Source organism: Vipera ursinii (genome assembly GCF_947247035.1).
Source record: "Vipera ursinii genome assembly, chromosome: 4".
Taxonomy (NCBI): Eukaryota; Metazoa; Chordata; class Lepidosauria; order Squamata; family Viperidae; genus Vipera; species Vipera ursinii.
In genome coordinates this window covers 54,376,668-54,490,378 of record NC_139514.1, presented here as the reverse complement: position 1 = coordinate 54,490,378, position 113,711 = coordinate 54,376,668, and the positions used below count along the sequence as shown (strand labels likewise).

The 113,711-nt window shown below is 40.0% G+C and overlaps 1 protein-coding gene across 1 annotated transcript; it reads right to left on the bottom strand.

Moving 5' to 3' along the window:
• Positions 1–23,561: 23,561 nt before the first annotated feature.
• On the bottom strand, positions 23,562–89,416 carry PCP4 (Purkinje cell protein 4). Its single transcript, XM_083361468.1, has 3 exons — positions 89,340–89,416; positions 71,836–71,887; positions 23,562–23,870 (listed from the first exon to the last, which is right to left on the bottom strand). The coding sequence occupies exons 1-3, from the start codon at positions 89,346–89,348 to the stop codon at positions 23,743–23,745; spliced, it is 189 nt and encodes a 62-aa protein (XP_083217594.1). The 5' UTR covers positions 89,349–89,416; the 3' UTR covers positions 23,562–23,742.
• Positions 89,417–113,711: the final 24,295 nt, after the last annotated feature.

The window sequence follows — 113,711 nt, the reverse complement described above, 5'->3', positions numbered from 1 at the left end:
CAATTTAATGGCAAAAAAGCTGCTTTGGAGAACAACAAAATAGGTTTTATGGCATTATCATTTATGTAGAGATATTTGGCTTGTGTGAGTAATGATGCTAGGAGTAATAATGATAGGTGAGTAAATAATGGTAAATGAGCAATAATAGTGACCATCATCCCCATCCTTTGGAACATTCTAAGAACAGATTAGATGACACCCCCACACTTTTTTTCTGGCCTTTTGGAACGGTCTGAAGACCTGGCTCTGCCAACTTGCTTGGGGCTTGCAGAGATGCACGCAAACTTGGAGTTGGTTAGTGCCTTGAAGGCCTCCCCCATCTTTTAAACTAATTATTTTATTCTTGTTTAAACTGCCTCCTGGTGGGAGACAATTTTTATATGGTTTTTAAGTTTTTATGTTTTTAATTGTACATTGCCTAGAATCATTCTTTGAGTCAGATGGGCGGTTTCTATATTTGATATGTAAATAAATAATGCTAGACGTTTATTTCTCTGTAACATTTTTAGATAATGGTGGGATCTCCAGAATGCTTTCCAAAAGGCAATTATCTCATAGGCCAAAGTCTTTTGAGTGATCATGAAGTTTGATCTGCAAGGCCTGAGGTTGGGGCAGGCTGTGTTGGATCAGCTGTGATCTCTAACAGTTGATGTTAAAAGAGGAATGGCTGATATAGAGCATTATTCTTAGTGAGTCATGGACATGTACATCCTTCCTTCTTTTAGGAGGATAGGCAAAATGATATTCAATTGTCTTATCACTAACAAATGGAATGAAGTGATGGACAAAAATAATATTAGGAGCTCTTTCAGGCCAAACATAATACACAATGAATTTGATAAGCACGGCAATGATATTTACAAAGGCCAATGACATACTTGGATTCCTTCACATTGTATACTTTTCACACTCAGTATCAGGATACTAACGTTTAAATTATGTGTTGCAATGCTCTAGTCTATAATATGCTTCTACAATGCTCTAAAACAAGCAAATACCAGGTTTGCAGAATCTACTTTTTATTAGTATGGTTGGTTGCACAGTCATCCAGATGCTTAAACTGGATTTGGCATTTTTGCCACCTATCAAATCTTTCTCAAGAGTCTGGGATAGGCACGTGTGGTTGTCTGATGGTGTTAAAAGTATCATCTCAGGGTTTAAACTATTCCAAGTAAAGCTGCCTTTTGCAATTGACTAAAGGCAAGTTTACCAATGCTAATGGTATTCAAGTAGTGCTTCGGATGTTATATAATCTGGAGCACTTATTACTATTGGTACTATCTTTGCTTCTTTTGCCACAATTGTCCTATTTCTGTTTGCAGGTCTTTATATTTTGTTGTTCTGTACCAGCCTGCTACCGGCCCTGCAGAAAAGGCAGGGACAACCCCTTTACAAACGGCAAGAGGCTGGAATTAAGCCTGCCAAATTTATTAAGATAAAACAGAGCAAAACAAGACACCAACCATGAAACAGGAGCTATGAAACAAGAACTATTAAAGCGGTTGCCTTCAGCAAACCAGCCCTCCCACGCATTCCCCCTTAAATACAGTTCAGGGTGAGGCTTCTCTCTGCCTCCTTCCGAGGAGCCCCATTGCCTTCCTCTGTTTACTCCTGATTGACTGCCTCCTGCGTCGGGCGTCCTTGAACAGGGCCAGCTGTGGGTCATCTTCATCCACGCTGTCAGGCTCACACAGCTGGGTCTGCGTCGTGACCAGATGAGAGGGGCCTGGCTGAGGGCTCTCATCAAGCTGTCCAACCCCCTCAGCAAGCTCTTCCACATACCCCTCCTCCTCCTCCTCTGAGTCGTCCGACCCAACTGCCGAACCCACAGGCTGACCCTGAATCACAACATTTGTGATTATTCTCTAATTCTTTCTGTTATACTTTGCAGTCTCTAGGTACTGCCACATCCACTGTCTAGAGTTTTTTGTCTTTCTTATCAATAATTATTAATTCTGGGATGTTATGTGTCAGGTGCCTGTCTGTTTGAATTCTAAAGTCCCAGAACATTTTAGTGACTTCATTTTCTATCATACTGTCTATTTTGTTATTCCATCAGTTTTTTGTTTGGAGGCCAATGGTATTTCTTGCAGATTTTCCATTACATCAATGTTGCTACTTTGTCATGCTGTTGCTTGTAATCAGTCCATATGGTCTTCTTGCAGCAGCTAATTGGGTGGTCCACTGTTTCTTCAGCTTCTTTGCAGAGACGGCATTTGCTCTCCATTACTTTCTTCTTAGCATTTGTTCTCAAGACTTGGTCTTGTGCAGTCAAAATTAGCCTCAGTCTCTTTCTTCAGCTCTCCAGCTCTTGCAAGGTCTTCTTGTTATTTCACCTCCTAATTTATTTATATATACTGGCTATGTAATATTTTTTTTAATTCCATTTATATCCCGCCCTTCTCCGAAGACTCAGGGCGGCTTACAAGCTTAGCAGTAGCCTTCATTCTATGTATATGCCTGCTTATTAGGGCTTTCACACACACCCCCAAGCGGCATTATTACAAAGTCAAGCTTAATTGCCCCCAACAATCTGGGTCCTCATTTTACCTACCTCGGAAGGATGGAAGGCTGAGTCAACCTTGAGTCTGGTGGGATGCGAACCTGCACTAATTGCAGGCAGCTGGTGTTACTTAAGGAGGCATTAGCCCACTGCTCCACCAAGGCTCTTTTCTTTGCTATGTCTCTTTTCTAGTCTTCATTTGGTGTTTCTTATAGGCCAGTTTTGTCTCTTTGATATTCATGGTATACCAGCTTCAGTGCATCTTCTTCACTGTCCTTCAGATATACTTTCAATGCTTCCCCCCCACTTTTTTTGGCTCTCTGGTGTACTCACAACATTCCATGGCCACCTGGTTAGTAAAGAAAGTCTGTCAATGTTTCTGTATGGATGAAGGGCATGCTTCATTGTCATTATTTTTCTGGTCTTCCTATCCAGGGCTTCTACTTCAACTTGAGATCAGTCCACTATTCCAGCTGTATATCTAATGACTGGAATTGCCCAGGTATTAATAACCTTGATAGTATTTCTTCCACTTAGTTTGGACTTTAAGATCTTCTTCACTCTTCTGATGTATTCACCATCAATCGTCTTCTTGACTTCACTATGCTTGATGTTTTCAGCCTGAAAGATGCCCAGGTATTTGTAGTCATTTTCTTCATCCAGACCTTTGATGTTATTTCCATGGGGCATATTGATTCCTTTAATTTTCACTACTTTCCCCTTTTGATGGTGAGAATGGCACATTTGTCCAGTCCAAACTGCATTGCAATATCTTGACTGTATATTCTGACAGTTTTAAGTAGTATTTCTCAGATTGTGTTTTTCCATACAGCTTCAGATTACTCATATAAAGAAGGTAAGAAAGCCTGACAGGTGGAGTTTTTTATGTTTGAAAGCCAGTATTCATTACTGTATATGTTCAGCCAGTACTCAATACGTGTTCAGTATTGTTGAGAGAGGAATCAGTGCAATGGCAAATAGTAGTACAGATAGTGAGTGTCCTTGAAAGATTCCTTTCTTGATATTAACCTCTCCCAATCATTCACCAGCAACCTTGTCTTCCATTATGCCTTTGCACAAAGCTTCAAAATGTTTTTACTGACCTTTGTTATTTCTAGGCACTTGATTATTCAATCATGTGGCAAAGAGTTGAATGCCTTCTTGTAGTCAATCAAAGCTACAATCAAATTGGTTTCCCTTTTCTTGCATTTTTCCAGAATCATGTAGTCAATTACAAGTTGACCTTTTGTTTTGACAGTTTCCTTTCTGCTCAGGTGGAAAGAGTTTGTTTTCAACTAGATGCTGTTGGTCTGCATCAGCTATCACACCAGTTAGCAATCTAAAAGTTGTTGATAGCAGGTAATTGATTTTTAATTTTCTGGTGCTGCCCCTTTTGTTGGATCTTTCATGATCAGGTAGGTTTTGCAAATGTTAGCCACTCTTCAATTTAACCTTGTAATACGTTGTTAAATTTCTTGGCAATGAATGGAGGCAGACCAAGTCAGGTGCTTCAACCAAAGCCCATGTAATTCGTCTTTACCTGGTGCTGATCAATTCTTTCTTTACCATTTTCCCACCAATTTTGCTATTATTACAAGTTCTTTCATTTGTCCCATAACTGTATCCAAAACTGCACTGTATTTTCTTTGTCAGGTGTTGGCTGTTTCATTGCAGTTTGTCCACTGATGGATTGGTAAAAGATGTTCCTGATTCCAATGAAAATGTAAATTCTGCCTGTAGTGTGCAATTTGAGTTTTGTAACTGATGATTTTCTTGGCCTTGGCTGTTATTTGCTGCTTTATTATTTTCAGTACTTCTTTGATTTTCCTTGTATTTAGCTGATATTTTTTTGATCAAATAGTCTTTGGTCTTCTTGTTTCTCAGCTTCTTTTCTTTCATCTGTTCTACTGTAGTTTGCTTGCTTCTGATCTTATTTTCCAAACCAGTTTTCCATTCGGGTGATGCATTATTTAGCTTTTTTTTTCTTGCTTGTTGATTTTGCATCCAAGGTCTCCAGTTATAACTGCAGCCATGGCGTACATCAACTGGTTTGTTTCTTGCAATGAGCTGCTTCTTATATTCACTATTACACTATTGGCATCTTTTAATTCCTGTGCTAGTATTCTTTTTACAAGCTTCAATGCAGGCAGCCTTATCCGTAGCATCACAGGGCTTCCAATGTTCTGAAAAGCAAAGCCATATTACTGTGCATCTTAATGTGGGGTTTCCTTGCAAGATTCAAGGGGGAAGATTTCATTCACTCTATCTCTGAGATTTTTTTTCCTTCTTTCAGAGGCTAAAGCAGAGGAACAGTTTTATTATTCCACAAAAATGGCCAGATTCCCTTTTTCTCTGGTTGTAAAAAGTTAGTATGGCAGGATAAAAAGTGAGAATTTGTTGCCTCTGTGTTTTGGGGTTCTTTCATGGAAGAACATTGCATGAGAATACAACAATGCTTCTACTATATGTCTTTGTATCACAAAGCTGGTGGTATAGAAGTTGGTGTGGTCTTTTAGAGCAACAGCTTCCTTTGCCAGCTTACCTGTAAATGATAAAGAACTACTCCATACCACATTTAGGCCATTTTTAAAACAACAACAACATGTGATCAATGTCAAACTCTCTTATATTCTCTTTACCTCCAACCCTTCAGTCTGATGCAGGTCCATTGATGAACACTTATGAGTACAGCTGCTTATCCAGCTGGTAATCCTCTGAACAGTGGTAACATTCAGCCCATTGTAATATCCTCGGTTACAAGGATAAAATGTGAGACTTCAACAAAATTAATCTACAAAATACAATATATTGGGTTTTTTAAAAAATCTTCTTATATCTGGATGGCCCAAATGTGTTTTTATTCCTCTCCTAAGAGAATCTTCTGAGACAGAAAGTATATGGCACACGTAGGAGTGGGGAGCTTGTTTTTAAATACTTCAGTCAGAGATACCTGGACTATCATTACATAATATCGCAAGGCCATTTATTTGGCACAGAGGTGTTATCTCTTTCTGTTTTACCTTGCAGTTGGAAGCACATCTTATTTTAATTACTTTTCTTTGTGAATTTTTAATGTATAATGTAGTTTGATGTATGTTTTTTATGGTAAAAAAAACCTTAACAGCATATCTGACTTATCTCCCCAAAAAAGCACTGTGACAAGAAGGTATATATTTTTATTGCTTTCATCAGTCTTTCCAAATAAAGCTGTCACCTTAAATTTTCTTCTTTTTCAGAAGAAATAACACACAAAAAAGCACTTGTATCAGTTTGGCAGAATTATGGAAACCCTTATTTAGAATATCACAGATTGATCTTTTGTTCAGACTCCACCATCAAATACTACTTGTTGCTGTATCTGGTCAAATCGAGGTTTTATTACAAATAACACCATTTATATCAATGACATGGTTATACAAATGAGGCAAGTTGGAGGAAATAAATCTGAATTTAAGAAATGTTTAGATTTAATGGAGATTCCGTCCCGTTGAATGGTGCATTGAGTTAAGGTTTTATTTTATAGCCACCTATGTAGCATGGTAAGATTTTAAATATGTAAAAGTCTTCAGGGTAATTTAGAATTCCCTAATATCTCCTGGCTAAAAGTCAGATTGAATTCTGGACAAATTGAACCTGGACAAATTCTAGTTCTATGAATTTTGGACCAGGGATGTCAAACTGCCAGCCTGCGGGCCAGATGTGTCACAAGGAAACCGTGCCCACCCCATTGCCAGCAATGGGGAAAAAGCTCCAATACTTTGCACGGCATCATGTGATGTTGCAAGTTTGACATGTCTGCGGGACTCATTGTTTGAAGGCCCTGAAAAGCTGTCATGTATTTTGTTCTTCATTGCTCCAGAAAGTTTGGCTAGAACATTAGAAGAAAGGTGCTAATAGTATATTCTAGAAAACTGGTGGGCTTTTTTCTTCATGAACTGAGGTCTCAAGCATAGTTTGGACAGCAATTTATTGGGGCTATTCCAGTCCTTAATTTCCTGAATGATCAATTGGTTGGACTATTGCACATACGATTTCCTTTCCCAATTGTTCTTATTCCTGATCTTTGATATAAGTGCTTTTTCCAAAAGACAACAGAACTTTCTTATTATTTTTTTCTTTTAAAAACATTTCACTTCTCATCCAAGAAGCTTCTTCAGTTCTTCAGTTCTTCAAAGATAAAAGGTAAAGGTAAAGGTTCCCCCGCATATGTGTGCTAGTCGTTTCTGACTCTAGGGGCCGATGCTCATCTCTGTTTCACAGCCGAAGAGCCAGCACTTGTCCGAGGATGTCTCCGTGGTCATGTGGCTGGCATGACTAGACCCCAAAGGCGCACGGAACGCTGTTACCTTCCCACCATAGTGGTCCCTATTTTTCTACTTGCTTTTTTACGTGCTTTCGAACTGCTAGGTTGGCAGAAGCTGGGACAAGTAACAGGCGCTCACTCTGTTACGCGGCACTCAGGATTCGACCCACCAAACTGCCGACCTTCTGATTGACATGGTATAGGATGGTCCAAAAGATTTTCCACTAAAACAAAATCCTAGTTTTATTTAAGAAATGTAGTGGGGTTTTTTATATAAATCATTACAATGAAGGAAATAATGTCTGCCTCTATGCCATGCATATAAGGTGAGAGACAGAGAGATAGAGAGAGATGAAATAGCATACAGTCCTGACATAATAATCTGTGTATATGCAGACGTGATCCTGTCTCTTGCAATTAAGCATCTCAGTAGAAGATTTTTGAGGCAAGAAATTCTAATTACACTCTAGAGAAAGAAACACTACTAGGTGTGCTATTTAACTACATGCAAAGTGGGTAAGGTTATGCAGGAATCATTTGGGTTGGACAATAGTAGTTATGTGATTTAAAATTTTGCTCTAGGAAAACTCTACTTGGTTTGCAAGTTTGAAATATGTCTCGGAATCCTACACAGAAATTTACCTAAGAAAGAACTAAATATCTTTAGTGCAGCAATATAGTCCATTTCTAGGAGCAAAGGAAAGCATTGTTGTAGACCTTTTAAACAAAACCTTTTGCTTAGTTGTTGGCTAAAAACATAAACCACAGATCGAGTGGGATCAATAAGTAGAAATAAAAGCCATTTGCTTTTCAGAGCAATCTTAGTTGCTGACAAACTTTTTCTCCTCCTGAAAGTCAGCAGAAGTTGGCAAAAAAAAGCAAGATGATTCACTTGCTGAGTGACAGATTTCTCCCCTTGTTTTCCTGACAGGAAGCTAAAGGTTTCACTGCCAGTGTAGGAGTTCTTTACGCTGCCTATGGTACTAGTCCTCTTGGTCATCCTTTATCTCTCACCTTGATGTGATATTATATGATGATGTTCAGCCAGATATATCCAGTCTTCTAGGAAAGAAATGGCAACTTGGAAGTTGCGAGTCCTGCCTTACCCTACAGATACCTGCAGAGAAGTGCCCAGGTGTTGGATGTGGCATTGCTAACTACTGCTGTGGAAAGGTTCACACAAAACCCCACTACTTACATCAGGAACTTTAGAACTGAAAGCTGGCATCAAAAAGTCCTTGCCATAAATAATGATATTCTGGCATCTTGCAGTATGACTCCAGAGAGCAGAATGGGAAGACAAATTTGGCAATTCTAGTAAATTTTCCACATTTGAATGAACTATGTCATTTGTTTTTCAACCTTAAGATTCTGATCAAAAGGTATCCATGGAGGATTTGAGTGCCTCAATGACAATTCTGATTCTGAAACATTTTAAAGTTCAAAGAGGTTTTACAATTCTTGGGCTGCATTTTCATACTGAAATCTATGGCATCACCAGGTCAACTGCAGCCGCTATTTACTTGCAAGGAGAACCATCAATGCTGGATCATGTGGGATGGTGGGAGAGGGGCACCAGGAATGCAGATGGAACAAAAAAGGAAAATATTAGGAATTTTTTTTTCTTTCATTCATTATATCAAGTAACATCTGAATCTTTTGAATGACATGTCATGAAATAAAATATGCATTATACAACTGCAATATACTCAACCAAAGAATGCTGTCGGCAGCTTTGAAGAATTCTCATTAATATAATATCTATGTTGTTTTTCTTCATAATTTTAGTTTTAAATCAGTATTTACTGGTAATGAAAACCTTTCTTTCAAAATCCTATTTTTTCCTAAGCATTTTATATCCAAACTCTGAGTTAATTTATTTTTTTATTAACTCGCTTTTGGAGAGGACAACTATCTTACCAAGGAGGGTAATTGGATTTGTGATCCAATTACCTTAAGTCTTGATTGAACTATTTTCCTCTTTATTTAAATGACATATTATTTTCTCCTCATTTTAACAACTAAGAAAGCATCACATTGCTTTTTACCTTTAAAAAAAGAAAAAAAGGATGACCACAATGATGTCCAAAGAATTCTGTGTGACAGAAAAAGCTCATAAATTTGGCAAGCTGTTTTGTCATTTATTCTGATAAGATGCATCCTCTCTTCTGCAGTATGCCTTGCTTTTGTTTTGCAAAATCAATATGGCAGTAAGTCTGTTTGAAATCATTAGAATTTAACACTGTGTTAAAGTCCTATTGATTTCTACAAGCCTGGCACTTTGATCTCAAACATATTATATGAAACACTCCATTGATTTGAACACCACCAATTATGGCCATAGTGATTTTATACATACCAGATAATGATCTCTTAAAGGTAGACATTTACAGAAGTTTGAAGAGAAAAAAAAGCTTTACAAAAGTGAAAGAAGCATTTCATGTGAACAAAAAGCCTTTCTTCATAAATGAATGAGTGCTGAAAGTATTGAAATCAGTGCAATATGATAAGTGATTTAAGCATGTCTATTTTGTGTATCCAAAATAGGCCCAGCTAACTCCAGTATCTTTATCTTGCTTTTCTGGTTGAGCAGAATCAAACTTAGTCCTTAAGAATATATCATCATCATCATCATCATCATCATCATCAATTTAGCCATTGTCTATCCACTGCACGATAAAGACCTCTTGGCCAATGGATCTTAATGGAAGGTGATACAATAAAGACAATTGAATGGCGTATTAAATGTGGTTGGCAGGCATTTGGCAAGCTATGCATAATTTTCAAGAACAACCTCCCCTATGCCGGAAGAGAAAAGTTTTTGATCAGTGTGTGTTACCTGCTCTAACATATGTCGGTGAAACATGAACACTAACCTCACAATTGATACAAAAGCTATGAATGGCACAAAGAGCCATGGAAAGATATATGCTCAGCATTACAAGACAAGATAGAAAAACCTGTACATGGATTATAGAACAAACAAAAGTATACGTACGATATCACCAAGAGAGTAAAAGAAACGAAAATGAGCTGGTCACATAGCAAGAAGAACTGATGGCAGGTGGACCAAGGCAATTATAGAATGGATCCCACTTGATAAAAAGCATCCATGAAAGAGACCTAAAATAAGATCAATGGCATCAGCAAGTATTGTGGGCCCAATTGGCAAAACAAAGCTTAGGACCATATTGGTTGGAAGAATATATAACACAACCATTTTAAAGGTAACCTAATTAAGCACCATTGGGAGGCATGCTGGCTCAGCAGTTAAAGATGCTGAGATTGTTAGCTGGAAAGCTGACAGCCTGGGTTCAAAAGCCGAGCACTGTGTGACAGGGTGAACTCCTATTACTTGCCCCAGTTCCTGCCCACTTAGTATTTTGAAAGTATGCAAATGTGAGTAAATAAATAGGTACCATTTCGGCGGGAAGATAACAGCATTCCATGACCCTCAGTGTATATTCATGCTGGCCACATGACCATGGAAATGTCTTCAGACAATGTTGGCTCCCTTGGCTAAGAAACAAATATGAGCACTGCCCCCTAGAGTCAATCATGACTGGAAAAGTTATACCTTTACCTTAATTAAGCACCAAAGTTATCACATTGAAAAAAAATCCAGGTGTTTATTAGATCTCAGCAAGGATAGTAATTATAGATCTTAAAATTGCCAAATCTGAGAAACACTTATCTAGAGTGTTGCAATCCTGATATAACAGTCTTATGTTAACCAAGCTCAACCCTGCTTACCTTCCAAACTCAGTCAAAGTAGACCAACTGCTGTTAGAAGTTGAGATTGGGATAATTTAATAAACCTTATGGCATCTTTTACTGTTAGGATGGAGACAATGTGCTGAGTTTGGATGCAAATGGTTATAGACCAACAAGATAGGATAAGATAATGTGAGACTGACTTCCGGTGGCGACGCGACGCCGAAGACAGCCGTTTTCGGGCTGCCCGCTCCGCAGCTGTGTTTTTCCATCGTAAACAGCGCCGATCAGCTGTTTAGATGGATTTGAAGCCCCCTCCTCGGGAGAAGAGGAGGGGGTGAGGCCCCAGGTAGGGGTTGAGCTCTCTGGGGCCGCCTGAGCTGAGAGCTTGGGCGGCTGAAGGATGAGCCCCCCCGAAGCCTGGGTTGCTCCGAGCTGCGCAGCGCCTCTGCTCTGGGATTATTGGAGCAGAGCCAGGCGTTAGCAACCACCCCTGCCAAATGGAAATACTTTTGATTATCAAGAAGCAGGCAGAGCGGTACAGGAGGTCAAGGTGAAATGGACTCTTTATTTTTACTCTCTAGCTCAATGGATTTTATAGCTTCAAAGTGAAAGTGAGTAATAAGTGAAAGTGGGGGAAGATGGCGGCTAAAACTTCTAAAGCTCTTCGGAATGTGGGGTCTTCCCTGGTGCAAGAGACCTCATTGCAAGCTTTGTTTCCTCCTGCATCTCCCCCGGCATTGACGCTTAAGGATTTACAAGACGCTCTTGGAAAACATGTACAATTGATGTCTGATATGATGGATGAAAAGTTGAAAAAGCTGGAGGAGAAAATGGAGGAGAAAATGGAGAAATTGGAGAAGAAGATAGAAGAGAAGCTGAGAGCAATGAGGCGGGACATTTTGTCTAAGGTTGAATCCGTAGCTGAATGTGTGCTACAGCTGGATATAAAAGTGGAGGATCTCAGTCAAAAGAACTCTATATTAGAAGCAAAGGTATTAGAAAATGCAAATATAAGAGATAAAAAGGACGAAGAATTGAGCCTTGTTCAGTATAATCAGATGCAGTATGCTATTAGAATTAGGGGTTTAAAGGAGAATGGTAAAGAAGATTTAAAGCAGCTGATTTCTGAGGCTCTGGAAGGGGTACTGGGCCAGTCAGCATCTGAAATTAAGGGAAATATGGACAAAGTTTTTCGTGTAAATTCATGGATTGCAAGACAGAAGAAGTTACCCAGAGATGTGGTGGTCTATTTTACAAAGAGAGTAATGAGAGATGAAGTTATTCAAGCTGCTTATGATACTAATTTGGTAGTGGATGAGCAAGAAGTTTTGGTTTTAAAAGAGATCCCTCCGAAGATCCTAAGGAGAAGGAAAGATTTTGCATTTTTGGTACAGGAACTTAAGAAACGTGATATTAAGTTTAGATGGGAGATTCCAGTTGGATTGGTGGCGACGTATGAAGGTAAAAGACATCATTTGGTTACTGTGGCTCAGGCACGTGATTTTTATAGTAATGTGTTAAAAGCAACCCCCCTATCATTTTTGGAAGCTGCAAAAGGATACGGTGGGGGAAAGCCTCAAGATGTTACAGATAGACAGACAGAGGACAATGGTGTTGGAGGGGATCAAGTCACAGTTTCATCGGTTGCTGCAGGAGGCCAAAAGAGGACGCGTGCCGCCCTAAGAAGAGCGAGACGAGAGCAAGAGCAAGAGCAAGATCAGCAGAAAGTTATGGAATCTCCAAAGCGTGCTTACAGTGAAGATGTGAGAGAGGAGCGGTCTAAAGAAGTTTTGGGGGTCATGACAGAGGTGCTCCAAAAGTTTTGGGGCGTTAAGATTGCTGATTAATTTTTAGATTAGAATGTCAATGGAGTAAAATTATTATAGAGGAGAAAGAAGGTTTTTTTTTCTTTTTTTTTCTTTTTGTTAATATTTTACACAATTTAAGATTGCTTGCTAGAAAAGTATATTAGGGTAATGGATTTAAAGTATGTGTTGAACTAAGAATGGGTATGTAAGCTCCTAATTAATAACAAGTTGTCTTAGAGATTGCCTAAATCTTTTTTATATATATTCTTTGTATTTGAACTTTTATTTGAATTTAAGGATGATTTGGAACTGTGAGACATTTGGTGTGATACATGCAAGAATTATTTTTGATCGTAGTTTAGTTTGGTTGGAGATTATTAAGACTAACAGAGATAGGCGCTTTTGGCGTGTAACTGAGAAATTGTTTGGAAATTAGAGAAAGGTGGGAGAATGTAAATAGCAGGTGAAAGTTTTTTGTTTTTTTTCTTTTCTTTTTTCTTTTTCTTTTTCTTTTTTGAAATTAATATGAATAAGGACTGGGATTAAGAAAATTTATTTTGAGCAAAGCTTTTTTTCTGTTTTCCTCTCTTTTTTTCTCTACTTTATTTGTAATGTTAATATTGTTTGTATTCATTTTATATGAGCTAGAGAGAGATAGAATTTATAGTTTATTGTTGATAACATAAGGGTGTCTATGTTTGTTTTTTGATTTTATGCCCTGTATTTAGCTCTGGGAAGTCGGGGGGGGGAGGGAGTGGGGGGGAGGGATAGGGAGGGTTGGATAGGGGTGGGGGAGGGGGGGATTAAAGTTAAAATGTATTGTAAAACTTTTTAAATAAAAAAAAAGATAATGTGAGACTAATTGGGGAAATCAAAATGTAGGAATAAAGACTAGAAATCTCTTTGTCCTCCATTTCCCTCTCTAAGCATTATATAGTTTTGGGAGAACCTAAGTTTATGTCTATCATGTGTTGCAGTCTCCCTAAGTCTAAAAGTGCTGGCCTTCCCCTCTATCTCCTATATTGTATGGTCTTTCCCATCCCAAACGGAGTTTATTTATTTAGTGTATGAAATATCATACATAGGCTAGCAATATATATTAATATTTTACCTAGATTAGTCAAGCAGAAAAAAATTAATGTTAAAAATATGCTCAAATACCAATATCTTGGCCATTGAAGAGCAGAATTGTTTATATGAAAACAAAAATAATCAGATACTGGACTGGTATCTGCCCTCATCTTACAGCCCGCCATGATGTGATCCACAGCTTAACATGGGACAACTGCAGTCCCACTGAAAGGAAGATACGATGTCCCATTTATACAGGGAGTCCTGGCAGATGCCATGTGAGGTGCGAATCCTATCCAGGATTGTCCATTGCTGATATGGTAGCTCAAAGTCTGGCACCTTTTTTGTGGGGTCACTTATGTGTCTTATGTCTGGGTGTTCAGCAACCCATTTGACTTTCTATTGGGAATCGGTGTTAAAGTTCTTGGGCAGATGTTGTGCAAATGCCAGTGGGGGCTTCCTGGATTTGAGTCTTCTAGCTGATAAATGAGGAAGGTAGGCATGCACAAGTAGGAGTGAGTTGTTCATAATTTTTCTGTATTCTCTCACTAGTTACATCTTGCCTTTGTAAAGCTGGCGGTGCTATATGGCTCGGAGCAGGAAGCCAGTAAGTCAGAATCGCTTTAATACAACTGCTTATAATGCTGATGGTATTGTTGAGTCTGGCAGCTAACTTATTAATATGGCAGTTATTAAGCCAGATTCTGGGACAAAGCATTCTGCTGCAGAGGGATATGCAAGAGGAATTTGCATATCTTATAGAACTCTGCGTGGCCATAAACACAGTACATGCCACAGTCCAGCGCATATCAAAAATTGTGTGTTTGGCTATTGATTATGGATTATTATGGATCAACCAAGATCCAACTCAGATTTGACACTTAAAGGATACAAGTTTTGATACAAACTTATGACTTTAAATCTAAAGTAACAAGAGTCATTTCAACCAGATTTAAGCTTCAATTAATTAATTAATTATGTAATTGTGGGAACCGTTAAAATGCTTGCAACTGCTTTTTGTGTGCTTTACAGCTGTCTCAAAATGACTAGTGAGGAGCTTGCAGATGGGTTGGGCTGAATCAACACAGAAAGTATTCTTCCCCAAACACTGCTTTAAAAATAAGCTTTTACTAAACATAGAGCCCATCATTCTTTAACCACTTCTTTTTCTGGACTACAATGCCAGGCCACGCATGGAGATTTCAACATTCCTGCTCTAAATGGTGAGAGGGACTGAAGTACTAAAATAGTATTAGTGCCAAATGAGTTTGCTTTGTGTATAAAATAATCCAGTTGCAATTTCTGTCTTAGTACATATACTGATATAGTGACTGAAAACATAAAGCAGAAAATGAAAAAAAATTCTTCAAGAATATGCCCATAAAATTGCAAAGGTAATTTGATGAAGCAATGAAAGCCTGGAGTTAACAAGAGAAGCTGTTTGTGGAAAAAATGTGCTGCGGAGTTATACAAAATAGCAGATGAAATCAGAAGTAGATTATTAAAGTAATTCAACTTTTAATTGTCAATTAGTTGCCTTTTAGGGATGATTTGGGATTTGAAAAATTAGGAGTAGATACAGATAGACTCTTTTCACAGTTATATGGAACTTCTGCAAAGAGATATAAAATTACAGGAAACAATGACAATTCTGCTTGCAAATGCTAAATACACAAGCTGTAAATTCCCAAATGAAATAATTCACAGCTAAAGCACTTTTATAAAAGATTATGGAACAGATCAATAAAAGTACTTTTTTGTTGTTTTGTTAGCTGATGAAACTAGAGATGAGCAAAGTGTTGAAGATTATAATTTGTTCTCCTGGAAAATTGCAAACATGAAAATTTGTGGCTATTTTTGAGCTTCTTTCACAAATTGCTCTTATTCTTTCAGTAGGGACATTACTAGAATACTGAAACCAGATGAATTTATCCTACACTCTGTAGAATTAAAGACAAAAATATTTTTACAAAAAAAATTGTGCTGTAATTGCTTAATGAGAAAGGTTACTTGTTAATACTACATTAAACGTTATTTAATTAAATATATTGGTTTAAAATTGTATGAAGTTGGGAGTGATGCAGCCATGTACTGACAGACTTGATCCCATTATTACTTTATAAAATAGATTTAACAATACTGTGTTTCCCCAGAAGCTTGTCTGTTCTCTCATCACTGCAACCCTGCACTAAACTTCAGCTAGCAAAATATTTGGCCTCAAGAACTGCACACACTGGCAGATTTGGGATAAGAAGCTGCGCAAAAATGCAACCCCTCAGACACAAAGGTAAATGCGCATATATACCCAGCTCAGGTTTCCCCTTTTCTTCCTCCTCTCAACAACCCAACTAGAGATACCTTGATTCTTCTTTCGATGAAGGGCAGGAAAACAAACCAGATTGAACTGACAGTTAGGGATCAGTTCCTTTCATCTTCTGCTACTAATAAGAGTAGCCTACTTCATGTTAGCCTACAGACCACATTATGGGAAATGTTGTCTGTTGCCTTAGCACCCCTCTCGCTACAAAATTAAAGTACAACCAGCACTTCCCCTTATACTATCAAAGTACTAATACCACTTTACAATGCCTTGGTAAGGCCACACCTAGAATACTGCATCCAGTTTTGGTCACCACGATGTAAAAAAGATGTCGAGACTCTAGAAAGGGTACAGAGAAGAGCAGCAAAGATGATTGGGGGACTGGAGGCTAGAACATATAGGGAACGGTTGCTGGAATTGGGTATGTGTAGTTTAACGAAGAGAAGGGTGAGGAGTGACATGATAGCAGTGTTCCAATATCTCAGGGGCTGCCACAAAGAAGAAGAAGTCAAGCTATTCTCCAAAGCACCTGAAAGCAGGACAAGAAGCAATGGATGGAAACTACTCAAGGAGAGAAGCAACCTAGAACTAAGGAGAAACTTCCTGACAGTTACAAAAATTAATCAGTGGAACAACCTGCCTCCAACACTGGAAGTTTTTAAGAAGAGACTGGACAGCCATTTGCCTGAAATGGTATAGGTTTTCCTGCCTGAGCAGGGGGTTGGACTAGATGACCTCCAAGGTCCCTTCCAACTTATTATTATTATTTTGGTGCTGTGTGGAAAGTGCATCTAGGCAGCTGCAGATGCTTTCTTTCCCTTCCTTTCCCCTAGATTTTGACAGTCTCGTTCCTGGCAGCTACAGTACATTTGCCTGCTGGAGTCAAGCCAGCTGGTGTATAGGAGTAATCTGAACAATTTGAGTAACTGGATAGATTGGAATTAGAAAAGATATATAGGTTGCTTGCACATCAGGTTTTTCATCAGGCCTGTTTACTGAAAGATTTCCAAGTAGCTACTGTATAATCTGCTTCAGGAGGAAGTACATCAGTTTGGTTACAGCTTTGAATTTGATCCAAAATATCTTGACTGTCTAAACACAGCAGTGTAAACTTGTCAGTGGATATATTCCTAGGAATTATGAACTGGGGAGAGGATGGTGAGGGAAAATAGTTTGAGTAAAAATAAAAGAGATTCAGCATTTGCTCATCAGTTCCACTGAACATAGAGATAATTATGATATTCTCCCAAAAGGACCCCAGAAGGATCTTTTATTGTTGTAGAACTCAGTAGTTGTGAAGAGCCAAGTTAATGGTCCACACATCATAAAAGACCCATGGGATGAGAGTTAAAACATAGGAGGAAAAAAACAACCCTTTGGCTTAAAATAAAATGAGAAGTTCAGCTGTAGCAGCTGTTTGGTTTGGAATTATTAGTGGTAAAAGATGGGGACCATTGAATTCATTTAAAGTTCAATTAGATAAACATTTTAGGATTATATTAGTCATGTCTCAGTTCAGGTTTAGCCAAACATGTACAATTTTAATTCCAAATGATTTTGCAGTTAGGGTTAATATGCAAAGCCCAGATGTCTTCTGATGTAATTCTGCTCAAAAATGATACAGAATGAGATTATTTCTGCTTTGTGAATGTAATTTACCAAAATCTAAGATGTGAATTGGGATCTTATCAGTTTTCAGAGATGCACTTCTCATATAAGGGAAGATCAAAGTGTGGTAAAGGTAAAGGTAAAGGTTCCCCCGCACATGCGTGCTAGTCATTTCCAACTCTAGGGGCCGGTGTTCATCTCCATTTCAAAGCCGAAGAGCCAGCGCTTGTCTGAGGACATCTCCATGGTCATGTGGCTGGTATGACTAGACGCCAAAGGCGCACGGAACGCTGTTACCTTCCCACCATAGTGGTCCCTATTTTTCTACTTGCATTTTTACGTGCTTTCAAACTGCTAGGTTGGCAGAAGCTGGGACGAGTAACAGGCGCTCACTCTGTTATGTGGCACTCAGGATTTGACCCGCCAAACTGCCGATCTTCTGATCGACAAGCTCAGCATCCTAACCCACTGAGCCACTGTGTCCCTTCAAAGTGTGCTAGTACAATGCTAAAATGTGTCTCTTGAGTTTAAGGCCACCCCAACCTGCCTATTCCTGCACACAATGGGAGTCTCTTCTGAATAATGTGAACTATATTTTGCAAATTTTAGACAGCACTTAGTGTAGATATCACTCAGCAAATAAATCAAGCAACCATATAGTCCTCCAGTATCCAGTCATCTTCCATTCATTTTGATGAGCAGGGCAGGGCAGGGCAGTCCAGCATAGCAAAGATCAAGTTTGTCCTATATTAGTTCATTGATCCACTCAGATTCAGACTTCAGGATCATACCAGAACGATTCCTCAGGTCTTAAATTTGTTAACATCAGAAGTCAGGAAACTGAAAATGGAATTATATGTATGTTGCACCTATCCTCTGTCATTGCAGAGCCCCATTGATAAAAATCCCTTCCCATGCAGAACTCTGAGTATAAACTAGTGCTGTGAATTGGGAATAGCATATTTAAGAGTGGATGTAAAACATTTTTGCTTAGTGGATGGAAGCCAAAATTTGTCAGTTAGAAAAGATGTCACCAGATGCCCTCTGATGTTTAGTAAAGTAATTGTTAATTGTAATTTACACCAACAGAGGATACTCATTGGAAGGGGAAATGAAGTTAGGGAATCAATAAATTGTTTTTCTTAACCTATGCCGGAATACAGCTGCAGCACTCAGCCTTTTGGACAGTACACTTTAGGCTGGCAAACTTTTCTACCAATCCAGAAAGAGAAATGACTGTTCATATGGCTTTCTGTGCCCTAAGTCTCTGGTGGAGAAGCAGCCTGGGCCTGAGTCTATGGGACAACATTATAAATGCAGGAGGCAAATTTAAACATATGCACAACCATTTCAAACACAGCGGAATGATTTTTTTCTTTTTTCTTTTCTTCAAAACTAGATTACTACATTCATTTACTTAAAATATGCTGATTAACACGTCATTTGACCCAAGTAGCTGAATAATTTTGAAATTAAGAAAATTAAGAATAACTTTCATACAAAGATGGGCATAATAAAAGACAAATGGAGAAAGAAAATGTAAAGAATACATGAAAAGACTCCACAAAAAAGACCTCCAAATCACTGGTACGACCACTAAACTAAAACCAAACGTTAGAAAAAAAACACAAAAACGTCAACGGTTTATGACCATTGATTTCCAATAGATCTGCTTGTAAGATCATAGCATTAAAGTGCTTCTTGCAGTTTTGATGTGGGTATGGAAAACACAGAACTGGCCAGAGGACTGGAAAAGATAAGTCTTTATTCCAATACCAAAAAAGGGCAGAGCTAAGAGTATTCAGAGTAGAAAACAATTACACATCTCACATGCTAGGAAGATAATGCTCAAGATTTTGCTGCCTGGACTTTAGCAATATATGGAACAAGAAGTACTGGAGATACAATCTGATTTCACCAGCAGCACTGAGGATCTCATTGAAAATATCTGACAAATAATGGAAATGTCAAGTGACTTCTTAAGACATTTGTTTCAATACTGGTTCTACAGAGCCTATGAAGCAGGGGTTGCCACAAAGTGTGGACAACCCTTAAAAAAAATAGGGCTAAGTGTTTTAGAGGCTATCCATACCTATGTTGGAAGTCAGCACCCATCCACCCTCCTAAAGAAGAAAATAATTTGGGGGATATTAAAAAAAAAGGCAGAAAAAGGAATAATGGAGAAAAATCTTAGGTAGAAACCAGCCCTTAGTCTCCTTTCCTCAAACAGGCTAGCTTTTAGAAACACAGTTTTGGGGCCAACTATTCATAAGCAAAATGCCTTCAGCCCCAGCCCCAGAAAAAGTTTGAGCTGATGGAATTAGAAAAACAAAGACTCCAAGGATAGGAGCATGACCTTTAGGACATAATAGAATTAATTCTACACCCTCTTCAGACTAGCAAAAGACACGACACAAAAGCCCACCTCATTGTACAACCCCCTGGAACATTCCAAACACAAAATCCCAAATAAGGTATGAAATCCCACCTATCACAACTCCATTTTGGTCAGCTGTCCCAGAAACACTTGTTGTTGATTCTGTTCTTCAATAAACAGAACTTTCTTTCCAAACTGCCTCCATTTTATTTATTTCCGACTTGGAACTGGACTTGAAGATTTCTCTTTCAGCACCTAACCTGCAGATATTTTACCCTGACTAGAAAATAATAGTCAAAATGGATATTGAGCAACCAATTGCTTCAAAAGAGTGCGCCAAAATGTATACTATCATCCTATCTACTTAACACATGCAGATTATATTATGAAAAATTGTGGGCTAGAAGAAACAGAAACTGGAATTAAAATTGCTGGAAGAAATATGAACAATCTCAGAAGTTGTGATGAAACTACTTTGGCCGCCTAATTTTTACTGAAGATGAAAAATGGGAGTACCGGAGCCAGGATGGATGCAGTAACATATTTTACTTCCTGGGGTCAAAAGTCTACAGAAATAATTATTGTTTTAATGAAAAATTAGATATCTGCTTCTTGGGGGAAAGATCATAAATAAGACGTTAAAATGTAAAGACATTACATTACTAAAAAAAATAAATAAATCTGTGCTGTCAAAGCCACAAACTGTAATATATGGCTGTGAAAGCTGTACCATCAGAGAGACCGAATAAAGAAAAAAAATCAATGCATTTGAACAGCAGTGCTGGAAAAATTGCTGAGAGAAACCTTGGACAGGAAGAGAAGCAAATAATTCAGTATTAGATTAAGTAAAAACTGTCAGCTCACTGGAAGTGCTAATGATGAAATTAAGGCTTAAATATAGTGGTCACATGATGTGAAACCAAGACACTGATGTTTAGAAAAATAGAATAGAAAAAGAAGCCAGCCAAAGATATCACAAACATGATGAGCTCATAAGAACTCAAAGAAGTGATATTGACAGGCAGTCCTGGCGAGTTGTATCTGTCACAGCACAAATAGTTGGATGAACAACAAAAATGATACCTGGATTTGATCAGCACTTTTTTTCTTTATTCTTCTACCTCTGTCAATGGTAAGTCCAGGGTATTTATGGTATTTACAAATTGCTCCTTCTAATCCAGAGACCAGCAGCTGAGCTATCATGCTCTTCCAGAACAACTGGTTCTTCACAGATGTCACTGTCTGTTGAGTTGCTACACTGCAGTGGATTACCTCTCACTGCTTTAACTTTGGTTTTGTTGCAGCTCAGCAGGTAAACTAAACAAAAGGAAACATGTGGACAGTTTTGCTGGGATTGCTCAGGACAGGAAATCCTGTGCCTCCAAACAGCAGAGAGGGACATGAGGAAACCTGTTTACATTTGTTAACTGACACACATAAAATGAAATCTATTTGGCTATAAGCAGTTGGGAAGCATCTGTATATTTCTAATACTGTATGGAGTCTTTGTAATCACTCTAAACAACCATAAAGATGCATTTTTGGAGGAGAGCCTCTAGCCTTACTAAAAATTTTCTATTTGGTGTAATAACCTCTAAAGCTGTTAAATTGCAATTCTCACACTTTTAAGTCAATATGACTGATGGGTATCATGCGAGTTATATTCTAATATTTCAAGAAATGCCAGATTGAAAAAGGCTCATACATGCAATTCATTTTTGCTTGATTGAAACAAATTATGTCCACATGTTATGCCCAGAAATGCTATATGTTGGACAATAAAAATAATCAAAATTTCCCATGAACTGTAAGTGTCCTTTTCTCTATGCTGAGAATAAAGTAGGTGAGGGACCAAAATATTTAACCCATTGCTTAATAGAAGGTAAGAGATCTAAATCTCATCGAAAGAATTCAAAATGTTTTTCAGTAGTTCTCATGCTGTTGTTCTTCCCTCATGTGCAAATTGTATAAAAATTAGAGCAGTAGTAAATATTGCAATTTCCAATCTGGCAGAACTACATAAAACAGGTGGCAGGGAGGGAATACATTGTGCTAAAACAGTCACAGGAGGCAACTCTTGAAGTTGGCAGATGCTGGAAAGAACCCCACCTTCCCTGCCTTCTTTTATCCTGTGATCTCATCAGAAAAGATTACTATTAAATATCTGGCTTACATGATTGTATTGATGTCATGAATTGGCTGGATAACCTTTGATGTCTGCCAATTAATCTGAAAGTCAGCTTGCAAATGCAGAAAGCATTTAGTAAATGGAACTCCTGTACGGAAGCTTTTGATTAATTTGATATGCCCCACATTTAACACCAAATGGCATTTGACTGCTTTGCAGCATTGTTACTATCAGCATCAATGATATATAAATGATACTTTTTCCTCATATTTATTGCCTTTTTATAATTGAAATAAATTCAGAATCTCAGTGTTAGTGTTATACCTTTGCATTCAGAGAGAGAATAAGGCATTTGAATGGATTCAGATTTTGCCGTAATATTAATAGGATATCCTAGCTATGAGTGCTGGAAGCCTTACTGGTTGAAATGTTTCTACAATTATTGTGAGGAGAACCCGATCTTAACTACTGCTGAAACGAATTAATTTTTAATGTCTGTGATTGAATGTGTCTGCATGAGAGTTAATCTATATCACATTTTTACTTCGATGAGTTGTTTATATTTTATTTATATTTATATTTCATTGTTTTAAAAAAGGAATAACATTTGATTGCAGGCATCTTTCCTTTGAGTATGTGAGCTGCTGGATATACTGATTGGAAAGAACAGCAAGACAGATCTTCTCATTTACTGGTCTATTCCCGGTAATGGAAGATTCCTATTTGAAACATGGAGAAACAGCTGTTTAATATTAAAAGCTAAATAATCTCGTTCAACATGAATCAACTTGAGTTATTTCTATGGATATTTCCATCTTGCTTCCAAGGCCTGCTGTCTTGAAAAGGTTGATGTAGTCGAGGTAATAAAAATTCTATGACTTCCACTTTATATACCATAGTTAACATCTGAACAGATGTGTTTTGGAGGAGGCTCAAGTGAGTCTGTTTCTGGAGCATTATCCAAGCCTCCTCTTAAAATGAATACTTTGCTAATTTGCTAGGAGCTCCACATAGTCCATAAATTGCAGGCATTTTGAGTGAAGCCATGTTTAAGTAGTTGGGGGTGCCAAGGGCAGAACTGACGCTCCAAACTCTGTAGGGGTTAAAGCACCCATGTCACCACTCAGAACTCCCATATTTATTATTATTATGATATCGGTCAGCCAAATATTTAGACTGGAATATGGCTGAAATGTTTGGCTCCTTCCAGTCAGAGAAAACACTGGTTATTGGCATGTATGGATAACATCTTAGTTCACCAAATGAGGTAAGAAAAATCTATGCTCTCATTCCTTAGAAAATAAATAAGTTCTAAACATATGAGCCATGGTGGTGCAGTGGTTAGAATGCAGTATTGCAGGCTAATTCTGCCAACTGCCAGCCGACTGTCAGCAGTTCGAATCTCATTGGTTCAAGATTAACTCAGCCTCCCATCCTTCAGAGGTAGGTAAAATGAGGACCCAGATTGTTGAGGGCAACATGCTGACTCTGTAAACCACTTAGAGAGGGCTGTAAAACATTATGAAGAGGTAGATAAGTCTAATTGCTATTGCTATAAGGTAATGTGATGACTATCTCCAAGCTCCCAGTGAAGATAAAAGGGGGCATTTACATTGTTTTAATTTAAACCACTGAATTTATTGAAATAATATAAGAATGCAGATCAAGACTGACCAAGTAAATTCATCCTAATATTTTATTTTAATATCAGATAAAATGTGGATTACAGAAGAACTGATACTGGATGTCAATATAGAGACTAAGCCACAACATATCCATAATTTTTTTGATACCTGACAGTTGGGATTTTAAATAGTGGTTATTCCTGTACATGCATCTAAATGTTTTAATTCTTCATTTCTGGATAGACTAGGAAGCGTTTGATGGCAAAAAACATGAGGTAGAGACTAAGACTGAGAGCCGCCCTTTTTCTTCTGGAATTTTCTGAACTGAGATTGTATTGCCATGGCAGCTTTCTCTGTCTCTGGTGCATCCATGTCTATGTCAAAATCCTCTGGAACCTTCTTTTGTGTATCTGTATCAAGAAAATGAATAAACACAAAAGCAAATAATTAATACACATTTAAGAAGAAAATTACCAACATGGATTCTCTGAAGGGAAGCCAGACAAAGAAACCTTGTGATCTCTTTCTCTCATATTTCCGTATATCCGAGAGATCTCGCCTTCCCACTCGATTGACAATGTTCTGAGACATGATGAGTGGCTGAGAATTAGCTGGCATTTCTCAACCTTGCCAAGATTGAGAGACACCAATGTAGACTCTATTTTTAAAATCCCACATCTTTAACTAAAGCTGTTACCAATGTAATAGATTAAAACCATTGTTTAGTATCAGCCTCCAGGTTTTGCTTTAGGTTTGAGGCCAGGAAAAAGAGGGGGGGCGGAGGAGGGTTAAGGAAGGCTGAGAGCCGACACCAGCTGTCCAGGAACAACCAACATAGCTGTCTGCTTGGAACGAGCTACCTACTAGGATTTTTTTTTCAACTTCCTAAAATTTTATTTTGATAAATAACTTGAGCAATAGGGCTCGCAACTTGGGTGTCCTCCTGGATTCGCGGCTTAGTTTTGAAGATCATATAGGAACTGTGACCAGGGGGGCCTTTGCCCAGGTTCGCCTGGTGCGCCAGTTGTGGCCCTATCTGGACTGAGATGCCTTGCGCACAGTCACTCATGCACTTGTGACCTCCCGGTTAGACTATTGCAACGCTCTCTACATGGGGTTGCCCTTGAGGACCACTCAGAGGCTTCAGCTGGTGCAGAGTGCAGCTGCACGAGTTGTGATGGGGGCTTCCCGACACTTCCATGTAACACCTCTGCTCCGCGAGCTGCATTGGCTTCCGGTTGCCCTCCGGGTGAGATTCAAGGTGCTGGTGATGACCTATAAAGCCCTAAATGGTGTGGGTCCGGGATATCTGAGGGAACACCTGCTGCCGGCATCAAGTTCCCTTTGTCCTGTGCGCTCCCACAGGGAGGGCCTTCTCAGGGTGCCGCTGGCAAAAGACTTCCGGCGGGTAACACCCAGGGGGAAGGCCTTCTCTGTGGGTGCGCCTGCCCTTTGGAACCAGTTACCCGTAAAGCTCAGGACTGCCCCTGATCTTTGTTCGTTCCACCGGGACCTGAAGACCTGGCTCTTTGAGCTTTCCAGCCAGAACTGAGAATTTTAATTTTAACTTATTGTAATTGGGTTTTAATTGGAGCTATAGGCATTTTATATTTTACTCAAGGATAATTTAATTATTTTAATTGTTATTAACTTTTTTTGCAGACAAGATTCCTGGAAAAAAAAACTGGCAGACTTACAGGGCTGCCATGATGAGCGTGGTCAGTCACTGGACACCATTTACCAAAAGGCAAACTAGCTTTCTTGGGATGCCAGAGGCATTCTTGCAAATCAATTGCATTGCATTGCTCTGCAGCAGGTCAATAGCCTACCTAAATTAATTAAAATTAATTAATGTAAATAATTAATTAAAATATTTTAACAAGCTGTAAGGGAAGCTGAACTTGTTGGTCACCAGGGGAATTGAATGGAAGCACACTGGTGCCTGAAGGAAGTATGTTATGGATTCCTGGCTTGCATTGTCTGGTCCAATAATAAATTAATTGACAAGATTTTTCAAGTAGAATTTGCTCCTAATGTATTCTTAACTTCTTTAATTCTCAATTATTTTTAAACAAACACTTATCTGACCATATCAATAGTGGTATTGAATATCTTATATCTATGATAACAGTACTTATTTAGAACAAATGGACTGGAAACCCAATTCATTCACTCTATTATACAACCTCTTACTCTAAACAGAGAAATGCGGGCACAACTTTTCACAGTAGAGTCACCGAGCTCTACTGTTTTATTTATAACCCAGGAGGACCTGTGTTAGAAAATTATAATTGCTTTGTTTTTTGTATAGTTGTATACAATAAACCCAGGAGGGCCTATGTTAGAAAAGTATAATTGCTTTGTTTATTGTATACATTTAGCTATCTGGTGTTTGCTTTTTAACAGCAGGGGTTTTTTATATGAACATTTTTCAAAAATATGTTTACTATGGTTAAAATAGGTATTTAAAATAGATGATATGGATATAGTTTTAATATGAAATAAGTCCTGTGAATGAATGTCTATGGAGATTCTCAGTCATCCAGGTCATGGTTGTCCCAAAGGTGCTTTTTCAAGAGGCAACTGAACTTCATTTTTCCTCTTTGAAGACATTTCGCTTTTCATCCAAGAAGCTTCTTCAGCTCTGAAGGAGCTTCTTGGATGAGAAGTGAAATGTCTTCAAAGAGAAAAAAGGAAGTCCAGTTGCCTCATGAAAAAGCACCTTTGGGACTGTGAGTGAATGAATGGATTGTGCCAGTCATTTCATATTCCATTTTTCATTTGTTTGGCCCTAGTGGAAGGCTGATATTGCTAAGAATGCTTCAGGTGGTTGCTCCATCTTCCTCTTTCTCCAACACCTTTTCTAGAAGTCCTCTTTTCTTTGGAGCTTTCCAAAGTCAGTAATGACTAACTTCAATCATCCGTGGGAATTGGAGACAAAACTGAGTTTCATGTGAGAATCTTATATTAGGATTGGAGCACTGGAGAAATTTGTTCAAATTATTTTCTTTGTTTATAACTTCATCTAATGAAAACCATCTATATGGAATGTGTGGACATAGGCTTTCTCAGATAATGGATCTGGAAAGGGGCATGTTTATCTATTAGGAAAATGTGCAGAAAATGTTAAATATAACACCCCCAGAACTGCAGTTTCACTCTAGGTTTTCTCATGCACGCTCATATAGATATGCCACCATTTCTGAGACATCACTAGAAATACAAGGGCTCTAAATTAAATTGAGTAATTGAAAAAATACTTCCCCAAAAGTTAATAGGAAACCACCTCCACATTGTTGTACTAAAAACTCATGGAAGTATGTACATAATTAGCAGAAATCACTTAACATAAAAGATGCATATTTGTTTTGATTTGTTTTCTGTTTTTTAAAATAATAATAATAATAATAATAATAATAATAATAATAATAATAATAATAATAATAATAATAATAATAATAATAATAATAATGTTGGAAGGTACCTTGGAGGTCATCTAGTCCAGCCCCCTGCTCAGGCAGGAAACCCTATACCATTTCAGGCAAATGGCTGTCCAGTCACTTCTTAAAAACTTCCAGTGTTGGAGCATTCACCACTTCTGGAGGCAGGTTGTTCCACTGGTTAATTGTTCTAACTGTCAGGAAGTTTCTCCTTAGTTTTAGGTTGCTTCTCTCCTTGACTAGTTTCCATCCATTGCTTCTTGTCCTGCTTTCAGGTGCTTTGGAGAATAGCTTGGCTCCCTCTTCTTTGTGGCAGCCCCTGAGATATTGGAACACTGCTATCATGTCACCCCCTCACTCTTCTCTTTGTTAAACTACACATACCCAATTCCAGCAACCGTTCCCTATATGTTTTAGCCTCCAGTCCCCCAATCATCTTTGTTGCTCTTCTCTGTACCCTTTCTAGAGTCTCGACATCTTTTTTACATCGTGGTGACCAAAACTGGATGCAGTATTCCAGGTGTGGCCTTACCAAAGCATTGTAATGTGGTATTAGTACTTCACTTGATCTTGATTCTATCCCTCTGTTAATGCAGCCTAGCACTGTGTTGGCTTTTTTGGCAGCTGCAGCACACTGCTGGCTCATATTAAAGTGATTGTGTACTAGGACTCCGAGATCCCTCTCACAGTTACTACTATTGAGCAAGGTACCACCTATAATATACCTGTGCATTTGATTTTTCCTGCCTAAATGTAGAAAAAATCAAATGCTGTTGTAATGCTGTTGTAATTGCTGTGAGCTGCCCAGCATTGCTTAGGGAAGGTGAGTGGCTATACAAATCAAATAAATAAATCAGTAACACTGGCTGGATAGCACTTTAAAAGCAAGAATAATAAAGGTAAGAAAGAATCCAACATCCAGAAGAAAAGAATCCAAATAAACCAACCAAAATCTAACTATCCTGATTCCTTCCCCAACTTCTGCTTCCTTCTGAGCTCCATCCTAATAGTATATCTCCTTTTTAGAATATATTAACTCTTTTAATATTTTGTTGCTACAAGAAACATGGGTCATAGGTGATGAGATCTCTTTTTCTAGATACACTCCATACAGACTGAAGGCATTACCCAGTGTTAAAAATAAAAGATTCCTCAGGAGTGTTGAACAAAATGGTCCCTACAAAATTCAACATCTCTGTGTGTATATTGGGGCCATGTGCCAGTATGATCCTTGTCCATTTCTTTCATCTTAAGCCTCACAATATGTTATTCATCAATATATATCTTCCCCTATTACACAGACATGATGAAGTTAATAGTGTTTGGGATATTCTTGGCAACTATATCTCTAGACTGCTTTGCCAGTACCCAGATGCATTAGTAATTATTGCTGGTAATTTCAGTGCTCATATTGGAGAGTCAGATGCTTTTTTACAAACTCATTTTAATTGGTCTCTCCCTTCAAATGAAGTAATCTTTTCTTTATAGGCTCAATTGTCTAAAAATAGAACTATAAAATGGCACACTTTGGAATGGACCAGCTTATAGGTAGTCTGGATGTGGAACTAACCTCCTGGAGCTCCAAAGGAGCAAATGTGGTTGATTATTTTATTGTTCCACATACAGTACTTCTGTTGTGATTCAGGGTCAGCCTGTGGGTTCGGCAGTTGGGTTGGACGATTCAGAGGAGGAGGGGGGTGTTGGAGAGCTTGCTGAGGGTGTTGGAGAGCTTGCTGATGATGGCCTTGAGGCTCCGCAGAGCCCTCAGCCAGGCCCCTCCCATCTGGTTACGACGCAGACCCAGCTGTGTGAGCCTGACAGCGTGGATGAAGATGACCCACAGCTGGCCCTGTTCAAGGATGCCCGACGCAGGAGGCAGTCAATCAGGAGTAAACAGAGGAAGGCAATGGGGCACCTCGGAAGGAGGCAGAGAGAAGCCACGCCCTGAACTGTTTAAAAGGGGAATGTGTGGGAGGGCTGGTTTGCTGAAGGCAACCGTTTGAATAGCTCCTGTTTCATGGTTCGTGTCTTGTTTTGCTCTGTTTTATGTTAATAAATTTGGCAGGCTTAGTTCCAGCCTCTTGCCGTTTGTAAAGGGGTTGTCCCTGCCTTTTCTGCAGGGCCGGTAGTAGGCTGGTACAGAACAACTTCATCTAATAAACCCACATAGTGACCCTTTCCCATTAATCTGCCATCTGAGTCCTAAAGTAATTATTAAGTTCCTAGTTGTAGTTCACTGTCTTCTGAGGCCACCACAAAAAGTCTCATTCAAAATAAATGGTCTTCGAGAATTGCAGAAAACTTGTCCACTCTGTTAAATTCAGAACCCTTCCTTCAACTCCACTTCCAAATCTGTTTAGCAGATTCCTCTGAAAAGATACTACCAATCTATTATCCACACTCTCAGGCTCCATTATTTAGAGATTTTTTAACAAATTGGTAAACAGTTAAAAAAAAGGCCCTTCTTACTGCAAAATACACTTTTCAACCTAAGAATTCATTAGGTTCCCTCAATCACTCAGAGAGCACAAGATGTTTTATAAAGCACTTATAAAAGCATTGAGAGAGTATTGGGAGAGAAGCTAGGCTTAGAAACTCAGCCTGGCTATGGTGCCTAGTTAACTGCTCTCCTATAAGTAGTGTTTTAGATTTCATCTGCCAAATACCTGCGGATATTTGAACAAGTTACTTTCAGAACGTTTTAAATTCGGAAATATTAGGCCCCAATGCTGGCTTCTCTTTTAACTTATATTAATAGTACAACACATTTTCCATCTGAATGGAATGAGGCCATAGTTATCCCTCTTTAGAGGAACAGAGGAAATGGATTTAACCCTGCCAACCATAGATCAATTACTTTGCTTAATATAATAAGCAAAATATATCCAAAGTATCTTTATTTAAAACTGTTGGATTGTGTCCAAAGTGAAAATATTAGAGTTGAGCAACAGGAAGGGTTTAGAGGGGACCATTTAACCTTACTTAGACCATTACTCTGGTCTCACACCATTTAAGCTGAAAAATATTCTTCACTGCCCAATGGCATCCCTTTTGCAGTCTTTATGGATTTGAGATCAGCTTTTGGTGTGATTCCAAGGGAGAGGCTATGACAAAAACTTCAGGAATCTTGTATGGATAAAAGATTTTTCCTTCTTATCCACTCTCTATTCTGACAACTCACTGAGAGTCAAATGTTTCCTCTAGGAGCACCTTTTTGCAGTTGTTTCTATGAAAAGAAGGGTAAGGAAAAGGCGTATCCAAGTCCCCTTACTTTTAAATTTGTACATCAATTCATTAATTCAGCTTTACCCAGGGCTGTGGTCATGGGTGCGAGGGGTGTTGGCGGTGGGCAGCCACTTAGGCACGCAGGTTGAGGCAACGGTGGTGCAGGTCCAGCACCGGGCAGGCCACCAACCTGGCTGACACGGGTAAGCACAAGGAAGGAATGCACATGGACTCCGCAGAACCCACTTCCCACTCCTTGTCCTCTCTTACTTACCTAGTTGAGATGGTGTAGTTGGGCAGCAGGGAGGGGTGCAAAGTTCCTGCCTTCGCTGCAGACAACTTACCTGTGCAATGTTTGCTGGCCGGGTCTTTTGGCACGCTCAGCAGCAATTCCTATTGGCTTTCAAAAGCCAATAGGCCAGGCGTAGGCAACCTTGGCTCTTTTGTGACTCGTGGACTTCAACTCCCAGAAGATGTTACATGACATAACATCAACTGGAAGATGTTAAACTGTCCTTCTGTTTCTTTCCTTCCCAAAAATTGTGTTAATGAGTCCTCTCTAAGCTCTGCTGATCAGCTTGTCCTGTATTGTTTTGCCACAAAACGGAACAGTTTGCAAGTTGCAGTTGAGACATCTCATTTTAGATATATCATATATAATTGAAGATTGTAATTAGTTGCGTGTGCACGTTCAACAAGTGTGATGTATTTGTGCTGGCCTCTTTCTAGGCCTCTTTCCAACCACATCCAGAAAAATTTGTAACAAACATTGGAATTCTTAAGGCCATGTTTGGTTTCCCAGCAATCTGTTACTGGAAGGAAAAAGCAATCCCTGCTGCGTTACTGATCCCAGAGAAGCATTTGCATGGATGCAGGTATCCTTAGGGTGCCATAGTTATGGATGAGAAATATTGGTTGCAAAGTTGGCATTTCTGGATATAATACAGATATTTTGGACTTATTTTTGTTTCTTTGCATGTCTGATATTTTTAAAAAGTCATATGCTACTGACTACGCTTATGCACATATGTAACATCTTTTGCTAGGTTGCTTGTCCAGAATGTGAAAAGTGAAAGATTGTGACTAAACAAAATTTTAATGTACAGATAATACCACCAGAAATTATTTTAGCCTTTTTAATAAATGTTGTTATTGATGTTAAGCTCACCATGGAAAACATCATATATTATTATGTATATACTAGGTTAAATATTTAAAGACTGAAGTGCAACATAACTAGATTCTAAATAATCTATTTTTCAAAACACACAACAGTCCAAACAGTAAAAGTAAAGTCCAAATTAAGAATATTTAATTTAAAGTGGTTTAGTTGTAACAGAGTATGTACAAAAGATACTATTTTTTCTAGCATCAGCTAAATTAGACATATTACATTGAGAAAAATGTTTCTCATTTCTTTCCTGTTACCTTTAATTGATTTCATTGCAGAGATGTTAACATAGGAAACAGATTATTTTGTTATCTAATTTTACCTTCCAAAAGACAGAAGCAGATGAAAAATGTGAGGTTCTTTCCTGTTGACTTTTTGAATTAGCTGTTTTAGATTCTAAAAGTTTAGTTCCTAAAGAAGTAACCTTGTAAATAATTTTAATGTCCTCCTCTAGTGCAGGGTAGGCAACCTTGGCTCTTTTATGACTCAAGGACTTCAACTCCCAGAATTCCTGAGCCAGCATGGCTCAGCTTGAAAACCTCTCTCTTTCCCCTCTGTGTGGCTGACTCATGATTTCTGGGAGTTGAAGTCCACAAGTCATAAAAAAGAGCCAAGATTGCCTACTCCTAAAGCCAAAAGAGGGAGCTTTTTTATTTTATTTTTGCAAAAAAAAAATGGTGCCGGAATGCCATTCTGAGCGTTCTATAAGAAAAAAAGCCCTGGCTTTACCATCTTCTAGTCATCACTCTCCAATGTTAGCAGATCATCCAATTTCAGCCTTGCTATATGGAGACAATGTAGTAATATTGTCTGTCTCCCAGGTGGGAATGAAAAGGGCATTGAGGACATTGTCTTCCCTTTGCCTAAAAGAACAGCTTGTAGTAAATTATAAAATAATTAGAATGCCAGTGATTGCATGATATAATACCAGGTTACACAAAATTAATGGACCTCCAATAGAGCAGATAGTACTTATAAATATCTCAGAGTGGCAGTTTCAGGGTTCCTTATCTTGGAGTATCTTCTCTTATAGGGGAAGTATAGCCCAGTGTAGGCCCAAAACTGCCTTAAGAGTTTTCCATTCAAAGAAGGCACATTTTATTCCTGCAGCTTGCAAAGTTTTCCTTGCTAAGGTCATCCCTCAGCTACTTTATTTTATTTTTTTACAAAGTTTAGAATCCTGGAAGCTGTCTAGTCCACATTTGTAAGAGCAATATGCGCAGTTCCAAGACGCATTAAGAATGCTGCCTTACACTTATTCATCCATCCATCCATCCATCCATCCATCCATCCATCCAAATTTAATATTGCCGCCCATCTCCTCCAAAGGGGACGCTGCGCAGTGCACAGCAATAAAACAGCCAGTATAAAACAGATAAAAATCATAAAGCCACAGTAATAAATAATATAAAAATACTACACCTGAGCAAAGACAGGATAAAAACAGCTGCCTCAGCAATGGAGCCATCAAAACAGATCTGCAGTTCCTTCATTTCTCTTTGAAATTGACGTTTTTTTCCCTGCAGGTCTGGCTCCACTGGTTCTCAGGGGCTGTTTTAAATCAACATGGCTTAGAAGAGCAAATAGCAAATCCAATCTACAGGACTTTCTTTGGAGAGTTTCTGTCCATTAGGGCTTGAAAATGCCAACAGTCATCGTAAACAACAAATCTGGGATATTGATTTTCAAACCAGTTTAAGCCTAATATCCAACCCTACAGTTTTTGGATTCTCCTCAAATGGACATGTGCCATCATCTTATCTCTCTTCAGTTCTAATTCTGACATTTTGTCAGTCTTTCATATTGCAGTTCTGTATGGGAGGTATAAAAACATCCCATTTCAGAAGTGGATGTGCTCATGTGGAGATGGCTCTGTGGAATCTCTAAGCCATATACTCTAGTTACTCTATAGAGAATCAAGGAAGATGTATATTTATTCCATTTTGGAGAACTACCTTGGTAAACAGCACAATGTCTATCTATCACTGTTTCTACCTGATCAGGACCCTGGCATATTGTTCTAGGTTATACAACCATTTGTTGTATCTGTCCCATCTATGGTTGAACTTTAGCATAAATGTTGGTGATCGTACTTTAGCTACTATAATAAAATATATAATCTTACTGTATTTTTAAAAAATGTTGTTAATTACCAATCTATGTATTTTATTGTGGCACTTTCTATAATAAAGGTTTGATCTGCTAAGCCACATTGAACCCAACAGGACTTACATCTGAATAGCCATGTATAGACTTGTGCTGTTAGTATCTTTGCTGCTGTTTAAAGCACCACTCTAGTCTGTTTTTTGAGTCTGTTGTTCAAACTATAATGTAACTTCTTTTCCTGAGCCCAGTTCCACCATGCAGGAAAAGTATAGATGTTGGAGGACACAAACACACTGTTGGAGGAGAGAATTACCATCAGACTTCAACCCCCAGGCTGAAAAAGAACTTCTGTTGCTGTCTGCTTTGCAATGGAATAGGGGAGAATCCAGTCTCCTTCATTTCCTCAGTAAAATATCCGGAGTTTGGCCTTATTGACTTTGCAAATCTAGAATCATCAACACATTTCACTGTCATAATTGTTTCTCAAACATATAGAATGCATTATTGCTGCCCCTTTAGACCGTGAAAAACTGATAAGTGTTAAGCTTCAGGGCTTAAGATGTCTGTTATACTTCTATTGCTTTAAATAGACTTTTAAATTCAAGGACTTTTTTTTAATATGAGCTGCCCAGAGATTGTGGAATCAGGCAAAACAAATTTTTGCAACTTAATAAATAACTACAATTTTTGCTTGTCCAGATTCAGTACAGAAAAGCCATCCTCTAAGGGCAAAAATATATTAAATACTAAATGTACATAGGTTTGCAGGCATTCCTAATTGTTTTCATGTTCAAAAAGTAAATGTATAAGATATGCAATAAGCACAACTTACATAGAGATCATGAGAAAAACAGAAAGTAAATAATAGCTAAATTAGTTGGTCTTCTTAACTGCCCATTCAACTTCCTATTTCAGCACTCAGCAACTTATACAAATGATATATCTGTGGAATTAATTGAGCTATTCATTCCAATTGTGCAGCAAATAAGTTAGCTTTATAATGTGTTTTTGCACAGCACAATCAATAAAAAGGAATGGATGGATGGCAAGCGAACCTCTGAGAGTGCAAGTGTAATTACTCATGACCAAGCCTTCAGCTAATTTCTTGATTTACTTTTAAAGTCAGAACTAAAATGAACAATGGCTGTATTCCTAAATGAAAAGCATTCACCTCTGTAGACATGAATACCAAATCACTTGTGCTTGCATATATTTGTGAAGCAATTTTTCAAAGTTTTTTTTTTTAGAACAAAACTTTGATTTCAAAATTATGCTACTAGGACATATCTCATTCCTAGATTTCATCTTACTGTAACTTATCACTGAAATTACCTTCTTCACAATGATCTAGCAGTGTTCCAATATCTCAGAGGCTGCCACAAAGAAGAGGGGTCAACCTATTCTCCAAAGGCAGCACAAGGAATGGATGGAAACTAGTCAAGGAGAGAAGCAACTTAGAACTAAGGAGACATTTCCTAACAGATAGAACAATTAATCAGTGGAAAGGCTTGTCTTCAGTAGCTGCAGATGCTCCAACACTGAAGGTTTTAAGAACAAATTGGACAACCTTTTGTCTGAAATGGTATAGGGTTTTCTGCTTGAGCAAGAGTTTGGACTAGAAGACCTCCAAGATCCCTTCCAAGTCTGTTATTTTGTTATTCTGTTATTTCAAAAATGAAAGATACAGTTGATGAAAGCAAGGTCATTTGCCATTTAATATCCCAAATATTTCTCCAGCCATTCAAATAATGGGCATTGAACAATTAAAGAAGATTGAAATCTTTTGATGACTTTGAGAGTATGTTATATGTTCAACTGCATCCATAGTTGATGTTTCAACCAGGTAATCTCTGTCTCAAAATGCATTACCAAATAACTCTTCTATTGTCAATTGTTTAGTTGCTATAGATTTTTATAGTCAGCAAATGGAATTTTGCTCCTCTTACCCCCATTCCCCAATTAATGTTCAAATGAATATGTAAAACAATTTCAATATGATCTAAAAAAATAATAAAAATATAAAGGAGGCAGGGAGAAAAGAGGACAGAAAATTAAAATCCAAAGACAAAGAATTTACCATAATCATAATTCTCCCATTTAAATTAACTAGACATCAATTGACTATCAACCAATCTGAGCTATTTTTCTTTTAAAAAAATTCTTTTCAACTAGCTAGTCAATCTCATATGTTATTACAGGAATACTGATACAGTCGTTACATGAACACCTCGGAAACATCATATGAAGAGAAATTACTCTCTACATTTCTAAAGTGATTAATGTTATTCAATCATGTAGACTTTTAGGCACTATTTGATAATCTCTAAGGAAATAATTCCAGTTGAGAAAATTAGACTGGTGTTTATTTCTATGGCTTTTGATGTTTTAGAAAAAGAGTGTTCTTTTTTTAACCTGTTTTTATTTTATTCAAAATAAAGTTACAAAATACATAATGAAAGAACAATTAAATAAAATACAGAACAATTGTTAAACAATAATTGACTAGAGATGATATTAAGAAACAAACATGGATATTTGATGCAGGAAGTTTTGTTTATAACTTTTGGGATGATTTGGGATAGATAAGATGCCGTGATGAATTTTCTACAAGTGGATTACAATAACAGGCCTGTTACCAGAGAGTTTTGAAACTCTGATTTTGTTTTTTCACTAATTTTTTTTAAAATATTTGGTCATTAATATAACATGTCAAAGACAAATCAACAAGTTGCAAATAGATGTAGTAGTTTAAAATTTTTTGGAGGGCTTATTTCCCAAGGGGTGGGAATTGTCTATGGAGATTCTCAGTGATCCAGGTCGTAGTTATCCCAAATATGCTTTTTCATGAGGCAACTGGATTTTCTTGTTTTTCTCTGAAGACATTCTTCAGAGCTGAAGAAGCTTCTTGGATGAGAAGTGAAACATCTTCAAAGAAAAACAAGAAAGTCCAGTTGCCTCGTGAAAAAGCATCTTTGGGACAAGGGGTGGGAACTAATAGGTAGTAATATATACATCAGTATTCAACTAGAGGGGACAATAAGTGTATAATGTCTTTTTTTATATGCATCTTTTTAGTGCTTTGATTGTTTCGTGTTTTTCCCCCTTTCTCCTTTTGAAAAAGAGTGTTCTTAAAGATGTAACTTTTCAACTTACTGAGGCTGCTCAGCCCAAGCTGACAATCCCTGATCCCAGGCACTTAACACATCCTGTAGATGCACAGGAAATATATGTGGTGTACAGGAAAGTATAAGAAGTATACTGTTAAAGCATCAAAAATAATGTTCTTAAATGAAAGGAGCTGGTGATACAAACAACTGGATATCTTTCCCCTGTTTGTACAACATCAGGTTATTTTGGCAGGGATCTGTTCTCCGAGCTTGCTGTTTAACCCCTGCCAAAACCTACACCCTGAGCTACAAATGTTCCCAACAATTTCTTATTGAGTTATTTTTAATATATATTTTAAAACATTACCTTCCTAAGTTACTGTTATATCAAAAGGAAGAACTTTTACTTGGGCAGTGTAGAATTCATATTGTATGGACAATTATTTTTGTGTGCAGTATGGTTGTTGCTGTGTGCTGACATTTGTCATTATTTTAGTACATTCCTTAGAATTCTTAATCTTTTCTGCAGGACAAAAGGACAGGGGCGGGCAGATATATTTGCACATGCACACAAATGTTACAAAATAAATATTAAAAATAATGGAAAAAATCAGTGACTGCTGTGGCTATTGGAGTTATCCCCAATTCTTTCACTGACCACTGAGATGATGACAAGCATAGCTTTCTAAATTTTAATATAGAAATTTCAAATTAGCAATTTATGGAAGCACTTTGAAGAATTCAGAAATATAATGTAATGTCAGCATTACATTAATTCATATAAGTTTGGATAGTCCCATTAGTGCATATCAGTGTTACCTGACGTCTGAGAGAAACTACAGTGAAATCTAGTATTGCTCCATGAATGCAAGAATGCATGCAATGTCTATATTAGAATATATCAAATTGGGACCAAACAGGCAAATTGGGACCAAAAGCATATCAGCACTTTGTACAGCAAAGGGGAATTGCCTAATGCCTCATCTCCCTCTTTAGTGAGGCAGATAATTATGACAATTTTAGAGGACCTATGTAAATCAGGATAATTCACTTAGCTAATAATGAAGCAGTAACTTTCACATACCCTTATATCATTTGACTGTGATAGCCTACAGAGGGCACCAATCCAATAGTATAATTATACTAGCTATAAAATCTTTACCTTTTAAAGGGACAATTAAATACATAAATATATATTTAAAGGATAATTATCACAAGAAAATGACAGAAATTGTATTTTTATGGAGTTATAGGTCTGTATGCATTATAGCTTTGCATGCTATCATCAGGAAATAGCTCAGCAAAAACATATCTTCCTAAAACCCACTTGAGGAGATTCAGCATGGTGTCAAAGTAGTGTTAGATATTTACGTTTTAATAGCGTGAGCAGAAATTAAAACAAACCAATCATATATTCCTAACCATCTGTTAATATTTTATTTTGCCAAGCTGGATGACCATCTCTTACAGACTCAGTCAATGATTTCAGTTGCTACAGAATGATGAAGAGCTCACAAACTGATTATGCAGTAATATGAACACTTATTTTCCAGTTATTGCTAAGGACAAAAGCAGAACTCATAAAATTATAGTTTTTACTCAGTAACAGAACTGAAGCAACATAAAAGGCAGGCAGCAACATAACTTTGTAGCTGTAAAACACTGTCTATGCACAGCAATGGAAGACATATTCTCCTCCTGATTAGCCTTGTGATGTCATTTTACAATCTAATCTGATTAGCTTTCATATGTACGTATTTATTTGAAGTCTTTTTATTCTCTGATAATGATTGTTCCCAAAGAACTTGCATTGATTCAGACTCACATTCTGGAAAGTCAAGAGACAAGGAGTGGAAGAAAAGGAGGCAAGGGGGATCGATTAAGTGGTAAGCAGTAAGACCGAACTGGCCTTCCTTTTCTGAAGCTCTTAATATGATTTGTTTTGTTTTGTTTGTTTTTGCTCAAAAACGCAAAATGTGTGTTCCATCTTTGCTCAGGGAAGGCAGAACCAAAAATCTTTGGCTCTGTTTTGCTCTCCCTGGAGCCTGGTCCAAACCCACTTTGAGAGTGTAACTTTCAACACTGTCAAAGACAAAGCCTAACGCAGCTCTTCAGCCAAAAGAAGTTACCTGCTTAGTTGATGGATAGATCCAAAATTCTCTGGCAATGGAGCCAGAATTCCTTCTACCATCCCAGGAGAACTGACAGAAAAGGCTGAGTGTTTTATGTGAGAACAGGGGCAAAGTGAGTTCCTTGCAGCTGTTGCTTCAACCACTGTCAGTACCCAGGCTGATCTTCCTTTGTCACAGTAGCCTTCCTGCAAAGGAAAGTATGCAGACTTCTAAGGATCCTCTGTTCTTAGCTTATGAATGAAACCAGAGCCAGCCTGTCTTGAGTTCTTGACTCTCAAGGCTTCTATCAAAACGGAATGCTGTTGTGGCATCAGCATCTTACTTACATGATTGATTATTGCTTTATTTTACTCTAATGAAAACAGTGTCATTTTTTAAAAAAATGGTGGTCAAAGCCAAGGATCAGGAAGCACTTCTGGACAAAACACCCAGCAATGCAACTTCATGCTGCTACAGAATAAAACAAAAACTTCTGATCCAGTCTGAGGTTGGAGAATCAGCTTACTTTTTTTGGAGAATGCCATTTATCCAGATGTTGGCTGGTAAAAACATTGTGCTGTCTTATTTAATATCTCTGTTTTAACAGTTTGGGTATCCTTATTTCCAAGGTGCAAAGGCATACCGACATTGGTCAGGCATGATTGCTCTTAATCAGGTTGAAATTTAGAAACATACCAAACACTTCAATCTGAAATAATTGTAATATGACTCTTTAAATAACATCTTTTAATTAAGTTGATTGAAGTCCTATTGCAAGGATAGGCACTCAGTAGATTAATGGTCAAGATTAATGGAATTGCTTTAATTCTTTCTGAAATGAGTAATCTATGATATATTTGTGGAGGCGGAAATCTCCCAAGGAAAAAAGGAGCCCACCTAAATTTTATTCTCGTAGAGGCTCTAAATGCAGTTGATCCATTTAAATATCATTCTTCCACTGAAACTGGGATGATCAGTTCTGCAGGGCTAATGGCAGGATCTACGCCCAAGGAGGAGGTATAAGCATGTTTAGAAAAATAAGGGGAAGGAAGTGAAAGGCACAAAACAAAACAAAGCCTCACGTCTGATAATGCCTGAGAACGATCAGTAGTCCCTCAATACTGAGTCACTTGGATAGGAAGAGGGGGATGCAACAGAAATTGCCAGCAGAGAGCAAGGCACAGCCAGCAGTGTAGGAGGCTTTAAAATGTCAGCTGTTGTGAGAGCCAAGATTAGAGAAAATGCAAGGAGGCAAATCAGTGTTAGTAGGAAAAAGGAAAATGAATGGTCCTTTCCCTGTTTGACCTGTTGTTGTTTTTTTCTTTTTCCTCCCCTGAGCAAAATGAGAACAAGACGACAGTGGAAGAAGCAGAGATAAAATGTAGAGAGAATAACTCATTGCTTACAGAATGAATTTCCAGGCTAACAATTAGAAGTATATTCACAGGCACAACAGGTAACTAAGAATGGGTAGGGATGGGTCCATCTATATCAGGGGTGTCAAACTCAATTTCATTGAGGGCCGCATCAGCATTGCGGTTGCCCTCAAGGGGCCGGGTGGGTGTGGCATGGGTGGGTGTGGCCTACTGGATGGGCGTGGCTACAGTGCGTATGGCCTACTGGGTTGGCGTGGCCAGCTCTACATCGTTCGCATCAAGGGTGCCTATGGGGGCCTGGGCAGGAGTGGGACAGATCTGAGGGTCTCTGGCGGAAGGAGGGTCTCTGGGCCAGGACCAAGGCAATGGGGGCCGTTCCCTCACTGTTTCCAGGATGGCTTCGCGGGCCGCATGAAACCACTTCGCGGGCCGGATCCGGCCCCCGGGCCTTGTGTTTGACATGTCTGATCTATATCAACCTACATATTCCTACTCAGTTTTCACTTGAATAAAACGTTAGAAAAAGTTTTTGTGAATGCAAATTAATTTCTTCTATATATTTAACTTTTTAAAAATAATCTGAGACAATGCCCCTTATCTCATTTGGTGACACAAATTTTAAAATATATTGCCTGAAATAGTACTGCTGTTCATACTGAGTTTTAAAGCTCATCATATTGTGAACCTGACAAACATTCTGCATTTCCTAAGATTACACTATCCCAAAATGAAATGGCAAAACAACATTTTCTATTAATTTTTTTTGGGGGGGAACCTCCTATATGCTTAATACATTCTTCAAAAGTAAAAAGAAAAAAAAAGAAAACTCCTTAATCATCTCAAAGGGGGAAAATTGGTCCATATCTTCTAATCCTTTCCTCTTGGATAGTTACTACTTGAATCCATACCCCTTAGCTCTACAAAATAAATAAGGCTAATTTTAAAAATGTTACCTGCCCTGACTGAAAAGAGGGCCAAATTTTCTTGAACTGTTTTGGTAATACCATGCCATGCAACTACTGTAACCTCAATATTCAGGACCCTGTGGAGATAAAAGGGAAAAACTAAGGGAGCAATAGCATTAAATGCATTTACAATATACTGTAGGAATAAAGGTCTCCTGTCTCTATCATTGGAAGAGGGTGAGAAGGAAGCATTAAACATTTTACTTTAAATATATTTCATGGAGATTAACATACATGAGTGATGGGCAGAAAAATTATGTCATCCAACAACCCTTTTAATTAGACATCAATCTACACTAGCTAGCATTTTAAGAGGTGATTCTTACTATGGATTAAATCCAAAGCCATTAAAGGAAAAACATTTTCTAAAAAAAACCCACAAATGATGTTATTTTAGGAGCAATGTTGAAAAATCTGGGGTGTATGTTAACAAAAAACGTATGGAAGAACTAGATGTTATTCATGGATAACCTTTTTCTATTGAATACTGCCTTTGTGTCATGCTGGCATCAAGCAGAAAAATGTATAGATCAGAATGAACTGTCCTTGCTTGATGATAAACAAATGAAATGTCCAGTGGTATTGTGTGCTAATGACTAGTCACTAGGTTATCCATAGGGTCAATGCAGTGGTGGGATGCAAATATGTGAACAACCGGTTCTCTGTGTGGACGGTGCTTCTGGAAGTCCATTCTAGGCCTGAGCAACAAAAAAATAGCTACCAGTTCTGCCAAAGTGGTGTGAACCGGCTGAATCCCACCACTGGGTCAATGGTATCCATAGAAGTCAATGCTATCCATAGAGGCAGTTCAAAGTGCTGCAGCTCAGAGATCCCCCAATACAAGTTCATGTAAGTGTTTTTGAAAGATCAGTACAAATTATGCTTGGCCCCTCTCCTGCCCTGACCTGAGATTGTCTGTAAATATATATATGGCCTTGGGTTAGGCTGAAACAGGAAATAAGATTTGCCCCATGTTTGGGGCCTAGAAAGATATTCAAAATACTTAACAAACACTTTATATATATATATATATATATATATATATATATATATATATATATATATATATATATATATATATATATATATATATATATATATATATATATATATATATATATATGGATCCTTGGTTTTTCGGGTTTTTCCCCGCGTAGAACTAGAGGTGTAGGCGCAACGTTTCGACGGAATCCCATCCGTCATCATCAGGCTTTAGCTTCCTTCTTCTGGGAGAAGCATGTGGCTGTTTGTTCCTCTTTTTTTTTTAAACTGCCAGAGGGGGTGTGTTCTGTGGAGGTGTGCTCTGATTGGGTAGGGGACCAAGTGTGTTCTGATTGGGTGGGAGTGTGTTTTGAATGGTGGGTGTGTTCTGATTGGGTGGGGGGGTGTTCTGAGTGGATGGGCTGGTCTCAGCTGCCAGCTCCAGACCTGAGCTGGTGAGTTGTGCTGCTTTTGTTCGGCTTCGTGTTTGTGGTGGTGCCATGTTTTTATAGTGGGTGTCAGTTTGCTTATTGTGTGGTTTGGAGGGGTTTAAAGTGGCTGATGTTGCAGCTGTAGTTAGGTTTCTGTTTTGTGGTTGTGTGTCTTTATCGTTGTGGGTTCGGATTTGCTTTTTGAATGGTTGTGTGGTGGTGATGTCATGTGATGTTATCATGAGTTTGGGTCTGGTATCATTCTTGGTGGTTGGGCCTCGTCTGTCAATCAAGGCGGGTTTCCAAATGGCTGGTAGACGAGAGGTATCATCTCGTTTATTCATGCTGTGGGGGCGTTTTTCTATCTCAATGGCTTCTCTGATTATTCTGTTGTTAAAATGTTCAATTTTGGCGATAGTTTTGGTTTTTTTAAAATCAATTTCATGTCCCGTGGCTTCAAAGTGTTGGACCAGGGATGAAGTTTGTTCTCCCTTTCTGAGTGAGTTTTTGTGCTCTTCAATGCGTGCACTTATTCTTCTGTTGGTCTGTCCGATGTATGTGGTGGGGCAGGTGGTGCATGGGATTTCGTATACTCCTTGGTTTTCTAACCCAATTATGTCCTTGGGGTTTCTTAGGATGGTGGATATTTTTCTGTCTGTGTAGAATGCTGTTTTGATGTTGTGTTTTTGAAGGACCTTGCTGATTCTGTCTGTGGTCCCTTTTAAGTATGGGAGGAGGGCTTTGCCATTTTCTTGTTCTCTGTCTTGGGTTTTTGTGGGTGTCTCTCTTCGGATTAAGTTGGTAATCGTGTTTCTTTGGAATCCATTGGCTGTTAGTACATTAGTGAGAGTGTGTAGTTCGGTTTTTAGGTGTTGTTCGTCAGCTAGGTGTTTTGTTCTGGAGATGAGTGTCTTGGCTACGGAGTTGATCTGTGCTGGGTGGTGGTGTGAGAGTGCGTTCAGATAGCGGTTTGTGTGTGTTTTTTTATGGTAGATAGTGTGTCCTAGGGAGCCATTGGATTTCTTGTAGACTAAGACATCAAGGAAGGGAAGTTGATTGTTAGCTTCTGTTTCCATGGTGAATTGTATTTTGGGGTGTAGGCTATTGAGGTGTATGAGGAAGTCATCCAGTTTTTCTTTGCCGTGTGGCCAGATTACGAAGGTGTCATCTACGTATCTGAGCCAGAGTTTGGGTTTGTGGTTGGATTTTTCTAGAGCGAGGGTTTCAAAGTGTTCCATGTAGAGGTTTGCGATGACAGGTGAGAGGGGTGATCCCATGGGTGCTCCTTCCATTTGTTTGTATCTTTGTCCATTGTAGATGAAGTATGTGTTAGATAGGCAGTGGTTGGTCAGATCTAGGATGTGTTTTGGGGGGTTGTATTTATTTAGGATAGCTGTCAAGGCTTCTTTGATTGGCACTTGGGTGAAGAGGGATACAACATCGAAGCTCACAAGTAGGTCACAGGGCTGTAAGTTTAGTTTACTTATGATCTCTATGAATTGGAATGAGTTTTGTACATGTGAGGTGATGGAATTTGCATAAGGCTGTAGTTGTTTGGCAAGAAATTTGGCTAGATTTTGTAGAGGTGAGCCTATGGAGCTGACTATGGGTCTGAGTGGAGTTCCTTCTTTGTGTATCTTGGGCAGACCATAGAGCTTAGGACATCTGGATGATTTTTCTCTGGGAATGATTGTTTTCTGGATCTCTTCACTGATGGGGGTGGCTTTTATTTTTGATTTTGTGGTTTTTTCCAGGTAGGTGGTGGGATCTGTCTTGAGGAGTTTGTATGTGGAGTCTCGGAGTAGGTTGGATAATTTGGTATGGTAGTCAGATGAGTTCATTACCACCGTGGCGTTGCCTTTGTCTGCTGGCAGAATGATTATGCTGGTGTCATTTTTTAGGTTAAGTAGTGCTGTCTGTTCCTCTTTGGGTAAGTTGCTTTTGGGTGGTTTGCTGGTGCAGAGGATGTTGGTAACTTCGAGTCTGATTTTGTTGGCGTCATCAGGGTTAATTTTGGTCAGGCTGGATTCAACTCCGCATATAATGGTTTCCGTGGGAATGTGTTTGGGAGCGACTGCAAAATTAAATCCTTTAGACAGGACGTTGGTTTCGGCTTTGGTGAGAATCCTATCTGAGATGTTGTGCACAGTTTGTTTCATGTGTTGCTGTGGGAGAGGAGGGGTTTGTTTCTGGCGTTCCTTTAGTCTTCGGAGTTTATTGGTGTGTGTGTCTGTTTTGTAGGCAGTCTCTGTTTCAGCTCTCCAGACGGCGATTTGTTTGAATTTGTCCCAAAGTGTGGGGTGGATCTTGTTGCTGAGTTTGAGGTGAAGTGTGAGGAGGTCTCTGTTGATTCGGTCCAGGAGGAATCTTTTTGTGTGTAGTTCGTTTCTGATTAGGGCCAGTTCTGTTCTTATCAGGATGCGTTTGATGGCTGCAGAGTTGGAGTGGAATTTCAATTGGAAGGATGTGGGGATTAAATTTTGATCTCGGCAGTTGCGTAGGAATGTGAGGTCACACAGAATGGAAGCTCTTCGTACTTCGAGTTTTTCGTAGGTCTTGGTTAGCTGGTAGATTTCCTCCCCGTAGAGGTAAGATATTTGTTTTCTGAGGTTTTCGCGGGTGCCTGTATGTGGATCCTTGGTTTTTCGGGTTTTTCCCCGCGTAGAACTAGAGGTGTAGGCGCAACGTTTCGACGGAATCCCATCCGTCATCATCAGGCTTTAGCTTCCTTCTTCTGGGAGAAGCATGTGGCTGTTTGTTCCTCTTTTTTTTTAAACTGCCAGAGGGGGTGTGTTCTGTGGAGGTGTGCTCTGATTGGGTAGGGGACCAAGTGTGTTCTGATTGGGTGGGAGTGTGTTTTGAATGGTGGGTGTGTTCTGATTGGGTGGGGGGGTGTTCTGAGTGGATGGGCTGGTCTCAGCTGCCAGCTCCAGACCTGAGCTGGTGAGTTGTGCTGCTTTTGTTCGGCTTCGTGTTTGTGGTGGTGCCATGTTTTTATAGTGGGTGTCAGTTTGCTTATTGTGTGGTTTGGAGGGGTTTAAAGTGGCTGATGTTGCAGCTGTAGTTAGGTTTCTGTTTTGTGGTTGTGTGTCTTTATCGTTGTGGGTTCGGATTTGCTTTTTGAATGGTTGTGTGGTGGTGATGTCATGTGATGTTATCATGAGTTTGGGTCTGGTATCATTCTTGGTGGTTGGGCCTCGTCTGTCAATCAAGGCGGGTTTCCAAATGGCTGGTAGACGAGAGGTATCATCTCGTTTATTCATGCTGTGGGGGCGTTTTTCTATCTCAATGGCTTCTCTGATTATTCTGTTGTTAAAATGTTCAATTTTGGCGATAGTTTTGGTTTTTTTAAAATCAATTTCATGTCCCGTGGCTTCAAAGTGTTGGACCAGGGATGAAGTTTGTTCTCCCTTTCTGAGTGAGTTTTTGTGCTCTTCAATGCGTGCACTTATTCTTCTGTTGGTCTGTCCGATGTATGTGGTGGGGCAGGTGGTGCATGGGATTTCGTATACTCCTTGGTTTTCTAACCCAATTATGTCCTTGGGGTTTCTTAGGATGGTGGATATTTTTCTGTCTGTGTAGAATGCTGTTTTGATGTTGTGTTTTTGAAGGACCTTGCTGATTCTGTCTGTGGTCCCTTTTAATGTACTAACAGCCAATGGATTCCAAAGAAACACGATTACCAACTTAATCCGAAGAGAGACACCCACAAAAACCCAAGACAGAGAACAAGAAAATGGCAAAGCCCTCCTCCCATACTTAAAAGGGACCACAGACAGAATCAGCAAGGTCCTTCAAAAACACAACATCAAAACAGCATTCTACACAGACAGAAAAATATCCACCATCCTAAGAAACCCCAAGGACATAATTGGGTTAGAAAACCAAGGAGTATACGAAATCCCATGCACCACCTGCCCCACCACATACATCGGACAGACCAACAGAAGAATAAGTGCACGCATTGAAGAGCACAAAAACTCACTCAGAAAGGGAGAACAAACTTCATCCCTGGTCCAACACTTTGAAGCCACGGGACATGAAATTGATTTTAAAAAAACCAAAACTATCGCCAAAATTGAACATTTTAACAACAGAATAATCAGAGAAGCCATTGAGATAGAAAAACGCCCCCACAGCATGAATAAACGAGATGATACCTCTCGTCTACCAGCCATTTGGAAACCCGCCTTGATTGACAGACGAGGCCCAACCACCAAGAATGATACCAGACCCAAACTCATGATAACATCACATGACATCACCACCACACAACCATTCAAAAAGCAAATCCGAACCCACAACGATAAAGACACACAACCACAAAACAGAAACCTAACTACAGCTGCAACATCAGCCACTTTAAACCCCTCCAAACCACACAATAAGCAAACTGACACCCACTATAAAAACATGGCACCACCACAAACACGAAGCCGAACAAAAGCAGCACAACTCACCAGCTCAGGTCTGGAGCTGGCAGCTGAGACCAGCCCATCCACTCAGAACACCCCCCCACCCAATCAGAACACACCCACCATTCAAAACACACTCCCACCCAATCAGAACACACTTGGTCCCCTACCCAATCAGAGCACACCTCCACAGAACACACCCCCTCTGGCAGTTTAAAAAAAAAGAGGAACAAACAGCCACATGCTTCTCCCAGAAGAAGGAAGCTAAAGCCTGATGATGACGGATGGGATTCCGTCGAAACGTTGCGCCTACACCTCTAGTTCTACGCGGGGAAAAACCCGAAAAACCAAGGATCCACATACAGGCACCCGCGAAAACCTCAGAAAACATATATATATATATATATATATATATATATGATATGATCATTTCAAACTTATTTGTTCTCATCAGCCAGCCATACCCTTCTGAGATTCGAACCTGTGCGAACTGCGTCTTAAGCAGTTGTTTTAACCCCTAGGCCACAGGCTCTCTCTCTCTCTCTCTCTCTCTCTCTCTCTCTCTCTCTCTCTCTCTCTCTCTCTCTCTCTCCGTTAGCTGAGAAGCAAGGAAGATATGTGTTAAATGTTTGTTAAGCATTCAGAATACACTTGCTTAGTCCCAGACACGGGACAAATCTTATTTCCTGTTTCAGCCTAGCCCAAGGCCATCTACAGGCAGTAGCCACAGCAGTGGCAGCTCATATTTATGCAAATTTTTGGGCTTGCTAACAAAGAATAAAGGGAGACCAATATGATCATTTCAAACTTATTTGTTCTCATCAGTCAGCCATACCCTTCTGAGATTTACACAAATTTACACTTATCGCAAGTGTATTCTGAATGCTTAACAAACATTTTATATATATATATATATATATATATATATATATATATATATATATATATATATATATATATATATATATATATATATATATATATATATATATATATATGTTTTCTGAGGGAGAGAGAGAGACAGAGAGACAGAGAGACACACACACACACACACACACAGAGAGAGAGAGAGAGAGAGAGAGAGAGAGAGAGAGAGAGAGAGAGAGAGAGAGAGAGAGAGAGAGAGAGAGAGATACCGGTATTTATCATAGCTCTTTTCACCCTGTCTGGTATCCATTATCCCTACCTCATTATTTGGTCTTTAGATTATCATTACATGTAGACTTGCTCTCTCTGGCATATTTAAAGCAACAATTGCAGCTTTCAAATAAAGGAAACAGATTATTATTTAAGCCTAAAGAAGAAAAATCAGATAGGTTACAGTTATTTTAATTCATTTATCAGTTCTGTTGATTTTGCTGATGATGGGGATGGTTTTGTTGATTTTCTGCTTCTTTGAGGAATATCCTTTTCATTTCTTGTCTACTTCCCATTTACTAAACTGTTATATTGCAAACTTTGGAGGGATCTGGGCTGGGATTATTCAGAGAGTGTTCTTCAGGAAGATAACTGAAGGATTGCAGTAAGAAATTTATCAAAATACAATTCCCAATTATACATCTACCTATTTTTCCAGGAACAGTTACAAAGCTTTATATATCTTCACATACAAATAATTGCTGGTAAGCTCAAAGAAATAACAGTGATGATTTTTTTTATTAGTTTATAATATAAAATACAAAAATACAAAAGCAAATAATAGGAAAAATGGGGGAGGAAAAATGCAAGGGAAAAGTATAGAAAAGTAGGGGAAAAGAAAGAAAGAAAAGGCGTTGACTTCCTTTGATGCAGCAGAATAAGATAGTGACATCAACTTTTTTACTTTTACCTAATAGCATAAACTACCCATTTCTATAACAACAAATCTATCTAATTGGTAAAACCCAAAATCAAAGTTTCATTTTTGCCACCTCAAGCACAAAGTCCAGAAGCAGTTTCCAAGTAGAAATAACAGTGATGGTTAACACTCTTGGAAGACCAGCAGCACATGAATCGAAAAGGCACAAAACACTTCTTAGCTACTAGCTCATTATTTAGAGACAGTTGTTACGCTGGTGGGTCAAAGCCAGAAGTCGATACTAGACTCTGTGGGATTTCCCTTACATGTTTTTTTTTTAATCTGTACTTATTGACGGAGCAATGATGGTGGAGGATAATGCACTTTTTTTGTGCCCTCAAGACCATGTTGACTCCTGGCCACTGCGTGGACAAATTCCTTTAGTTTTCTTGGCAAGATTTGCCATTGTCTATATCTTGGGGCTTTGTGCCTACGGTGGGACTAGAACTCATGGCCTCCTGGTATCTAGCTTGATGCCTTAACTACTATACCAAATAGTCTCTCCAAGCTTTTTTAAGCAGTTCAGATTCCTGAGGAAAGTCAAGCACAATTCCAGAGATTCCAAAGAATGTTTTCTTCCACTGAGATTTAAAATACAAATATTCCTCAGGTTCACTCTTGTTATTATTTGCCTTAACATAATGATTGGCAAAGAGGATATCAAACTTTATTTTCTTCTTCAAATTATTTTTTCATTTTTTTCCCCAGCCAGGTTTTCTCACTTTGGGCTACTTTCAGATAATTCTTTCCTTTGTTTTTAGGTGATTTCTGCCAATTATTAGAAGGTAATAGTATAACAAATCAATCATTTTTTTTCTTTTTGCTGATATTAGAAAAGTCCATTTAAATTATAGAGTAAAAAGTATTTCTTATTTGGATCACATTAGTAATCTTTGCCAATAATAGACCACAAAATAATTACTATTGTGTCTCTTTCAGCTATTTTATTACATTTTAAAAATGTTCTGCTATTTCCATTATAGTAGGGTTTTTACACAAACTTTAAAAATTGGGAAGATCTCTTATTTTTTTCAGAAGAACTAAAATATTTGAATTATTTCATAGTATGTCAAAAAATTACAATTTTTATAGTGCCTCATTCCAGAAGGATTCATAACAGAGGTGCCTCTGGTAAACCATGATGGTGAACTGACACCACTCTAGAATAGACAGACACACTACAGCTGAAAACGGGACTCAGATATGGGATTCGGGCTGCCAAGTTTTCTCCAGAAACCACAGATTTATCCATAAACTCCAGATAGTGAGTTTTTTAATGAACGGACAGCAGGAACTGTGTTTTTGTGTTGAGCTAGTGATTGGCTGGGAGTTACCAGATTTCATCAAGCTTATAGCCTCTAATGTTATACAAACCTATTAATTACTTTGACTTTTTTTGCTAAGTTTTATTGAAATCACCAAATGTGATGGAATGCACATCTGAATGAGAAGTAGTGGAGGAGAATCTTTGCAGCACAGAGTTTTCCCAAAGAAAAGACAGTACATTCCACCAGAGAGAAGTCCAACTTAAGAGACTATACAGTCCTGAGCTGGGTGGGGGAAGGGGGAAGAGATTTAGGGTAAGTCAAAAATTTGTAGCGTAAAAGAAAGAGATGGAAATAATGGACTTATAAATGAAATAGGATAATGATCTAATAAAAACACATGGAAATTAAACCAGAGAAATGATTTGGATAATTTTTTAACATTAGGTTTACAACAAGGGATTTCCTGAAGTTGATCCATTGGAGTTAAAAAAAGTATCTTGACAAAGACACCAAGAATTTTGAGACAATGGACAAGGAGAGGATGAAAAAGCAGATGTTAAAACTTTTTTTTTTTGAGGAATCTAAAGATTGTTGGGAGAAAGAAGGAATATGAATATAAAATTGATTTCTTTGATCAAGGTTAAAATAATAGGTTGATATTGCTGGTAATGTTTCATGATTTTTAGACTGGAACTGAATGAGGAAGTCTTAAAGATTTTGTTTATTTGAAAGGAGGAAAAGGGGAATATTTTTAAATAGAAAAGATACATAAATAAGAAGGCAACTTGGAAAAAAACCTCCATTTGGTTATAATGACAGACGCTCGCATATACAGAACTTTTATTATACATATTAGAAAACTACATTACATTACTTTTTGAGATAATTGCCATTCAAATTGAGGCACTTGTCATAACTTCTTACAAGGTTTGAAATTCTTTAGTAGTAGTCATTCGGTGCCAAATCTGGCCTATGGGGGGATCAAAAACATCCCGATGGAACTGCTTCAAAAGTTCTTGGGTGCATTTAGCGGTATGTGGGCGAGCATTATCATGAACCAACACCACACTGGAAGTCAGCATGCCCCAACGCTTGTTATGGATGGCTTGTCTTAGTTTTCATAATGTTTCATAGTAGACTTCTGAATTGATGGTTGAACCACACCCCATGAACTTCACTAGCAGTACTCCTTTGGCATCTTCACATTTGGCAGAATTTTCCATGGCACCACTTCCGGTGTGGTGTTGGTTCACCATAATGCTCACCCATACATCACTAGACTGCAAGAACTCTTGAAACAACAACAACAACAACAACAACAACAACAACAACAACAACAATAATAATAATAATAATAATAATATTGGAAGGGACCTTGAAGGTCATCTAGTCCAACCCTATACCATTTCAGACAAATGGATGTCCAGTCTCTTCTTAAAAACTTCCAGTGTTCTGTTGGGATGTTTTTGATCATTCCCCCCATAGCCCAGATTTGGCACCGAATGACTACTACTATGGAATTTCAAACCTTGTAAGATGTTTTGACAAGTGCCTCAATTTGAATGGCGATTATGTCAAAAAGTAATGTAATGTGGTAGTTTTCTAATGTGTATAATAAAGGTTCTGTGTCTTTGAGTGTCTGTCATTGATAACGAAATGGAGGTTTATTTCCGAATTTCCCTCGTGTAAAAGGAAGGATTCAAATTGGGTTTAATAGAGATCGTTTGTAAGAGGTATGTATTTCTGATAACCCTGAATGAACATTTGCTGATAAAATGGAGAGATGAGGTTTTAGAGACTGGTTTATAAAGAATGGGGTCCAGTTTGGTTTTACTTTAGGAGATAGTGATAAGAATGTTGATTAAACAGTATTTGTTGGGGATGAAGGAGGATATTCCATCTTTTCTTTTTTCCTTCTTTTTTCTTTCTTTCTTCTGCACTTTTTAATTTTTTAATATTTTTAATATATTTCTAGATTTACTCATGTTATGTGTATAATATAATCAATAAAATCACCGGGGAAAAAGGACTTATGGCAGTGTAGAAAAAAGCCACAGTGACTAATGGAAAAGGAGAAAAAAATCAATAACAAAATAACACTTTCATTAAAACCCACACTTTGTGTATTCTCAAAAAATGTTCTTAATTTTGTGAGTTTTTATAACATTTGTTTTCTAATTTGAACAAGTCTGATGTAATCATGAATGTAACAAGACTGGCCAACAGTTAATACCATGAGAGTAAATGATTGTTTCAATAAAATATAGCCTACAATAAAACACTTTCTATGCAGTGAGCTCCTGTAAATAGAGTAGAAGTTACTTCTGAAAAACACAAATAGGATTGCACTGTTAGTAAGGGAGGTAGTATTTACTGCTTCCCTCAGAAGTTTCCTAGCATGTTGCCCTACATCTCAGTTGCTTCGTTCTAAATTGTATTGAAAAACTTATGATTACTTTTAGTCTTTGCTTCTAAAGTAAACATCATCTGTCTTTTCTGGAAACAAACTGTTTCAGAATGATTCATCATGGAAATAAGAGAATGCATTTTTATTCCTGGCCTCATTCCATCCCCTCTGAAGAGTTACTCACTCTTGGGTGCCCTAGACTTCAGACGTATTGTGGAGAATTTGTGAATATTTGCCTAGTTTCTGTCTTCTCTTGTAGCAATCTTGGCTTCAAACTTTTGAAGGTTTCACATCTTTATGTTTGCATTCATATACTATAGTTTGCCAATGAGAGAATAGAATAGTCCATGTGAGGTGCAAAGTAAACTCTGCAAATAAATGTTATGCATATGATTTTCATATCACTTTATGCCAATTTCCTTGAACTTATTTAATGCAATTATTTGTGAAAGCCATTTGGGTAAATAAGCTACATTAGTATACTTTCTACCCTATTACTGATGGATTGAAAGTACTGTTGTCAGGTAGATTTGCATCTAGTTGAATAACAGCACTAAACGTTGTTAATGGGTTCACAGCAAACTTAAAAGAAGCATTAACCGGGATCCATTAGAGCAGGGGTGTCAAACTCAATTTCATTGAGGGCCACATCAGCATTGCGGTTGCCCTCAGGAGGGCCAGGTGGGTGTGGCCTGGGTGGGCGTGGCCTACTGGGTGGGTGTGGCCAGCTCTACATCATTCGCATCAAGGATGCCTATGGGGGCCTGGGCAGGAGTGGGACAGATCTGAGGGTCTCTGGCAGAAGGAGGGTCTCTGGGCCAGGGCCAAGGCAGCGGGGGCCATTCCCTCATTGTTTCCAGGATGGCTTCGCGGGCCACATGAAACCACTTCGCGGGCCGGATCTGGCCCCTGGGCCTTGTGTTTGACATGTCTGCATTAGAGCTTTGCTCTAGTTGTGTGCTATTATGCATCCTTATAAAGGAGTACTGTACAGAATGGCAAGAACCCAGAAACTCTATGGAGAATGGTTAGAAGAACTGGTAAACTTGCATAAGAGAAAGCTGATGGAAGATATTACAGTAGTATTCTATTTAAACAGCAGCTGCTGAACTTTTGGGCACCAGGGACTATGGAGACATGCTTTTCTGCAGACGGGAGTGGGCATGGTTTTGCATGCTGCCTGCATCCTGTGGATGGTGATTTGTTTGTTTGCATGGCCCAGTTTCTGGCATGCTGTGGCCCAGTGGTGGCCCACAGACTGGTGTTGGGGACCCTAAAATAAAAGGCTGTCAAGTGCATTGGAGAGCAGATCTATTCTCTGTTGAAGTGCACAGGCTTGCATTAGGCAAAGGGGATGCAGTTGAATATTAGCACAAGACAGCTGTTAAAAACCATAATCAAACAACCAAATAATCTGTCTAGAATAGTGGAGGACTCTTTTCATTGGCCACCTTACAACAGGGTTTGGATGGCTGCCTCTCAGGATGGCTATCCTTGTCAATGGATTCCTAAAGTGAGCTGTGATTTTTTTTTTACTTTTCTGTAATAACTCATGTAGGGGTCAAGCTATATTTTTGCCAACACAATGGATTTTAGGACAACTTCACAAATTACAAGCCATATCTGGCCTTCAGTGTGAAACCTGTCAGGGAATGGTGGCCATTGCAGTGAAAAATGTTTTTTCCTAAATAACAGGTAGAGAACAGATTTATGCTTTTTTTTGCAGAAAAAAATAATTTTAGATATTCTTTAAAATATGGAAGAATCTTTTGAATGTATCAATCAAATGTCTTTTTATGAATCTTAGTTTTCCTCTCTGTGCCATTTTATTTACCTTGATGGCTCTATATGATTTTGTAGCTTTTAATTCATTGAATAGGGACTGTTGAGCTGGGAGGCAGGAGGGAATCTCAATTAGAAGTGCAGATTATTCTGACATTAGGTTTAAAGTATTTGAATTGCAATTGGCAAATTTTTATTTGTTCAGTCCAATTCCACCACATTATTTATAACTTAGTTTCTATGGGAAATAATCTAGGGAACCATTCAGTATGAAAGTTACTAGAGAGATAAGTAGAACTTCTCAATTCCCGAGGGAATGTTTTCTGTTGCTAGCAATGACGGTATAATCTGTTCTTTCTTTACCTCCTTGCCTAGAACACTGAGATATGAAGTTTCCTGGGGTAACAAGGACTATGTGCCTTAAAATCTAGCACACTGGGGAGAGGGGTGCCATGTCAGAGCAAGCAATTTAAATAAGAAAAATAAAGCTACAAATAGGCTAAAGAATTTGATGCAGCTTAAATTCCTTCTTCTCTCCCTTTTTAAACCATTCCTTGTTACATTGCTATCCAACATTTATGTAATATTAATATTGGTTCTGAAGTGCACATGTGCACTGCAATGAAAATTAAACATTTCTGGAGTTTTATAGAAGATAAATACATCCTATGTAAATGATTGTTTGCCGGTTTGCTCCTGTGAAGAATAGTTGAAGTAACAACATGGGGATATGGATGTACCAATGAGAAAACGTATTTTTCTAAACTATCACACAGAGATTTGTTACAGCTATAGTGATCCTGGAAATATAGTATGAGTCCTTTAAACACAGTCACAATGACATCACATTGATGAGTGTTTTGGTAGCAGTAGATAAAGATGGAAACAATCTCTTGCCAAGCTGGTTTCCAGAGTCTCTTAATACTGTGTATACTATAGCTTTCGTACTGAATAATGTTTTCTGAAAGGTTCTCCCCACCAACTCACCACGTGAGTCAGATGAACATTTTGCATTCAGCCTGGATGAATGAGCATGTCAAATGTTCCATTAAAACGGATTGGCCAGGCTCTCTTGGTTGACAGCTTGCTGGGAAGTCCATGTTTTAGAGCAGACCATATTTCTTTCACTCATTAGTGTTGCAATTTCCCTGAGCGAACTTCTTTTCATATCTATTTTACTGCCAAAAACCTGTATGTATGGGCTGCCAACTCCCTGCAGGCTGAAATTCATTCCGAAGCACATTTTAAAGCACATTTAGAGTTTGTTCCAGGTCTGAGCTTCCATTCACATTTCGGTGCCATTAGGAGCCCTGGATGTTTCTGCTGTCTCAACACATCAGGAGGTAATAGTTTGGTGGGGACAGTTCTAGACTCTACCCAAACTACAGAATAACTATACCTCTATCCACCTGAATATTTGAGAACTACTGCTAAGACGCTTGCTCCTTGGGAGGAAAGCCATGGCAAATCTAGACAGCACACTAAAAAGCAGAGATATCACCAGTGCTTTTTTTCTAAAAGAAAAAGGTGGCGGAACTCACACATGTCATACAACCCGCCTTGCCTACCCTACAAGGTTCCATCCAAAAAAGATGCCGGAACTCCGTTCTGAGCGTTCTATGAGAAAAAAAGCCCTGGATATCACCCTGTCAACAAAACTGCGTATAGTCAAGGCTATGGTCTTCCCAGTTGCAATGTATGGCTGTGAAAGTTGGACCATAAGAAAGGCTGAGCACCAAAGAATTGAGGCCTTTGAACTGTGGTGCTGGAGAAGACTCCTGCGAGTCCCTAGGACTGCAAGGCGATCAAACCGGTCAGTCCTAGAGGAGATCAACCCTGACTGTTCTTTAGAAGGCCAGATCCTGAAGCTAAAACTCAAATACTTTGGCCACCTATTGAAAAGGAAGGACTCACTGGAGAAGAGCCTAATGCTGGAAAAGATTGAGAGCAATAGAAGAAGGGGACGACAGAGAATGAGGTGGCTGGATGGAGTCACTGAAGCAGTAGGCATGAGCTAAAATGGATTCCAGAAGATGGTAGAGGACAGGAAGGCCTGGAGGAACATTGTCCATAGGGTCGTGATGGGTCGGACACGACTTTGCAGCTAACAACAACAACAACTGCTAAGATGAGAAGAGCACACGTGAGGGTCTTCTGTCACTCTGGATATATGTGTGGCGTGACCTGCAGTAATAGTTAACTGAAACTTGAAATAAAAGGTCGGATAAAAACCGGTGTAATTTCCTCTTGCAGTCTCTCTGACCTTTCCTTCTCTTTGTGCTCTGCTGAATTTTGATTATCAGAATCTTCTGTGAATCTCCCCACTTCTATTAAGGATCAAATATACTGGCTGTCAGGAGGAACTAGACGAGACAACACTTTTCAAGAATTGTTAACAATTGTCAACATTTGTTAACCTTTAAGTTTAATATATTCAGCAGGCTCTTGACTGGAAAAGGTCCTGACAAATTTTCATCCTGCTCTGACAAGCTAAAGTTGTGGTCTAGCTTACAGTTCTCCCATGTCCTGTACCACATAGGGCAGCAAATCTTCTAAAAAAATCAATGAGTGCTAACTTTTGTCCAAACTGAATACAGTCCAGCTAAATAAATAACTTACTATATTTAAGATGTGTTGTGTAGTGGGTTCTGGAGAGCAGGAAGGACGCCGAGACGATGAGTACAACAACAGCTCTTTATTAGGTGGAAGTGACTGTACTGGGGAATAGGGGCTAACTGCACTCTAATATATACCTGGCCAGTACCTGGTCAGGTACTCAACCAACCAATCGGATTGAACCTCTGTTTCCCGCCGAAAATGCTTCCCGCCAAAACAGATACAGTTCAACGCCTCCTGGTGGTGACTCTTATAGAAGCTTTAGGTGTTCCAATAAAGCCTAATACATAACAAGATGAATAATTTTAAGAAACTCATTCCCCTTTTAAAGGCTTTCCCTCTACCAGTTGAGAAAATAGCTCCAGTCAGATGGTCAGATATTCTTGCCTGGTATAAAGTAATTCCTAATGTTTTCTCTCTTGATCTAATGAAAGGATAGAAAGACACTGCAGTCTGATATCTACTTTGTTTTAAACCACCAATTTCATTTTATGAAGAAACTTATGAATTTTGGTTACCAAGCAAGGGTTTTGGACAGGCGGAATTTGACAAAAGATTGTGCTCTACCAGTATCTCCAGTATCTGCTAAAGGTAGAGACCCCTCCCGCCTCCCCCCAACCTGTTTCCCTAGCACAGGGGTAGGCAACCTTGGCTCTTTTATGACTTGTGGACTCCAGCTGGCTCGGGAATTCTGGGAGTTGAAGTCCATGAGTCATAAAAGAGCCAAGGTTGCCTACCCCTGCTAGCGTGTTCTGAAAACAAAGATTGTTCTTACTTCTTGAGCACTTCAGCTGCAGGTGACATCCAGATTCCAATGACCTTATCCTAGGCTGATGGATTATTTGCTTTCTTATTAGTCAGGTTGCCGCCCAGGATATCTCCAACTCCATTTCACCCAACCTAACTTGGAGAGGCAAGGCATCGCTGCTTGCTATTGTCAGGATTTCCTGAGGATACAAGAATCATATTAAGAGAAACCTATTTTCCCAAGTATTGGAACCAGGCAGCAAACTCCATGAGTGGCTGGTTTGAAGCTGGGAGGGCAGGTGCAAATTGGCTAGCATTCTCAGCTACTGGTTAGTTGCAGCTGAGCAGTGACTGACTGAAACTTCTCTTTGGAAACTCCAGACTCAGATTTAATGCACAAGGGCTCTGTAAATGATGAAACCAGAGGAAGGAAATTACTTTTTTTTTGACTGGTTTGCTGATAGAATGGCTAGTGATGTGGCGAACTTCACTGATCTTTCACATTCACACAAGTTATTTTTACTTATAGACATTAAAACCTGTCAGGAACCAGTTAGTTAAAAAAAACCAAAATCCTTTGCCTCTTGAATTTTCTTAGAAAATACTGTATATTTCAGAGTACAGTGTTTAATTTCTTTTATACAGGGAAAATCAGATCTTTGAAGACCTTAAAGCACAAAGCCTACTGGTTTACCTGATTAAAATCTTTTGCAAATAAACCCTATTTATTATAAACATAATGAATTGTAAATTATCTCCTGTGACTAGACTGCATTACTTAGTGCAATAAAAGAAAAGGCACTGACATATCACTACAATTAATTCTGAAAGTTCCTGGAAAAGTTCAAGTGAACAAAAGTAACAATATTCTTAGCTAGTCAACGCTGCACCTGTTCTGACACAAATCAATGGATAAATAGAAAAATTTGCTTTTATACACCTGCATTTTCAGTGCAGAAATTTCTGTTCTTTTACCAGAGCTAAAGCTGAATATAATTGTAGGTAATCCTCAACTCATAACCTTCTGGAATAAAGTCAAAAATTAGTGTTTTCGCTAAATTTGAGCTCCATTCCTCCAGCGTGCCAAGGGATTTTATTAGTGAACACCATCATTCTCGTGATTGTTTTTCCCAATGGGGCAGGAAGAAGACCAGGGCCTCCTGGATGTGGTGGGACACCCAGACCCTCTCCCTGCCCATCTGCAGTCAGCGTGCCTGGGCCCTCTCTCTAGAGCTCCACTTAAGCGCAATTGGAACAGCCACATGGAGCCTCACCTAAAAACTGATTTGCTCAGTAACCAGTTGTGGTCATAAATAGAAGACTATCTGTAACATGGCTGAGGTCTGCACTTAAATTCTTTTGGACAGGATGATATCTTAAAGGGCCATGATGGCGCAGTGGTTAGAATGCAGTACTGCAGGCTAATTCTGCTGACTGCTGACCGCCAGCAGTTTGGCAGTTCATTTCACACTGCCTCAAGGTTAACTAAAGCCTTCCCTCCTTCTGAGGTGGGTAAAATGAACACCCAGATTGTTGGGGGCAATATGCTGACTCTGTAAACCACTTAGAGAGGGCTGCAAAGCACTGTGAAGCGGTATATAAGTCTAAGTGCTATTGCTGTTGCTAAATTAAATATATGATTTGCAAGGGGAAGGGATTGAATCATATATCTGAATAGAGATTTCCATTTTTAGGGGAAGACGGAGTCCCGTTACCTCTTTTCTATTTTTGATTTTGCTAATCCTATTTGAAGGGTTACATTTTAGTTTTCTATATTTCCCATCTCAACACTACAACACTGTAGTTTGAACTTTGCATCTGATGGGCAATTTTGGAGTGAATTCTCAGGACTGAAAGAGTCTTTGTCAAGTGATTCATGTCACATCAGCTTTACATCAAAGATAGAAGAACATTTTATATGCTTGTGGTTATTACCAGAAGAATTTATTTTCAAGAACTTCCAGACAGGGAAAAAGATTTTTGAATATATTTCTTTCTAAAACTGGACATTTTAAGATTCAGCAAACTTGTTAATTTCTTCAAGGGTTGTCCTAGGTCAGGGGTAGGCAACCTTGGTTCTTTTGTGACTCGTGGACTTCAACTCCCAGAATTCTGGGACTTGAAGTCCACGAGTCACAAAAGAACCAAGGCTGCCTACCACTGTCCTAGGTTGTTGGTACTCACTGTGGAAGTGCAAACTGTCCAGATATATCAATGTGTCCTAACAATACTGCGGATCGATCAATGGTATGATGGATAGGAGAAAGAAATTAAAGAATATAATTGAATTATAATTGAATTTATGGAAGTGTGCATACTTTTACATTTATTTACATGTTTGCCATCCACAATTTAAAGATTTTTCATATAAAAAGGAATAGTGTAAATGTTTGCTTTCATGAAGCCACAGAACTAATAAAATAAAGGCATTGGAGAGAGAATGAATAACTTTCAAGTAATTGGGCAAGAGTATGCCTTTAAAATCATTTTTCTGCTCAGTTAGATTATTTGGCAGAGAACTCCATGGCTTAAATGCCAGTAGAGAGATAGACCTGACCTATATCACTGCCAGCCATACCTCAGGCACGATTATGGCAGCAGCTATGCGGATTGGAGGAGGCACTTTTTAATGGAGATTTCCTTTCTCGGGCACACAGCTCTGCATGCTCAAGAGGGACAACTTAATATCCCTCAGGTTTTCTACAGTGATTACTTCAATTAAGCTGTTAATCTGAAAAGTTTTCAAACTGCTGCTGTTTAATTTACTTGGATATGGATGAGCAAACTGAGCTTCACATTCTGTTGAGCATCATACAAGCTCAGGATTGGCTGCAGGGCCATTTCTAATTAGGAGGTTGAGGAACACATGAGGATGAGCGTGGATGGCCAGAGCTACCACTGAAATATTCAAAATGTAACATTATAAATCCAAAATTTTGCTTAATTTCAAAATATATGTAAACTTTTGCCTGGGCGTGGTGGGTAAAACAATTGTGTAATGTAAACATCTTAAAGGAAGGACAGACCAATACATGCTACAATATACGGGGAACGTATATTTTCTAGCTACTGTTTTGATGCTGGTATTTAGGATGATGAAAGTGACTAAACTTAGATGTTAACTGAACTTAAATGCTTTCTCCCTATTGAGTAGATTGCAGTGTGGATTGCAGAAAATTTCTTCAGACTAATATAAGCAACAATAGACACATATTTGCTTCTAATTTATGAGTCTTCTGCTGTTCTAAATTCTGTCACTCTTTCAAGTGAAATTTTCCAATTATGGCAAATTACATGGTAATTTTGGAGCATCAAGCTAAATGTATTATGTTCACAATAGAAACACAAAAAGCTTCCAGATTATAATCATTAACATCTTACATTATCAACAGGCTAAAGTTTTAAAGATTTTCAGCTTTGATCAAATTAAAAGCATACCACTTTATTAAAAAAAGTGAGTTATGTGTATATAAGGTAAAGGTAAAGGTTCCCCCGCACATATGTGCTAGTTGTTTCCAACTCTAGGGGCTGGTGCTCATCTCCGTTTCAAAGCCGAAGAGCCAGCGCTTGTCCGAGGACGTCTCTGTGGTCATGTGGCCGGCATGACTTGATGCCAAAGGCGCATGGAACGCTGTTACCTTCCCACCGTAGTGGTCCCTATTTTTCTACTTGCATTTTTATGTGCTTTCGAACTGCTAGGTTGGCAGAAGCTGGGATGAGTAACAGGTGCTCACTCTGCTGTGCGGCACTCAGGATTCGACCCGCCAAACTGCCGACCATCTGATCGACAAGCTCAGCGTCCTAACCCACTGAGCCGCCACGTCCCTTCTTATGTGTGTGTGTGTGTGTGTGTATTATATATATATATATATATATATATATATATATATATATATATATATATATATATGTATGTATATATATGTGTGTGTGTGTGTGTGTTAAATATTTGTCAAGTCATTTGAATATGCCTTGCTAATTAACTCTTTCTTTCCTGTTTTGGCCTAACTCAAGGCTATCCACAGGATATAGTGACAACTTATGACTGCCTAAAATTCTTTATTAGCAATTTGAATAATTTACACACACACACACACACACACACACACACACACACACACACACACACATATGTATGTATGTATGTATGTATGTATGTATGTATATGTATATGTATATGTATATGTATATGTATATGTATATGTATGTGTGTGTGTGTGTGTGTGTGTGTGTGTGTATTGGCGTATTTGGGTCTTTTCCCGTGTAAGATTGAGGGTGTTTTGGCGATGTTTCGAGGAGGTCCCACTCGGCATCTTCAGGGTTGTAAAGCACAAAGCCGAAGACACAAGCCTGAAGATGACGAGTGGGCTTTATAAAGTTCACAGATTGCATAAAGAACAGAAAACTGGTAGTATACTGTAACACAAGAATACAATTCCACACTACGGAAATGGCATTTTGCTACACCTTGTAGACTGTCTCTAATGATGATTTGGAATAATAATTTTTAGAAGTGTATCAGTGGTATTGTGGCGTTAGGACTCTGACCATATCCTCATTTGCATCTGATCACAGCACAAATATGATCTCGCAACATCTTTTATTTTCTGCTGGGTTTCCATGCTCTTGCCTTTTTCCAGCCCCCAAGACTGGAAGACAGGCATCAACCTTTCAACATTCTCTCCCAAGTTTGTGAGTGGAGAAATTGGATGGCTGATTTCCCCAAGTTCCTCAGATTGATTAATCTGTTTTTGTTTTTTAAGGACAGAAGTTCCCCTTAGCTATGTCAGTAGCACTTACATGTTTGGAAAAAAGTTCAATAGGACGAATTCCCCCTCATGATGTGTTTACTTGAGATAAAATCCAAGCATGGAAAGCCACTGGAAAGACAAATATGCAAAGGAAGACCTCACACTCACATGCACCTTCAAGAATTTCTCTGAAACATGCTTGAAAAATTTTTAAAAAGAAAATCTATATCTTCAAACTGAATGGGAATGCTTATTGCCTGTGATTCACTGTTCAGATGGGAGAGCAAAACCTGACCTAACATGGAGGGCAAAAACAATAGTAGAGGGAGACTGGGAAGCCTATAAACAGCAAAACTGCTGTTACAAATTATTAAGGGAAAACGTGAAGGCTGAGGATTATCTGGGGATTGATGGAATCATCTCGTCTTCTGGTTTTGGGCTGAGTTATGGCAGAGGTGCAAGTTAAAGCCATGACAAAGTTCTTTACTATATGCAACCTGTCTTGCAAGTGGCACAGAAGCCCAGAGAATCTTGTTATTTCTGTGCATTAGTTTATCCGTGGATCATGCTCAGGCTTGGGGATAGACACTTGAATAAACTTTTATCTGATGTGCAGTTTCAATACACCAATATATTATCCAAATCTCATGCATTCAACAGATGCTGTATGTATGGTGGGGGGAAGTATTTTATATTTATTTTGGTAATATTTACCAACAAATTAGTGAACCATCTGTTGTTTTCAGCAAATATGTATTCAAGGACCACCTTAAAGTTTATTTAAATTATTGCCAAATGAGAAGCATGCTAAACTCAGGCACCAAACTTCAGCCAACTTTGAATGGACGTGCACTCCATCTAAAAATATAGGACTACATCTAGGAATACTTGTTGAACTTCAGCACATACAATGATGGCAGCTACAATAGTTGTGAAACAACTTGAGTTGATTTGATTTGGTAACAACCGTAGATACCTTAATAACCCATTTTACAACATATTTGACATGGATGTTGAAAAGTAGACAAAAATTGCAACTGATAAAAATAAACTCCCTTCAGTCAACCTGGGTTCCTAGTGACTATGTGGACACATCCATCTTGTCTTCTTGGCAACAATACACATACATTTTGCCACTGCTTTTGCCTGGATTGTTTTTTCAAGATTTCAGTCTAGCCTATGATTCTGATTTTTTCTAGGAGTCTCCATTTAAATATGAATCAAGTCTAACCCTGTTTGATCAGCCAATATTTGACTAGGTGCTGCCTTCTGCTGTGACACACACACAGTATCTTTAGCTTTTTAATTTGTCTGAAAAAACATCTTAAATCAGCTTTGGTGTGCTTATATACGTGCATATATACAAACTGAAATAGAACAAAGCATAGGAATTTGCATTCTGCACAGACAGCATCTGATTCATCAGCTTCAACTATGGAAAAAGCCAGTGTAACAAACAGAATACAGGTAGTCCTCAGCTTATGACCACAATTGGAACTGAGCTTCCATTGCTAAGCAAGAGGATTGTTAAGTCAGTCATGCCTGATTTTATGACTCTTTTTGCCATGGTTGTTAAGTCAATTGTGTGATTGCTAAACAAATCTGGATTCCCCCAATGACATTGTTTGCTGAAAGCCTCACAAATGGTGCTCACATGATTCTGAGATGCTGCAGCCATTATAAATACATGTTGGTTGCCAAGTGTCCGAATTTGGATCATGTCACCGTGGGGATGGAACAAAGGTTGTGAGGTCAATTATTAAGTCATTTGCTTAGCACTGTCGTAATTTTGGACAGTTGCTTAACTAAGGGTCGTAAGTCAAAGACAATCTGTAGAGAACAAAAAGGATAGGTTTGATTTTGCTGTATTTTTGAAAAAGAGCTTGCGACCCTCTGATAATAATTTATGTTGGTAGTGTTCTAGATTCATGCTGCCAAAATTTGCCCCAAAATGTCTGAATCTGGTGGTCTGATTTCACAGACTTCTCAGAACAAGATAGTTGCAAGTTATTTCAAAGCTGAAGAAAGCACGCACACATACACACATGCACACATACACACATGCACACATACACACATGCATGCGCGCATGCACGCTCACACACACACACACACACACACAGGAAGATCTCAGAGTGTAATGTACCCATCCAATGTCATTGCCAGTTACAGTGAATATTTCATTCTATAACAACATAAAACCAGCTCTGAAAAACACAGAGCGCATTGAAAGACAAAAAGGATAAATACAAAAAATGGAAAGAGGGGCACATAACTAAGGTCGATTATCAGCAGACAGCCAGAACATGCAAAGATAGTCAGGAAAGCATAGGCTCAGAATGAACAAAGATTTGCAACAGAAATCAAGGACAATTTAAAAAAAGTTTCTTTCAACATATTAACAACAATAAAAAAAGTCAAGGAAACTGTAGGCCCACTAAAGAGAGATGATGGCAAGGAAATTACAGGCAACAAGGAAAAATCAGAGCTGCTTAACTATAGCACAACATACTAAAAAAAGCACTGCAAAAGACATACTAGAAACAAAAATTAAAATAAGGTAAGAGAACACCTATCCAACCTTGACAAATATAAAACACTGAAAGCCGATAGTTTACATCCCAGAGATCTGAAAGAGTTGGCAGATGTTATCTCAGAACCGTTATACCACATCTTTCATAAATCTTGGAGCACTGGGGAAGTACCTGAGGATTGGAAAAGGGTTGATGTGGTCCCCATCTTCAAGAAAGGGAAAAAAACAGATGCAGGAAACTACAGACCAATCAGTTTAACATCAATACCTGGGAAGATCCTAGAAAAGATAATCAAAAAACAGATCTGCGAACAACTAGAAGCAAACAAAGTCATAACTAGTAGCCAGCATGAGTTTGCTAAAAACAGATCATACCAAACCAATCTTATCTCATTCTTCGATAAAGTGACTAAACTAGTAGACCAGCGAAACGCAGTGGACATAGTATACTTAGATTTCAGTAAGGCATTTGACAAAGTAGACCACAACCTACTCCTTGGTAAGCTAGAAAAAGGTGGAATAGACAACACCACCACCAGAAGGATCTATAGCTGGCTGAAAAACTGTACTCAACGAGTAGTCCTCATGGTATTACATTCACATGGAGAGAAGTAAGCAGTGGGGTACCACAAGATTCCACCTTAGGCCCAATATTCTTCAATATCTTCCTAAATGACTTAGATGAGGGAATTGAAGGGGAACTCATCAAGCCGCCCTGAGTCTTCGGAGAAGGGCGGGATATAAATGGAATTTAAAATAAAAAATAAATAAAAAAATAAATTTGCAGATGACACCAAACTAACAGGAGTAGCAACAACCCAGAAGACAAACTCAGGATCCAAAAAGATCTTGACAAACTTGAACAATGGGCCCTATCCAACAAAATGAGTTTCAATGTGGAGAAAAGCAAAGTTTTACATTTAGGCAGGAAAAACCAAAGGTATAAATACAGATTGGGTGAGATCTGGCTTAAAAACAGTAACTGTGAGAGGGACCTTGGAATCCTAGTGGACAATCACTTGACTATGAGCCAGCAGTGTGCAACAGCAACCAAAAAAGCTAATACAATCCTGGGTTGTATAAACAGAGGCATAGAAGCAAGATCATGCCAAGTATTAGTACTGCTTTATAAAACCCTAGTAAGACCACACCTGGAATACTGCAGCCAATTTTGGTCACCATATCACAAAAAAGATGTTGAGAGTTTGGAAAAAATTCAGAGAAGAGCAACTAAGATGATCAAAGGCCTGGAGACTAAAACATACAAAGAATGGCTACGGGATGTGGGTTTGGCTAGTCTAAAGAAAAGAAGAAATAGGGGAGACATGATAGTAGTGTTCCAATATCTGAAGGGTTGCCACAAGACAGAGGGGGCCAGGTTGTTCACCAAAGCACCAGAGGGAAGGACGAGAAACAATGGTTGGAAATTGATCAAAGAGAGAAGCAACCTGGAATTAAGGAGAAACTTCCTGACAGTGAGGACAATCAACCAGTGGAACAGCTTGTTTTCAGAAATCATAGGTGCTCCATTACTGGAGATTTTTTAAGAAGAGACTAGACATTCACCAGTCTGAGATGGTATAGGTTCTCCTGCTTTAGCAGGGGGCTGGACTAGAAGACCTCCAAGATCCCTTCCAGCTCTATTCTATTCTATTCTATTCTATTCTATTCTATTCTATTCTATTCTATTCTATTCTATTCTATTCTATTCTATTCTATTCTATTCTATTCTATTCTATTCTATTCTATTCATTGCAAATATCGAAAATTATGTGTACAAAGAAGATAACCAAACTTGACATTTATTTCCCAGAAGAAAAGAATGGCAAGAGTCAAAATAACATATCTGCCATTTTCAAAGTTGAATTCCAACAGTCTTGATGGACAGCTATCATAACTTTCCATTGTACTGGTTCATTTTTAAATAAGCTATTTTTCCTCACACTGATTTCAACAGGAGGAAAAATACAGCAGATTCATTCAGGGTGATGTAACTGTACACTTATTTATCCTTGAAAAGTAAATCCTGATCTGCATGTTCAAGTCTCTTCTATGACACAAGGCCTGCATAATTTCTGTTGGTTCAAGGGAAACCCCAGTTTTCATGATCTAATCTGGTAAACTGTGGGGGTCATAAAAGCAACATTGGTCTACATATTTACATTTATATGCTGTAGCATAGATGAGACAATTCCATATACAGTAGAGTGTTTTTAAGTCTCTGCAATACAGTTTGCCTTTCAATCAACATTTGATATTAAGATAGCAGAATACGGGGAGGGTTTTTTATATATAAAAGGCTTTAACATTTTCATTTTTCTGCACTATTCATATGGATCTACATTACTTTTCTATTAGGCAAATCATTAGAAAGCTATGGAAATTATGAGTTATGCATTATTTAAACAAATAGCTATTTAAAAGGAATTTTCTTGGCTAAATAGATCACATCCCTTTTTTAAAAGAAAAAGAAAAGGAGAGAAGTTAGTAATTCAAGATTACAATTTTATAAGCTTTGTAGAATAAATGAACTGTTAAGCCACACTTCATTGGTTTTGATGCAGTTTTCCACTTATAAAATATGTGAGACTGTTTGGCAATCCTTTTTAAATTATGTAAGAGGCACAAAGGCTGGTGTGAAGGCAGGTGACTGATAGGAAGTGCTGAGCAATGGAAAATATGCTTATGACAACATGGAGAAATTTTAAAAGATGGTTGTCCAGGCATGAAGATCAGGAGTTGTGGAGTATGTCCTCTTCCTTAGGTTGCAGTTATTTTCTGTGGAAAAAAAGAACACCAAGCACACGGCCAACTCTATCTGCCAAGATGCTGAAGATTGGAATATTCTGGTTATCTGTCCTAGAAAGGCAGGTTCTCCCGCAAGTACACCTGCCCAGTCAAAAGAGCTATTAGGTATTGCCAAAAGGTACCTTTTTATCTTTTCATTGTCACGGAATGAATATTTAATATTTAAGAACATTGTGTTTCATGATTGTGTCTTATAGCACAAAAGAGCAAGTCACCCAGTCTTATTAAGCAAGTAAACTCTGTGCATTTTTAATGACTCAATCTCAAAATGCAAAATGATGCCCTTTAAAAAACAACAACAGATGCTCATAAACTCAACGTTAGTTATTACTGCCTTGCTGTAGAGCTGAAGACATGAAGAGACCCTAGAATACTTCAATATCAATCTCCTGAAATGGAAGAGAAGCAGCCTTTAGGGCACTCACACAAAACTCTAGACGAAACACTCCAATGCCAGTATAAAATGTACCATGCACCAAGGGAAACCCTTTGAACCCAACATCCATACAGATTGCCCACCTCTGGTGTGGTCTCCACATGTGCAATATTTTCCATTTCTTCAGTTCAGTGACACACGCTCTTTCGCACAACTTCCCCCACCGAACCCAATTACAGGAGATGAAAATTCTGGTTAGTCAGCTAATTGGTAGGGGAAGAAATGCAGAATACCTACCTGCTAGCTTCTGCATAAAACATAGACTTCAAACTAATGACCAAGATAACAGTTTGCACAGTTTTAATGGAAGGCATTATTTCCTGTTTACCTCAGAAGCTGGACAAATTACTTGAAGGGGTGAATCCAGGAGAAGAGGATGGGAGGGAGAAACCATCCGTCCGTTAATCCTCTCGGTGTCATTCAGAATCATCAACCAAAATATTTCTGTGGGATATTTAAACTAACATATGATGTGGGGCTACCATTATGCAGTGGTTCTGGCCCTGTTTGGTTGAACATTCTTATTCTGACTATTGCAGACTATTGTGGACAGGAGCAGCACACACTATTGCTGCAGATTTCAGTGCAGCTAATAACTACTAGGCTAGGACAGGCTGTTCTCTTTTAAAAATGGACAGCTTTCTGCATAGCTCTGACAGAGGAAAGGGAGAAATTTTGGACAGCTGTTTGTTTATTTCTTTATTTGTCAATCAAATGTACATCAATTGCACAAATAGCAACTCTGAGCGGTGTACAAGGAGATAAAGCAGCAAACATAAAAACAGATAAAATATATTTTAAAAAATTAAGTAAATATCCTCTAAACCAAAAAAAACAAATCTTAGGCAAAGGGAGGATAAAAATGGCCCCCTCAACAATAAGAGCCATCTATGCAAGTCTCCAGTTCCTAGGAGTCCCAGGCCTGATCATATAACAAGCATTTTCAAAATATCAAAAAGGGTGGAGCTGATTTACTGTTTCTTTTTGAGGGAAGAGGATGCTCCATAAGGTGGACATCACAGCAGAGAAGGCACATCTCCTGGGACCCACCAGATACAAGCCAATGGTACCTGCAGCATGCCTTCTCTGACCGATCTAATGAGAGATTTAACTGTAGCAGATCTCAGTACAAAAATATTACACCTGAGATCTTATTTTGGGCATACTGTTTAAATTGAAAAAACCTTCGTTGTACCCCATGCTCTTCTCCAGTGCATGTTAGAAACAGGAAGAGCCTTTCTTCTGGGTAGGAACAGTACAGCTGACTATCAGGCAGAGATTTAAAAAGGAAGGACAATCAATTGTTATTTGGATACCCTTTTGCTCCCCACACACCCTGCCTGTTCTGTTCCAGCCTACGACCGGCCCTGTTTGTGTGTCAGGGACAACCCCTTTTTCTTTTTTACAGTCAACAGGCTGGAAAAACCCAACCAAATTTATTTACAGTTCAAACAAAAAAGCAGCAGAATATTTCCTTCAATAAATAAATCAAAATATCAAACAAGAGTCAACAGACAAGAGTTAAACAGAAGTATCAAGAACAGACCAGGACTCTTTCAGAATGTCTTCAAACGGTTGCCTTCAGCAACCAGCCCTGCCCACACCTTCCCCTTTTATTATCAGTCCCAAGGTGTGGCTTCTCACTGCCTTCTCCTCCTCTCACTGAGTTGCCTCATTGATTTTCTCTGCTCTGCTCTGCTCTGCTCTGCTGGATTGCCTTCTGCTTCTAGCATCTCTGAACAGATTCAGCTGTGATTCATCTAAGTCCGACACCTCATGCTCACACAGCTGAGTCTCATGAGGAACATGACTGGAGGGGCCAGGCTGAGAGTCCTGCAGTGCATCAGAGCCTCCCTCTGACACCAAAGGCTCTCCAAACCCCTCTTCCTCCTCCTCAGATTCATCAGACTCAGCTGCTGGGACCACAGGCTGACACTGAATCACAACACTGCCCCTTCATCTTCTGGTACTAATTGTACAAGGTGAACCCACCCAGGCAATGAGCTGAGACTATTTCCTACTGAACAACAACAACAACAACAAAAGTATGTTTTCACAACCCTGAGCTAGCTAACTTGCTCATTGATTCACCTGACACAGACCAAATCAGCTCCGGTCTATTTATTTTTTATCTGAGTCAGCAAGCAAAATGCTGCATATGGCAATTGAGAAGCAAGAGACAACTTGACTTGGTTATGTGACAGGGACAGGATTTACTGAAATTTACTGCAGGCTTAAAAACTGCAGGATTATGCTTTAAAAGCACCATATTATTCACCCTTTAGATAGCAAACCTCTACAGGGCATACATCCAGAAAAATGTATGAATACACCAAGAATATGATGCACAGCATCTGATACCATGATTCCAATTTCCCCCCCCCCCAATGCTAAAGATGAATGTGCTTTCATACAGAACCAGAATAGCACCATTGACATATCAGAGCACTTTTAGAAGACTTAGGAAATCCCCAAGATGTGTATAAAACCTGCACAGGGAGTGGGGGGGGGACAGAAAAAGAAAACCATATTTCCTTGCTTGTCCCTAGAGAAAAGCCTGCCAAGGAAAAACATTCTTGCTGATCACAGAATGATAAATTACTACTGAATAAAAGGGGATGGAAGAAAGGTTGGAGTGGCAACCTGTTTGCTCTGCTACTATTGTTGGATCTGGGCATGCGTGCCCATGCTGGTGGTAAATTTGACTGCTGGTGGTGGTGGAGGGATGGATGGATCTGAGGATGGCAGTAGATCAGAACAATATTCCCTTTCCATTTGAACAGAATAACAAATCCATCATTTTCCACCTCTTGCGCAAACATGCAGCCTTCCCATAATTCCTTGTGCTACACCGACACTCAGCTACATACTTGAAGTCAGCTACTCTATTGTGGCAAAAGAAATTCTACTAGTTCAGCTCTTACTTGGATACCATCACCCTCTTTTCTGCCAAAAGAGCAAGTGTGGCTCTGAGCTTCATTTTTCTAGAATCCCTCCACTCACTCCAGCCTGTGCCAATAGTATGAATAGGAATATTTCCAGCCAAATCATATATGGACCAGAAGAACTGTTACTTCCACACTGAGTTCAGTTTCCCCAGACATAAGCTATGCTTGCAGCCCTCCAAACCCTCTAGTGGGAAAAGGAAACGTGATTTGACTAAAAATCCTTGGATCTTCATGAGAATAAAAAGGATTCGCAGGTAAAAACAGCTGAAGCCATGATGTTTTCCAGCTGGCCATCACTGCAGCTCTTTTTCACAGCAGCCTGCTGTTTAACATGCTTAGAGAAGCAATGGAATGCAAGAGCCATCTCCACGAAGATAATTCTGTCTTCAGAATCACACACTTGATGCCTAAACTTGCAGAACAGGACTTTCTGGATAACACAGAGGAAGAGTTATTTAGGTGCACTTTTGCCCCATCATAACTGCTTCATAATTCAGGAAATAGGCCAGGCCAAAGCCTCTCTGGAACATGCATGTAATAGATCTCCAGCGTGTGTGAAGGAAGGCGAAATAAATGAAGATACATGGAGAAAGAAATGGAATGCTAAAAAGGCAAAATTAAATTCTAAAAACCACATGTCACATCTTTAGATTGAGCAAGCAAAAATTTCATCTTCTATGAATCATTTATATATTAAAAAAGAAGACTATCAAGAATTCAAGATGTCTTTAAAGCAAGGCTGACTCAGAACCAGTTAATTATTTTTTAATTTGTGAGAGGAGTTTTGACAAAGCCTGCTGTTTTAAGCAGATTTGCTGGGAAGGTGGTTTGACTAGTGTCCGATGGCAATTAGTTCTGTGTTTAGGGTTATCTGCAAGAGCCAGTGCAGTGGAACATAATCCAACTATTCTTACCATTTTCATCAGGGGCCTTGCCTTTTCCATTTGTTGCTCCAGCACCTTGTCTCTGAGAAAGAAAAGGAGGAAAAGAATATTCATTAGCAGTTTGTTATAAGTTATATTAGAAAAAAATACATTGTTGTGAACCTAGTACCTATTTCTATTCATGCTCAGCATCAGTGTAGTGTGGTTATGGTCTGAAAATTCTTCTCTTTCTGTGAAGATTTCTCTGTTTCAAATTCTTTGGCCTTTGTTCCCATGGCTGCCAATCAAATTCTAATGCTCTCTAGCAATTGCTACTCTGAGCCTTAATTTGACCTTTCAATGTAGGAAATAATACAAGGCTTCATGATATATTTATTTCTAAAATTTGTTTAATTCATCTGAAAGCCATTTAAGTTGATCGCCACCATTACCTTTTCTGTTAAAGAATTCCATAACTATACATTGTGTGAAAAATTATTTTCGTACATCTGGCTGAAACTCAAACTATTTAGCTTTCTTGGATGGACTCACATTCAAAGATTATGAGATAGAAAGCTATTTCCTACCTCCCTGTGTTGTATTCCATCATATTCATCTGGCAAAATTAATTTTGACTCCTTGCCTAATAATTCCCTGACACCAATATGAGTTTCTGCCTTTTCACTGTAGCTACATACTGTATCAATATTTTCACTGAATCTTTCTTGTTCCGGTGTGAATCATGAAAAGAACTGACTGAAAGAGGACACTGTCTTGATCAGAGGTAGCTCACAGTGCAAATCATCCCTTGCTATTCAGTAGCTTTCTGAACTGGGCCTGCAGAAATGAATTCAGTACCCTTTCTGACATGTCTAACCCCCTGTCCTCCACAAATTTTTATTGGATCAGTGCATAGGAGAAAATAGGTTGATCTGCTGATTAGCATGAAAAATTATTTCATGTTTCAACAATTGAAGGGAAAACCAAAACAAGAGAATGGTATTGCAATAAAAGTATAGGAACTTTTCAATCAAAACTGAAGGGAGCTAGTTTAAATGAGCAATATTTCTACAACAATGTGTTGCTGAAGATAATCAGCAATTACTAATGCAACCATTTTCTTTCAGTTCAGAGGCCACCTGCATCTAAGACTTTCAACAGTGACACTGCTGTTGCAATAGTTTTGCAGAGAGTCAATTGTGAAGTAATGAGAGTGTTTGGGCTAATATTGGAAAGAGTCAGATTCCCCCAACTACAGCACTATTCATTGACTTTAGATCCCTCCATAAGGGATGGTGTGAAGATTCAGTGAAGAGAGGAGAAAGCAATGGATGCTGCCTGAATGTCTTGGAGACCAGCAATACAAACATGTAGTTAAAAATAAATGTTTAAATCTTAATGAATGTTTCTCCCTCCAGTTCAGGACCACTTGCCTCAAGCTCCTAGACCAGGCATCTCAAACTCATGACGTCATGTGATGTCGCGTGACGTATCGTGACTTTGTTCCCATTGCCAGCAATGGGGAGGGCGCGATATTGGGATGATGCATCTGGCACGTGGGCCGGCAGTTTGATATGCCTGTCCTAGACCATGGAAACTAATGTTATAATAAATATGTAAGTTTTTAAAGTGACACAAGATTCTTTATTATTTTTATCTGGGTCTATCTAGTCAATAACTATCATAAATTGCCTTTGAGACTCCTGCATATTGAATGTCTGATTATGACTAGTGGGTAAAAAGAATGTAGGGAAGACATTTTTAAAATATAAATCAACATCCTGATGGCCTTGAGTAGAGTTAATATTCCTTCTATTAGAGTCACTTCTTCAGGATATAAGGAGATGTTTTAAAGCAGTGATGTCAAACTCGCAATGTCACGTGATGTGTTGCGACGTATCGCGACTTTTTTGCCATTGCCAGCAATGGGGTGGGTGTGCTTTTGCTATGATGCATCCAGCCCGTGGGCTGGCAGTTTGACACCCCTGTACTAAGCCATGTCACATACACATAGTATCCTCAATTATTTTCTGCAAAGGGACTTACTAAGCCATGTCCTTTATGAGAGGAAAGTAAATCATCTTTTCCATATTTTGTTTAAGCAGTTTATATCCAGTTCCACTATAGGGTTCTGGTTTGCTGACAAAATTGCCGTTATGACTAAACCTGGGGATGTCCAACCCAAAGTTGACTCAGTGTGAAAGGCATCTAGAGTGTGCAGACACCTATGGGTAAGGGCCAGAGCAAATTCAAACTGGCCTTGCAATGAACAAGCTATTTGCTAATTAGTGGAAAACAATCTGGTCCATTTCAAAGTCAGAAGTAGTCTACTAATTTCCTCCATCAGCTTCTAACAAATTGTATGTTTTAATGATTCACTTTATTTTTAAGAAATGGTTGAAAACTGAGAATACATCAAGTAAGCACACTAAAATGATGCTAGAGTCTTCTCCAAGCAGATGAATTCCATATGTGTTGGACACCTTGTCCCATAATTCCTATTTTTTGTAGTCAATAGAGTTCATGGGAGTTATAGTCCCACACATCTAGAAGCCATCAAGTTGCACAAAGCAAATACCATTAGTCATGGTAAAGACTTCTGAATAATTTCTTTCACCACCTCTTGCTGATGAGCTATCTCAGCTACAATTAACATGAATATAAAAACACAATGATTATACATTAAAAAGATAAACAATGTTGTTGTTATGAAGCTTAGGAAGAAATGCAGTTTATGGCTGCTTGGGGCCATATAAATTTTTAAGTTACTGGTTTTGCAAAACATCAAAGAGACATCATTAAAACTGCACAGAAAACCAAATTCATTTTAAATCTGTCATTATAAAAAGGGAAAGTGAAAAAAGCATAATACAAGCCAAAGGTATAATATAAACCAAAGTGAATGATATGCATTATCTTGAGAATTATGTCACATAAACCTTATGTTTCCAGAAATGTCACAATTCCATTGCTAGCTCTGAAAAAGTTGAAATTCTTTTTCTAAACTAAAAAGCCTTAAACTATCTCTATTAATTCTTTTCGTCTATTTCTATCTTTCCTATCCTATTTGCCATTTGTTTAATGCCAAGGAAAATTGCTGCTGTTGTTATTATTTTTATTTGACCTTAGAGGGTGCTCAAATGACTTTGTTGTTGTTGGATAGGTGGGGCAGAATTAAAAGGGATTAAAAAGACAACACTGGTTGTCTTGCAGAAGCTTTTCCAGCACACCCTTTGGAGTCTTTATTTTAGGGAAGAAATGCCCCAAATAATGCTATCAGCATAATTTGGAAATAGCTGCAAGGCTGAAAAACATTGGTTACAAGATTTCACTTCCCTATTCTACCTTTATTTTTATTTTTCAGGAAGAATGGGCACTGTATCTCAGGGAGCTGCTACCCAGGGCCATGATCCTTCAATAGGGCAACAGTTGTCCTGGTAGAAGGATTTTTCTTATTATCTTCTCTGAAAGAGGAAGGGGAATATCTGCTCCCATTTTATCATCCCATCAACTCCATCATTGCCAGTCCCAAGCCTGGATGAGAAAGTATAAGGGTAGGCATCAGACTTTGTGACAAGCTGGCTAGATTTTAATGTCATAATTATGCATTGAACCTAAAACAACACTTGAGATGCAGACATGCGAGATGCTGCAGACCAGGTGAAGTGGCAGGCGAAATACAAAATTGCGGACCCCACAATACGGCAGGAATAATACAAAGAACAAGAAGATGTTGTCTTCCCATCCTCATTGCCCATCAACAGGGAAGATGTTATAGGTTAACCTAGCACTGAATCCCAGTATCAACAGAGGAAATGTGGAAGGCTATGGGAGTAATTCTCCCCATATTTCAAGGGAGAGATGTGGGTGATGGAAAATCTTTAAGAGTGAGGTTTTTTCATGAAGAAGGAGGAGGAACAGAGATGACATGTGCATTTTTTCATAAATAAGCAGAAGGTACTTCACATTTAAACCAAAGTGAAGACCATGAGAACATGGAACTGACAGATTTATTGATCCATGCAGAGGGCATGAGTATATTATGCTTAAGAGCCTGAGTTTGAATCAGTCAATATTTATGTGGAATTCACTCCTAAATTTGGATTACTGCCACCTCTAATTTTCTGACAGGCTCCTCTGCCATATTGCAGGGAGATATATTGAGGTCCACTCTATGTTGTCTGAGCTGAATTTAGTTTATTTTTAATAAGAACTTATAACAATTAACAAATTTCATCCAAATGGCCTGGGAAGATATGGAGATTTTTTTAAAGGAATGCAAAAGAAAGCAAAATGGATATATGGTATGTGAAGCCATTCAGAATTGACTTCATATTTTTAGTAAATTTTGAATGAAGACACTAATTTTTCAGGGACTGCTTTGTGAACCAGGGTGGCAGTATTCTGTAGTATATTTCTGCAGTATTTGATGCAGTTATCCCTTTTTTCCTGCACGAGCCTAGATATTGATTTTAAACAATTTAGTTAGATTGCTAGGGCTGCACTGGGTAATCCAAGTACTGTATGTCACCCTTAATTTACTTTCATTTTAATTCAATTACAGTCAACCTATTTTTGGATGCCTCTGAAAATCAGGACGCATGATTTATATTTGCAAGGCAACTTCCAAAAATGGTATTGCTTAAAATGGATAGGAAAAGGCAAACATAAAATTCACATGTTTTGTAGTCTGATAAAGGTCTTATGCAGGCTTGCAAAAATAAAACGTGAACAACTCTGAGCAGCTTACAACTAATAAAACTATATAAACAGTATAAAACAGCGATAAAAGTAAAAACACAAAAACTTGGCACCGCAGCCATACTTCTCTGATGCCCCCACATTCTCATCCCCACCCTGATCTTGTCCTACCCCAATGCCTGGAGGAAGAGCCAGGTTTTAAGTGCTCTCCGGAATGATAAAAGGGCAGGGGTCTGTCAGAGTTCAAGGTCTCAGGGGGAGGATGTTCCATAGGGTAGGGACTGCAATGGGAAAAAAAAATCACACTTCCATAGACACACAAAGTGGTAATGTTTAAGGGAAAGGACTTGAATTGTGCCAACACCAACTGCATGAGACAAATGGTCCCATGCCATCTAGCACCTTAAATTGCACCTGGAAGAAAACTGGGAACCAGTGTGGCTTGCACAACAGATATGTAACAAGGGCAAACCTAAAAACACTCAACATCATGTGTGCTGCTGTATTCTGAAACAGCTATAAATTCCTGGTGGCCTTCAAGAGCAGCCCCAAGTAGAGTGTGCTGTAGTAATCTAAATTAGAAGTTACCAAGTTATGAGTTATGCATAACAGGAGAAAAATGAGGTCAGTGGGAGTGGCAGTGAAAGCGGCAGCTTTGCAGACGGGCCGCGGCAGCTTTCCCAAGAAGCGGCGCTGCTGCCCATTCTGAGAGGTGCACGCGCACCTCTCCGAACGACCGTAGGTGCACGCGCACCTCCCAAAACCTTTGGAGAGGTGCGTGCATACCTCCGCGCAAACGGGCAGCGGCGCCGCTTCTTGGGAAAGCTGCCGCGGACCGTCTGCAAAGCTGCCGCTTTTGGCAGCTTTGCAGACGGGCCGCAGCAGCTTTCCCAAGAAGCAGCGCCACTGCCCATTCGCGCGGTGGTGCGCGCGCACCTCTCCAAAGGTTTGGGGAGGTGCGCGCGCACCTCCGCCCGTTCGGAGAGGTGCGCACGCACCTCTCCAAACGGGCGGTGCCACTCTCCATTTGGAGAGGTGCGCGTGCACCACTGCCCGTTCAAAGAGGTGCGCGCGCACTGGGCGGCTGGGAGCCGCAGGAGACGACTCAAAGAGTCGCATGCGGCTCCGGAGCCGCGGGTTGCCAACCCGTGAACTAGTCCAACTTCCTGCATGAGTAGGAGAACGAACTTCTAATGAGGGGACACTCGCAACTTCTGAAGGCAAACTGTTCCACTGGTTAATTGTTCTCACTGTTAGGAAACTTCTCCTTAGTTTTAGGTTGCTTCTCTCATTTCATTTTTCCTCTCCATCCATTGTTTCTTGTCTTGCCTTCTGGTGCTTTGAAAAATAGGTTGACCCCTTCTTCTTTGTGGCAGCTCTTCAAATACTGGAGCATTGCTATCATATCTCCCCTAGTCCTTTTTTCACTAGACTAGACTGTCACACTGCTTATGGCACTGCCTGTGGTATCAAAATACTACAATACTAGCCCTCCTTCAAATATTGTAAGGGACAGTTGCCTTTGGGCTGTTGTGTGAAGAGGGAATTTTACTCCTAAGTAGCAGGGATACTACAATATCAAATGTAACCCTTTGTAGTTTGTGATCTTCCTGTCTAAAGGACTTCCTGTCCCACTGTGAACCTGCCTAGCTGTTAAGGCAATAGGAGAGCTAACCTATGGAGCACTTTTCCTTCCACTCTTTTAGCATTTCAAAATGTATAACAATGCATCTCTTTTGCCAGGGTTTTAATTGTTTAGTTTTGTCTTTTAGTTTATCCTTTTAACTTTTAGATGCTTTGCTTTTTAAATTTTTGTTCACTGCCTTGAGGACTTGTTGGATTACAAAAGCAAGGAATACAAGAAATAAAAAAGGAAGCAAGAAAACCCTGTTTGTGAGAGTTGCTGTTCACATAAATACATTTTTCATCATGCATATTTTTTTATCTGAGAGCCCAAAGTTAATATATAATTGTTAAGAACAGAGTGAGGTTTGATATGTTTTTCCATATACCGGTATATGCGTCCTAAACATGAGCAAGACTTTAGTGATGTTTGATTAAAATAATGTGTACATCTACATTTTTACTTAAGTGTGGTATTCAAAATTCAGAATTTTCACATCACCATAAAATCTGGTGCTTGGCTGGGGAATTATGGGAGTTGAAGTCCACAGGTCTTAAAGTTGCCAAGGTTGAGGACCCCTGATGTACAGTATACTTGGAATCCTATGCAGTTCTGTGAATAGGGAAATTACTTCCACTCTTTGATTGATTTCTGTGCATTTAGCTGCCTTGTTTACTGATGTAAAAATGAGAGAAGGTATTATCTGTCTGTTGGGCCTTTCTGTTCTACAAGAGGTGGTAATATTGAGATATCTAAAAACAAACAAATCCCTGTAGGAGACCAGTGAAATATGAATTATATGCCCAAATATAAAATTAGCTGAATAATCAAGAAAAACAGTTTAAGGGGTCGATTAAGGCATCAGTTTTACCCAACTTAATATGGCAGAGTATTCCAAACTCTCTCGCTTTCTGAGGAAGCTAGAAGAAGGTGGAGAATGTGTACCCCTTTCTCTATGCAAACTGAGCTTGGTCTCAAGACACCTCCAAAAAACATGAGGCAGATAAAAGACAGAGAGGAAGGAGAAAGTAGTAAAGGGAGGTGAGCTAACTAAAGCTGACAAAGAGATAGACAACAGAAGAACAAAGGAGAGAAAGGCCAGCTAAACTCAGTCGTGTAGCAGCTTTCACAACAATTATAAACAGAGAAGGAGTGAGGAAAGAGTCGAAGACAACCGGGCAGAGAAAAATTAGGTTCTTTGCCAAATGAGCTCATTACAATTTTCCAGTACAGATTCCAGAGAAATGCAGTTGAAGCCATCCTGGAAGGCTTGGCTAAATCCTTGTAAGGGAGTTCTTTTCAGCAAGCTTCACCAGTTGTAAAATTCTGGCAGCAGCACAACAGCTGCAGCTATTAGTGCTTTCTAAGAAGCACCTAGTAGAAGTTTTGAAAAGGGTGGCAAGGCCCAGATAGGCGTTCTCACAATCACATCAGGTCCTCCAAACAGAGAGGATCTTGTGTTGTAGCATGGAGCTTGTACCTGCTATAAATGTTATGCTTCCAAATATCTCATGCTGGGGTACGGCTTTCATTAAACAGGCAAATTTATATCAGAAGTAGGACACGTCTCAGTGTTAAAGGCAGCAGGAAGTGGATTTTTTTTTTAGACCCTAAAAGAAAAAGTATTGGAAGAGGCTATCTTAAGGGATTCAGCTAAGTGCAGTTAGTAGCAATATCCCTCGTATATTTAATACTTTTCCCTTTCCGTTTCTCCAAAAATTACAATTCAGTACAGATCTGGGAAAGGTTCTGGGCACACCCAAGGCTCTAGGGCATTGTTTTTCAGCCTAGGCAACTTTAAGATGTGTGGATTTCAAATCCCAGGGCTCCCCAGCCAGCATGTTGGTTGGGAAAGTGTTCTGAACACAGCAAGAAATTTTTTTTGGGGGGTGCACTGGACAACAAAGGATAAAGTGCTGAAAATTAATTTTGAGATTAATCCCCAAATCAGAATGACTAGCAGTGTAATTCTTGTTGAATAATAATTATATTCTGTCCAACACCTAACATTTGGAGCCAGTGAATAATGATTATAAAATGGTAAAATACAACCCCAGAACTAAACTGATCACATCATAGGCCTCTGCACAAAGCCTGTCTGCAAAGCCTGGTAAAAAGAGATGCTGAAGTATAAGGGAAAATTCAAAACCTGCTGTGGGGATTGTGCAATGAACTCAGCTGACAGATTCACAGTGAGTACTGAGAAAGGTATAGAGGAAGGGAAAAAGACAGGCATTAGAATAGAAATGATCCTTCAGTGGAAGAAGAGTTTTGCTTTTTGTTTTTAAGGAGAAGATTTGAGCTATAAACAGAGAGGAAAGTGAGATTAGAAGATAATTAAATTTTCCAGGCAGCAAATCTAGCTGTTATTTAGTTAAAAGCTGTCTTTCAGAACACTACTGTTTATTAATTAATGGCAAACACTTGTCCCCAACAAATGATTTCATATTAATTCCACACCTTTATTAGAGAAAATGATGACCTGAAAGAGAATAGAAGGACTGCTCGTTGTGGTCATAGTTTTGCAGTGGTGGTTGCTAACTTTACTCAACATCTTATTTTCAGCAAATTTTGGAATCTGCCATTCCAAAGGCACTGGGCCTCAAAGAGGAATCTAAAGTTCTGAATACCTGTCATTGCAGAGAAATGAACACCTTTGTTTCAAAAATACCAAGAGCTGCAGCCAACTGAGAGGGATTGTTGTCACCACCAGGTATTACACTGTGGTGAGTCCATGTCCCTTAAGCTGTGTATTCCATTAACAGTCCTTCATTTGTGCTGAAGATAGCTAGAGAGATGGGAGATACAGCTGGGGTTACAGAACTTATGGTACCAGAAAGTCCTTATATAAGGAAAATGGTGGGAGGAAGGGTGCATTTTAAATCTGCTTTCCTGCTACTGCAGGGATATAAAAAGAGCGTAATTGCACAGAGCATTTGCCTTTCATTGTTTAGTGGCATTTTGGAAAAACTTCATAGAACTCCGGATCAGAATGAAAAACTGTTATTCTAACTAAAGTTAGCTCGCTGAAATAGATTATATGCCAGTAGAAAAGAAATACATGTGGCAAGGAAATTGCAGTCGTCAAGGGTCCACTAGTTGCCTACTGTTCTCAGCAGCTTCAGTGTCAGTTTTCCTAATTCGCAAAGCCAAACTAAGCAACACAACCATGGCTCTCTCCTTGATAAGGTTGTTTCTGCACTGATGTCTTCCATAGTTCTTCGTTTCACATTATTTTAACTTGGGGGATGGCCCTGTGAGATGTGGGAGGAGAGGCAGACAGATGCGTCTAGAGAAGGCAGATTCTGAAGTGAGACCCTCCCCCTTTCTGCTGCAGTGCCCTGATTGGTAGATAGGGAGGTGCTGAAAGAGAGTGGCAGAGACCCCTTTCCAATAGTGCACCTCCGGAACAATAAAACATCATATGATGGGGCCCCAGAAGAGGTGCAATACCAACAGGATAGGGATAAGGAAAGTAACCTTTATGTCTACTGGATGGATAAAGGTCAGTTTAAGCCAGGACTGGGGGAACGGCTTTTGAATAGCATCCTGCTTCATTCATTCTTTACTGTTTTGAAAATGCTTCTCTTATTATAACAGGAGATAGATTGCGTGCTTTGTGCAAAAGTATCTGATGGATTATTACTTGTGTGGCAGAGGAAGTGTAATCCTACATTTTATTCACAGTTTGTGAAGGCTATATTGCAGGAGGAATAGGGATGGCAATTTTGGAAACTATAAAACATTACAAATGCATCCCTTGTTACCTAGGTGACTGCTGGATATTCAGGGCAATGAAACTCAAATGCCCTCAGGCATGATAAAATTACAGCATCTTTCACAAATGGGGCCACTTTTATTTCAAGCACCATCTGCGTGTATAAGTTTACATGTATTCACAATGTTAATAACCTGGATCTTAGCCAATTTATTATGTATAGATTTTCAGAACATTCTTATTAGCCAGAAGAATAGGGGCAAGATCCATCCCTTCAGTATGTCAGAACTTGTTCAAATAGCATTTAATATCAATAAAACTGGGGAGGGGAAGAGGAGGGAAAAAGGTAGCATATAGGAAATAAATTGAAATGCACATAACTTGCTTAATATATTGTCTAATTTTCTTGATGTTTTGAGAAGTTGCTTGAGAACAGTTCCCAAAGACTGTACCCTCCAAGGGTTTACAATGCAATTTCCATCGTCCTAGTCACCATTGCAAATGAGCTTGCTGGCTAAGGACAAGGCGCATAATTTTTTAAAAAATGTCTGGAGGGCATCAGCTTAAGTAACGTACCATGTGCTCAGAGCCTTGCTTCACTAGCAGTGGAAAAGGTTCGCATCCCACCAGGCTCAAGGTTGACTCAGCCTTCCATCCTTCCAAGGTAGGTAAAATGAGGACCCAGATTGTTGGGGGCAATTAAGCTGACTTTGTAATAATGCCGCTTGGGTGTGTGTGTGAAAGCCCTAATAAGCAGGCATATACATAGAATGAAGGCTACTGCTAAGCTTGTAAGCCGCCCTGAGTCTTCGGAGAAGGGCGGGATATAAATGGAATTAAAAAAAATAATAATGATGATGCCCTGACTCTCTTTGCTGTCCTGTTTTCTGGCTAGTAGCTGTTTTGTAGTATAGAGAACGGCATTACCATGTAGGCAAAAGAAGGCCAGCAAACAAGAGACCAGAAGTTAAAAGCCCTTCATGACATGGATCCAGGTTACCTGAGGAATTGTCTCGTCCCAATTACGTCAAGCCTCACCTGATCAGGCAGGGAGGATATATCACGGATCTTGTTGGTTAAAAGGATCCAACTGACCGGGTCTAGGAAAAGAACCTTCTCTGCTGTTGCCTGTGCCCAACAGAACACCTTGCTCCCTGAGGTGAGGTTGGTCCTCACTCTTCTGGCTTTCTAGAAGAGTGTTAAGACCTGGTTCTGTCAATTGATATGAGGATCTGGTTCTGTCAACCTGCAAGAGTGGCTGGTGGCTTGAGAGAATTCTCCCTGTCATGCATATTTTTGTAAGGGTTTTATAGGTTTTTTTTATTTATAAGTACTCAGTCACTGATAGGTGGTATAATAAATAAAGCACTATTTAAGGCAGAAAGAAGCAAATATTTGGGGAGACGGGGGTTTCACTTAATATTTTGGGGAACATTGAATAATACACTAAATGGGTTAACAAAGCCAAATGGGCAAGGCCATAGCAGGCATTCATGCGGGTGGATGCCTACTCTCTGTTTTGAAGAGTAGCCTATGTGTTGTTACAACAGAATTGAAATACGTAAATGAATAAGCCTTTTAACTAAGGCTAGAAGTCCTTACTTACGGCATATTTGCTTCCCTGTGTGTTACGTGCATTTAGTTGATTAAAGCATCATTTCTTTTTTTTTAATCTTAAATTATGCTGGTTTGGAGTCGCAAGAGCTTCAGCCCATTGCAATAATCTATTCTTCTCAATGCAAGCACCAAAGGGATCAATATTAATCGCTGCCACTTTATATGCCACTGCTGAATTTTAGTTTTACTTAGCTTCCGGTATTCTACATTACAAAAATGAGTAGTTGAGTGATATTTTTAAACCCACTGGGCACACTAAGCAATCCATTACTATTTTAATTACTTACTCAATGCAATCATGTTCAGAAAGACAGACTACCTGCATGTCCTGGAACTAAACTAACTTTCTGCTTACTAATGGTGGCTGCCTCTTTCCTTGCTAATTTATCTGGATCCAGTCTGCATAATCACAGAGAAAAGTAGCTGAGGAGAACTCACATACCCAAAGAGGCAAGTTGCAAGAAATGAAGGACAGTCTAAAGCTCAGCAGTGGGCTTCTTCTTAGAATATGGATTTAGCAGAATCCTGTGGCTATGGATAAGATCCCAGCTAGTAGCATAGACCTTGTTGCATCTGATCGGATTCAGACTCTGATCCTATGAGCCAATATCTTGAAAATAAAATTTGTTAAGGATGTGTATCGAAACAAGAGAAGAAAATCCCATATGAATGAATTTCTGCCTTTGAACTGCATGAATGGATGGTTCATTCTACAAGTCTGTTCCAAGAAAATTCTGCTCATCAAAATTAAAACAAAACACCACGGACCAACATTCCACGCCTTAAATAAAGAAACAAATTTGGCTTCCCGTCTCTGTGAGATTATTAGCCTTGTGCAAAATCTATGAGATAAACAATACAGTACTAGATTTTTGAAAAACATGCATTAATATCACTCCTAGAGATATTTGCCTTAGTAATAGATTCATTCATTGCTTGTTCCTTTTCTCCCTTTCGTCTTTAATGGCTATAGCTACAGGAAATGAATACAAGAGCTGTTTTTTTGTTTTGTTTTGTTTTTTAAAGGTCAATATTCCCCTGCTTTGCAAATTGCAAGCATAGCAACATTGGATTCTTTGGTTCATTTCCAGGAAAAAAAAAGTTGTCAGAAATAAATCATATATCCAAAACTGTGGTGTTATAAAATAGGAACATTCACTAAGATTTCACTAAGAGCAAGTGGAGATTGAGAGATTTTTTTAAAAAGAAAGAATGGGTGAAAAGGAGGTTAATAAGGAGTTGGATAACTTGTGTAGAAGCTAATGAAAAATATTGCTTTGTCTACTGTATTTTGCATGCACTGAACACACATTTGTTGGAATAAAAATTCAAAACCTGATTGTTGAATGAAGGGAACATTAAAACATTCACATTATATGTCACTAAAAGGGCCTCTGCACCTGCTAGTTCCTTGGTCTCTTTTTCCTACACTTGTTCACATGTAACACTAAGCCTTAACATCACTTATTTGTCTTTTCCTTAGCATGGTTATGTAAACATGCTAAGCTTATAAACCATGGTTTACAATGTGGTTTAATAAATTTTATTTTATTTATTTTAATCCCATTTATATTCCGCCCTTCTCCGAAGACTCAGGGCGGCTTACAATCTAAAGCACAAATCAATGTGCTTAGCAATAGCCTTCATTCTATGTATATGCCTGCTTATTAGGGCTTTCACCCCCCCCCCCAAGCGACATTATTACAAAGTCAGCTTATTGCCCCCCAAAATCTGGGTCCTCATTTTACCTACCTCGGAAGGATGGAAGGCTGAGTCAACCTTGAGCCTGGTGGGATGCGAACCTGCACTAATTGCAGGCAGCTGGTGTTACTTAAGGAGGTATTAGCCCACTGCTCCACCAAGGCTCCACCAATGAACTCTTTGTGGTTGCATCAATAAAAGAGTTGCCTTATCGATAATGTAAATTTAATAAATAAATAAAACAGGATTATCAGAGGACGTAAATGCAATTATTAACTTCAAGGAGGCTAACTAGCAACAGGAATAAGATTTGTTTCTAAGCTCTAACAAATGACTCTAGGCAGTGTTCACAGTCTTTATTGCCAGCATAAACTCTGGGAAGCCTTAGCCTTTTAATCCTCATAATTAAGCTTGTTCAGAAACTTTTATTATAAAAGGTTAAGAACTTAAGCTGCCAGCCTTTCACACGCTGTTGGTGATTTTGTTTTGCCTTGTCCCCACCTTGAAATCATGATAAATTTGCAAAAGTTCATGGAGGAAACAGCTTTGCACATGGAAGAACTCTAAAAGAATCGTAGTATTTTTCCAAAAGCTGCAGAAGGAGAAAACATCAGACTAGATGGGGTTGGATTTTGCCTATCAATACATAATAGCATTTTCTTAGATATTTACCAAAAGGTTCAGAAAAGTCCATGGACAACAAGAATCACATTACAATATTGGCAGAAGTAGAGAAGACCAACTTCAATGAGGCAATAAGGTCCAAAGTTAATGGAGATTTTCAGGATAATTTTTAAAAACAGACTGCATTTTGCAAATATTTGTTTTGGGGGTGATTTTAATGGTTCTTATGTCAATGTAATAGTATTATCAACATTAGTGAATTATTCTCCCCACAACCAAGTACATATTTTCTCTTTAGCACCCTTGCATTAGTATTTGCAACTGTAATTATCACATCAATAGCAATAATAAGCTGTCCAAAGGTATAAAATGTATCTCTACAACCTTCTTTCTCCATTAATGGAATGATACAGTATTTCATGACTATGCTGATGTAGCTATTCTCAAAGCAATTGTAAAAATGTATGTGGTTACTTATCTTTTTAAATAGTCCTATCAGCAAAACTTGGAAGGGTAAACCTGTCCCAAGTGAAAGCGTAGGCAAAGTGACAACTATAAGATACTTTTTGCTCCCTTTCCTCAACTGGCAGGTCCCCACCCATCTAATAAAGGGATGCCAACTCAAATTATTAAGTGATCTTTAATCTCTGTTTTCCTTCCCTCACCCCACCCACCTTATGTCAGCTGCAGAATTCTTTATCAAACTGGCAAGTACCCCATTTGTCCTAATTATAGCTAGCTATACATCCAAGGCACTATTGAGTTGGACAGCTTGTGTGCACACACGAGGATCAATTGACTAAGTGGTGCAGTCAGGAAAGTTATCCCACTCACAATTTGGGCATCACAGGGTCTTAACTAATTGGCCCTCTTTTGGCTTTAGATTCAGCCCTGTTGACTTTAGAGGGCTCCTATATTGTTTTGAGTTGTGGAGAGGTTCTTTCATCTTAAAATATATTTTAAAATAGAGTCAATATATTGTAAAATACTAATTTATTTTTTCTGCTGTTTTTTTAAAGTAATTTTGAGGTTTAAATTAAATTCAGTCGTTATGAAAATAGAAGTGTATTGACAGATTGGTTATTTATTGTTATATACCTATGTTTAATCCAAAGACTTAGTATGCATTTATTATTTTTTCTTAGCTTCTACCACATTTATCCTTCTGATGGTACAAAGAGGCTGATGGAAGTTTTAAGCTATAATGTCAGTAGAGGCAATGGAACTGAGCCAGCTGCCTTAACTCCATTCTTATGTTACCTTGGCTTACGTTTAGGACTCTGTGCTAAATATGCAAAAAGCAAGCAGTGAAAGATATCTATTGGTATACAGATATCTATTGGTATACAGATATACACACATAAAAATCTCACTGCATTGTACAGAGACTTTGAAAAATTCTAATACTTTGCAAAATTGTGTGTGTGTGCATGTGATGTGTGTATTAGCTTTATATAGTTATTATTAAAAAGAATAAAGCAAGTTCTGATTTCCTGGACAGCCACTCAACTGCATATATCCTGTCCTTTAAATTTCTTATAATCATACTATTATATCAAATTTCTAGTGAACACAAAACAAAAATAAAGGTCAGTTCACCAAATTAATATTCTATCAAATGCATCATCCAAAATGTGTACACACAGAAAGCTCAAATAATTGTAATTATCTCTGAAACTGTTTTTCTTTTTTTTCTTTTTTACAACTTCTCCCCCCCCCATTTCTCCTTCACATGGGTTTCTTTTTTTCATTTTTGAATAAAAGACAATTACCAAAGGATGTGGTTTTATACTCTGATGGATTTTTCTTACAACTTTTTTTCAGAATTACAGTAACATTGGATTTCAAAATATCTATAGGATAATGTAAACGTATCATTGGCACAAAAGATTTGTAAATACTGATTCAGTCTTTAAATGATGTTGAATGACTGGCAAAGTTTGATGCGCTTTTGTTCAGTCTCCCCTATGGCTGATGTAGCCTAAGTTTAGCATTCCAAGTTTAGCAATCTAAGTTTCTTATTTTTTTGCTACAGAGCTATTTTTGGTGTGTGAGAAATTCCACTTTCTGATGAACTGAAGGGGAGAAAGATTTTATCTGAGATGAGCTAAACGCATATTGTAGTGCTGTACTGTGAATGACAATTTTACAAACAGTTGGTGGCACCAGGAACAAAATCAGATTATAACTGTGAACAGGATAAATCAAATATGGTTTTAAAAGAAACTTTTTTTACTTAAAACAAAAAAAGGACATGGAGCCAGATCAATTAGCCATTTAATTTGCTATATATAAGAAAAGACAGTTTAATGTAATTAAACAAAAACGTTGACCTTTTCAAGTTTATTTATTCAGCTGTATGCATCATGTTCAAAACTGAACAATCTGATCACATGGCACTATTAACTATGTCCTCAATCAGCCTGTGGCGACCCAGAAGAGGAATTTCTTCAGTCCTAGGGCAGCTCTGTCCCCTGGGATGGACATGCTGCCGGAGCTCCATAAAAAGTAAAGGATTATGCCTACTGAAAAAGCAATATTTCTTTCTCGCCACCATTCATTCTACCCTCTCTTTTTAGACAAAATGGAATGTAGTCTTCAAAAAATAGATCACGGTATTCCATAACAACACCTGCTTCTGCATTTATATTGTGCGAGGCAATTTTATTGCATGTGGTGGAAAAAAGTTAGGCTCTTGCTCAAAATGACCTTTCCTATAACATGGAAACACCTGTCCAATAGGAAGACTTAGGAGAAATATTATTCTACTAGTACAGCTATCCTGACATTTTCAATCAAGGGCTACTTATGGCTGCCTTGATACTAGAAAACCATTTCATGTGACTGGTGGCAGTCACAATTTTCTGCATTTTAAAAGCCCAATTGCTACTGATACTCTATCATTGGAAAGCAGTATAAGGTTAGCAGTGGAGAAGCAGGGACAAACAGCATGATTTTCAGACCTACCCCCAAATCACTCTGATTTCTAGCTTTTGTGCAACAGTCTGATTTGACATTTTAAGGATGCGGAACAAGAACCGAAATACATTCTTTCATATCCTCAACATGATACATACCTAGAGAGCCATCATTAAAGTATTTCCTAAAAATAAGAAACTAAAGGTCACATCCCCCCCCCCGGTGAATTTTTACAAGCTGCAGAATTGATGCTTCCGAGTTTGCAGAAGTTCCTAAGACTAACCCATAGGCAATGCATTTATTTAAGTTTTCATCAATTCATATCTAATCAGAGAAAGTTCTATGGCATTTCACTGAGTTTATTCATAGTTAAACTGGTATAGGGTTAATGTACTAGTGAAGGTTACTTACTGATTTTAAAAGAGTGCATATTAAATAGCTGTACATAACCCACTGTCAGAAAAGAAGATGCACACATAACCTTAATAATGGTTTCAAACAATACATTCTTCTCATATTAACATAACTCAACCTTAAAGCCTTCCAAACCTGATTTTTCTGTGTTTAGCCTCATACCGAATTCATGCTTTGTCAGCTAACTATTTCTTCCTCTCTCCCCATCTCCTAAATTAAAAGGATTTCTTCACTCACCTCACTCATGATGATGAGTTTGAAATGAGAGTTAGCCAATTCTCGCTTGCTCAAGGCAGAGCTGCTGGGCTACGAGCACTCTGCACTGTTTCTAGCTTTTCTCTTTAAAAGGGTTGCTTGGAAGCATCACGCTTCCAATAAACCAATAAGGAGCTTTTACCTGCTGAAGCCCCGGGTGTGTATCAAAGAGTTCAAAGGGCCACCTTGTGGTCAGAATAAGAATTGCACCCTTCGAAGCTGCCACAGAACGCAGATGTCAGAGCTGGGAAAAGAGAACTGGGAAGGTGGAAGATGAAGTCTCTTATTATTCACTGATAGAAATCATATGCGTGAGAATCATAGAAGCAGAACGTTACCCAGTTCATTAGAACTCATGCCAAAATGCATCCCAAGTTTTACATGTTTTCCCTAAGAGAAATTCCTGTGCCTTGAACATCTGCAAAGTGCAGCTGGTGATACTTCATTTCGTATAAAGAAAACATGAACATGAACAGTTTGAATAGAAATCCTGAACTGGAAACTGAGAGGGGGAAAAACCTGGCCGGAAGCTTATCTGTCTGCTAAAATAAACATTCAAAGTCAGAGCCAGAGGGGGGGGTATCAACTGTACTGTTTCCAAGCACAACACACATGTACACAAACACAGTGATCAAATCTGTTACCAGAAAAAGACTTAGAATTAGCATTTCACATGCTTGAGTAATTGTCAAGTCTCCAGCAGCTGGGTTATCTGGATTCCAGTTAAGCTTTCTGGATTCCTGCTACCAGTTCTCTGATTGGCTGGAATAAATCATGGGGGGAAATTGAGGGAGCACCAGATTAGGAAAACAATCCCAAACAGATTTTGGAAAAATTGAATATCTGTCACCAAAATATTGATTTCTTCTATTCTCTTTTCAATTGAGAACTGAAGTACTTGTAACAGCTCTAAATAATTATATTTTGAAATATGGTTTCAATGTAGTTCTCCACTATATCTTGCAACCTCTTGAATCCCCATGGGTCACTTTTGTAGACATCAGCCCAATGGCTGGGCAGGGGCAGGGGCCGTCAACATAAATTTAGTAAGAGGCCCCTGATTATGTTTTTATCAAAAAATTTTATGGGGTTGGGGAGGGGGGTGGGAGATAGAGGTTGTCTGGCTTTGGGGGGCAGCCAATCAACCATAGTTCAGGCTAGACTTGGGTCCGACCGCGCGGGGGGAGAACGAGGGGTCGTTGTCTCCGGAGCTCATGAGCGGGTCGTGGGGTTACCAATTCCCACGACGGGGAATGGCAGCAGGCGGATAGACAGGGGGCCATATCGTTACCGGGAGCGCCGTCTCCGCTATTTGCAAGCGGTGGGGCGCTCCGACCCTCTGCTTCTTCCCCGAGGTTCCGGGAGCGATGATGTGCAGCCTCCTGAGCTCCGGCTGGTGTACCTGAATGCCAGGTCCGTGGTTAACAAAGCTCCCCTTGTTAGGGATTTGGTTGAGGGTGAGCATGCGGACCTGGCTTGCATCACGGAGACTTGGTTGGGCCCAGAGGGTGGGGTCCCTTTGGTTGACCTTTGCCCACCAGGCTTCCGGGTGCTACACCAGCCTCGAGCTCAGGGTAGGGGTGGGGGTGTGGCGGTGATTGTTAGGGAGACCTTATGTCCGCGGGAGACCACCGTTCCTCAGATAGTCGGGTGTGAGTCTCTCTTTATGAGATTTGGCTCTGGGGCGCAGTTGGGCTTGCTGCTCGTGTACATTTCGCCTAGTCGCGTAGCGGCAGCCCTGCCCGAGCTGCTCGATATCCTCTCGGGGTTGGTGGTTGAGTTCCCCAAACTTATAGTTTTGGGAGACGTCAACCTACCATCCCTGGGAGGTTCATCTGAGCTTGCTCGGGAGTTCATGGCTTCCATGACGGCCATGGACCTGACGCAGGTAATTTCTGAGCCAACTCATGAGGGAGGCCACACCCTTGACCTGATTTTTTTATCTGGACGGTGGTTGGATGATCTTGGTGGGGGCTTTCCATTTATTATGCCCCTGTCATGGACCGATCATCACCTCCTGCGGCTGGTCTTCCATTTTGCCACCCCCCGCCGTGGGGGTACGGAGCCAACTAGATGGTACCGCCCCAGACGCCTAATGGATCCTGATAGATTCCAAGCGGCGCTGGGGTCCCCACCTGCCTCCATTGCTCACAGCTCGGCGGATGCCTTAGTGGAAGCCTGGGAAAGGGCAGCCACTGAGACACTCGACCGGGTTGTACCCTTGCGGCCCCTGACCCGGCGCAGATCCCAGCGAGCTCCATGGTTCTCCGCGGAGCTCCGGGAGATGAAGCGTCGGAAACGGGGTCTAGAGAGCTGCTGGAGGTCCAGCTGATCTGAACCCGACCGATTGCGGTTAAGAACCTACATTAGGTCTTATCTCGCTGCGATGAGGGAGGCGAGGTGTAATTACTTCTCCACCCTCATCGCGTCCGCAGATAATCGCCCGGCCGCCTTGTTTAGGGTGACTCGCTCCCTTCTTAATCAGGAGGTGAGGGAGGATCCCTTGCAGGGTCGTGCCGAGGAGTTTAGTCAACATCTGTCGGATAAAATCGCTCGGATTCGGACCGGTTTGGACTCCAGCTGGGCAGAGTCTGGCGATCAGGACACGGGCGGTCTTGTCAATGTTATCTGGGAGGAGTTTGATTCTGTGACCCCTGATGAAGTGGACAGGATTATGGGGAAGCTGAGTTCCACCACATGTTTATTGGATCCGTGCCCTTCTTGGCTGGTTTATGCAGCTAGGGAGAGGACACGAGGCTGGCTCCAGGCGGTTATATCTGCTTCTTTGAGTGAGGGTTATTTCCCCACCGTCTTGAAGGAGGCGGTGGTGAGACCTCTCCTCAAGAAGCCTGCCTTGGACCCAGCTGTATTGAACAACTTTCGTCCAGTCTCCAACCTTCGCTTTCTTGCGAAGGTTGTTGAGAGTGTGGTGGCGCATCAGCTCCCTCTGGTCCTGGATGAAGCGGATTATCTGGACCCTTACCAATCGGGCTTCAGGCCCGGGCACAGCACGGAGACGGCATTGGTCGCACTGGTGAATGATCTCTGGAGGGCTCGGGATAGGGGATATTCCTCTGTCCTAGTCCTATTAGACCTCTCGGCGGCTTTCGATACCATCGACCATGGTATCCTGCTGCAGCGTCTCAGGGGATTGGGAGTGGGAGGCACGGTTTTTCAGTGGTTCTCCTCCTATCTCCTGGGACGCTCGCAGTCGGTGTTGGCAGGGGGGCAGAGGTCGACCCCTAGGACTCTCGCTTGTGGAGTTCCTCAGGGGTCGGTCCTCTCGCCTCTCCTGTTCAACATCTATATGAAACCGCTGGGTGAGATCATTCATGGTTTTGGAGTTGGGTATCATCAATATGCTGATGATACCCAACTTTTTATTTCGACCCCAAACCACCCCAGTGATGCCCTCGCTGTGATGTCCCGTTGCCTGGAGGCGGTTCGGGTCTGGATGGGGAGGAACAGACTTCAACTCAACCCTGACAAGACTGAGTGGCTGTGCATTCCGTCTCCCCGGGACATTTGGGATGTTCCATCTCTTTCTATGGGGGGTGAGCTTTTACCCCCTGTGGATAGGGCTCGCAACTTGGGAGTCCTCCTAGATTCACGACTCACTTTGGAGGATCACATAGTGGCCGTGACTAGGGGGGCTTTTGCCCAGGTTCGCCTGGTGCGCCAGTTGCGGCCCTATCTGGACCGGGAGGCCTTATGTACGGTTACTCATGCGCTCGTGACCTCTCGCCTAGACTACTGTAATGCTCTCTACATGGGACTTCCCTTGAAGACTACTCGGAGGCTCCAACTGGTACAGAATGCGGCCGCGAGAGTTGTCTTGGGAGTTTCCCGGTACTCCCATGTTACACCTTTGCTCCGTGAGCTACATTGGTTACCGGTTGTCTTCCGGGTAAGGTTCAAGGTTTTGGTTATGATCTTTAAGTCCCTACATGGCATGGGTCCGCGATACCTCGAGGACCACCTGCTGCCGGCGTCGACTCCCCTCCGCCCTATGCGCGCCCACAGAGAGGGCCTCCTCAGGGTGCCTCCTGTCAGGGAGTGTCGACTGGTGGCCCCCAGGGGGAGGGCCTTCTCTGTGGGTGCCCCGGCTTTGTGGAACCAACTGCCGGTGGAGCTCCGGACGACATCAGACCTCCGATCCTTCCGTCGCGGGTTGAAGACCCATTTATTTGAACTAGCGGGTCTAGCCTGATGGGGGTACATGGGTTTTTATTGGCTTGTTTTATTCTTGTTTTAACTTGGGCACTGATTTAATTGTTTTTTAATGTTTGTAATGTTTATATTGTTATTTATATTTATGCCCTGTAAACCGCCCTGAGTCCCTTTGGGAGAAGGGCGGTATATAAATCTCAATAAATTAAATTAAATTAAATTAAATTAAATATTTCTCATCCTGGTTGCTGATTGAAGCTCCTGAGAGTTGTTGGACCGTAAGGACCCAACCTGTATATATTTAGCTACCAAGCCAACTGAGATTTGGCATATGTGATACATTTATGGATCATGGAAACATCTCTTTTTTTCCTCAGTTGACATGATTTCCTACAATTCTCCCTCTTTATGCATTCCACTACCATGCTTGACTATGGGAAGAGTCTCCCACCGCCTGTAAGGGAACTTGCAGGAGATGGAGGAGTTGAAATTCTTCCCACCTATTTTAGGTATGTAGCTATATTTCAGTTCTATAAATCTTAGGCAATAGCAAAGCTTGTGCATAACACTAAGCCATAATGTTGCTTGTTTGGTTTTTGTTTAGAATATTGAATAAATTTTGGTTTATCCAATAAACCACAATTAAGTGAAGCAACACTTAGAGCAATGTATAGATCCAGCTATATAGTTTTGTCTTGGCTAATAGTAACGGTAAACTCAATGTTTATCGAATGTATTCCTCCATTGTCTATACTGTATATCCTCCATCTTCATTATTTTGTGCTCTATTCCATATCTTACTCAATATTTCATAGACAATATAAGTGTTTTTCTTTCTCCAGAGCTTATCTGTCTCAATAGCAAAACCTTATAAGGAGAAACACCCTTCAGCTGAGAATGCAATTCTGAGCTTCAGTTTTATAAACATCATTGGATGTGGCTACCATTGGCATGGGTCAAATAAAAATGTTAAAAAAAAGTTTGTTTTTCTCCCTGATACTCTTTAAATTAAACACATTTTTAAATCTTAACACAATATATTAAATGTGTGCAGAGTCAGGGTGCTGGTGAAAAAATGACAAGGCATTTCTCTCTTTAAGGGCAGACTTCCTTGCTTACCTCCATATTTGTATTTTTACTTGACCTGTTTACTTTTGATCTGATGTTGCCTTGCTCAACATTACTTGTGCGTTTCAATTATACAAGTATCCATGACATCCTACCTAAACTGTGAAATGGGTTTAGGGACATATCAGGAGAAACTAACCATGGTCAATTTATTACAAAGGAATAGTATTGTGCCATGATGAGTACACTACATAGATCCATGTTGGTTTAATGTAGGTTGGTAGATGGGCATTTTTTGACTAATCAATCTAAGGCTGAGCAAGAGTGGCTGGCCTAAAGTCACCTCAGGTGTCTCTTAATATTTTAAAAAGTGCCAGCCTTTCTTATAGTCCCTGTTTTAAAAGTGCATTCAGATCAGTTAATTCTCTAATTCCCAAACAGGAAAAAAATAACATGATATGTGGGCTTGGCTTTCTGTTGGCATACAGACAAAAAAATCTCATATAGCTAGAAGGTATTCATCTCCACAGTTCTGATACTTTAAGCTACACTTGTGCATGCATTTATTGAAGCAGAAGGGGGTTGCCTTTTAATGCCAAGAGGACATATTATGATCATGAATGATTTTGTCATGAACTAGGAGCAGGCTGTGACAAAGAAGTGGATGTGCAAAACCTAAATCGGTGAGAAAACTTTACTGGGAGAAATGTACAACTGACTGCATATATTTCTAAAGGCTAGACTTTTACATCTGTACAGCCTGATTAACTCTCCAGAGTCACAACATTAAATAGGAATTAATAAAATATTAATTCCAACTTTACTATAAATATAAATTATACATGCTCTGAGGGAAATCTAGGTAAAGGTAATGTCTACTTTGAGTCAAGCTCAGTTCCTGGTGACTCCATTAGACAAGCCTTATGCTTGTTCCTGCTTTATCTGGGTGGTCTTCTGGCCTCCGGTGTTCTGGAGGAATGTTCCAAAAAGGTAAGGTTGTGGCTATACCAACATAATCAAAGTCAGCCCTTTTTACCACATTTGTGCCATTTGTATGCTATGTGTAAAAAAGGACTGGAGTTTCAACTGCCTGGTCATGATCACCATCTTCTGACTGTTATGTCTCAACCCAGCCTACAGGCTATTTCCTGGTGTCTTCTATACAAATACTGAACATCTCCCAGACATTCGAGGGATAATCAAATGTAAATTATATGGTGCTGGATCTGGAAAATGTTGGACTAAATTGTTCATGACATGGAAAGCAAGTAAATTGATATTCTGTTTGTTCAGAGGTGGTGTCCTTGACTATTTGAGTAACCTTGTTTATATACTATATGGAAAAAAAATAGTTCATTTGATTTTGCTATAATTTATTGTATAAAACCAGTTACTGGGCTTTGTAAAACCATGGTTTGTAGAATAGCACATTGTTTGGACTCAGTCAAGTGTGTTGCATTCAATCTAACCTGGTTAATAAACATGGCAGTAGGCTAATCTGTGAACAATTGAGGTTTATTTAATAAATGTGGTTAAAGAAATTATATTTACCATAGTGGGTCAACCTAATCAGTGTGAACTAAGTTCTATTTGGATACGGAATTTAATTCACCAAAAATACTAGTGTTCTCTTTCTGTAAGGTAAAAGGTAAAGGTTCCCCACACATGTGTGCTAGTCATTTCCGACTCGAGGGGCCAGTGCTCATCTCTGTTTCAAAGCCAAAGAGCCAGCGCTTGTCCAAGGACATCTCTGTGGTCATGTGGCCAGCATGACTAGACACCAAAGGCACATGGAACGCTGTTACCTTCCCACCGTAGTGGTCCCTATTTTTCTACTTGCATTTTTACGTGCTTTCGAACTGCTAGGTTGGCAGAAGCTGGGACGAGTAACAGGCGCTCACTCTGTTACGCGGCACTCGGGATTAGATCTGCCAAACTGCCGACCTTCTGATCGACAAGCTCAGCGTCCTAACCCACTGAGCCACCACGTCCCTTTCTGTACCACCTCTTATAACTTGGTGGTGACCTACTAAATGCAGATGTAATTGTATTTGAAGAAAACTTATACAGGCATATAGCTTTCAGCAAAAATAAATAAATGACTTTTTTATAATGTGAGAGAGGCATGGTGTGATCTGGTGCAGCTCTTGCTTATACAAGAGTCTAGTTTGTTGAGATGCGTTTGAATATTAGTTTGACTATTAGACAGGTTGGTAGTTGAGTCTGTCGGTTTGATCTCCGAGCTTTGTGATTTGGCTGTAAACGTTTCGTCTCCATTCGGGGGGGCATGGGGGGACATCTTCTAGTTTGTAGAAAAGTGGCTACAGCAGCTGATGAGAAAATAGGTGTTTAATGTAAGCATTTTCTTTGTGCAGGAAGATGCACACTCCAAAAAACATGTGCGAATTAATCTCTGCTTGGTGTCTCTGAATTGACTCTCCACTTTTAGCTGTAATGTTTGGGGACTTATAAACCACTAAGACCAGATGATTTAACAATAGCCAATCATTCTCCCAATAGATACATATCAGTTTTATAAAGCCAATTTTTCAAGAAGGAGAAAAATAATAATTGTTATATCTGTTATATTTGACTGGAGAAGCTAATAGAACTATTATGCTATTTTACTGCTTAATCATAACAAATCTGTTCAGTTCCTCTGTTTTAAATTGAGTGGGAGACTAACTTCAGAGTGAATGTCAGGGTTTTGTTTGGGGAAAAAACCAACCCTTAGAGAAAGAAGGGAGTGGGATGGGCGATACAATGAAATACACACAAAAAAACCATGTTGCAATTACGGGCTAATTTATTCCTAGAAAGGAGAAAAAAAATCAGCAAATACTGTATGATAATTATTGCTGTCTAATTATTTAGCCAGTATTTTGGGGGGTAAACTCTGAACAGTTCAAAAATTCAGAATTAAAATCAAAAACAGAAAAGAATTTAAATTCAGATTCTACTTTTCGACCCTTTGGCAGATTGTACTATCACGTCACGATAAGATGTTGCTGATTTAATTATGATTTGCTAGGTAGATTAGTGGATTTGCACTATACACCATGTGATAAACTACCATGCAGATAGCATAGTCACTGGGCTCGCTGCAGTTAGACAAAATCAAGGCAGCCACATCAGGCTTTATAGCAGGCCTGATACTGCATTTGCTTCATTCCTCTCCCGTCCTTAGAGGACAAGTTTGCATGTTAGACTTTGGTGAGGGGTTGAACATAATAACAGCAAAAAATAAAAAAATGGCATAAAAGAGCAGGTCACAATCATTATAGCCCACGGGTTGGCAACCTGCGGCTCCCAGCCGCCAGGTGCGCACACACTTCTTCAAATGGGCAGTGGTGCGCGCACACCTCTCCAAATGGAGAGTGGCACCGCCCGTTCCGAGAGGTGCGTGTGCACCTTTCCGAAGGGCGGAGGTGCGTGTGCACCTCTCCAAGCCGCCGCCGTCCCGTCCGGAGACCTGCCGCGTTCATGGCAGCTGTGCAAATGGGATGGCGGCGGTTTGGAGAGTGCACGCGCACCTCTCCCAAGCCGCCGCCGTCCGGAGACCTGCCGACATTTTGGGAGGTTTGGAGAGGTGCACGCTGGGGAAAAGGCCGGGAAAAGAGGGGGTCTGGGCTGGGGGGGGAGGGATGGGGTGGGGGAGAAGGAGGCTTCCCGGGCTGGGGGGGAAGCAGAAGCGAGGGATCAGGACTCCTCCCGCTTGGCTGCTGCCGCCGCCGCCGCTCCTACGGCCGCCGCCGCCTGCTCTCTTGGCTGGTTGCTTTCCGCTTCTCTCCCCTGCCCTGCCCCCCGCCTGCCCTCCTTCCTGCCTTCCTCCCCTCCGCCTCGCCTTCCCCGCTCCCGCGTTTTCCCTCTCCCTGCCTCAGATTCGGGGTGATTCCCCGGGAGAGGGCGATGGGATTCCGGCGAGCTTTCAAGCCTTCTCGGCGGTCTCCGGCACGGCTCAGGAAGCGTTTCTGCGCCGCCCGGCCGGAGCCTTTGCCTCCTTCCCTCCCCCAAGCAAGGCATCCTTTTTCAAGTTGCAAAACCAAGCGGGGTGAAGCGGGCTGTCAGGAAAGACATTCAGGAGGGTCACCCTGGAGAGGAGAGGGAGCGGGAGCGGGAGAAGGAGGAGGAGGTGATCGACTCGCCCGACCCAGTCCGGGCCGGCCAGCCCCGTAACGTCCGAGTTCGCACCGCGGGCGGAGAGGCAGGAAGCCGAGAGGAAGAAGACCGCCAGGAAGGGAAGGAGGCAAAGGCTCCGGCCGGGTGGCGCAGAAACGCTTTCTGAGCCATGCCGGAGACCGCCGAGAAGGCTTGAAAGCTCGCCGGAATCCCATCGCCCTCTCCCGGGGAATCACCCCGAATCCGAGGCGGGGACAGGGAAAACACGGGAGTAGGGAAGGCGAGGCAGAGGGGAGGAAGGCAGAAGGAGGGCAGGTGGGGGGCAGGGCAGGGGAGAGAAGCGGAAAGCAACCAGCCGAGAGAGCAGGCGGCGGTGGCCGTAGGAGCGGTGGCGGCGGCAGCAGCCAAGCAGGAGGAGTCCTGATCCCTCGCTTCTGCTTTTCCCCCCAGCCCAGGAAGCCTCCTTCTCCCCCACCCCACCCCATCCCTCCCCCCCAGCCCAGACCCCCTCCTCTCCCAGCCTTTTCCCCGGCGCGCACCTCCCCAAACCTCCCCAAATGTTGGCAGGTTTGGGGAGGTGCACACGCACCTCTCGGAATGGGTAGCGGCCCCGCTTGTTGCGAAAGCTGCCGCGGCCCGTCTGCAAAGCTGCCGCTTTCGGCAGCTTTGCAGACGGGCTGTCGCCGTCGCGCAACCGGGAACCGGTTCCCTCACACATAAAAAAAAGGCAACCGCGCGCGTCCGCGCATGCACAACAAACTTTTTGCGCATGCGCGTGCATAGACGCACGCACGCGGCTCCCACTTTTTTTTATGTGTGATGGAACCGGTTCCCAGTGGCTCTTTTCCTTTTTCGGGTTGCCGACCCCTGTTATAGCCACTGCTTATCTGTATCCCTAATGTCCTCTTAATATTTTTATTTATTCATTCATTCATGCATACTTATATTCATATGCACAAAACTGAATCCTGCTGTTTATACTCAAGCCAGTTTGAGACTGGCATAGAGCACAATTAATTTTGCAGTCCGAAAAGCTCTACAAGTGTTACAGTACAGTATGTCCCACTTCCCCAAGCACTGAGAAGATCCAGAGGTCCATGTGTAAGCTGAGTTATAGGGGCTTAGTTTCCTTTAGTAGGAGATGATTGAAGACATATAAAATTCGCTTTAGTAGGAGATGATTGAAGACATATAAAATTCACTAGTAGTTGATTATACAGTAGCAATAGCAGTAACATTTAGACTTATATACCACTTCACAGTGCTTTACAGCCCTCTCTAAGTGGTTTACAAAGTAAACATATTGCCCCCAACAATCTGGTTCTTCATTTTACTGACCTTGGCAGGATAGAAAGTTGAGTCAACTTTGAGCTGGTCAGTATTTCCATATATAGAGGGTCATTTGCTTTTTTACAGTTCTTGCTCTAATTGCTAAGACTTAAGTGATGTACAGCAAAGCAAGAATAAACATAAAAGAAACATGACGATAAATTAACCAGACACCCAAGATAAACACTTCCGATCAGTTCAACTGCAGGACCTGAAAACATTTGGGGCAGTGGAAACTATACTATATCCTCACACTTTCCCTGTTTAGTATATATACTAGGTCTGAGTGTTTGTCCACCAGCATTTCATAGATGTATCTTCTCTTATTCCACACAGATCTGGCTTTTACCAGCAGCAGCTGGAAACCAACCATTTGTCCATTTGGGCTCAGGATCAGGGCAACGGCCAGTGGGATACACATTAATATGTGCTCCCTTTCCCACTAACACTGGAACTAATTAACTAACAACTATTTTCTGTACCATCTTAAAAAAAAAGTCAGCTGAATGGAGAAGCTAAATAACCCCATGCTGACTGCATTCGCATATGCTAAGCTGAAGCCAACCAACTACTGTATAGGATGTCTTACATTATGTAAGAGCTAGGCCTGCATGTTCATACTAAAGGATCACTTGAAATAAGGAAGAGTGGCTGTTGGAAGACCCTAATCCTTCCCAAATCCCACATAAAGTGACTTTGAGAGTACAGCAGCAGCTCTTTGCCTGTCTGACATTTAGGTTGCAATTGTTCCTGAGAAAGGGGGAAATGTCGTGCCTGATAGAAGGTGCTAAGCTGCAATTCACTGGAAAAAAGGACCAGTAACTTCCAAAAACAATGCAATGAGCACATTAAATACACAAAAATTAAAAAATTATTGACCAGAGTGGATTTCCTTCCCTCTAATTGCTTTGAGGAAGCTTACCTTGGCAGGGCCTTCTCCAGTTTTTCCCACTACAGTAATTCTGAGAGAGCCTGCGCTTCCGTAGATGAAAGCGGTCGTCAACTTGGGTTTCTCTGCTGCCACACCAACACCTTCATCACTGTAATGCGCTGCATCAGGATTTGCTGTATGAAGCTGAAAAAGTCAAATCCAAGAGTGCCTTGTATTTGATGCAAGTAATTAAAAGTTCTTTGGAGCTTGGCTACAGCTGAGGATGCACTTCTTGGGGAGGGGACGGGGGTGGGGGAAGAGGAGAATGGCAGAAAGCAATGTCTCAGCACTTACCCATGACGGTTGACTTTTAATTAAAAGGGATGGGGACATACTAATGATCCGTTAGCCATTTTCAATTTCCATGCCGACGGGAGAATTAACACGTACAGGAAAACCCTCCACCATTATTTCTTTAAATTTCAAAAGGCTGAAGCTAAAAGTACACCCTTTCTCCAACTATTTGGGACTGACACTTGGAGAAGTCAAGGCAGAAAACAAGTTTCATTTATTGTCTCTTTCTCTATGCCTTGCTTATTTAGCATTTTGGGATTCTAAAACGAATCTTCTTTTAACAAGTAAAAAGAATTCTTTTACACATTATCAAAAACAGGCTTTGAGAAAATTCATTTTTTCACCTGCTAATTTTTAAGGTAGGATCTATATGTACACCGGTCCCATATACTGTATCCATGGATAATTATTATATAAAAGGGCTGCTGTGTTTGAAATTAAAGCTGTATTTATGCAATGAGATAGCTTTCTGATTCTTGTAATGGGACACAGGCTGATGGCAAAGTAACATTTGAACAGGACTAAGAATTTGCAACTGGCTCTTGTGATTCAAATGACAAATACTGTGAAGTAGTGAGATGACACAGAACAAACATAGATCACCATGTCTGTTCCATATACAGGTAGTCCTCGACTTACAATAGTTCATTTAGTGACCGAAGTTACAATGGCAGTGAAAAAAGTGACTTATGACCATTTTTCACACTTATGACCATTGTAGCATCCCCATGGTCACATGTTTTACAATTAAATACTTGACAACTGGCTCATATTTATGATGGTTGCAGTGTCCCAGGGTCGTGTGACCATCTTTTGTGAACTTCTGACAAGCAAAGTCAACGGGCAAGCCAGATTCACTTAACAACCATGTTACTAATTTAACAACTGTAGTGATTCACTTAACAAATGTGGCAAGAAAAGTTATAAAAATGGGACAAAACTCACTTCACAAATTTCTCACTTAGCAACATAAATTCTGGGCTCAGTTGCAGTCGTAAGTCGAGGACTATCTGTACAGTTCCCATTCTTTACCTTTATGGAATCAGAAGACCATATGGACAGAAAACGCAAACCACGTGCTGCAGGTATGATATCTAGAAACTTTTAGAAAATAAGTTCTAAGCTATCATGTCTTGTTTTCTGTGGGTAGCATTTGTTCGTTTAGGTTGCACTACATGCTTTGATTTTACATGTTGTGCTGTTTAAATACAGGGCTTCTGTGTTTGAAATTAAAACAGTATTTATGCATGGATTTGTCTACTCATAATGCCAATCAAGCTGTGCCATACTGAAAGCTACATCTTCAAATATTTGCAGCTGAGACAAAACTGAATAGAAAGCAGCAACATTTATCCTAATCCTGGAATGCTAAAACTCAGGATCCTAGATGCTAACTATATTCTGAACTGATGTGAAATCACCTTATAATATGGCTTCATACTCACAAGGAAATAATAATTTAACATTTGATAAGAAGCCAAAAGCTTTCAGCAGATATATTGTGGAAACTGAGTGGTATAAATTTTGTTCTTAACATTTATTTTTCTACTTTGTCATGCAAATGAACCCAGCACATTTTTAAAACAAATGCATTTTTCAAAACTGTCTTGCAGAATGCTAAACAGCATAGTCCTCTGCATACAATTGACTCGAATGGGATTAATACAGAAGAATATGTGACTGCATTTTAACACTTTATGTATAACTGCTGTGAGGTTTTTTTAAAAAAAAAAATTTCTCCACATAGTTTCTTAAACATTTAGTTATGACTTACAAAGCCCTTCATGGCATGGGTCCGGATTACCTACGGCAACACCTGCGGCCGGCGTCAACTTCCCTCCTTCCAGTGCGCTCCCACAGAGAGGGCCTCCTCAGGGTGCCGCCGATCAAAGAATGCCGATTGGTGACCCCCAGGGGGAGAGCGTTCTCTGTGGGCGCGCCAGACCTTTGGAACCGCTTACCGGTTGAGCTCCGGATGGCCCCCGACCTTCGCTCCTTCCGGCGCAATCTCAAAACATTCTTTTTCGAACAAGCTGGCCTAGTCTGACGGGATGGGGTTGGGTTTTTAAAACTTGTTTCAACTTTAATATGTATTGATTTTATGGGCATGATGTTTAATGGCTTTTTAATTTTTGTATTCGATTTTTATTGTGTATTGCCCTGTTCACCGCCCTGAGTCCTTCGGGAGAAGGGCGGTATAGAAATCAAATTATTAAATTAAATTAAATTAAATTTCTATAGATGTGTTTGACAATGGGATGATATTAAAGCCTTTCTACACTAATGATTTTCTGTGGATCCAGAAAGTTTCCTTTCCCCCAGTTTGTACATCACCTACATGACAAAACTCTCTAAGTAAGGGTCATATCTAATCTCTAAATGTGAAGAACTTACAATAGTTCGTTTAGTGACCGTTTGAAGTTACAATGGCATTGAAAAAAAGTGACTTATGACCGTTTTTCACCCTTATGGCTGTTGCAGCATCACCATGGTCACATGATCAAAATTCAAATGCTTGGGAACTGACTCATATTTACGACTGTTGCAGTGTCCTGGGGTCATGTGATCACCTTTTGTGATCCTCTGACAAGCAACATCAATGGAGAAGCTAGCTTCACTTAATCATATGTAACTAATTTAACAACTGCAGTGATTCACTTAACAACTGTGGGAAGAAAGATCATAAAATGGGGCAAAGCTCACTTGACAAATGTTTCACTTAGCAACAGAAATGTTGGTCTCAATTGTGGTTGTAAGATGAGGATTACCTCTAGTAATAAAGCCTTCATTTGCTTGTCTCCTAGGTTCCCAAAACCAGGGACCAGTTACCTGGAGAAAGGTTTTTCCATGCACTGATTGTGTGTGTGTGTGTGTGTGTGTGTGTGTGTGTGTGTGTGTGTGTGTTTGTGTGCTGCCTCCATCCCACAGATGGGGCTATGCTTGTTTATGTGGACTTGTTGCTGGGATGCCGCTGCCTGGTACTGGTCCATGGACCGGGGGTTGGGGACCCCTGTCCTAGGAAATGTTTTTCCTAAACAGGGTCCTGAGTGAGGTCCAATAAAGTAATTTTTTTCAGGAGGTTTTTTCCCCAGCATCTGTTTCTACAGCTTTGAAATGTCTTCCATTTCATTTTCATCCTCTAATTAATTCAATATGTCACTATAGCACCTAAGAATTCCTCAACTCTTCTGGAAAGGCTCTACAACAATGTTATTGTATTACTACTTTCACTGCTTTCAGTGAATTAGCTCTAAAATATGAGCTGCATTCCAAGAACTTGCACTGTCTTCTCTCTCCATCCTATTTGCTTTGGTAGCACAGAATATATTATAGAAATTATTAGAGCCATGTAGTTTAAATAACATTTTTTTAGAAATGTTCACCATTAGGTTGAATTACTAAGTATTACATTAAACAGATTCATCTATAATTCATTTGGTGCCACATCAAGATATCATGTTTTCAAGAATATAGAGTCCGACCAACTTATTCTAACATCAACATATGGTAAAATTTTGCTTCTTGAAATGATTTTGCTGACAATTATATTGAACTAAAGTCTTGTGCATAGATCCATGAACACCAGCTGACAGTTTATGACTAGGACCAATTCATAATTTAGAATAAGTATAAAGGAAACTTTCACTGAGCTATTGATTTATTGAGTTTTGCACAATGAGTTTTATTCTGTTTAATTCCTCTAACTTCACTACAGTTTCCTTTAGTGAAGTGAAATCCTAAACAGAACATTATATTTATACTACTTTGAAATGGCTTTCATTTCACTGTCATGAATTTTCAACTTTTGAATGAGATTAATCTTTAAATTGCAATCATGTGAAACTCTTTACATCTGGAAGTGGTGGTAACTAATATACAAACTGCATATATATTGATATTGAAACTGCACATTTTATTATTGTTCAACATTTCTTGTATTGCCCAGTCAGTTAATTCATATTTGAACTGTGATAGGTTCTGTTGCATAATATGTCATTATATTTATGCTATCAATATTGTGAGCAGCAATCACCAGCAAATTAGAAACTATATATTAGTTACCTTAGTGAACCTCTCAAATTCATGATGCTTTCAGCAGTCAAAAAAAATTGGTGGAAAGTTAACTATAAACTATTTTTAAGTATGTGTGACTCAGCGGATTCAGGTAACTTATTCTATGTGAAATTCAAAACTGAAAAGGAAAACTTGAAGAAAGTCTATACAGGTCTGAAATCCTATATGTTTGTGTGACATTTGTCTCTAGAAACCCAAGCCATAAGTTAAGCTTAGAATACCACTAGTTTTTCAGTATTTTGTAACAATACTGTTTTGAACAAAGAAAAAAAAAGTGCCCAAACTCCTGCATGGTTTGTGATCTAGTGCTGACTGGAGTTCACTAACTATAAATATCTCAATAGGATTCATCTTAAACAACAAAAACAGATGATAAACAACATTTGTAAGGTACACCAAAGCCCAAAATATAAAAATGATGGGTGTGCACTCTTATGTGTGCACTAGACAGAAAATCACATTTTCTGGTATCCAACAAGTAATGAGACATATCAGGCATCCCATAATATCAAATAATTTTTTTGTTATACCTCATCTGTCAAGCTATGAAGATTGCTTGTGTTCGAACTGCCATGCTGCTTCTAGCTTGCCTACAGTTGTGACGAAGGGAGGGAAAGGTTTGGAAAGCACAGATGGATTCTATCCGATGGGAACCAAGGTCACCGGAGAGATGTTGTGGTGAACAGAGACGTTCTTCTCATAACAACTGCTTTAGGATTAATTGGACAATGTGACCTGAACTGTCTGAGAGGGGAGGGAAAGTTTTACTCTTTTAATTATCTTTTTCCTGCCATATTGCCAGAGCTGGTTTTCAGTTCAATAGTGTCAATATGCTGTCTCTCCAATAAAGTTTTGCATTAGAGATCTAAATGGCTCTGCTGTATTTACTTTGTTGGAATCCTTAACTGGAACCTTAACATCATTATTTCTAGATTATAGATAATTTAGAATCATTTGATTCATTCTAATGAGTGTGTGTGTGTGTGTGTGTGTGTGTGTGTGTGTGTGTGTGTATGCACCTTCCATATTTAGGGAGATATTTTCATTTTTGTGTTTCTTATTTATTATTAGGGACACGGTGGCTCAGTGGGTTAGGACGCTGAGCCGGTCGATCAGAAGGTCGGCAGTTTGGCGGGTCGAATCCTGAGTGCCGCGTAACAGAGTGAGCGCCTGTTACTCGTCCCAGCTTCTGCCAACCTAGCAGTTCGAAAGCACATAAAAATGCAAGTAGAAAAATAGGGACCACTATGGTGGGAAGGTAACAGTGTTCTGTGCACCTTTGGCATCCAGTCAGGCCGGCCACATGACCATGGAGACGTCCTCGGACAAGCGCTGGCTCTTTGGCTTTGAAACGAAGATGAGCACTGGCCCCTAGAGTAGGAAACGACTAGCACGCATGTGTGGGGGAACCTTTACCTTTTTATTTATTATTAGATAATAATATTCATCACAATTTTGTGTATTATCTCACTGTGGCTCAAAATGTGAAGGAAAAATCTTTCAAATCAGGACAAAGTATTTGATTGGCAATGTAGAATCATGAAAATTCTGCCTTCTTTACAATATTTTTTTCAATTTTTCAAACCCAATATAAAGTTTTATGGAAGCTTCATTTTTGTTATAAATCTATTTGCTTTAGAGAGAGCAGGCGAGACAGCAAAGTTAAGTAAACTTAACTTTATTAAGAACCAGGCAAAGAACAGAAGAGGAACGCTCTTATTTATACTCGCAGCTGTCAACGTATTGTCCAATCAGGGCTGAGCCGGTTTCCCGCACCGTCTGCTTCGCCAATCCGAGCCGGCTGAGTTTGACAGCTTGGAGCTGTCATTGGTAGCACGTGCTGTTGCCAGGTGATTCTGACAGCCGAGAGCTGTCAGACGGCGGGCGCCTGCGTAGTTCTGTCCGGCAGCTTTTGACAGCTGTCAAAAGCTGCCGTGGCTTTACCTCAGCCCCGTATTAGTTTATGTTAACATTAATAACATGTAAATACATAACACCCCTTACCCCTCCCTCTGATTGAGTTGCCGTTTCCCCGATTGTTTCTTTTTGGGGTTGCCCCATTCGAAGTCTTCCAAATAGGTGGGGGGTCTTTTTATTCTTTCGGACTGTCAGGGAATTGTTTCTTCCATTTTTTCCTTTTCTTGGTATGTGTTGGAATCTGGCTCAGGGGGCGGGGGGCGTGATTCTCTTGCTTCGGGGTTTCCTTGATGGAAGAAGTCCTGTTGTGCGGGGTTTTGTAGTGGTGTCATTTGTTCAGGGGTGTCTTGGTGTGCAGTTGCCTGCGGCGGTGGTTCAGATTGCATTTCAAGGTTACCCCTTTCCCCCATATTTTGTGGGCTGTGACGCCGTAGTTGGTCAATGTGTCTGCGGATGTGGGAATTATTTCCCGTGTCAATGATGTATGTTTGTTTGTTCTAAGACGACCCCCTGTGTCCACTTATTGCCCCCTGCGTAGTTCCTGGCCCAGACAGTTTGCCCGGTGCTGAGAGTTCTGTACTGGAGGGGAAGCTCTGGGTCTGGTGGGGATCTGTCAGGATGTAAACGGTCCAGTCTGGTAGTTAGTCTCTTGCCCCAGCGCAGTTCTGCTGGAGACTTTCCTGTAGTTGTGCAGGGGGTGGTGTGTTGTGATAAAAGGAATTGAGCAAGTCTGCGGTGCCAATTGCCGGTGATGATTTTCCGCAGTGCCTCTTTGGTTGATTTCACCATCACCTCAGCCAAGCCGTTCGAGGATGGGTGAAACGGAGCCGTGGTGGTGTGCCTAATAGAGTTCGCCGTTGTGAAACTGTGGAATTCGTAGGAAGTAAATTGGGGGCCGTTATCGGAGACTAATACATCCGGAAGCCCATGTGTGGCAAACAACCCCCTTAAAACTTGTATTGTGGCTGCAGAAGTTGTGCTTGTTACTGGGGCCACCTCTAGCCATCTAGAATAGCTATCGACGACTATTAGGAATGTTTGTCCCTGGAATGGACCCGCAAAGTCTATGTGTATGCGTGACCAGGGTGTCTTGGTTGTTTCCCATCTGTGTATGGGAGCTTGGGGCTGGGCTGGTCTGACAAGTTGGCAGGGATAACAACCAGCTACATGTGCTTCTATTTGTTTGTCTAATCCCGGCCACCAGACGTAGCTTCTGGCCAAAGCCTTCATTTTGACTGTTCCCGGGTGACCTTCGTGGAGGCTTTCCAGCACCTTTAATTTGTGCTTTTCGGGTATTACTACTCTGCTGCCCCATAATAAACATCCCTGATGGGTGGATAATTCTTTTTGTTTCAAAATATAAGGTTGGAATTCTGGGTCTGGGGGTGTGGATTGCCAGCCTGACGTGACGTAGCCTAAGACTCTGCCCAGGATTTTGTCTGCAGCTGTGGCTGCAGAAATGTCCTTGACTGATAATGGGCAGTCTGGCAGTTCGGAAATAGCCAGTATCTTTCCAGCTGGTGCAGGGTCTGGGTCGATTATTGGTTGGGGAAGTCTGCTAAGCCCGTCTGCATGGCCCATGCTTTTCCCTGGTTTATATTCCAACGTGTATGAATAGGCTGACAAAAAGGTAGACCATCTAAGGATGCGGGGAGATAATATTTGGGGTGTCAGTTTGTTTACTGTAAAGATCCCTAATAGGGGCTTATGGTCTGTAGAAATGGTAAATTGACGACCATATAGGTAGTCATGAAACTTTTTTACGCTAGCAACTATAGCTAAAGCCTCTTTATCAATTTGAGCGTAATTGCGCTCAGGTTTTGACAGTGTTCTGGAATAGAACGCTACAGGGGTTTGCCTTCCCTCCTTAGTTAAGTGGCTTAGGACTGCTCCAATGCCGTAGGGAGAGGCATCACACGCCAGACATAAGGGTAGCTGTTCGTTGAACAGTGCCACCGTAGCGTTGCTGGTCAGTAAGTTTTTTAGAAGTTTAAAACTTTTGTCGTGCTGAGGTGACCAATTCCAGGGTTTGCCTTTGTCTAATAGCCTGTGGAGGGGTTCAGCAATGGAGGCTTTGTGAGGCAGGAAGGTATGGTAGAAATTAACTAACCCCAGAAAGGCTTGCAGTTCCTGCTTATTTTTGGGGGTGGGTGCTGCCTTGATGGCTTTTATTTTTGCTTCAGTGGGGTGAATCCCCTTTGCGTCAATTTTAAAACCTAGGAACTCCGTTGAGGGCACCCCTATGGAGCATTTGTCTCTTCGTAATTTAAGGCCAGCCTTCCTGAACCTAAGGAGCACCTTTGTTAGTTTGTCCGCTAAGTCGTTTTCTGATTCCCCTGCAATTAGGATGTCGTCGAAATATGGGCAGACCCCAGGGATCCCTTTAAGTGTTTTTTCCATGATTTCTTGGAAGATCCCTGGGGCTGCAGAGATGCCGAATTGGAGGCGGTTAATTTTAAACGCTCCCTTGTGCGTGACAATTGTCTGTGCTAAGGCGGTGTCAGGGGTGACAGGCAGCTGTAAATACACCTGCGCCAAGTCTAACTTAGCAAAAATGGCACCTGACTTAATGGCCGCGAGGATGTCTTTGACAGCCGGGACCGGGTAGGCATGGGCGTTTAATGCGCGGTTTAGGGTCACCTTATAATCAGCACATAATCTGATTTGGCCGTTGGGCTTAATTGGGGTCACTATGGGTGTTTCCCATTCGGCCCCTTCCACTGGTTCTAAGACCCCTAAGTTAATTAGCCGATCTAGTTCATTTTCTATTTTTTCTCTCAAGGCGAAGGGGACTCTTCTAGCCTTGATTCTGACAGGCATTACATTCGGGTTTAGTTTTAATGATACTGGGGGTCCTGTGTATTTCCCTAGTGAGCTGTCAAAAACGTCCGCAAATTGAAGGCAGACGGATTCTAAGTTTGACAGCTGAGTGGCGTTGACGCCTGTCAACGCTATCCCTAGCGCCTCGAACCAGTCCAGCCCTAGCAGGCTGGTCCTGTTTTCCTGGGTAACTAGTATAGTAAGGGGTCCCTTAAATTGTTTAAACTCCTTTGGGACGGAGGCCTTCCCCCGGAGTTTAATGGGCGTTTTTTGAAAATCCGCTAGGCGGAGTTTAGTGGGGCGTAGGGCAGGCCGTTTTCAGCTGCGGTTACAAATGTTTCTGTAAGTTTGCCAAGAAATGAGTGAGACGGAGGACCCAGAGTCCACTTCCATCTCACAGGGAATTCCGTGAATTAGGACGTCCACCTTGACTTTGGGCTTAAGGGTGCTGTGGACCGTGTGCTCCCTCACCTTTCCCTTCACATTTTGCACTAGGGGTTTGGATTTGTGCCTGTCCCTGGGTGTGGGTTGGTTCATACCTGCAGACGTCACCTCCAATTCATGTAGATTTTCTCGACTCCGGCTACGGCACACGGCTTTGAGGTGACCTGTTTTTCCGCATCCATGGCACTTGGCACTGCGGAACCGGCACGATGCTCTCGGGTGGCTTCTGCCGCAGCTGGCACATTTAGCCCTGTTCGGCTGGTAGCTGGTGCTCTTTTGGTTGTTGGAAGGGCCCCCTCGGTTGTTGCGTTGCAGCCTGAGTCTTTCGAATCGCCGCTGCACGGCATCGATGTCCATGGAGATATCATCATCCTCTGGACCGCTGAACCCGCCGTCCTCCTGGTGCACGGACCCGCTGGGCCCGCTATCAGGGGAACGTTGATTGTCACCGTGGCTGTCTTCGTAGGCGATGACTTCCATCGCCACTTCAGCCAGCGTCAGAGCGGGTTTGGCGATCAGCTTCCTCCTCAGCCGCTCATCTTTAAGCCCTATGACAATTTGGTCCCGGATTCGGTCCTCTAAATCGGGGAACCGACATCGCCGTGCTGCGTGTCTGACCCGGGTTATAAAGTCATTGGCAGGCTCGTCAGGAAGCTGTACTCGTCGGGCGGAATTTACCCTCCAGAAAAGCTCTGACTTCGTGGGCATGAAGTGTTTACTCAGCCCCTCGGTGAGTTCAACGTAGGAGATTGTTGCGATGGGTTCTGGACTGAAGAGTCCCTCAGCAGCATCGTAGACGGCGGGCCCGCTGAGCCAGAGGAGGGCGGCTGCCTTCGCCCGGTCGTCCGTAATCTTCTTCACCACCAGGTACCCTTCTACCTGGCCTAGATGAGATTCCCAGCATTCTGGGTGGCAAGTGTTGAACTCGCGAATATGGCCATGGTTCGTCATGCTGTCTGTCTTGGTCGTGGGTGCTGCTGCTTGCGTTCTGTGGAAGCTAGGCTTCCTAGTGACTTCAGCAAGTGACTAGCTCAGGCTAAGGGGAAAAATCTCTTCTCCCCTTAGGCGGTGACTTCAGCTATGCAAGCAGGCATCCCATCCTCATCGCCAGTGCTTTAGAGAGAGCAGGCGAGACAGCAAAGTTAAGTAAACTTAACTTTATTAAGAACCAGGCAAAGAACAGAAGAGGAACGCTCTTATTTATACTCGCAGCTGTCAACGTATTGTCCAATCAGGGCTGAGCCGGTTTCCCGCACCGTCTGCTTCGCCAATCCGAGCCGGCTGAGTTTGACAGCTCAGAGCTGTCATCGGTAGCACGTGCTGTTGCCAGGTGATTCTGACAGCCGAGAGCTGTCAGACGGCGGGTGCCTGCGTAGTTCTGTCCGGCAGCTTTTGACAGCTGTCAAAAGCTGCCGCGGCTTTACCTCAGCCCCGTATTAGTTTATGTTAACGTTAATAACATGTAAATACATAACACTATTTATTTGTTTGTTTAAAGAACAATGATTTTTATTCCAACAAGCATACTATTCTTTTTCCCCCCTGGCTCTAGAAGTCTCTTCTGAGTCTTGCCAGAATGCATTTTTTTATTATCCCTTGAGTGAACCTTCATTTGTAGGCAAACCTGCTTTTGAACACCCAAGAAAGAAGGGTTGCTTTGGTTTTAACTATTTTTTTCTGCACTCCAATTTTTAGTGGTTACAATATAATGAAGCCATGTAGTATCCCCTTTTTGATTCAGATGTATGCCAAAGAAGTCCATATTCTTCCATGTGTGGGGACAGTTCATAAAGAAAGGGGGGGGGGGAATCTCTCTTTTGCTACCCCATGCCTTTATTTCCGTTTTCAATGTATTTTTCACCTGATTCCTTTTTTTTTAAAGCCAAGTAACCAATTTATTCTCCACAGTCAGCAGGAGAGCATCTACTGAGAGCCATCAAATGCTGTATATCTGAAGGCATGTGGGGAAGACAGGAAAATGCCATATCATTTCTGATTACTTCACTAAAAAAATGAAAGCCAAAAATTTTACAATTGTTAACCAGTTAACTCGATAGAAATTAATTGTATGAAAAAAAATAAAATTTTGCATCTTCATATTTACATACTGAAGAATGACATTTCAGAGAGCAAGGCAGGGCAGGTTCCTAAGGGTAAAATAGCCAGTTACATTATTCTATCAGACTAATAGCAGAGCAATTACTTTAGTTCCATGCAGAAAAAACAACTCTATGTATCCTCAAAGAACAGGTTCGTTATTATGGATTTAAAATAAACTGAACAGATAACATAGTCATATCTATTTAGTGTGTGATAATATACTATCAGGAAATAGAAAAGCTGTAGAATACACTGGAAAACTGGGGGGAAAGTCCTAGAAGAAGGAGGTGGCAATGAACACCATTTCCATATAGTTACGAAGAAAACATTATTGTCATCATTTCCTAAGGCATCAGGAGTTGAGTATGACTCAGACATTTTATTGCTTAATGAATAAGATTCCAATGTACAAAAGTGCCAGGATAAATTTGCTATTCTTTAAGATGACCCAGTCTTTCTATCTTAAATGTTTAATTAGAAAGAAAAAGGTGAAAATTAGGTACCTTTTATGTGGTAATTTAATAATGTAAAATGCACTTGTAATAATCACAGATTACTTTATGCAAAGATTTTCAAAAAAATGATTGAGGAAGGGAAAAGTGGTTTCAGAATTTCAACTCAGCTTATTGAAGGAGACAAGCCCACTCACTTTTAATAATTCCAACTTCCAACTATGTTCTTAAATGACAGGTGTATAACACAGAGAAAGTCAGCATTTAGTTTAATAAATAAACTAATAAAAATATAATTAAAGCACTAACATACACCAGTAGTAAGTGAAACTTGAAGAAGTTGTTGTTTAGCATAGAAATATCTGAAATATTAAGTTTCAATGCTTGTTTAACAAAATAAATACATCTGTTCTGATTTGTCACTTACACTTTACTTAATATGGAACTTCTATATGCAATATCCCCTAATAAATATAATTTAAACAAATAGTTATATATGTAACAAAGCTTTCCAAAGTATGTATTTAATACAAATTTCCCCAAATATAATGGAAATATATTGTTATATGTATTTTCCTGTATAAGTATTTTAATTTAATTATTGAAATATAACTTTAAAAAAAACTAGAGAATCTT

What these genes read in the sequence shown, in the direction of transcription:
- PCP4 (XM_083361468.1), bottom strand. An exon ending in CAAGGCCCCTGATGAAAATG is followed by an intron (nt 23,871 to 71,835) that starts GTAAGAATAGTT and finishes TTCTTGATACAG; the next exon opens with ATACACAAAAGAAGGTTCCA.